Source organism: Trachypithecus francoisi, unplaced genomic scaffold (genome assembly GCF_009764315.1).
Source record: "Trachypithecus francoisi isolate TF-2019V2 unplaced genomic scaffold, Tfra_2.0 Lachesis_group11, whole genome shotgun sequence".
Lineage (NCBI taxonomy): Eukaryota > Metazoa > Chordata > Mammalia > Primates > Cercopithecidae > Trachypithecus > Trachypithecus francoisi.
The window spans coordinates 18693992-18838170 of record NW_022681456.1 but is presented as its reverse complement, the minus strand read 5'-3'; the positions used below and the strand labels follow the sequence as shown (position 1 = coordinate 18838170).

The window sequence follows — 144179 nt, the reverse complement described above, 5'->3', positions numbered from 1 at the left end:
AAAAGAAGAAAGCATGATTGCTTTGCAACCTCCAACAAGGAAGGGATGAGAGAGGACAAGCAGACATAAGCCATGGAGGAAAACTGGGGAGCTCAGCACACACTTATGCCTGGCACATGACACTTTTCCTTTGGAATCACATTCTGCGAGAGTGAACATTTGCTTTCGAACCTTATTAACCTAGCAGGTAATTAAGTCTGAAGTGTGAGCATTGAGAGAAGATATTTGACACTTAGGCAACGCATAAACCATTTTCTTGTCTAACTCGTTTTCTTTTTTCTTCGTTATTACATATGTTCAAGAGAACACATTTTTCGCCATGAAGAAGAAAATTTTAAAATATTATCTATTATCTTATGACCGCAAAACAACTTCTAATATTTTAAGAGATGTCTTCTCTCTAGCCTCTGAATGTGTGTCTACACACACACACATTCTTATGCTTTTTTTTACACAAACTAGATACTGCTGCGTGTACTGTTTTTACCAACTGCTTTGTTTTATTCTTTTAAAGAAAAACAATCAATAGACAGGCCTATGTTCTGAATTTGCCTTTTACACCTTGTATAAATTTGAAAGCATCACTGCTTAAATAATCGGAGCTTCAATTTTCTCATCTGTAAATTAAAACTCACAGTAGTACCTGCCTCATAAAGTTATTTGAGGGCAAACATCCTACCAGGCAAAGGCTTAGCACACAGTGAGCCCTGTGTGTGTGTACATGTGTGCTCCCATATAATCAAGTAGTCTTCTTCCACATCATTAAAAATTTCAACATAAAATTCCATTATATAGACAGTTGAATTAACCATCTTCTTCGTCAGGCATAGGTTCATTTAAAACATTTTCAAAGTTTGTTGACGTATTCATCCTCATTTTATTCTTATATTTCTATGGAATTGGTACTAGTCATGTGGATAAGAATAGCTCATATTCTGCTCTAAGGATTGACAACTGCCTTCCATAAAGGACCAGATGGTAGATATTTTTGGCTTTTTGGGCCATAGTGGCTCTGTCCCAACTACTCAGCTCTGCCAAGGTCATGTAAAGTCAGCCATAGACAATACATAAACAAATGTGTATGGCTGCGTTCCAGTAAGGCTTTATTTACAAAAACAGGTGGCAGGCACATTTGGCCCAAGAGCCATTAAGTTTGCTCGTCTCTGTATACTGAATGTCAGACAATGTTCTAAAGGAGTCACCTGGTGTATTAATCCATTTTGTGTTGCTATAACGGAATACCTGAGACTAGGTAATTTACAAAGAAAAGAAGTTTGCTTGGCTCACAGTTCTGCAGACTGTACAGGAAACATCTGCTTCTGGTGGGCGGCTCGGGAGGATTCCAATCATGGCAGAAGGCAAAGTAGGAGCCAGCATGGTGAGAGATGGAGCAACAGGAGCTAGGGAGGGGTCCCAGACTCTTTTTAACAATCAGATCCCAAACACCTTCCACTGGGCCCACCTCCAACACCGGAGGTGACATTTCAACATGAGATTTGGAGGGAACACACAGCCAAACCGTATCACTCGGGTAATCTTATTTATTCTCACAGCAACCCTAGAGTAGTAATAGGTATGAGTATTCTTCCCATTTTACAGGTGGAAATGGGAAGTAAAATGCCACCTGTTTTCCAGAACGGCAAAGCAAATAAACAGTTGGGCTAGAGCTCACACTCAAACTCGCAGCTCCCAACTCCTGCCTTTTCCTTTTTCACTGCCTTTTCTTATTTTACTCTACTCCCTACCTCTCAAACCCTTTCTCCAAATGAAATCCCAGCATCGATTCTTCAGCAGCCTCAAACAACCTGCTCACATTCTTGGTTTAAGAGGACAGCAGCTGCAACAGGCAAGCCCTTTGACACTCCCTTTCTGGGGTGACTTTGCACATGGTTTAGCAGTGTCTTTGGGAAGGGTGGCTGCGGCCATCGCAGGCCCTGTTTCTACAATTTTAGTCTTGTCATTATCCATTCCAGCAATAAATTCCAAATATGATCCTGCCCCAGACTCAACTCTGTTAACATTTTTTGCTTTTCTGTGAGGCTCTGGTCTTAGAGATCAAAGTTAGAGGCACGGTCTCTGGGGATCCAGAAGAGAACTTCCAGAAAGAGTCATTTGCTTCTAGTAGGAACGTGCAGTGACCCCAACTCACACATGCACCTTTTGCTCTGACAGCCACTGAACACTTTTCTGCAGTGGAGCAGAATGCCCCCATGCCTTTTTAATTTATTGCCCAAAGAGGCAGGGTTAGAATGTTGGGGAGGATTTCTTGCATGTAGCTGATCTGAGATTTTCAAAGTTCCAAGAAGGGGTCAAGCGGCAGCTACAGGACATTTTCCAAAATGCAGCAACCCATGTGTTCTTGTCCTGGAAGCAAAAAAGGCACTATCAGATGGCTGCTTCTCTCTCATCAGTTTGTCTAACTGATGACCGGAAGAGACTCCAAGGTGTAGATGTCACAATTAAATCCTGTCCAAATAAGGAAACTCGTCAGGGAACAATAGGTCTAACTCTTAGTCTTATAACTACTCAATTCCCTGGCCTTTTAAAAGTCAAGCATAAGGCCGGGCGCGGTGGCTCAAGCCTGTAATCCCAGCACTTTGGGAGGCCGAGACGGGCGGATCACGAGGTCAGGAGATCGAGACCATCCTGGCTAACACGGTGAAACCCCGTCTCTACTAAAAAAATACAAAATTAGCCGGGCGAGATGGCGGGCGCCTGTAGTCCCAGCTACTCGGGAGGCTGAGGCGAGAGAATGGCGTAAACCCGGGAGGCGGAGCTTGCAGTGAGCTGAGATCTGGCCACTGCACTCCAGCCTGGGCGACAGACCCAGACTCTGTCTCAAAAAAAAAAAAAATAAAAAAAAAATAAAAAAAAAAATAAAAAATAAAAGTCAAGCATAAATCTTTGGGCCAAGCATCTATGTAGGACTTTCACATTTTTTTTCCTCTCTTAGGTTTGTATATTGGTCAACGTCTTTAATTTTGTTATATGTTACTACCAAAATACCTATAGGAATGTCAACAGTCTGAACCAAATGATACTCTCAAACTCATGTAATGTTTTGCAAAAAAAAAAAAAAAAGCAAAGATGCAAAGAATGTTTTGTGGTCAAACGAGTTGGAGAAATTCTGGACTGTCTAGCCTTTACCCTTCCTGGAAACTCACAAACCACATTAGCATATTAAAGGCTCTGAGGAGTCCTGCAGAAAAAGATCCTGTTACCCTTTGTTTAGCCCAGCATTTTCCATGGAATATGCACATGGCAAATATCAGCATTCCACAAAACCAGTTCAGTAAAACTCACTTTAGGAAATTTCATTGTAGAGTAATGTTCTCTTTGATTTGTAAAAAGAATCAGCCATCAACAAGTCTATCATCAGAATGGACTTGCTCATCTCAAAGGGGGAGAGAAATTCTCTCACTGGTCCAGCTTCCATCCTTGGTTGGCACTATCAATTCCTGGGGGCTCACATTTGTGGGAAGCCTGGCAAGAAGTTGGGGGCCCATCATGGTCAAGGAATGGAACAAGACCAACTGAGTCAGAGTAGAGAGTTTCTTCAGTTTCAGTTTGAGCCAAAACCTGATTTATCTGGGATCATGTTTGGGTCATTTTTTTCCCTACAACCTCAAGTATCTAGAATCAAGCCAGAAACACAGAAGTTGGTCAGTTAGTCATACTGATAAGCATGTTGCAAACTCTTCCCAGAATCTAGAGAAAGAGGAAACTCAAAGACCTTTTCTTGCATTGTTTACTGTTGAATTTCGGTGCCTCTCACAAAAGATACACTGGACAAATACTTACTGAAGGAAAAGATGTTCTCCCCAGTGTCAGTGTACCTTGGCAGAAGGGACTTCATAATGCAGAGAAGAGAGACGTCAAACATTAAGAAAAGGCATGGGAATTCAATACACTACAGTCTGGGGCCAGTCAACATTGGGGTAAGTTGTTCTCCACCACCAGCCACTGGGGACCCCAAAAGATAGAATTCGGGATAAGAACTGGTATTTGCAACGAGGCATCAGGAAAAGCGCAACTGTTTACAAAGGCGGGAAATATGCAACACAATTTAGAAAGTTTGCCTTTAAAAAGTTTGTCATCTAAGCAAAGAATGGCTTTCTCAGAATTTCCACCTGTGAGGGAGATGAAGTTGCATTGGCTGAACACTTTCTATGCATCAGACAAGTTGCCTCTAGCACACATCATATCATTCAAAACTCTCAGTGAGACTCTGATGAGGAATTGTTTTGCCAGAGGTACAGTTAAGGAGCCGACACTCAGGGAAATTCACCTGCCCAAGCCACTCCGCTGGGAAAGCACAAAGCCAGAGTTTAAGTTTTCATCTGTCTGACTCCTGTTAAAGCAAATTAAATATGGCCTGAGAAGGACTCTGTACTTCTATATTTGAGTCCTGTGGACAACCTAACTTAATAGGTAGACAAGATTGAAAACCTAACTTAGGAGTATGCACCTGTAACAACAGCTGAGTCTTGGCCAATCCCAGCAGCCATACATCAACCACTCATACACTGCTGTGTTCAAACTGTGCTTAAATAAGGCGAATGCTGAGCTGTAACCAATCCAGTTGTTTCTGTACTTCACTTCTGATTTCTCTACATCGCTTCCCTTTTTTTGTCTATAAATCTTATTCTAACACGAGTCTCTCTGAATCTGCTGTGATTGTAAGAGCTGCCCGATTCACCAATAGTTCATTGTTCAGTTAAACTCCTTTAAATTTAATTCAGCTGAAATTTTTATTTTAGCACTCCAAACTTGATTTTTTATTACCCCATGTTGCCCTTGGCCTAAACATTTCAAATTATAAAAATATATCTTGATGACAAGTAAAGGCTTACAGAGTATTAGTTATCCATTGCTTCATAACAAATAATTCCACAATTTAAAACACAAACATCTATTATGTCACAGTTTCTGTGGGTCAGGAATTTGAGGACAGTTTGGTTCTGGCTCAGGGTCAGGGCTGTGGTCTTATCAAGGTTCAGAAAGGGGAGGATCTACTCCCAAGGTCACTTATGTGGCTGTTGGTGGGTGTCAGTCCTCTCCGGCAGTTAGCTAGAGACATCACTTTTTTACTATATGGGCCTCATCATTGGGCAGCCCATGACACGGCAGCTGGCTTCTCCCAGAGTAAACAAGGAAGAGTGCAGGAGGAAGAACATATAAGACAGAAACCAGCATTTGTGTAACCTAATCTCAAATGTGACATAGTGTCATGTCTGCCATATTGTATTCACTAGAAAAGGTCACTAAATCTGACCCATACTCAAAGTCAAGAAGACCAGGAAGTGGGAATTATTGGGAGGTCATCTTAGATATTGGCTATCACATAGAGGAAACTAATTTGAAGCTAAAATTAGTCCAAAAGATTAGGATTAGAAATAAACTGAATATCCAAATATAAGAAATGGAAGTTTATCCATAGGCTAAGTCTGTAGCCATTAAGACCATGTCTTCTAATATTTTTGAGTGATCAGGAGAAGGGCTCAGGATAAACCAAAAAAGAAAATTCTTGGAGGTGGAGATATGAGGGGAAAAGGGAGAATCTGGAAGAGAAAACATCAAAATATTTATTAACGGCAATTTGTATTTTCTTTGTAATTTTCTTGATGTTTCCAAATTATTACAATGACAATACACTACTTGAATAACAACAAAAAACAAAACTCTAATTAATTTTTTAAACAACTAAGTGAAAAAACCTGACCTTTCTTGAGTTCCACATAGAATGAAATACAGAGATAAATAATAACTTAAAAGTAATTTGAATGCAATTCTCCCACCAATGCCAGCTGAAGAAGCACATTTTTTCCATTGGAGGAAAAGACACAGGATGAAGTCTTCAAGCCTATGGATGAACTTGAACTGTTTTTACCTTTCCTATGATTGGATGTGCAGCTTATTTCTAATCCTATCCACAGGATAAATACAGAGGTACAATTAATAGCCTCTGCTCTATGGTGGCTCACACTAAGGGAGGAGACCACCCCTCATATTGTCTTATGCCCAATTTCTGCCTCCAAAGAAAGAAGAAGTAAAAACTAAAAGGCAGAAATGAAATCCACAGGCAGACAGCCCGGTGCCGCACCCTGGGCCTGGTTAAAGATCAACCCCTGATCTAACCGGTTATGTTATCTACAGATTCCAGACATTGCATGGAAAAGCATTGTGAAAATCCCTGTCCTGTTCTGTTCTGTTCTGTTCTGATTACCGGTGCGTGCAGCCCCCAGTCATGTACCCTCTGCTTGCTCAATCGATCATGACCCTCTCACGTGGACCCCCTTAGAGCTGTGAGCCCTTAAAAGGGACAGGAATTGCTCACTCGGGGAGCTCGGCTGTTGGAGACGTGAGTCTTGCCGAAGCTCCAGGCTGAATAAAGTCCTTCCTTCTTTAACTCAGTGTCTGAGGGGTTTTGTCTGCAGCTTGTCCTGCTACAACACCTGTAATCTCAACACTTTGGGAGGCCAAGGCAGGAGGATCATTTGAACCCAGGAGTTCAAGTGATGAAACCAGCCTAGGCAGCATACAGAGGCCCCGTCTCTACAAAAAATTTTAAAATTAACCAGGTATGGTCCTATGTCCCTGTAGTCCTAGCTACTCAGGAGGCTGAAGGAGGAGGATTATTTGAGTCAGAGAGGTTGAGGCTGCAGTGAGCTATGATTTTGACACTGCAGTCCAGCCTGGGTGACAGAGTGAGACCCTGTCTCTTTAAAAAAGAAAAGAAGAAGAAAAAGTCTCCACTCTGGGACCAACAAATTATATCTGCTGTCCCCTCTGAGTACCAACCACCCTATTCCCTCTGAGTGTTAAACTCCAGTAGGATTTTAAAGTCTTGCATTCATAAAGCTCCTCTGTTCTCCATCCACATCTGTCCCACCCATGCTCTCCGATGAGCTAGCAAGATGGGTGATACGGACAGAAAGGTATACCTTTCCTTGCACAGAGAAGAGAATCATTAAGTCTGAGATCCCATGATTTCCATCATCTAGCAATTAAAGACATTTTACTCACTCCTTTCATATGTTACTATACACCTCCAGGAGGCCATAAAAACTGATCGTCTTAAAATGGACAGTGAGTGTGAGCCACAGTGGCCGATATCATGATAGCACCTTCAGAAGGGCTTCTGAAGCAATGACCTCAAATTGAGATCTCTTTCTGGAGACATCTTTGGAGGGAATCAACTAGTAACTAATTAGTCATGACTAAAGTGCCTACTATGTGTCTATCACTGAGGGGGAGTTTTGAGAGAAAGGTAAGCAGTGGCAAATGTGTCCCAACCCACAAGGAGCTCACACTTGGCCAGAGGCCATGAGTTGGCTGGATGTTAACAAGATATGATGGGCAGGCAGACAGACAGATACACACATGCAACAAGCATACATCATTCATTTAGAATGCTGGAAGCTGGGCGCAGTGACTCTTGCCTGTAACCTCAGCACTTTGGGAGGCTGAGGCAGATGGATCACTTGAGTTCAGGAGTTCAAGTCCAGCCTGGCCAACATGGCAAAACCCCATCTCTACAAAATATGCAAAAATTGGCTGGGCATGGTGGTGTAGGCCTGTGGTCCCAGCTACTTGAGAGGCTGAGGTAGGAGGATCACTCAAGCCTGGGGAGGTCAAAGCTGCAGTGAGCTGAGATTGTGCCACTGCATTCCAGCCTGGGCAACAGAGAAAGATCCTATCTCAAGAAAAAGATTCCCAAATTAAAACACAAGAAAATTTGCAATAATTTGTTTTAAAGACAGTATCAAAGAAACTGTGACATTGTGGAGATTATGTCACAATTTGTTTCCTGTTAGTGTGTAAAATGATACAACCTTTCTGGAAAGTGACTTGGCAATGAGCTTCAATAGTTTTACAACTATTCATTTTAGACTTTCATAGGAAAAAATAGCAGCAGCAAGCACTGCCAAGTGTTCACAGTGACTGTCTACTGGTAGGAGAATTACAAATGGAATTTTGGTTTCAACTTTACTTTTTTGTATTTACCAAATTTAATCCACAGAAAATGATTTTCTTTTACAATCTGGGGAAAAAAACTATAAATGTTTGGCTAGACAGAGAAATAGCTATGCTTATAGCCATTCACTTCTGGACCCATTCTAAGGAAATTATCTGGAGTATAAAGACAATTTTATTGCACAAATATGCACAAATATGCTCATCGCTGGGCCATTTATATTATCAGAAAATGTAAACCTGATATGTATCATTGCAATGGAGAATTATGCATTCATTCAAAAAGACAATGTCAGGAACTTTTTAATGACATGGAAACGTCTACAGTATAATGCTAAGTCAAAAAATCAAGGTACAGAAATTACACAGAATTAAGTGGAAAAAATGTGTCCATGTAGAAAAAAAAAAAAAATAAGGCAATACTGAAGAGTATTGAGTATTCATTGAAGTTATCTCCAGATAGTCCATTTATAAATTGTTTTTCTTTGTGTTTTTAGATTTTCTAGAGTGAGTGTAAATTTGGGGGGAAAATCTTTAATTTTGCAATTTATGAGTTACAGTTTTATCTAATAGAGAGGAGACAATCTATTTGTGTACCAGATAAAATTGATTATGCTGTAGCATTATTGTGCTACCGAGCATCAAATTGTGATTAGCACAAGAAGACGACGAAGGCCAGGGATTCTTTGAAGGTTGGCTCATAGTCTTTCGGGATTAACAGAGGGTAGCGCTGACATACTTAGCAAATAAAAATGTAGAACCTTTGGACGGGCATGGTGGCTCATACCTGTAATTCCAGCATTTTGAGAGGCCAAGGTGGACAGATTGCTTGAGCCCTGGAGTTTGAGACCAGCCTGGGCAACATGGAGAAACCCCTTCTCTATAAAAAATAGAAGAATTAGCCAGGCACAGTGGTGTGGGCCCGTAGTCCTAACTACTCAGGAAGCTTAAGAGAGAGGATCACCTAATATATATATATACACACACACACATATGTAATATATAATATATATCTTATATATTATATAATATTATATTATATATAATATAATTATATATAATTATATATTAAATATAATATATATTTTACACACACAAATATATCCTCCAGTTCAATTTGAATTTGAATTTCAGAGAAACATTGAATAAGTTTTTAGCATAAGTACATCTCAGGCAATGGTTGGGCTATACTTATATTAAAAAGAAGTTTGTGGTTTATTTAAAATGCAGTGGTGCATGTCTGTAGTCCCAGCTGCTTGGGAGACTGAGGCAGAAGGATCTCTTAAGCCCAGGAGTTCAAAGTCAGCCTGGGCAACATAGTGAGACCCTGTCATTTAAAAGAAAAAATTAAGAAAATTAAATTTGACTGTGTATTCTGTATCTTGTTACTTGGTGACTCTAAGCATGTGGCCACATGCCAACCGTCTGGGTAAACAAGATCCCGGTGGGCACTTGGAGTCTCTCCTTAAGACTGGTTTTTATTCCTTCCTGGTTTTTATGTAACGAAGGTGAATATAGGCTGGGTTTACTTAGTCGCATATGTAGTTTTACCTAGGAAAGTGGGGCACAGTGATGGGGGCTGAGGTGGGAGCATGGATGTGATAAATAGGACAGGCAGTGTGTTTAGGCGACTTTGGCTACCTCAGTGCCTAGTCCACCTTTTCAGTACGTGTTTGGTTCCCCACATCATGTCAGGGGGATCCCACTGCTCCATTCTTCTAATTCAGTCAGAAAAGAGAGAAGGCGAGAGAGTACCACGGGATGCACTTCTGACCACACACGCATGTGCATGTGCACGTGTACACACACACACGCACACACACAGAGCCCGTTTTCATTTCCACCATCTTGCCTATGTCTTTGCTGTGCCTTCCACCCTGAATGTCCTGCCATCTCTTCAACCTGGGAGAATCCTTGCTCATCAAAGTGATATTGCTCTGAATTCCCAAGTCACATACATCCAAGCACATTAAATATTACTAGTAATATTAGATGCCATTTCTTGAGCATCATCTCTGCCAGGCACTCTACTAGATGCTTTATAGATACCATGTGAAATCTTCAGAAGAACCCTGCATTGAATCCCATTCTACAGGTGAGAGAATTGAACCACAGAGATGTAAATGGAATCATTGGGTTATGAAGATTAGCTGAGATAGTATATTGAAAGGGTCAAATAATGCATAAGATATAGTAAGTACTCAATAAATGGGGTAATCACTTTTTACAGAGCCAGACATCTAGAGATGAAGATAGAGAGCAAAAGAGCAAATAATAATAATAGTAACAGTAATGGTTACATTTATTGGGACAAGGTATAAAGCACTGTGATGAGCATTTTACAGATGTTATTCTATGTAATTGTTCATGACTCTACAAGTAAGTAGTGTTAGTCTTCCTGTTTTACAGATAAGACCAAGGCCCACAGCTAGTAAGGGCTGGAGCTATCATTTGTTAGGACAGGAGTAAAAGCAAAGATCAAGTCCTCAGACTTGGGCTTAGGAGGAAGGTTAGAAGGGAGGTGGAGGACACCATGGCAAATGTCATCCACATCACAACTTTACTTTGAATGTGTCCTGCACTCAGAACGGGGCACTATCTCCTCTAAGAAGCTGGAGATCAGGTCCCCTGTGGTCACTTGGTCTGAGGCCAAGGGTACTAAATGCTAAACAATACTTCCAGACTGACAAGAGAAGAGAGGGGACCTCTTAGCATGGCCGTCCTGAGGTTCCTAGGCAAGGACATGCTCCCAGCCAGCCCATAACCCATCTACAAAGTGAAATGGATTAGCGGCTCACTTTCAATCAGGCTGAGTTACGAGCTCAGCGATTTGTGGGACGTTTACATGAACCAGAAGATGTGTTATCTGATGAAAATTGCTTAATTTAATATCCTGGCTTGACAGGCAAAGAACTGTACCTCTCTGGGAGAATCTGCCAGGGTGCATGCTTTTTAAAAAGTCCCTGGACATGTTTAAGGAAAGCAAGTGCTATCCTTTCCTTATCCATCAAGAAACAGAATGCAGTATTTGGATCCAGCAGGCAATCTGCCATCAGACTGTGGGCCCAGGGAGGCCTCAGAATATCCGCTTTCGTTGGATGACACCAAGACAGTCACACCAACCTATATCCTGGGATTTGAGTAGTCTGGTTCCAGAGAGCAAAGCACTCAGGCACAGCTCTTTGGGGCTGGAAGCCTGGCTGTTGATGAATTATGATTCAGCACAGAGTTAACATTTTTTAAAGACATAAAACTAGAGACTACCATGAGCGCACTATGTTTCCCTAAGCTTTTCATTCATTAGTTCAACACAAAGCTACTGAGGATTTAACACATGTTTCTCAAACTTTAGCACACATTAGAATCACCAGAAGAACTTGTGAAATTGCAGATGGCTGGGACCTCCAAGCAATCTGATAAGGTAGGTTTGGGGTAGGGACCAAGAATATACATTTCCAACAAGCGCCCCAGGGCTGCTGCTGCTGCTGGTGGTGTAAGAACCACTGTGCCAGTTCTGGTGCCAGGCACGCAACAAACAGCATCACCGTGGACCTCCTTGCCCTATACATTCTTTTTTTTTTTTCTCTCTTGAGATGGAGTCTCACTCTGTCACCAAGGCTGGAGTGCAATGGTGCAACGTCGGCTCACTGCAACCTCTGCCTCCTGAGTTCAAGAGGTTCTCCTGTCTCAGGACTACAGGCACGTGCCACCATGCCCAGCTAATTTTTGTATTTTTAGTAGAGACAGGGTTTCACTATGTTGGCCAGGCTGGTCTCGAACTCCTGACCTCAGAAGTGCTGGGATTACAGGTGTGAGCTACCATGCCCACCTCCTCCTTGCTGCATAAGTTCTACACAAGACTGGCTCAAAGTCCCTATTCTGTGCCTTACAGACACTCAAAGCCCTACCCAAGGTGTCTGCAACATCAAGATTGTCATTTGTGACCCTGGATGTGAGTGTTTATTAAAATCATTCTATTTGCATATCACTGCATTGTCTGTCATACTGCCCACCCATCTATGAATCGGGCCTTCTTATTTCAAATTGCAAAACAAAACAAACAAACAAAAAAACTAAAACTAAAGCAGTCTCATAAGATTCCTGATTATGTCAGAGATTTTCACTTAAGACTAAAGGATATCAACAGGAGTTTTATTGCAGAAATACTTTAAAATTTCAAATGAATAATAGACATCTCTGTTGTCAGAAACCTGACCACCCCAGCAGACAGATCTATTCATGGGCCCCTCGCAGCGTGTGACAACCTCATGGCCCTTCCCACCTCCTCATCTCTCTGTTTCCTCTCCTGTCGCTTCTCACTTCTACCCCAACCCACCTCTGTGGGCCACCTTGTAGAACTCCGAATTCTCCACACTCCATTTTACAGAACAATGCCATTCTCTCTGGCTCTGCTCCCAAATTCAGTTTCAAGATCCATTTTTGCAAACGCAAGCCTGTGGCAGTGCTGAGCAAGTTAAAGGGGCTTGCCTCTAGCAGGAAGGCTGTTAGAGCTGCAGGCAGCTCACCCCATTCCCTCCTGCACGTGTATAGAGGTGAATAGTGCAGGTCAATGCCAGGTTAGCTCTGTTAGCCTAACAGGAGAGACAACACATGTCACACAGTTACACTATTAGTGTCCATGTTCAAGTACTATAACCTAAATAAACATTAAGGATTCTGGGAGAAAGGACAGAGGACAGGAGCAACAGGCCTAGCTACAGAAAACACAGAAAGGTCCCAGAGGAAGCAATGTTTAACCTGAGTTCTAAGGATAACTGAAATTCACCACTTACGTGAAGGCAAAAGGATCACCCTGGAAGAAGGAACAGCATGAAGAGAAAGACGCATGCTCTAACAACTCTCTTGGAGGAAATCCTCACAATTTAGTTTTTCCTTCATATTTGCCGCTTTGTGTCATGGGTGATAAGAACAATTTTAGGTCCCCTATTGCAAGTAATCCTGACAAGGGGGTCCAGACCCTTTCCTTAGAATGTCTGAGCCCTCAACAGCCATTATGAGCCTCAGCTTTGAAGTTTGGCTCAAATTCCAGGATAGCAAAAGCCTTATTTACAATTCCATGACACTGGCAAGCAATGATGGAGCACCTGCTGTTTAAGAATGTGTGTATGCTGCAATGATGGAGCACCTGCTGTTTAAGAATGTGTGTATGCTGAGCATGGGAGGAAGAGACTTGGGAGACCCCACAACTATACTGGAGGTGTCTGAAACATAATAAAAAGGAAAGGTGTCTGAGGTCTTTGTAACCAGTGAGCGCTGTATGAAGCTGTATGGTCTTAAACACAATGCTGCCTCATGTTGCCATCCGTATCATGGAGAGAGGTTGCATTTGGAGACAAAAAGGAGAGCAATGATAAAAATGTGTATTTACCAGGATTCTTTCTACCCCAAACAGAACTCCCACTGCCAAAGTATTGTTTTGTGTACTTATCCAAGAGGAGATCAGGCATTGATGCATTAAGGTGATCAAAACCAGCAAAAATTTTGACTTCAATTCTCTTTATCTCTAGCCTCTATTTTCCTCTGTTTTAGTTTCATTCTCAAGGGTGTTTATTTATTGGATTACCCAAAAATGTTAACTTTTTTTTTTTTTTTTAAGCAATCTCAGCAGAGAAGAGGCTTTCCCAGTAATTCCATCGAAAGTCCCTGGTCTAACACTTTATGGTGAGGATTGGTCCAGCATGAACTATGTAGTCACTCCAAAACCAACCTCATAGCCAGGGGAATGCTGGGTCTCGTTAGCCAAGTCTAGGACACACACCTGCCCATCCCACAGAGACTGGAGTCAAGTTCATTGGAAGCACCAAGACTGAAGGCAGGGGGCTGGAGAAGGCCACAGAGGAAAGGGTGTCAGACAGGCAAAAACAACAGATATCCACCTGAGTGTGTAAAACGTAAATTTTTTTAAAAAGTGTGATACTTTGAAACCTGAATCATTAATTTCACAACGAATTATAATCGGGTCACTCCCATCAGAGTCCTTCTCTGCCAAGTACTTTGGAAGTAGTGCTTAGAAACATAGACACTGGCCGGGCGTGGTGGCTCATGTCTGTAATTCCAGCACTTTGGGAGGCCGAGGTGGGTGGATCACGAGGTCAGGAGATGGAGACCATCCTAGCTAACACGGTGAAACCCTGTCTCTACCGAAAATACAAAAAATTAGCCGGGCGTGGTGGTGAGCACTTGTAGTCCCAGCTACTCGGGAGGCTGAGGCAGGAGAACCGCGTGAACCCAGGAGGCAGAGCTTGCAGTGAGCTGAGATCACGCCACTGCACTCCAGCCTGGGTAACAAAGCGAGACTCCGTCTCAAAAAAAAAAGAAAAGAAACATAGACACTGGTCGGGTGCAGTGGCTCACGCCACTTTGGGAGGCCGAGGCAAGTGGATCACAAGGTCAGGAGTTTGAGACCAGCCTGGCCAACATGGTGAAACCCTGTTTCTACTAAAAATACAAAAATTAGCTGGGTGTGGTGGTGCGTGCCTGTGATCACAGATACTCAGGAGGTGGAGGTTGCAGTGAGCTGAGATCGCACCACTGCACTCCAGCCTGGGCAACAGAGCAAGACTCCATCTCAAAAGGAAAAAAATAAAAGAAAAGGAAGAAGAAAGAGAGAGAGAGAGAGAGAGAAAAGGAGGGAGGGAGAGAGGGAAGAAGGACGGAAGGAAGGAAAGAAGGAAGGAAGGAAGGAAGGAAGGAAGGAAGGAAGGAAGGAAGGAAAGAGAAAGAAAGAAAGAAGGAAAAGACAAGACACTGACCAGAGTTCTGGACTCATCTCCCAGATCCCCCACTTAGTACCTGAGCAACCTTGGATAAATAGGGATAATAGTGGTGTTTATATCATGAAATTTTAATAAGGATTAAATTAGTGAACTTAAGAACTTAAAAGAGTACTTGTGCTGTTTTAAATTCTCCTCATTGTTATTATTAGAATTTTATGTACAATTTTATGTATCTGTACATGTGCATTTTTTTCCTGATCAAAGGACTTAGAGCTTTTACCAGATTTTCCAAGGGATTTGTGATGGAAAAAGAAAATCCCTTGTTTTTCAAGACAATGTTCTCCTGATTTAAAACCACCCTGATCACGTGGATTAAGAATTGTTTGCATGCTGTCAGTCAAGCAGGCCTCATCTATCTTACAGTTTTTGTGGGCTGGTAAAATCTCAGGGTTTATTTGCAAGGCAGTCTTATAGCACAAATACAAGCTTTAACACAAACCTGTGGGTGTTTCTCAGGGTTGCCTGGCACACATTTCACTTCAGTCTTCTTAGGTTCATTAGCGCAAGATTGGTGTGTTGGAAGGATCTTCAATTTCAAGGCTTAAACAAGAGACTGGCTCCAGACCTCTGAAGAAATAGCTTTGCTGTGCATCAATCACTTTGTCAGATTCCTGGGAACTGGAAGCACCGGCACATATTTTGTGGTAGCCCACATTTGAGATCAGACTGGGTAGGTGCACAGTTAAGCAGGTCTTCAATTTCAATTAGACACGCCACGCAGATAACTTGGGGAGAGGGAGAGAGGAGGGTACCATTAGGTGGGCATGCGGAGGGGGTGACTGATAGAACCAGTTGGTCTCTGAAATCTCTACTGCTTTGCCCTTTGCCTTTCCATCTCTGCCTCCCCCATCTCTTCTGACTTCCTCCCACTGCCATCAGAGACACCCCCACCACCACTGCATAGTGAAGGAGAGGCTGGGGGAGGGAAAGCCCTGGATGAGAGGGGCCAAGGCAGGAAAATTCAGGGAAGAGCAACCTGAGAGCTTGCTCTGTGTTACCTGCTTTCAACACAGGACCTTTTCCAGAATTATCAAAAACACCTTGGGCTCCTTTGGCCCGTAGGGTATGCTGGATCATTGGGCCCAATTCTTCACTTCCACCCAGGATTAGAATCATACAGCTATGCCCTGTACCATATGATTTGGGGGATCTCTTCTGTCTTCCCAGTGCCTGGAATTATGCCTGGCACATAGTAGGTGCCCATTAAATATTCCCTAGATGAATGCAAGGCTTATATGTGAGAAACTAGAAACTCTACATATAGCATCACTTATTTAGACACACAGCTAGTACACAGAGACGAACCCAGGTCTGTCTGATTTCAAAACCCATGGTCTTCCCAATATGCCACATGGTCTCCTATTGAAGTAGACATGTTATCAGAATCTTGTTCCCTAAGCCAGAAGCCAATAAAGCAGGGGGCAGGTGGGAATGATCTACTGGGATGCAGAAAGAAAATATGAACGCTTCTAGATTACCTCTTCTTTTAAGATATCTATGTATTTCTGTAAGTGCTTTACAGTGTAGAAAATATATTACTATAGTGGTGCATATACCGTGTGTGTGTGTATGTATATAAAATATACATATATATATATATTACATGCTCAAATATTTCTTTATAATAGGGTGCATGATCAACAAAGTGTACATATCCATCAGTAATAGAATAGGTCGGGTGCTGTGGTTCATACCTGTGATCCCAGCACTTCGGGAGGCTGAGACTGGCAAATCGGTTGAGCCCAGAAGTTGGAGACCAGCCTGGGCAACATGATGAAACCCTGTCTCTACAAAAAATACAAAAAATTAGCCAGGCATGGTGGTATGCACCTGTAGTCCTAGCTACCTGGGAGGCTGAGGTGGGAAGATGGCTTGAGCTGGGAAGGCGGAGGTTGCAGAGAGCCAAGACTGTGCTACTGCACTCCAGCCTAGGCAACAGTGTGACCCTGTCTCAAATAACAGTAATAATAATGTATAAATAAATTATAATCTATTCATAGAATAGAATGCAAAACTATAGAAATGAACAAATACTGTCACACCCAATAACATGGATGAACCTCAAACACAATTAATATGAGGTGAAAAAGGCCAGACATGAAATAGTGTATGTTCCATGATTCCAGTCATATAAAATACAAAACCAGGTCAAATGAGTTCTAGTGTTAGAAGTTGGGATATTAGTTACCGTTGAGTAGGACAGTGGGTGGTGATGTGAAAGGGGGACCCTGGAGAACATCTGTGGTGCTGGTAAGGTTTTATTTCTTCATCTTGGTGGTAAATATGTGGGCATGTCCTCTTTGTGATAGTTCATTAAGCCACAGCCTTGTGTTGTATAAACTTTTCTATTATATGTTCTGAATCAATAAAAATTCGATGCTGCAGATGAAGAGAGCTGCCTTCTCTTTGCTGCTCCTCCCACTGAGCAGTAGAGTCTAATTCCTCTCTCCTTGGATCTGGCTTTGCCTCTCTGTATCAATTTGGCTCCCCTGATAAGCAGCTGGTGAGACTGAGTTAGGAGCACAAGAGGTTTATTGGGCATAGCAAAGCACTCCAGAAAGATCAAAGAAAGGGAAATAGAAATGAACAGGAAGAGCCTTACACCACAGTGCAGATTGGACAAAGTCTTGGGCAACTTAATATGGAACTGTGGAGCAATTGGCTCATTAGAGGAGTTCTGCACTGGGCAGAAATGGCCAGGCCCTAGTACTCCACCAGGCTCAGTCATTGGCTGGAAGCTCTCTTGGCTGGAATGCTGCAGTAGCTCCTAAAGGTACGGTTGTTGGAGGTTGCAGTGGGAGCCATTGCACCCAGCAGAAGGGTAAATTCTTTCTTGCAGGGAGCTCCAAGTGGTACACTCCCATGGCTGCCACGCTTAGAGCCTTGGCTGACCTTCTGGGACTTCCAAGGCTTGCTCCTAAGAAGACTACATTGTAGCCTCTGCCTAGGCATCTTGAAATGAGGAGTTTTAGAAACCTAAATCATGCAAGAAGTCTAGTTACCCTTAGGCTGCCATGCCATGAGGAAGCCAAGCTAGCCTTCAGGAAGAGCATGTAAAGAGAGAGAGACCCATGAGCAGCCTGCCCTGCTCCAGACATCTTAGCCTAGACACACATGTGAAGAAGACATTTGGATTTTCCAGCCTCAATAGACATTCTCTGGAGAAGAAACGAGGAACCTAACTGACAGCCCCAGACACGTGGCTCCAGGCAATCTATCCCAGCCATTTCAGCTATTTCAGCCCCCTCAGCTGAGTCCCCAGTCATTGCAGAGCATGGATAAACCACCTTACTCTGCCATGGCCAAATTTCTGGCCTACAAAAACAACCATGAGAAAATGTTTGTTTTACTTGACTAAGCTTGAGGGATGGTTCTTTTAATGCAGGAATAAATAACAGAAACCATTTAAAAGAAAAAGTTTAGAGACCATGCTAGTCTAAGCCACATGGGTATGTAATTGGAGGAAGGGATAGTGATCTCATTAGCAAATCAGAACCTCTAGTGCGTTTGATTTAGAAAGAGTGTGCACGATTACGAAGAATAGCATGGCACATTAGTTCTGCTGTTTACCAGCTATGAGGCCTTAAGCATGTGGCTTCACTTCTCTGGACATTGGTGAACTCATTAGTAAAATGGAAAAAAATGAATGGGCTTGAATGAAACAAAGCATCTGAAGCACTTAGCATATTGCTTGGCACATAGGAAACATTCAGCACACTTTAATTATTATCAGCACCATCATGACCTCAGTTATTCCATCTGATAGAAGGCACTAATAATGCCTGTCTACCCACCTATCAGAGTGGAAAGAATCTTCAGGGTTCAGAGGAGTTCAGAAAACAGTCAACCAGCCACAGAGCCTGTGCTTCCAACTCTGAATGACAAATTCTTTCTATCCATTCCCCATTTCTGAAGGTACTGCCCCAGGTGCTATTCAAGAGGAGAGGTTTGCCCTGAGCCCCAGGCTTAACAGAGCAAAGCACAAAGTGAAGAAGGTCAGGAATTTTGAGCAGGATGTTCAGAAATGTCACATTTTCCCAAGCTGAGCCAGAGTCTTGGCTGGTAGAAACCTGCCTCTCAGTCTCTCCCAACCCAAGAACCCTTCAAGACCCATTAGCAAAGCCTAATCCAGAGCTGGTGTGCATGACTCCAATCTGAGGGTGTTGATCAGAACCATATTCTTACATGCCAGAGCCACAGAGCTGAGCTGGAAGGCCTCCAGACACAAGCTTCTCTGGCCCAGATCACACTTTCTTTAATACTGAGCAAACCCTCCAAGACTTTAAGACACCCTGGTCTGGTGCTCTGGCTGTTGAGATCTATGTAGTGGAAGAAAAAGAAAGGCTGTTGAGATCTATGTAGGGGAAGATTAAAAAAAGCAAAATAACAAAGCAAAAACAAAAACACCCCAAAATAAAAAACAAGCTAGCCAAAGAAGTACTTATAGACACTGTACTTCATGTTTCCAAACTGTTTTCTAATCCTTCCAATTGGTCTCCTCTCTTTGGGGCACCGCAAGGTTAAATATTGTACTCGGTTATTCATTTTGTCTTGCTTTTCTGGCTTAGAGAAGATAAGTGACTCAGTTTATCCTCCCAGCAGGAGGATATGAGATTCAAAATATCCAGAGGTCATCACATAGATTGCAAGGTGGCAATGCATCACTCGCACTCCTTGCTTGTATAATTTGTAGAGTGGGGATGGAAAAAGTAGTTCCCATTGTCAGTGGTAGGGGAATAATAATATTACTATTAATTAAATACCCATGGAACCAGGGACCAGATACTGTTCTGGGTGCTTCATGCCTGTTGTCTCTCTTAATCTTTACAACAGTCTGGTGATCAAGAAACTCTTGTAATTCCAATGTCAGATGAGGAAACTGAAGTTCAGAGAGGAGAAGTGGGTAACACAGCCATAGAGCAAACAATGAGTAGAGTTTGATTTTGAATCCAAGTCTCTGGCCTCAAAGTGGCAAGTTAAACACTGCTGAAAACTCTACCTTTCTTGCTACAATTTGGGCCATATATGCAGAAAAACACTTTTGTTTTGATACAGGGTACAAGAGACTCATAAATAAAGTTGAATGCCAACAGGTTGATCTTTCTAGAACATGTCAAAGTTAGCCTATTGTGATACTGGAGCAGAATATTTAAAACTGGAACCAACCCTGAATGTAGGTTGTATAGTAATTGTGGATTATTTCCAAATAAAGGTGCATTTATCCCCCTCTCTGTATACAGGCTCCAATGCAACATGAGTTTTCATCTCCTCCCATGAAAAGGCAGAGCCTATTCTCCAGCCCTTGAATCAGAGCTGGCCTGTTACTTGCTGTAACCAATAGAATATGGTGGAAGTGATGCTATGCCTATTTTGAGTCAAGGCCTCAAGATGCCTCGCAGCTTCATCTCTTCCTCTTAGAAACCTGCCCAATCACTGTGAGAATTAGCTGACTGGAGGCAGACTACATGGAGCACAGAAGCCAGCTAGGGCTCTCTAAGATAAGCTAGCCTCCAGCCAACCCCTGCAGCTAACAGCAAATGCGTGTGAGCCCAACTGCAACCAGAAAACCACCTGGCTGAGCCCAGCACAAATTGCTGACCTGCAGAATTATGAGCTCAGTATTTGACTGTATACAGATACAGTGGCTGGACCTTTGAGCCATTATTTATGGCATTTGTACAGGCCCTCTGTCCTGTATTCAGCAGTCAAAGGATACCATTATTCTCATCACCATGGCAGGGTTCAAACGGCTGGAAGCTTTAGGACCAGATACATCTATACAAATAATTAAGACTGGCACTTATCCAATACCTGTTGTGTGCTAGGTGCTATTATAAGAGAGCCGCATGTGTTAACTCATTTAATCTTCCTACCACTTCTCTGTGGTATGCACTTATTACCAACCCTATTTTATAAATGACAAACTGAGGAACAGAGAGGCTAAGAAACTTGTCCAGAGTCACATAGCTAATAGATGGTACAGCTGGAGGTCAAACCCAGGCAATCTGGCTCCAGAACTTGTGCTCTTAAAAGCCAAGTCACGTTATGTTATTCTGAGTAAGCCTGCTACTTACTTCAACTGGTTCAACAGCTTACTAGTTACATGGGAACTTGGCAAATGAGTTAATCTCTCTGAGGCTAAATTTCCCCATCTGTACAATGGAAACAATAATAGTATCTCCCTTAATGGAGTTATTCAGAGATGAAATGAAATAATGCAAGCAAAGCACCCAGTCATATTTAACAAATATCAGCCATAATAATAATTAGTTGCTATCCATTTATACTACTGTTTGATTATATAAATATCTTATTACAAAAATAAATGATGAATTATATTATGCAAAGGTACACTATAATTATTATTCAGACTCTTAAGTCATCAAATTCCAATTCACATGACAATTGTCCTCACAGTTTTGTTGATTCTGTTTTGACTCTGCCTCTGTCATTGATTTCTCTTGTGATTTCCAATGCTGAGTTGTTTTTGAGATGCTCCAGAAATCCACCGACTCTGTGAAGTATACACACATTCTTCAACAGCCTAAGGAAGCAAAAAGACACAACTTAGCAGGACCTCAGCCTGACTTCTCCATTGGCCCACAGCCTGCATTCCTTTAGGGCTCTCTGACTTCCCTGAAGTCCTTGGGTCCAACCATTCCTCCTCTTCAGCACCCCAGAAACAGTTTGCCTTTGTAAGGCATATTTAGCCAAGACTTTGTCTCTTTGTGTTCTCAAATGTTGATGACTGAAGTGTGAATAACCTCAAAAGCTCCCATTGCAAGCCTTTAGTCATGAGGAGGCTGGTAGAAAACTTCTGGAATTCCCAGCTGAGCTCCGTGATGACTAGCTCATCAACATGAGAGTTTCTGCAAAGATGAAAGTTGGTATCACCAGCCACATGGGGAGGTGTTATTAGGCATTACTGATGGCCAGGCAGGACTTGCACAATGAGACACAATGTATGCAGCCTAGGCTAGGGGAATCAGAAGGAGTTGCAGAAAGTGTGCTAAAATATGGTTTGTCAATTCAGCCCCAAAACCTCATCATTCCTCTCCTGATTCTCATCATCCCATCAGCCTAGCAGACTTGGTAGACATGAAGATGCACCTTCCAGATCCCTCTTCAAAGGAAGACTTGCTGTCCAGCGGCAGGAAAGATGGACAGCAGACCCTTCAGGGCCTTTCTCAGCTGCAGAGAGTCACCTCGCCTCACTCGAGGACATGCCCTTCTTGGAACAGCCTGCAGAAGAGATCAACCATGATGGAGAAATAAACACTGCCTCCTTTTCATAGATATGGTCCCCAATAAACACCTTGTACCCCAAACTCTGGTTCAGTGTCTGCTTCCAGAAAACTCAATGGATAATACAGGCATGATTTCTCCCAATCTCCAACCTATCCCAGCTTCCACCTATACTACCTCTTGCCAAATAAGGAACCACTGTTTCCTTTTCTATTGGCATATACTCCCACCTGTTTACCTGGGAGATTAATTTCATCTTGCAGGTACAAAAAAAATTGCCTTTGTCATGTCAGTCATCACTTCCTTTGGTTAAGAATAGAAACACTAACTAGTCCCTATTAACCTAGTACCTTGCATTTCATCTCCTTAGCAATCTTGAGCAAGATAAGACTATCTCCATCTTACTGAGGAAGAAACTGAGGCTCAGGGAGGTGAAGGGGCTTACCCACAATGATTCAAAGGCTACTTCTCTACTTCCAAAGCCTAAAATGAGCAGGTTGGCTACCCAAGCACATTTCTTCCAGCAGACATGCTAAATGAGCACTTCTCACAGTAGAACCTTGGGGAAATGCGGTCAGAGAAAAGCAGTTTGGCTTAGTGGCTAACAGCTAAGCATTTGTGCTAGATGGCTTGAGTTTGAGTCCTGCCTTCATTACACATAAACTCTGTGGTGTTTGGTCTGTGATGAAACCTCTCTGTGCCTCAATCTTCTCATGGTAGTAGTTCCTATCTCAAAGAGTTGTTGTAAAGATTAGGAACTTAGAATATGCAAAGTGCTCAAAACAATGTCTGGCATATAGAAAGCTGTCCAAAAATGTTGGATGCAATTATGAGGGAACAATCCTTGGAGACCAATTACTCCTGCAGTTCTCAGCTTGATGAAGATGTTATGAGATGCTGTGACCATGAGAGCTGCCTGCCTGTGGCAATCAGAATTTTTGATTGTCAGTTACACATTTTTTTCTCTATAAAGCTAACTGTTCTTAGTAACATTAATGGGGAAGAGAAATCAGTTCTTAAGAAATACTGCTTGCTAGACAAATCATTCTAAACATGGTATAAACCTGACATAAGTAAACTAAAATAAGTTGACTTTGATGGTGAGAAATGTGAGGACCGTGGATCTTGTCCAGCCCATTACTCTACAGATGGGGAAACTAAGACGTAGAGTGTACAGCTGAATGACCAGGAGTCGCCCATGGTTATATGGCCAGAGTCTATGCTTGCAGGATGCTTGAGACTTGCTGACACGCACAGGTAATCAATGGATAATAAAACCAGTTACCCACAGCCCAAGACTGAGTTTACAACCCTGACGCTAATGGACCTCAGAGAAGCAAAGGGTGCTAGAAACCACTTTTCCCTCATCTCCCTGGGCTAATGGCTTTATAGAGGTCATAAACTACTGAGTATTTTAATAATGAGAGTGACCTCTCTTTGCCCAAATGACCCACCATGTCTTGATTGACATGTAGGCCTGGCATTTCTTACAGCAGCAAGAATCAGCCTCCTTCTGGGCCTGTGGTCTGAATCACAAGACCCCACCTCCCCTGGGAATTTTCCAAATGTCTTTGGGAGTTGTTAGCCTTTGTTCACCTATGCTGACTCAAGGGAGGAATAATTCAGACTGGTAGCTTCTACAGTGAATGCACAGCTTAGTCCAAACTCCAGTCTCAGATAATTACAACATCCCTACACAGAACAGCTTGGAAGGCTTGGTGAGTGTCATTAACCTCTTCTGGTTCTGAGGCTTTCATTCATTCACTGAATTATTCATTCAGCTCATTTTAAAAAATGTGGTGGCCAGCCTTCCAAGCGACCCCCAATCATTCCTGCCTCCTGGAATTAGTTGTATAAGAACCTACCACACTGAATAGGGCTAACCAATGTAACTAGTAAGATATTGTGGAAATAACAGAGTATGACTTTTGAGGTTGGGTCATAACACAGACTGCAGCCTCCACATTGCCCTCTCTTTTGGATCACTTCTCTGGGGGAAGCCAGCTGTCATGTCATGAAGACACTTAAGCAGCCCTGTGGAGAAAACCATGTGACAAAGAACTGAGGCCTCCTGCCAATAGCCATGTGAGTACACCATCTTGGAAGAGGATCCTCCAGCCACCATCAAGCCTCCAGATGAGACCAGAGGCCCAACTGATGTATTGACTGCAACCTCATGAGAGACCCTGAAGTAGAACCACACAGCAAAGTCATTCCCAGATTTCAGACCCCCCAGAAACTATGTGAGATAATCAGTGTTTATTGCTTTAAGCTGCTAACTTTGGGGCTAATTTGTTATGCAGCAATTGATAACTAATACAACAAGCACCCACTGCATACCAGGCCCTGAACTACGTAGTACCATGCAAAAAATGAACAAAGCAAATACTACCTCTACTTCCCAGAGCTTATAGTCCAGTAGCAAATCTTACGAAGAGAGCAGAGTTAGTCTATAAAGATCATTTAGAAATTGGGATCTGATATCAGTACAGTAAAAATATAATCTTCTCTAGGAAGAAAAATTAAAAAAAATACCTTTTACTTTATATTTCTGTATTGTCTAATTGTCTTTTTTAAAGTAATGTTTATCAAGGCATCTTCTCATGACTAATTCTCATGAGAATTTAATTGATACCTTTTCAGAAAGGCATCTTGGCAATATATATCAGAAAAGTCATGAAAGGACCAGGCACTGTGGCTCACACCCATAATGCAACCACTTTGGGACACTGAGATGGGCAGATCATTTGAGGTCAGGAGTTTGAGACCAGCCTGGCTAACATGGCAAAACTGCATCTCTACTAAAAATTAGCCAGGTGTGGTGGGGTAAAACTATATCTCTACTAAAAATTAGCCAGGTGTGGTGGTGCGTGCCTGTAGTTCCAGCTGCTTGGGAGGCTGAGGCATAAGAATGGCTTGAACCCAGGAGACAGAGGTAGCAGTGAACCAAGACTGCACCACTGCACTCCAGTCTGGGTGACAAAGCAAGACTCTGTCTCAAAAAAAAAAAAAAAAAAAAAGAAAAACCATAAAAGTGTGCATACCCTTTGACCAGAATTTAACTTAAAGAAATATGCAGAAATGTACAAAAAGAGGAAAATCAATGGGTGCTCACTACACTGTTATTTATGAGTGCCTGAAATTGGAAAGGGCCTAATTATCAACAATGATAAGCTGGTTAAATTACTATTTAATTCTGGGCCTTCCATACATTGGACTGTTATGTAACAATTAAAATGATGATGTAGCTCTACATTTATTTTCAAGGAAATACGTCCTGACATATTGCTAACTGAGAGGTTATATAACAGTTTATACTGTATAACTCTATTTTAATAAAAACATATATATTTATGCATAAAAGTATTGGAAAGTTAAACCACAACATGTTAATGATGTTATGTCTAGGCAGAGGGATTAGAAATATATATATGTTTTATTTCTTTTGGCTTGCCTGTGTTTTTTAATTTTTATTTTAAACTTATGGATTACTTTGGGAACATATAGAGTTCCAAATACATTTTTGGTAAGGCTCCCTACATGCTCATTAATTAGGTTCACTTTTGCTGTTCTTTGGTTGGTTGGCTTTCCCTAACCCTCCAGAACAGACCAGCCCCCATGTTCTCACCCACCTCTCCTTCCTCCCCTTCTTGACCAACTACTGGGGACTGGAGATATGCCTGGGTCCTTGAATCAAATAGAGAATACGGATCTCCTTCAAAGTGCCCCCAGAAAATCCCTCCACCTTCTGCAGGGAAGATCTACCTCCCCAGAGGGCCCTGGCAAGCAGCTCCTATCACTGACTTTGAAGGCAGAGTGAACAGATGAGACCAATTCAGCACCCATCAAGGACTCATGCAGAAAGCAAGCTGATGGTGTTCCCCACTTGGGATGGCCCTTGAAGGATTTGTGACTTCAGCGGAGAAACTTTTAAGAGACCATAAACTGAGTTGAGTGATCAGGAATTTTATCCGATTGAAATGAAAGTTGGGAGGAAGGAGGCTAGACTTTTAAATTTGGCCAAGGTCCACTTCATAGCAGCGAGAATGTAACAGGCAGATCGTTGTCCTTACTGCTTACCTCAAGTAACAGATGACCACCTGGACCATTTCTGTCTCTTGAGTGCAACAACAAGGCCCCTGGCCCCAGCTGAGATTGTCTCTGTTTCCATGACCAGTCTGACTCCCTAACCCTCCAGAACAGACCAGCCCCCATATTCTGACCTGCCTCTCCTTCCTCCCCTTCTTGACCAACTACTGGGGACTGGAGATAACATTGCAGCAGTTATTCCCAATCCTCCACTTGCTCCCTTACACCCAGATGAATTCATTTATTCATTTGCCAATAAGAAGTTTGCACTGACACATTGAGAGGTTTGGACGTTCTTTTGAAGATAAGGAAGAGCTCATTTATTCCTTCAAGACAATTGAGTACCTCCTACAGGATGAGGATGGGACAGGCCCTGGCCCAAGCACTGGGCACAGAACTGTGAACAAGACCATATGATCTTACAGCTGTGGAGTTCACCTACTAGGCAGGAGAGAGATACTAAACAAGTAAATACAGAAGATTATTTCTGAGGGTGACATGTGGAAGGAAATAGACCTGTGGCTAAGTTGGGGAATAACTAAGACCTTGGTCCAAAGTCAGAGAAGGCCTTCTGGAAGAGTAACATTTGAGCCAATACCTGAATAAAGCTAGATGTTCATTGACCAGCAGAGTCTTTTATAACTACCCCAGTTCCACGGAAAACTTGGGCTGGTCTAAGTACTGTCCAGGTGCAGTACACAGGGGGCTTTTGGTCTTCTGAACCATCAGCCCCTTCAGTGTATTCAGAACCCTGAATACCCTCCATCTCTAGGGCTTATGAGTATCCTGGAATGATGAAAGGAGAGGTTGTTCCAATGGGAAGGTCACACTGGGAGCTGGCAAATCTCAGGGCCTCTGTAGGGTGAACGTCCAACAAGTAGCATGCTGATTATGATGGACGAGAGACCCTGGCCAGATGCTACCAGGAAAGACAGCTAGTGTGATCCCCAGAACTTTCTGGAGCAGAAGCTGGGCAATCTAATGCTGCTCAGATCCTACCTAGTTCCTGAAAAATGCACCTTCAGGTGGAGGTTGATCCAGCCTCTTGTGTCAGTCCACCTCTTTAGGTCAGATCCTTTCCCCTTGGTTCCTTTATCTATTTTCCCTCTCAAATTCTACCTATCTTTCCCTCTCCCTTCCAGCCTAGATATCCTTTCTCTGGCTCAGGGGCTAATGCCTACCCTTATTCCTAATAAATACCAAATGTATTTTCTATGACCTGAGATCCTCATTAAAGGACATAGAATTTTGAATTTCAAAAGCTGGAGGGAGATTCTATTTTCCTTTGTTTTCTGCTGTCTCAACTTTTCCCTGACACAAGGAGTACAAAAAAACAAACACATATTTGGAATGGAGGTAGAGAGTGACAAAATGGGCTGGGAGTTGGGGGTGACTGGCACAATGCAAAGAATAACAGTAGCCAGGCTTGTGGCACACACTTGTAGTCCCAGCTATTCCGGAGGCCAGGACTGGTGGCACACACCTGTAGCCCCAGCTATTCTAGAGGCTGAGGCAGGCGGATTGCTAGAGGCCAGATGTTCAGGGCTGCAGTGAGCTATGATCGCACCACTGTTCCAGCCTGGGCAACAGAGTGAGACCCTATCTAAAAAAAATTAAAGCTCAAGCCTGTAATCCCAGCACTTTGGGAGGCCGAGACGGGCGGATCACGAGGTCAGGAGATCGAGACCATCCTGGCTAACACGGTGAAACCCCGTCTCTACTAAAAATACAAAAACTAGCCGGGCGAGGTGGCAGGCGCCTGTAGTCCCAGCTACTAGGGAGGCTGAGGCAGGAGAATGGCGTAAACCCAGGAGGCGGAGCTTGCAGTGAGCTGAGATCCGGCCACTGCACTCCAGTCCAGGCGACAGAGCGAGACTCCGCCTCAAAAAAAAAAAAAAAAAAAAAATTAAAAAGTGCTTAACAGTAAGTGTTTAACTAAGGGAAGTCTTATGGGACTTCCTTTAGTTAATATGGGAGGACTCCTAATATGGGAGGACCCCTTGAGCCCAAGAGTTGCAGGCTGCTGTGAGCTATGATCACAACACTGCACCCCAGCCTAGGTGACAAAGTGAGACCCTATCTCAAAAAAGCAAACAAAACCCAGTAAATATCAAAATATCAAAAGAAAAATCACTTCATGTTTTCAAAATATTACCTCACTACAAATATCGAGCGAATGTCTACTGGGTACAGAGTTAGGGACTGGGAAGACCACAGGAATCTAGATGGGCCCCCACCCTCAGGAGGCTAGTGAAAAGGGAAGTGGAGAAGCGGGATGCGCAGGGAGAGCCTCCAGCTGCCATGGAGATGAACAGCAGCACCTTGGTCCACTCAACAGGGAGCTTTGGAGCAGAGATCGCCGGGAAAACCTGCCCAGGCCCGTACCTCGGTCATGTGCAGTCATCAGCCAGGAAAGGACCTGGCTTTAGCCAGGAGCCAAGGTGACTCTGGAAGGTGCTGCAGCTAGATCTGCGGGCTCCTGTGCTGCTCACAGCTGGGCAAAGGGTTCTTTCTTGAAAGGAGATCTGGACTGGGGCAGGGCTGGGACTCTTTCACACTCTAATGAGGGCAATTAAATGGGCTGAAGAGGTGAGCAGAGGACTCAGTAACCCGGCTCTTAGGGCTGTCTGAGAGAGTGTCCATGACCAGGAACATTGACGGAGAGACCTGAAGGTGCAGGGAGAGTCAGAGGAGGGTGTAGAGTAGTGGTAAGTGTGTGAAAGTTGAAGTCAGGCCGCTCTGCGATGTGGGTTTAACCCACACTCTGCCACCCACCACCCGAGAGGTGAGAACAGGTTATATTATCTATTTGTGCTTCAGCTTCCTCTGTAATAGAACTAGGATGATGAGAGTACTAATCCTACAGCTTTATTGGAAAGATTACGGAAACAGTACTAATCCTATAGCTACACTGGAAGAATAAGAGAAATAGTACTAACCCTATAGCTTTATTGGAAGGATTACAGAAATAGCACTAACCCTACCACTTTACTGGAGGGATTACAGAAGTTAATGTTCTAGAAAGCACTTAGAAAATGCCTGGCCAAGAAACAGCATTCATAAGTGCTAAATTCCCAGGTTAAAAATATATAAATAAAAACAGTACTTCCAGGCAGAGAGCACAGCCTAAGTAATAACCCGGAGGACGAGAACAGAACAGGAAAGAAGGTAACCCATGTTGGTGGTACAAATCCAGCCAAATGCCCAGGTAATCTAATTCAACTCGAGTAATATTTAATTTATTTTTCAGGTACCCATTTTAAGGAAAATAAAATACTTTGGTCTTGTCTAACAGCCCACCAAGATGTACTCTGTGATTTTCTCGAAAATCCATTCAGATCTTGCCCAGATTGACTCAAAGCTGAAAAACAATGAATGTCGGTACCCTTCCCACAGTCCCACATCCCTTTCTGGTTAAAGCTGCTGTTTAGTTCAAAACGACGGATGCTGACACAAATTCTTGCTGCCACCCACAAGAAAAATTGGGTGAACTCCTGCAAACTCCTCCTTGTCTCAGACTCAGATGCTCTCTCTCTCTCTCTCTCTCTCTCTCTCTCTCTCTCTTTCCCCCCACCCTCCATTCCCTCCTCATGCCTCCAGGGTGGAGACCGGTCAGCCTGTCCCAGGCCAGCCGGTCATCCATCAGCTTGGAGTTGCCCTGCCCTGCGCATTGCAGAATCCACCAGCCCCTTCCTGCCCCTCTCGCCAGCCCATATGGAATGAGTTGCTCCATTTTTACTCCTTATCAGATATGGTAATATTTCCCCTGCATCTTTGTGAAGATTTTCTGCATCTATGAGCTGGATGGATACTTAACCCTTCTCATTCCAAGGTGCTCCTGGGCCTTGGAATCCCAAGGTGGAATCCCTGGATGCGGAATCCTGAGATCACAGAAGTGGGGGGTGTGCAGCACTTAAGAGGAATCCAGCTACGTCACTCTGTAACTTTAGAAACAGTTGCTTGAAGTAGTTCCTTCTCCATTTTATTAACCTTGAATTTGCACCTCTAGGATAGAAATGACAACAACCAGCACATTTTGGGTGCTTGTTGCAGGCACACTTCATTCTTCCAGCAAACACGAAGATAGATGTTGGTATCATCATCCCCATTTTACAGATGAAGCTCAGAGAGGTTAAGTAACTTGCCCAAGATCACACAGCCAGTAAGTGGCAAAGCTGAGCTGTCTAAGCCACAGCTGGAGTTCTTTTCCATTCACCACAAGCCTGTAGAGAAGCATAAATGATCGTGTGCTGTGATCTAGGACAGTCTTTCTATCCTAACCCACCAAATTTTACAGATACTGTGAGATGGGAGGAAAAAGTGAGCCAGCAACTTTCCCAAGGTTACGCAGCTAGTAAGTGAGAAAGCCAGTGTGGACACAGGTCCAGGAGCTCTGCAGCACACCCGTTTATTCTCGTTTTCTTCTTTAAGAAATGCAAGGTAGGCTCAGCATGGTGACTCATGCCCACAATCCCAGCACTTTGGGAGGCTGAGGTGGGTGGATCGCTTGAGCCCAGGAGTTTAGGACTAGCTTAAGCAACATAGTGAAACTCTGTCTCTGCAGAAAATTTAAAAATTAGCCGAGTGTAGTGGTGTGTACCTGTAGTCCCAGGTACTCAGGAGGCTGAGGCAGGAGAAGCACCTGAGCCTGGGAAGTAGAGGCTTCAGTGAGCCATGATCGTGCCAATGCACTGCAGCCTGGGTGACAGAGCTAGACCCTGTTCCCTCCAAAAAAAAAAGAAAAAGAAAGGAAAAGAAAGAAAAGAAAAAAATATATAGGGTTGAGGCTTGGTTATTCATAAAGGAAGAATGAACACAATTTTTCAGCTAATAGCCTGGGTTCCAGAGCCAGGCAGAACAAGGTTGGCATCCTGATGCCACCATTTACAAGCTGCATGTTCAAGGACAAGCTGTCACACCTTCTTAAGCCTCAGTTTGCTCAGCTATAGAATGGGGCTAACAAAAAAATCCACCTTAAAGGGATTTGGTAGGGGTTATTCAAGACTCTGAAGGCAAAACGCTCAGCACAGTACCTGGCACATCAACCATGAGCCCTCAGTAAATAGTAACAATCTTTATATTGTTATTAATAATAAACGTGGATGGCCAGGCTTGATGGGTCACACCTGTAATCCCAGCGTTTTGGGAGGCCAAGGTGGGTGGATTGCTTGAGCTTAGGAATTCGAAACCAGCCTGGGCAACACGGTAAAATCCCATCTCTGCTAAAGATACAAAATTTAGCCAAGCATGGTGACGTGCGCCTGTAATCCCAGCTACTTGGGAGGCTGAGGCAGAAGAATCGCTTGAACCCAGAGGGTCGAGGTTGCAGAGAGCTGAGATCGTGCCTCTGCACTCCAGCCTGGGTGATAGAGCAATACAATAATAATAATAATAAACTTGGATTGATTTATGTCTAAAGGCAGCCAGCAAATATTTGTGGAGCAACTACTGGGTGCAATGCCTCAGGCCACAAGCTTTCAAGGATGCGAAGAAGAGTAGGCTCTCAAGGAACTTTATGTAGAAAAGAAGAGCTGGGTATGTGACAAGATCAATGGCGATTCAGTTAGAAGGGAGGTCTGTGTGAAGCTTTCTCATCTTGGGTAGCATATTGTATTACATTTATTTGTATTATATTTATATCATGTGTGTGTGTGTATATATATATATGTAATATTGTATTATATTTATATCTTCAAGCAGTTCATTGTCCAGATGGGGACCCAACTCCATGCATCTTCACAGTGGTGTCAATTCTTCCTCCAAAATACATCCATTATACATCCACTTCTTTGCGTGTCTATTATTGAAACTACCCTGTCTCCTGCCTGGGTGACTACAACGGGCTCCTGAGGTTTCCCTGATCCTCCTTAGGTCCCCCTTTAACCCAGCATGATGTCAAATGTACAAATCACATAATCTCACTCCTCCATTACAAGGAGCCCTTGTAACCAGCATAAGGAGTTTAGATTTTTTTTTCCTCACACCCCTGCCGACCTCTCCAATACCATCTCTTACCTCCAAGCCCTGATCGCTTTGCCCCAAGCTACTGTCTTTCTTGCCATTACTCAAAACACTCCAAGTTCTTTCCTACCTCAGGACCTTTGCACTTGTTGTTTCCTCTGCCTGAGACATGCATCTGCCCACATCTTCCCATGACTAATTCCTCTTATCATCAATGTCTCAACTGAAACATCAGCTCTCTGGAGATGCCTCCCCTGACTGTCATTTGTAGACTTGCATCTGCACTTCACATTGTATCATATTCCTCTATTACATCACATACAGTTACCTCGCACTTTTATTTATTTATGTGCTTATGGTCTGTCCCTACCTCAACCAGAGCATGAGTTCTAGGAGGGCTGGAATCCTCTCTGTTCTGTTCACTGTTGAATCCCCAGTGCCTAGCCTACTGCCTGGCACATAGTAGGACCAGAAATATATGTGTTGAATGAAATAATAGATGAAGGGTTTGAGAGCTCCTTGGAAACAGAGGCCATATATTCTTCTCCTTAGGATCCAAAGAGCCTGGAACATTGCCAGGCACCAAGTAGGTGCCAAATTAATGCTTGTTGAATGAATGAATGAAGAATATCATTCAAGAGGCTTCACAGGCAACCCATAACCTTAAACTCCTTGAAAGAAGAACCTCTGCTTTTTATCTCTAACCAAAACCCTACTTACTAGAGAAGATGGCCAATTAATGTGTCTTGAACTGAGCCAACCTCTAAGTACAGATTCCAGAAGCTTGGAATTAGTGGAAAGTGAACTCATTGAATGTGGAGGGCTCTGGGAAGGCTCAAGTAGAAAGAGGTATTGACGTGAATGCTGAAAGATGGTTGGGGGGAGAGAGGGGAGCAAGGAGAGAAAAGAGAGCAAGTGATTCAGGCAAGGATGACAGTAAATACAGAGGCTGAGTCAGCAAAATGCAAAGTATCATCCAGGCACAGTTAATAGATCATCAAGCCTAATAGATCATCCAAGGCTGCCCTGGAGGTGTGTACAGGAGATAACAATATATTGATTAGAATAAAGTTTGACTGCTCTTACAGAGAGTGAAACTAACAGTGATTCAGAAAAAACAGAAGTTCATTTCTCCCACACATATAAATCCCATTAAGATGCTCAGGGTCAATACAGTGACTCTACAATCACCAAAAGGTTTCTCCAGTTTTTGCTCTTCCATCTCCACCACACAGCTACCACCTCATGATCCAAGACAGCTGCTCGGGATCCTGCCATTATGTCTGAGTTCCAGCATGAGGGAGGGAAGAAAAGGAGAAGGGTAGGGCACATCACTCCCCTTTAAGGGAGCAAATAGAAAATTATACAAATCATTTCTGCTCTTACTCCATTAGCTAGGATTTAGTCCCACAGCCACATTTAGCTGCAAGGGAGTCTGAGAAATGTATTTTTTTGTGTGTTGGGTAGCTACACATAAGCTAGAGATTCCATTACTATGGATTATTTGGAGGAACTGAATAATCAAGACTCTGCCACAAATAGCAATAATTTTAAAAACAATAATAATAACAATAGCTAAAATTTGTGGAACGCTTACTCTTGTGCCAGACACAGTTCTTTTAATCCACAACAATGCTGTGATTGATTTCATTATCCCCATTCTACAGAAAAGAAAACTGAGGCTCAGAGAACCACATGTAACTTACCCAGGGTTGCACAGCCGGTAATTGGTAAAATCAGGAGTAGATTAATTTGGCAAAGAAGAAAAGTCCAGCTGTTTGTAACCCAAAGAGATGAAACATTATTACCCTCAGAGCACTGGGGAGCCATTGAAGGTTTACAGCAGAGGAAGAAAACTCCGAATAGTCCCTGAGCTCAGGGCTTTATGCGCATTGTCTCATTTCAACTTCAGTACTATTAATATCCCCATTTTGGTGATGTCCTTTTGGTTCACAGCTATATCCCTTGTCCCTAGAATGTTGTCTAGCCTATAGTAGATGCTCGATAAGCATTTGTTGGAGTTGTTGAAAAATCATATTTGCAATTAAATTACTCTATGTGTCATTATGGTTTACAGTCTGCTTCCCCTAACAGACTGCAGATTCCACTTAGGAATTCCGCTTAGGACAAAGTGCGAGTCATACCTATGCTGTATATTACTTCTTATTTCCCCAGTTCTAGCTCAGTGTCTGCAACATAGGAAGCACTTGATAAATGCCTGTGGAATGAGTGATCATCGTTGTCACAGGGAATGGAAAGATTGAGAGGAATCTCTTTAAAATACTATCCAGGAACCGATCCTTTTCTCAAATTGGAAACAAAATTAAAACTAAAGAACACAACTGCCAACCACTGATGAGGCTCCCAACTGCTGGGCTCCAAACTCATTTTGGATTCTATTCAGAACTGACAGGACGCCACCGGCTGGTGCAGGGGTGACTGCAAGGATCATGAAGTTTCTTGGGTATCAAACAGTGTTGTGTGGACTTTGAAACCAAACAAATCAGTTTTGATGAGTTGGATGCAAATAAATCAGAATCACATGAATTAAAATCCTCTGCAACATGAAATGATTTTGAAATAAAAAAGGATTCGGCTGGAATATCCCCTATATCCCCCAAACAAATTGTTTTTTAAACTACTTTAAGGCATGTTCCCGAGCTTACCAGTGCCTATGGTCTGCTTGACAGCAGGTGCTTTTCAGTGAGTAGTTGGGATTGGTTTTTTGGCAACTTGGAGTAGTCCATAGTGCAGCTCCTTTTCATCTGAAAAAAGACTATGCTATCTGACATCCCAGGGCAGGGACAATTAGGCAAACAGTCTAGACTATCAAAGCCTTAGGAGCAAAACACTTCACAGTTAGACAAATCAAACTATTGAACCAGGAAGGCAAAACTCTGTGTTTGGCAAGACAAAAATTTAAAGTTTGTTTCTACTGCTGGTCAGGCTGGGAGGATATTACTTCTTGATGAGAATCCTGAAATCAGTAGAGTGACTTATCACTGATAGTCAGCTGTCCTCCACATTATTCTAGACACGATAAATAATTACTTGCAATAAAGTAATCCAAAAGTTCCACGCTCCTGCCTGTGTCTCCTTCTCTGCTTTTCTGCCACTTACATGGAAAAATAAGGCACAGCTGGAGAATCTTCGTCTCACACCACTCCTCTCACTGCCCACGACATACTTGCCTTCTTGCATTTCCTTGAATCCAGGAAGCTCTTTCTTGGCTTGGATTTTAGCAGCCATTGTTCCCTCTGCCACCAAGGTTCTTCCCTCCAACTTTGCATAAAAACTTGAGACTCTTTCCACTCTCAATCCAAGTGTCACTTCCCCAAGGAGCACTTCCCTCCACCCCACCCCTCATCCACCTGAATGTTTTCCGTCCTATCATTCACCAATATTTGTAACGAGATGTATCATTTTTATTTGTCAAACATCTCATTCTCTCACTTATCTGTACTTTCCTTGGGGAGGGGGTTTGGGTGTTTTGCTGTACCCCACCCACTTATCTTTCATCTAGAAACCAGACTCTGCCAGCCGGAGGGGCTGGAATTCAGAGCCTTAGAGGAAGACACAGACTCAGCCAGTGCTAACAGAGCAACAGCCATCTATCACTTCCCCATCTGTGACAGCCTAGATGGATTAATAATCCTGGTTGGCCTGAAAATAACTGGTAGACGCATCTGGTCTATGCTTTCCCTTGGCTTTTGAATTCCTGCAATGGCACGGACTGGATTTTGCCCACCTCATCCTTCAAGCCCTTCTCAAACCCCATCTCCTTCATCATGCCTTTCCTGTTCTTCCCAGGATGAAGTTTGCTCCCACCTCAGATTTCCCAGAGTAAATCCTGTCTATTCCCTGCAATTGACAACAAATCTTTCATGGGCCTGTAGCAACTCTTTCAGTTTCATCTTGAGCTCTTAAATCTCTTTTTGTTTAACTTTCAATATTCATTCATTCTTTTACCTTATAACATCCACTCATTCTCTGGCCGATATGTAAAGTATAGACCATATGAAAGAATAACAATCTTGCCTTACTAGATCTGGTCGAGCAAGCAGTCAGTGATCTGATGTAAAACACATCCGATTCCATCCCCCTTCTATCCAAACCCTCCAATGGCTCCCAGTTCACTCAAAATAAAATCCAGGGTCCTTACCACCACCTTCAAGCCTTTATAGGAACTGCTTCATGGTGATCTCTTGCCTTCACCTCCTACCATTCTCACATTTCTTCATCCCACTCCAGGAATCCTCTGATGTTTTTCCAGCATACAAAGTATGTGCTACCTCAGGACCTTCGCACTTGCTTTTATGATAGAATGCTATTCAGCCACATGCACTTCTTACCTGGAGAGGAACATTTCACACCTCTGTGTATAATCTTCATCCTAACCTTACCTATCTGGTGGGATCATGCCTTTCTCTGCCTCAGATGTCTGCCTGGCTCATTCACTTAATTCATTTAGGTCTTTGCTCAAAATTCAACATCTTAGAGAGACCATCCTTGGCCTTGATCACAGTTGTCACACTTTATTTTTTTACCTTGTTCTTCTTTTCTCTCTGGCCCCTTTGACTACCGATTTCATATAGACTTACTTATTTCCTTACTGTCTACCCCACTATTAGAATATTCATGCTTGCTTTCAGTAAGGACCATGTCTGTTTTGTTCACCACCGTATCACTGGCAACAAAAACAGGGCTTGACACTTATTGAGTGCCCAATATATACAATGAATTTAATGATTTCTTTCAAAGAATTATTACTGAGCACCTCTGTATTAGTGCTGGGTATTCAGAGATGAATAAAACACTGCTCTAACCCTTGAGGAACTGGAAAGCTTGGGGCTGGGGAGAGAAAAGCAGATATGGAAACAATTAAGTGTCTGCCAATGATTCAAGTATAATAGAAGACTATATATATATATATGACACTCTGGAGCCCTGAGGGTTAGTTCTACCTTTTCTAGAGAGTTCCTAGAGGAAGGCATACTCACAGGGTTTCAAAGGAGGAGTTGGAGTCAGACCCTATCAGGCAATTGAGTATGATTCTATCATAAAGCTGTATAGTAGGCAGAGCCTGTGTCATGAGGGTGCTTGTAGGCTATTGGAGGAGTCTGGATATTGTCCTGAGCACAGTGGAGCTCCTTGGGGTTTTAAATAGGGAGGTGCTTCTGAGTTAGCTTCTGCCTTTGTTCAGACTGCTACAGCAAAATACCATAGATTAGGTGGCTTAAACAACAGACACTTATTTCTCACAGTTCTGGAGGCTGAAGCCCCTAGTTGAGGGTGCCAGCCAGGTCAGACTCTCGGTAGAGCCTTCGTCCTGGTTCACAGATAGCCATCTCATTGTATTCCCACGTGGTAGAGAGCAGACGGAGAGGGCCAAGCTCTCTGGTGTCTCTTTCAATAGAGCTGTCAATCCCATTCATGAGAGGTCCCTCTTCCTGACCTAATCACCTCCCAAAGGCCCCACCTTCTAAAACTATCACATTGGGGATTGGGATTTCAACACATGAATTTGTGAGGGACACAAACATTCAGTCTATAACAGTTCTTTTAATTAATTCAAGAAAGAGAGTGTCCTATGTAAAACAGCAAATCCAGAGTGCCTCGAACATAAGTGCTTTTTTAGTGGTCTGTGTTGATTTGGATGCCTACTTCTTCTGAGAGCAGCATCTCAGTTTTCCTTTGAATAATGTTTGTAGTTAAACTGGTGATTTTCCTCCAGTATCTGTTATCTTCTTCCATGGTAAGAGAGCTTGATCAGAGCCCATGGCCACCTAGCTAATGTGTTTTGCAGCTTCCCATGCAACCAGGAATGGTCATGTTTACTAGATATTGGCCAGTGGGATGTGAGCACAACTTCCAGATGCTGTTTTTGAAAGAAAAGGGCCCTCCCCTTTCATTGTCTTCCTTCCTGTTGGCTGGTGTGCAATGATGGCTGGAGGAGCAGGCATCCTTGTACCTAGACATAGAAGTTACAAGTTAAGAAAAGCAATGCACCTACCCCAAACAGCTCTAGGACAATAGAAATGAACTTCCATCTTGTTTAAGATACATATTGTGAGACCCTTTCTTATAGCAACGTATGCTATTCTCTAATATAGGTTCGTTTCCCCGTTGTTTGCAGTTTTGATGGGACTGTCAGTCAAGACACCTTGTGGTGTATGGTCAATTAGTTGTTGAGTGACCCGAAATAAGCAAATGAGACTTTCTCTCTTGTAAGAAAAGAACAATGAGTATCCTGAAACACTCATGGAAAACAATGAGAGCTGATTAATCATCTCAAACATTATATTTTAAGGATAGCAGCTCTTGCTACCTAGATATTGGAAGCCTCCAGAAGCTTACCGTTTGTTTTGCTGTTCAGCTTTTCTTTCAAATCACTGGCATAACCTGTGTCCTTGAAACAAGCTGTTTAAGTTAGCATGAACTGCCAAGTGATAGAATGCTTTATGGCTGCTTACTCATTTGATGTGATTCAAATTGTTGCTGTAAAGTCTAAATGTTTATTGGTTAGTGTCTAGTCTGGAAGATAGAGGCACCCAACCAGGTGGCTCAAAATAAAGGATTTAATGTAGTTCACTAGTTACAAAGATGTTGAAAGAGCTGAAAAGACAAACAGGACATGGGAAACACCTCGGAGACTTGCAAGAGCAGACATCTGCTACAATCCTGGGACAGGAGCGAGTGAGGGAGGAGGTGGTATTACTAGAGCTCAGAAATAGGCATTACCCAGTGGGAGCTGGGGCCATGGAGGAACACAGATGAAGCTGGAACCATGTAGGAAATACAGCCACTGCTGGAGTCTCCACCACACCAAAAGACAGAGTGTGAAGTATGGGAGAATGATCTTTACATCTCCCACCATCCCATCCTCCAATCTGCCAGTCCTCCATAGCAGACTTACATTGGCTGAACCCAACCAGAGCAAGGGACATTGGGAGCTGTAATTTGTACCAGTCAGCCATCCACTGGAAAGGAGCGAGGCAAGGAAGAGCAGGAAGTAGATTTGAGAAAAACAGACACAAAAGGAACAAGAAGAGTCCCTCTCTATAATTTGTCTCCCTTACACTCATGTTGGCTTTCAACATGGCTGCCCAATGGGAGAAAACTAGGGTGGAGAAGAAGAAAGGCACATTGCATCATTGTACTGCCTGGTGTAATCCTACCATCTACCAGCAAGTCTCTAGGTAGCCCCTTTACAGACTTCAGTCTGGACCAATGGCCTGGCCACTCCACTCCTGAATCCATAAAGTCCACCAGGCCTGCTGGTAAGCAGAGTCCTGTCTTTTGCTGGGTTCAAAATAACTGGAGGTGACTCAACTCCATCCCGAGCTCTGGGCAGGGCCAGGGCAGCAGAAATCAAGCCCTTTTCCTGTCTAGAGTTTGATGAATTCTCTACCAGTTGCTTCTACCCTCAGAATTAAAAAATAATGTTTGTGCAGCCCAGCCCATTAGCGTGCTTCCCTGGTGACACAGCCTCCTCCACCTCTTTGCTGCAGGCCTGCCTTTCCGAGTTCCAGCCAGAGCTCTTGTTAACATGCTCTCTGAAAGTCATTCTTGGACCAGAAATAAGGAAGTGGGGCCAAAGCTCACTTTGTGGAAAGATTTTATTTCCATCTGAGTCCACTTCAAGGAACAGCCAGGAATTAGTTTTGCTAGCTTTTTTGAACCTTCCCCCATCCCCCCAAAAAATTGCCAGGTCTTTCTGAAGCAGATTTATGGTATTGCTTGGCAATCATGTTTCAAACTATGGAGACCAGAAGCCTCTTCTTTGGGGATGTCTCCAAATTGGCTGGCACTGCTAAATATAGGCCAAATGAAAAACATTCATCAAGCTTGGCATGGGCAGTCTCTTTCAAGCCAGGTTTGACAGAACTTGGTGCAATGCTGAAGGGGTCCAGCTAATTTTCTATATGCTAGTTAAAGCTAAGAACTCATCCAACTTCAAGTAATAAGGAGAAGTAATAAGACAGATAAAGAAACTTAAAATTGAGGGGTTACCCCCAGTTATGTTCCTGAAAGCAGTGGTTCCCAGACTTTAATGTTGCACCCAGTCACCAGGGGACTCTAATTTGGTGGGTCCGGGGTGGGGCCTGGGATTCAGCAGCTCTAACCAGTTCCCAGGTGATGCTAATGCTCCCGGTTCAGGACCACACTTTGAACAGCGAGGACCTGGACAGTGGTGTGCAAAGCAGTGTACATAAAATAATCCTTTGGGGTTTGAGGGAAGATACCAGAACTTCTATTTATTTTGTAGCTCATCCCTTTCATTTCTAATTTTTGCATCTAGTCATAATGGGGTTTTAAAACTTTATTTTTATTTTATTTTAAGTTCTGGGATGTATGTGCAGGATGTGCAGTTCTGTCACATAGGCAAACGTGTGCCATGGTGGTTCGCTGCACCCATCAACTCATCACCTAGGTATTAAGCCCGCATGCATTAGCTATTTTTTTTGATGCTCTCCTCTACCCACCCCTCCTGTGACAAGCCCCAGGGAATGTTGTTCCCCTCCCTGAGTCCATGTGTTCTCATTGTTCAGCTCCCACTTATAAGTGAGAACACGTAGTGTTTGGTTTTCTGTTGCTGCATATATATGTATAAACCTAATGTACATGAACATATATAGGTATGTGTGCATATATATATCATCCATCCTAACTTTCGTTTTATTTTTGAGATGGGGGTCTTGCTCTATCACCCAGGCTGGTCTTGAGCTCGTGGACTCAACAGATCCTCCTGCCTCTGCTTCCCAAGTAGCTGGGACTATAGGCACAGGTGCCTCTGCACCCAACTCTCAATTTTTTTTATACTGCTGAAAGTGAAAAACGTTTAAAATTTGTAGTCCTCTGTCCAAGTTCACAAAGAATGTACTCCCTCAGACACTTGGAAGGAACCTATATAACATAGAAACATCTTCTCCAAGTTGCTTATTAGCTTTTTCTACAACTGAGAGCTACTTTTATATGAATAGGAACTTATCATTGAGCACTTGTTATGTACCTAATCCTGTGTGAGGGGTCCTCTTTATCTTGTGAGTAATGTTCACATTACTCACTTCCTCAGACACTTGGAGGAAATCTATATAACATAGAAACATCTTCTCCAAGATGCTTATTAACTGTTTCTACAACTGAAAGCTACGTTTTTTATGAATAGGAACTTATCATTGAACACCTATTGTGTACCTAACACTGTGTGAGGGGTTTTATGTCTTTACCTTGTGACATAAATAGTATTACACCCATTTTACAGATGAAGAAACTGAGGCACAGATCAGGGAAATAACGTACCTACGTTCCTTCGTCTAACCACCACTAAAGTGTCAGGCTCAAATTTGATTCAGAGAAAATACAAACAGAGGCAAAATGCTACAGTCCCCAAGTTAGTCACTACTAAGAAGGGGTAACAAGAGGTCCTGAATTTTGGTGTCTGTACATTTTCCTGTTTACCTGTATTGGTCAAATTAAACAGCCAGTGTGGCCTATACTTTACATACCTCCAGCAGCTTAGAAGACGAAACTTTACCAAATTCAAAAAGCAGCTGTGTGTTAAAATTGGCAGACTTTCTTGGTATCTCAAGCCCCAGGAGTGATTAAAGTAACCTGCAGTCTGGGATCAGGACTCTGGGTTCTCCTCCTTGTCTATTTTCTTTTCGAAATAAACTTCCCCTTCTCCCCTAGGAACTTACTATGTGGCCGATGCTAGCATCAGCATTTCATGTGCATTATCTCCATTAACCCTCACAGAAACCACCAGAAGCTGCTACTACTGTCCCCACTTACTGGTCAGGAAACTGAATCTTGAACAGAATAAAGGCATTCCAGGAACAGGACACGCCAACATTAGTGCCAGAGTTGGTTTGAGGTATATCTGGTGCCAAAGCTCAGTTCTGAAGCCATGTGCTCTCAGTCTTTCCCGCTGGATTCTTCATCCTTCCTTAGCCCCATACAGGAGTGTGGATGTTCACTGGTTCATTACGCTGACACCCAGCTGGCTTGAGAGAAGAGAAAGAACCTGTCACACCTCAACCCTGCTTACCTGGGACCGAGGCGTGGAGGGACACATGTGCCAGCCAAGGCCTCCGACACAACAGTTCCAGTGAAACACACAAGTGACGTCTCCATCACTCTGCAGTTAACAAAGCAGGTGTTCTGGCTCCCTGGGCCTGGGTGAAGTTTTCTTTGGAACCAGTCAGGGTGTGAAGTTTGGGGAAACTGACAGAGCCAGGGTGCCTACAGCTAGAGGGCTTATTTTTAAGTTGTAAGTCAAAAAGAGCCTTGAGCAGAAATGTCCCCACCTGCTGCAGAATTAGGCATCCTCTGCCAAGGAAGGGCTGGGAGGTGTGGGGGCCTCTCAGACACGGAGAGGTGCCCGTGTGTGTGCATGCAAGTGTGTGTGCATGTGAGTGTGTGTGTGCGAATGTGTGTGTGCATGCATGTATGTGTGTGCATGTGTGTATATGCATGTGAGTGTGTGTGCATGCGCGTGTGTGCATGCGAGTGTGTGTGTGCATGCAAATGTGTGTGTGCATGTGAGTGTGTGTGTGCATGTGAATGTGTGTGTGCATGTGTGTGTGCATGCGCGTGTGTGCATGCAAGTGTGTGTGTGCATGCAAGTGTGTGAGCATATTTGAGTGTGTGTATGTGAGAATGTGAGAGATTGTGTGTGCATGTATGTGAGAGTGTATGAGAATGTGTGTGTATACATGTTTGAGTGTATATGTATGTGGGAGTGTACATGTGTATGTTTGACTGCATGAGTGTGTATATGTGAAAGTGTGTGTGAGTGTGGGAGAGAACTCTGAGTATGTATGTGAACCTGTGTGCACATGTGAGTGTGTATGTGTGTGTGAAGATGTGTGCAGGTGTGTGTGGACATGTTTGTGTGTGCGTAAGAATGTGCATGTGTGATTAGGTTTGAGTGTGTGCATATGAGAGTGTGTGAGAATGTTAACATGTTTGAATGTATAAGTATGTGTGAGTGTGTGTATGAAAGTACATGTGAGAAGAATGTGTAGGTGTGAGTATATGAACATGTTCATGTGTGTGCATGTTTGAAGGTGAGTGCATGTGTGAGTGTGTGTGTGCACATTTGAATTTGCATGCCTTGGTGGGTAGTATGCACAATTTAGGACAGAAGAGACCCCAACCACCTCTGCTATTGATCTCCAATTCACCACCTGATTCCCTCCTCTGGGAATGTCCTAATGTATTCAGAGTTAACATGACAACTAGGGTCATGGTTATATTTATATTCAAATCAGAGACAAGGCAGCATCATTCCTAGTAACACCGCATTGGAACTGGAGAACCCTGGGTTCCAATCCTAGCCCTACTACTCTCTTAGCTCTGTGACCTTGGGTAAGTCACTTGGTCTGGGGAACTTCCTTTCCTCATCTGTAGAATAGGTGTAAGACCCACCTCACTGTCTTCTTGTGGTGACTAAACAAGAAAATGTACATAAAATACCCTATCTGGTGCTTGGTACATAGTAAATATTCACTGCATCATGGTTTTTACAACAATAATAATGAATCTAGACAGTGTTTAGGAGTAGAAAAGTTTTTAGGGTAATAGGAGAAACAAGAATAGAGACTCAAGGAAGTCTATCAAAGAGAGAAACTAGGAGAGAGACTGGAAAGAGAAGTCCCAGCCAGCACGAATCGAAAAACTATCAGCGGGAACTCCGATGACATTTGTTGGCAGGAAACAGGGCCCAGTTAAATGCGGTAACTGCGAGAATTTAAGGATGCTATTTATAAAGGTGTGGGCAGGACTAAGGAAATCAGCAAGGGGTGGAGAGGCACATTAGAGACCCTGAGGAGTTAGTAGTATTACTAGTCCTGAAGGAGCAAAGAAAGAGAATGTCACTGAAACTCAGAAAGGGAGAAGAGAGGTCTCCTGACAAAAGCTGAGACTTCTGGTCAAGACACTGCCAGCCCTAGGCAACCTAGCAGTGAAGGAACCAGGGAAACAAAGGTCCCAACTTCACTGTCCCCTACCCCTCACATCACTTATGGTGCATCCCATTGTCTGAATCCAGTTGGGAGCCAGAGACAAGAAGTCAAATGATAGCATCTTTACAGGGCAGCCACATGGGTGGAGTAAGATGTAGAATGAATGGGAAGGGGCAAATGGAAGATTCCTGGCATGTGAGTCTAGAGTCTGTAAGGATTGCATTACTCTACTAGTCAAAGAGACCTAGGACTAGCAAGATAGGGATTTGTCTTATCTCATATAAAAAAGAAAAGTACAGGCTGAGCGCGGTGGCTCACACCTGTAATCCCAGCACTTCGGGAGGCCGAGGCGGGCGGATCACGAGGTCAAGAGATCGAGACCATCCTGGCCAACATGGTGAAACCCTGTCTCTACTAAAAATACAAAAATTAGCTGGATGTGGGGGTGCACATCTGTAGTCCCAGCTACTCAGGAGGCTGAGGCAGGAGAGTCGCTTGAACCCAGGAGGCAGAGGTTGCAGTGAGCTGAGGTCACACCACTGCACTCCAGCCTGGGCAATAGAGAGAGACTCCGTCTCAAAAACAACAACAACAACAATAACAAAAACCACAGAGGTAGGTAGAGCCATCATGTTGCCTAACTTCAGAGACCTCTGTTCACAGCATAAACAATGAATGGTGCTCCCTGAAGTTAAGAAACAAAGGCTAGCAAGTGATATAGTCAGTGTCTCAGGTTGCCTGTGTTTTTCTGCTCTGCCATCCTTAGCACTGGCTTTCATCCTCAAGGTTGCCTCATGATCACAGGTGGTTGCTAGAGCTCCAGCCATCACATTAGGAAGAGGAAGGAAAGGAAGAAGGGGCAAAAGCTCTCTGGAAGCTCCACCCAATGACTTCTGCTTATATCTATCTCATTTGCCATCCCTACTGCAAGGATGCTGCAAAGTATAATTGCTTTTTAACTTGACATCATCTTACTCCCCCCCAAAATACATAAGACTTTAATTGAAGAAGAAAGAGAATGATTATTGCCTCTGCCTCAAATAAGTACTGAGTTGGGAGTCAGAAGGCCTAGGTTCTGGTCTCTACTTTTATCCTAATTGACTGGATGATCTTGGGCAAGATACCAGTTAATCACTCATTGGCCTGTGATTAGCTAGTATGCCTCAGCTTCAGGCTATGAGATTGAATTCAGTTATTATCTGTGTATCCATCACTTTGAAACCCAGGTTAAAGCCTCACCAACCACTTAAGGCATGCTCTTCTATGGTTCAGGGCAGAAGTACAAAGGGACAAACCAATACTATATAAGCACATTTAAAGTTTCCACTCAGATGGGATATAGAGTACATCTGCTCACATCTATTAGGCAAAGTAAACCACAGGAGCAAGACTGAAGTCCATGGGCCAAGGAAGTATATTCCTGATACAGTAAACCATGATAAGCGTGGCGAAAGAAGAAAGAATTATAAACAAATAATGCAATCTTTAACTATTGTCTTGAGGTATTGAGCATTACCTCAATTCATTCTCACAATAATTGTTTATGATAGGAACTTTTACCATTTGACAGTTTAAAAAACAAAGACAAAAACTGAAGCTCAAGGGATTAAGCAACTTGTTGAAGGTTGCAAAAGTGTCAGACCTGCAACTCAAACTATCTGAATCCTGAACCCAAGCTCTTAACTTGCAGGCTAGCTATAGAAATCTAGTCTGATTTTAAAGTCCCTTAATTTCACATTTCCTGTAGTTCTTCTGCCACATTGGCACATATTTATTTTCTATGCAATGAAATGTTTTATGATGCTTCAGCCTAGCAGCTCACCTGTAAGCCCACAGCATTTATGTAAATACTTCTATTATTAATATTATATGAGCCTTGTTTCTAATTTATTGCAAAATCCAAGGCTGTCATATTGGGAGCTGTGTCTCCAATAAGCAATTGCATTCAGAGATGGAACAAACAAATGTGAATTTATACATATAGTGTACACAAATGTGAATTTATAGATATAGAGTTCACCCATAAGCTCCCAGTGCACACCATTCCTGTGCATGCTGATGGCTCCAGTGCAGGCATCCACAACTCTCCCTTTGAGGGCTTCTCCTGGAATCTCCTCCCGAGGTAGACCAGCAGTTCTGGGGAGCTGACTCTCCCAGGAACAGCCCTCAGACAATGACAGACTGGGGTTGGAAGACATGTACTCTATCTTTTTATCCCTCAAGTGGGACAACTCCAAGGCACGTTCTGTACTGTGTCTCAAAGTTCCCCAGCAGGAGTGAGCCTCAGTTTCCCATGACAGTAACCTACTCATTAACACATGCTGTATGAACTTCTCGCCTTTCAAATTTCTCCACTCCCTTACTGGTGCTTACTGGAATCACCCCCAAAAGCCAAACAAAATGAAATAAAAATTTATGAGCACTCAGATACTTGTCTTGGGGTTTACTTCTGAGGAAACACTGCTAAGACGAGAGGTGACTCATTATTATTTTATTATTAATGAAAAGTAATTGGCATCCTCTACCTAGGTGGTAACTACTTGCATTCCTTTCATTTGTTTATTTCCAACAAGGTTTAACTTTTTCAAGGAGGGATCCCACAGGCTCCAATGAAGACTTTGACTACTCTCAGAAGAAAAATGGACACTCGCATAAAATGCATCTCCTAGGATTCTTGTCGGCCCTAAATTGATTTATTCAATACAGAAAGAGAGAGAGAGAGAGCTACAGGCAAGCCCCAACTGAGGCAAGAGATCCCAGAGCTCTAACTCTGGGGGAAAGCTCATAGACTACTGCTGAGCTAATAGCTTCTTCCATTTCTGGCTTAGCCAAGTTCAGGAACATCATCCTTCATAGCTCTAAAAACTAGACTAAGCAAAAGCCAGGCAAAAACTCATTGTCGGAAATTCTTCGTTCTGTGCCTGGGAGTGCACTCTTGGTTGTTTAGGTTGCTTATCTGCTGGCCCTGTGTTCACCTCTTCAGTTCTCCGAAGCCTTCACCCTCCACGGCGTCACTACCAACTTCAAAGGCTTCTCCACCCTTGGAAGTGACTCGTGGATGTGTAGGTGGCAGGAGGAGGGAGCTGCAAGCAGGACTCCAGCCTCTTGCCTTTTGGAAAGGAAGCAAGGGCTGCTGCAGAGGCCAGAATTAATTCCTCCTGCTAGCCAGGAGGCCAACACATTGGGATGAGCCAAGCACGCACTCCACACTCCCACAAAACCAGGCTTCCCTTTCCTTAGGGTAGATTTCTCCACTCCACTTTCATTAGTCTGGCTCCACAGTCTGATAGTGGGTGGAAAAATGGGCTTTGAAAGCAGCCAGCCAAGCTTGAATTGGAATCTGGGGCTCAGTGCAGAATGACTTCACTTTTCTAGGCCTTACTTTCTTCATCTGCAAAAAAGAAAACCAGTATCTCTTTTACCAAATTGTTTTAAGAATCAAGGAGAAAACTAAAATCATGTGTCGGTGAGAACAGAGCACACAGTAGGTGCTTCATGATTGCCAACTTCGATTACTGTCATCGTTATTGCTACTATGCCCAAAGGCCCTTGGCTGGTTTCCCTCGCTAGCTTTAATTCCATTTCTCTGCTTTCCTCTCCTTTCCTTGCAAGCTAGAGGATGTAATTCATCTTGCTCCCCTCCCAAATCCTACCTCGCTTGCAATATTCTCCTGGGTTTTTTCAGAGCCATGCTACCACCTGGAATTATCCCACTGTTCTCTCTCAGAGGCAATAAGATCTTTCTTTATGAAAAAGCCACAGCAAAAACCAGTTGAAGCCTTTTAGATGTGGTCTGACCACCGCCCGTTCAGCTCGCCCAGAACAATGTCCCCTCTATGGAGGCTGCGTCGTAAATATCTTGCTTATCCTAGGCTGGGAAGTGGTCTCCGGGGCCAAGAGATTGCTTTCTTCTCGTTTATTTATGGGGAAGACTTTTAAAATCCCACTCTTTGGGTCTGTAAAGCCCATTACTGACACAGACAATGGCAAAGTTTCACTAAAGCAAGATATCTACCACTCAGTGCCTCAGTTTCCTCATCTGGAAATGTGTCATGACCTCCTGTTACTAATTATGATGCCTGGTAAGACTATTACTATAATAAATAACAGTATTAGGAGAAACACCAATTCTCGGTTGCTGAGGGTTTACAATGTCACAGACACTGCGCTAAGTGCTGTGTTTCATTCATGCCTCCATTAATACAGGTCATCGTCGTTATCATCCTCATTTCTCAGATGAGGAAATTGAGCATCAGACAGATTACATACACATAGTCAAGATTATATGATAATAAGAGGCAGAGCCAGGATTTGAATCTGGGTCAATGGCATCCCATAGCCCAAAGCCTAATCACCCCCAACAAACTACCACTCGGTAACCATGCTACCATAGTTACCATAGCAATTGAGAACCCAGTAAGAAAAACTCACAGAGCATGACCAACACCACTGGGCAGGATGGAGTTTATCTTTCCTTCTATTATTTTTATTATAAGACCAGAACACCCTAGTAACTACCAGCCCCCGCAGCCTAAACAGGCGGTAACCAGGGCTTGCTGCGTGTTATTATGGTCAGCCTCACCCTAGAACTAATAACACAGCATCTGCGCTCTTCTATGACCCTCCGGTCCCTGGGAGCTATGAGCAAACTCATTCCCCTATAAAAACAAAGAAGCCAAATTGGTTTCAAAGCAGCTGTCTTTATTATCTGGAGGCAAGGAAAAGCTTACGAAAGCTTTCTTGGGATCTGAGCCTGGTTTTGCTGTCTTTTTGTAGAAGACCCCGAGGGGAGTGCCTTTTGAGTTAATTCTCTTAGCCCCAGTGCAGAGTGGGCACAGGCTGTCTCCTGGCCTTTAACTCAGAGCTGACATGCCCCCGTGGTCCTCTGGGAAGTTCCAAGCTGGCTTCTGGAAAAATGGACAGAACCTTGAATGCCCAGCAGGAAGGGCCCTAACTGCCCCAACTAGAAGAAGACTTTCCACTCTTCAGCAGCAGCTGATGTGGGAAGACACAGTTTTCTTTGTTCTTGGGCTGGTCAACAAAATCTCTACACTTAGTCTTCTCAGCTTGAGGCTGGGAGTTTAGTTTCTTCCTCTCCTATGATGAAGACATGGCAAGTGGTCAGTCCCACATCCAGAAGCCTCCACCAGATATCTCCATGGGTGCTTTCTTCTCAACCATCAAATTCTTAACCCAGTTGTCACCTCGTCCAAGAAGCCTTCCCTGACTACTCAACCTATAGCATCACATCTCCCTGTTTGTTTTCTTTTCATTATGATAAATTACCTTGTGAGTTTAGATATTTGATGGCTTATTGACTGCACTCCTCATCCTCCCCACCCTGGAATGTAGGCCCCAGGAGGGCAGAGTCCTTATCTGTCTTATTCACTTCCATGTTTCTAAAATCTAGAACAACGCTTGCTTGTAAACTAGATTTGTTGAATGAATAAATTCAGCAAACAAATAACTGATTGAATGAAAGATGGAAGATGAGCACTCACTTCTATTTGCTGCTTAAGGAGAGGGAGGACTGATGAAAGCAAAGCAGAATGGACAAGCCAACAGTCGTGTGAGCTCCACGCACAGCCACCACACTTCCTCAGACCCCATGCCTGGCCCTTTTCTCTGTCCCTACTGAGGGGTTGGTTCTCCGCTAGACTGAGCTCCTGGCAACATGAGGCATTGTTTCATCTAGTTTCTTATCCCTAAAACCAGCACAGATCTGGGTGTGAGCAGAGCGGGGCATCGGACTTTCTAGATTCAAACTCCACTGACTCAAGTGTGATTTTTGACAAGTGACTTGTACTCTCTAAAGTCAGCTTCTTCATCAGTACACAGGGATCATGATAGAACTTCCCGCCTAGAATCCACGCAAGGATTAAATGCAACAGCTGTGTATAGTCTAGGCCAAACTCAATAATTATAATAATAATTACAATCATCACTAAATGTGTTAAGGTCGTAAATGTATTATTACAGTACCAAGTGTTTTAATATGTGTAAATATTTATATACATATTTAAAATGTATTATTGAATATTCTTATGTCATAAATATATTATTATAAAATGTTTTCCTGTTTAAAATGTATTATTAAATATTTTAGTGTTTTACATGTGGTATTTTTTAATGTTTGCTGAATAAAGACATTTTTTAAATGAATGATTTCATTTTTCTCTCTTTCCCACCCCCTGCCCCTTTTCCTCTGCAAATTGAGGGCTTAGGCTCTGAAACTTGGACTATGACAGCTCCATTTCTATTTCTATCCTTGAGTCCACATTTCGTTCCATGCAGAAAGGTCTGAGGTGAGTATTCTTATGGAGAATAGCCCGAACAAGAGCTTTGAAATCTAACAGACCGGAATGTGAAGCCTGGCTCTACTATCTATCCCTTTAAGTTTCTCTTTCATTATTTGCAAAAAGAGACTCAGGAAATCTACCTACTTCGCAGGTTCATTTTGAGGGTTAAAGGGGACAGTGTATAAGAGAGGGCTCAGTCCAGACTATACACATGTATTGAGCACATAATCCATGCCAGCTCCACTACTAGGTACCGGGGATAGCTCAGCAAACAACAGAGCTCCTGCTCTTGTGGAGCCCCAGTGCAGCAGGCTGGTGTTTTTCTCTTTCTGAGTAGTGGACTCCATATTTCCTGGAAGGTCAAGATTCTGAAGTCCCTGTCTAATTATGTGGCTGTCTGCCTCCTCCAGCAGTGTTTCTCCTCCACCCAACTCTCCTTCCTCTCTTGTTCTTTATCTAGCTCACAGTGGCAGACATTTAAAGAATATGCAGAGCTGAGTATGCAAGGCACAAAAAACTAGAAAGATGCTACCTTAGATGGTGAGCAACTGAGAGCAGGGTCGATGCTGTAGTGGGCACCGTGCTGATTGCCCAGATCCCACCTTGGATAGAAGCATTATTCCCTCACCTGCTGGGAATATTGCCAGCTGATTGCCAGCTGGTAGCCTCCCTGGAATTGCCCTTGGCTAAACTGCTTTTTCTCTCAAGGTTACATTCCCTCAGCCAACATCCAATGACTGGTTCATGCTGGTCTCTTTCTTCCAACTCAGGACAACTCAGAAAGGCGGTCCCAGTTCCAGCAGTCCCTGTGGGTCTAGCCAACATCTTATAACTGTACCACTGCTCAGTCTCTCCTGCTGTCTAATCTTGCTTCCTTCTCTCTCATTGCACATAGTAATCTCCATCTCAGAGTCAGTCTCCCGGGTGAATTCAACCTGCAACACAGTGCTATCCTCAGTGTCTAGCATGTAGTCAGCGTCAATTAATATTTGCAGACTAAATGGCATACTGTTTAGAATTCTTGTGACGGCAAGCAACAGAAACCCAACTCAAACATAGGAGATGAGACACTCAAGTATCTGAAGAGCTAGAGCATGTCAATGTCATCAGGACTTGCTCTCTCTTCTCTGCTGAGATCTGTTCTCTTCCCTATTAGCTTTATTCCCAGTCCAACCGTCTTCATATGGTGGCTCCTTAAACTTCAAGTTTGCATTTACCCAACTTTCCCCACATTTTACTGTTTATTATTTTAATTGGCAAATAAAAATTGTACAGGCCAGGCACAGTGGATCACGCCTATAATTTGAGCACTTTGAGAGGCCGAGGTAGGAAGATTGCTTGAGTTCATGAGTTCAAGGCCAGCCTAAGCAACATAGTGAGACCCTCATCTCTATCAAAAAAATTTAAAAATTAGCTGGTCATGGTGACATGTGCCTGCGGTCCCAGCTACTCTGGCAGCTGAGGTGGGAGGATCACTTGAGCCTGCAAAGTTGAGGCTGCAGTGAGTCATGATCATCTCACTGCACTCCAGCCTGGGCTGCAGAGTAAGGCCCTATCTCCAACAATAGTAATAATAATTGTACATATTTATCATGTATAACATGATGTTTTGAAACATGTGTACGTTGTGGAATTACTAAATCAAGTTCATTAATATACACATTACCTCCCATACTTTTTTTTTGCAGTGAAAAATCTTAAAGTCTACTCTCTTAGCAATTTTCAAGAATGCAGTACATTATTATTGACTATACTCACCATGTTGTACAATAGATTTCGCCACTCAGTTTTAAGACCTTCAGAGAGAGAGGACTTCTCTTTCCAACAGTACCTGAAAAACTACCAAGGCTGAATCGCCTTGGCCTGGTCACATGACCATCCCTAAGCCAATCATTAAGACTGATGAACTGACTTTCCTGATTGGCCAGGCTTGAGAGGTATGGACATACCGTGAGCTGGAGAGAAGGTTCAACTTCACCTAAACCACAATGATAGCAGAGAATCAGTGGTTCTCTTAAGGAAAAACTGGAAAATTCTGCTATAAAAAGGGATAATAAATGTAGGGCAGTGAAAACTCCAAGGGGGCCGCTGCAAGTAATTTATACAAAAAATTCACCTGACAACTTTGATTCTTCCTTTTTCCATTATTCATGCTTCCCAGCACTTAGGTATTTTGGGAGAACTTTCAGTCTTCCCTGGAGATACAAATGACACTATCAGCCAAGAAAATGTATACGCATTCTATGCATCCACTAATAAAACAATCAGGAATCTTAAAAAGTACCTGCAAAATTCCTAGTATCTTTGCAAACCCAGCTCCAATGTCATCGCCTCCTGGAAGTCTATCCTAAATCATTCCAGAAATAATCCTCTGATCACTCTTCAGTGTTGCTCTGTCCCTGTTGTACTGACTCCATAAGGTGCCATTATCTATTTCAATGTCTCTTCCACTGACCTATGAAACTATACATAGTGGAGCTTCTCAGAGAAATATTCTGTATACAATGGAAGCTAAATATAGACCTTTTCAGGGTCTGTTCTCCAACTGGTAAATAGGTGTTTGGCCAGGATGTGTGAAACCTGCTAAAGGAATCCCTAAAAAGGTTTCTGGAGATTCTAGAACGTCTGTCTTTCACAGAGCTTGCCATGATCCCTGGGTGTATGGTCAATGGTAACAATTGCTTATGTTCGCAAACACTCTCTTGTGCATGCCTTTTATCTGTTGTTATTATCAGCAGCAGTCATTAGTTTATGTCTCATTTGTGGAGTTCATGGTGTGTACAAGCCCCTGGGGTAAGCACTTTACCTATATCATTGTATTCATTCCATATGGCCTTAAGAGGGAGGTATGACTTATTTTACAGATGAATAAGCTGAGACTGTCTCAGAGAAGTCAAGTGATTTGCTCATGGCTACGCAGCTAGTAAGGAGTGGAGCCAGAGCTTAAACCCAAGTCTGTTTGGCTCTAAGATCCTTGGTGTTTAGCAAGGAACTAGTATTACACATCTCATCTTTACAAAGTCCTGTGAGGGAAGCAGAAAAGATCTGCTTATCCCCATTTTGCAGATGGGAACCTGAAGTATAGATTATTAAAGGGAAATTTACAGAAAGTCACAAATACATCCTAAAGAGCATAAGGATCAGCTATGCGTCTGCAAGAGATGGTTGTTATTAATTCAGAAAAGGGAAGCGAGGTGCAGAGAGCAGCAAGCCTGAGGAACGCTTACTCTCCCAGAGATGTCTGGTTTCAGACACGTGTGTGAATTAAGCACTTGGCACAAAATAGACTCTGGATAGGCATAAGCTGAGCCTGAAGCCACGGACGCAGCAAGCACAGAGGACTCCTGACAGATGTGATATTTCATGTGGAACCATTCATTCACATGATGGATGTGAGGCGGCGAGGCTGAGCCCAGGGTCCCATAGAAACCGGCATCCATGGGGAAGCACCTCACATGCCACAGCCCCCTCCCCACTTAGACTTGGAGCCAGCTCCCAATAGTGCCTGCGGGCTCTCCTCCTTCCTCAGCAATAAGCTCCACTGTAGAACTTTATCAAGTGTTTCCTGACCCTGCAGTAAGTACCTAACATTGCCTGTACTCTCCCTATTCCGCCACCCCCGCCCCCGCCCCTGCCACAGCCTGCACCTTGGCTGCAATATCTCCTCCTCATAAATCACACAGCCGTATTAACTGTCTCTCAATCAATCTCTTCCAGGTGTTGGCTCAGACAGTCTCTCAAGGAGGGTGTCTCTCCCCTTGAGGCTTAGGCGCTAAGAGCCTCCTCGTCTGGGAGCAGTTTAAAGCCAGATAGCTTCTTTTCTTTCTCAGGATTTCTTGATTCAAACTTGAGACCCCCAGGATCCACAGACTGCAGAAAGCTTTGAAAAACCCAGGAGAGGGTCAAACAGGCTCTAGTGGCATTTATCAACAGCCAAAGGCTTGGTAAATATTGCCAATGTTTGATATTTCCACCAGCATATATACTGCAAAGGAAATCTAAACCTCAAAGCTGGGGCTTGAAGCTGAAAATATTGGATTTTCCAAATTCAACTGTAAATATGAGTTTGTTTTAGAGAGTTGCCATTTCACATTGTCTGCTCCCTTTATTGGACACTTTGGTGGGTGTGGCAGAGATAACGCTATGTATTCATAGAATTCTATTACAATCTTTTATTTCCCACAATCTTTAGTTAGTTTGAGGACATGTGACTAGGTCTTGGCCAATGGGAGGTAAACAAGCATATCCTACCACTTCCAGGTTTGGCCATGAGATTCCCTGTGCAATCATCCATAATCTTCTTTCCTTTCCTCAATTACCTAGAAGGTTGTGTATTCAAAATGGAAGGAGCCTTGGTCCCTGAATCACCACCTGGAGGAGAGCTGCCAAAGATGGCTACCTAATCCATGTGATGAAAGTGAGAATCAAGCCACTGAATTTTAGGGGTTTGTTGCTGCAACATTATCTAGCCTATCCTAATACAATTAGATTCAGAAAAGCCTATCAGTTTGCAAGATATGACTTCCACCTACTTACATACCACCTTTCATAACTCATCTTCACTTATAAATGCCATAGCAGCTGTGATTAGTGGTATATCCAGTGACAAGGAACATCAACTGTTTAGTTGATACTTAATTTGCTGTAAATCAGGCTATCAGTTTGCCCCACTAATTAGACTTTAAATTCTATCAAGGAATCATAGAACAGTGGTTAAACATGTGGGCTCTAGAATCGAGCAGACTTGGGGTTTGAATACAGCTTAATTGTACACACTAGTGTGTAAACTTAAGCAAGGCTTAACTTTCTTTTTTTTTTTTTTTGAGGCAGAATCTCGCTATGTTGCCCAGGCTGGAGTGCAGTGGCACAATCTCGGCTCACTGCAAGCTCCACCTCCCAGGTTCATGCCATTCTCCTGCCTCAGCCTCCCGAGTAGCTGGGACTACAGGTGCCCGCCACCACGCCCGGCTAATTTTTTGTATTTTTAGTAGAGACGAGGTTTCACCATGTTAGCCAGGGTGGTCTCGATCTCCTGACCTCGTGATCCACCTGCCTCGGCCTCCCAAAGTGCTGGGATTACAGGCGTGAGCCACTGCGCCAGACCTGGCAAGGCTTAACTTTCAACACTCTCATCTGTAGAGAAGAATAGTATTTGTAGTAGATACTGTTGCCTGCTCTTTTCCTAGATCCCTTCTTTAGAATTGAAAGATTGACTCTCCACCAGAAAGATTGTCAGCTGACAGCCTTCAGATGCCAGAAATAGCCACATCAGCAGAAAGCTACCTCTTCTAAGGTCACAATCCTTTCCTGGGATGGCTCACGTCCACTGATGGATTGACGGGGAGGTATAAAAGTCTGATCTTCTGGCTGGGTGCAGTGGCAAACGCCTGTAATCCCAGCACTTTGGGAGACCAAGGCAGGTGGATCACGAGGTCAGGAGATCGAGACCATTCTGGCTAACATGGTGAAACCCCGTCTCTACTAAAAATACAAAAAAATTAGCCGGACGTGGCGATGTGCGCCTGTAGTCCCAGCTGCTGGGGAGGCTGAGGCAGGAGAATGGCATGAACCTGGGAGGTGGAGCTTCAGTGAACCAAGATCGTGCTACTGCACTCCAGCCTGGGCAACAGAGTGAGACTCCATCCCAAAAACAAAACAAAGCAAAACAAAAGTCTGATCTTCTTTCTTCCTGTTCCCAACTTGGGACAGCTCAAAAAGACCATCCCAGCTTCACAGCTTGTGATGGAGAGTCCCTAAGATGGTCCTAATGATCTCTGCTTCTTGATTCTCATGTCTTTGTATCATCTCCTCCTCATGAGCATGGACAGGATCTGTGACTTTCTTCACTGTGATGGAACACAGTGAAGGGGAGGATGTCACACAAGGCTGTAAGGTCTGACTTCCCAGAAGGTTCTTTCCTTTGTTGACTTTGATGAACCAAGTGGCCATGTTGGGAAAACCCATGTGGCAAAAAAACTAAATGTGGTCTCCTGCCAACAGTCACCAAGAAGTGGAAGCCCTGAGGCATACAATCTGCAAGAAACGGAATTCTTCCAACAACCACAGGGGCTTGGAATAAGATGCCCCCACCAGCCAAGCCTCCCGTTCTGTCTGACATCCTGATTGCAGCCTTGTGAGAGACCTTGAATCAAAGGACAAGCAAAGCTATGCCTGGACTCCTGACCCACCAGAACAGTGACATACTAAATGTGTGCTATCTTAAGCTGCTAACTTCGTAATTTGTTATATAGAAATAGACAACTAATATTAAGCTTTCTGTGGGGTTGGCTAAAGACTTCATTAAGACTTATTACATGGGAGGCTGAGGCAGGCAGATCACTTGAGGCCAGAAGTTCAAGACCAGCTTGGCCAACATGGTGAAACCCCATCTCTACTAAAAATACAAAAATTAGCTGGGCGTGGTGCTGTGTGCCTGTAGTCCCAGCTACTTCGGAAACTGAAGCAGAAGAATCACTTGAACCCAGGAGGTGAAGTTTGCAGTAAGCTGAGATTGTGCCATGGCATTCCAGCCTGGGTGACAGAGCAAGACTTTGTCTCAAAAACAAAAACAGAAAGAAGACAACTGTCCTACTCCTTTCTCTGTTTACTCTTGCTTCCCTTCCTTCCCTTTCACAATTGTTGGTCCCAAGAGCACTCTTGTCTTCACTCACTTTCTGCTGCTATAACAGAATACCACAGACTGGGTAATTTAAAAACAATAGAAATTTATTTGGCTCAATTGGCTTACAGTTCTAGAGGCTGGGAATTCTAAGAGCATGGCACTAGTGCCTGGTAAGAACATGAGATAGAGACATGTGAGGCATTAATCCATTCATAAGTGCAAAGTCTTCATGACCTAATCACCTCTTAAAGTCCTCACCTCTTAATACTATTACAATAGCAATTAAATTTCAGCATGAGTTCTGGCCAGGACATTCAAACCATAGCAATTCCCTAATGAATCTCTTGCATTCTAAACTCTTAAGGTCTACTTCTCAGAGAACCCAACCTGTGAAACCTATTTAATATCTACTTGTTCCCTTTTCTGTTTTGCTGTTAAATTCTGATTTTTATATTTGATTCTCCTTGAAATGACCGTATGCTTCCAGGGAGGCAGACCCCAACCCATGGGTCAGTGGGGTGGACAGATGGATGAATGAATTAATAGATGGATGAGTGGAGGGAGACATGAGAAAGAAATTGAAAGATGGATGGATGGATGGATGGATGGATGAATTGATGGATAGCAACACTTTCTTCCTTGCTGCCTGATGTCGTTACACAGAGGTCTGATGTTTCTCAAACCCTTGCCTATAGGCCTAAGCTAATGTGTGTGGTCATTTTAAGAACTTTTTATTTCCTCTTTGTCAATGGCAACACAAAACATGAGACTTCTCTTCCCTAATGTGGGAAGAGAAGTGGAGCCAGTTCTCTTTATGTCTCATGTCTCTTTAAATGGAAAATGGAGTGGGTATGCACATTTTTTAATGTTCCTGTTATCCATTGTCACCTTCCCATGGAAGCACAAACACGAGTACAAACCTGGGATATGCTAGGTTCCCACTGAGACCAAGGAGGCAGAAGTTTTCTCTGTCAGTGACTTATTGTATGACCTGTGCCAGCCCCTTCCCCTCTCTGAGCCTTGGTTTCCTCCTCTGTTTAATACGAGCATCGAATGAAACAGTGTCTGAGCTCCCCATTCTCTCTGTCATGCCCTGTCATTTAGGATATATGTGCAATGAATAGGATTTCATGTGCAATGAAAAGACAACTAAATATAGCAATAGTAAAATGTATATTAAAATATCACTAACAAGATTAAAATCTCCAGAACTGTTGCAGCTGCTCAACAATTTTGTCAAAGATATAGACTTTTGTTTTTTTAATTTTAATTTTAGATTCTGAGGGTACATGTGAAGGTTTGTTACCAGGATATATTGCATGATGCTGAGGTTTGGGCTTCTATTGATCCCGTTACCCAGACAGCAAACATAGTACCCAACAGGAAGTTTTCTCAGCCCTTGTCCCCCTCCCTCACTCTCCCCAGTGTCCACTGTTCCTAACTTTATATCTGTTTGTACCCAAGATTTAGCTCCAACTTATAAATGAGAAGATATTTGGTTTTCTGTTCCTGTGTTGATTCACATAGGTTGATTGCCTCCAACTCCATCCATGTTCCTGCAAAGGACATGATTTCATTGTTTTTTATGTCTGTGTAGTATTCCATGGTGTATATGTACCATATTTTCTTTATCCAGTCCACCACTGATGGACATTTAGGTTGAGTCCCTGTCTTTGCCATTGAGACTAATACATGTGCAGACTTTTTCAATCCTTTCTCTTCACCATATTTAACATGTTGGCTTCCAGTCTCATTTGTGTCATCTCACGGTCATATTATAGCTGCCAGAGCACCAAATATCATACTTCACTCTAGTATCCAAATCAGGAAGGAAAGACCCAACAGCAACAAAAAATTGTTTTAACAGAAAGGAAAACTTTTGTTAGAAGCCCCCCAACAAGATTCTTCTATGTTTCTTTGGCCAGAATTAAATCATGAGGCCACATCTTGCTGTAAGGAAAGCTGGGAAAGTAAGTACTTGACAACAACAACAAACTGGGATTTCCATGGGTGTTTTGCTGCCTTGATCAGGGCAAGGAAACAAGATATATTTGAGGGAAGCAACTGAGAGCGTCTGCTTGGGGGCCTCAAAGGTGGGTATCAAGTCATCCATGCTCCAGTCTACTCAGAGAGACAGAGCAGCCATGAATGAAATCATTTGAGGCCACAGTGAACACATACGAGAAAACAGGAGAGAAACAGAACGCTTGAGTACTGAGTGGCTGTGTTTGAGGGAATGGAGGCAGGGAGGAATTGGAGATATTGATTGGATGGGGATGAGTGTGAAGAGACAGGGAATCCTGACCTCTCGCTCATCCTCCCTGGTTTCAGGGCCCTTCCTTTTGTCCCCACATTTGTACTTGCTGTCCTGAAATCTTCCATGTTCCCTCCTGATGGAGACCAGTGTGAACTTGCCACAGTGCTCTCTTGCTGAAACCCCTGACATTGTTTTCCATGTTCTGAAGAGTAGAGAGGAAATTCCTTCAACCAGTTCCCAAGGCCCTCTGTGATCCAGTCTCTGCCAACCTCACTGGCCCTCACCACTTCTGCTCTCCCAGCTCCCTGCACTCTAGCCACACTGACCTCTTCCCGTTCCTAGAATTGATTTAGCTCAGTCCCACCTCAGGGCCTTTACACATGTGTCCCCTCTACCTGGAGAACAACTGGCCCTTATTTTTGCTAGTTAATTCCTACTTATCTTCCTAATTGCAGCTTGAAGAATACTTCTTCAGAGCAGCCTTCACAAGTTTCCTACACCATCACATAAATCAGCCATACTGACAGGTGTTCACCTAAGTCTATCCCTACCTCCCACACTTCCCATACACTTGCATTTCAGCTCCAAGAGGGCAGGAATGATGTTCATGTATCTTGCCAAAAGCGTAATAGTGATTAAAAGTGGAGGCTTTAGAGCCCAACTGCATGGGTTTAAATCTCAGCCATGCCACACACTAGCAGAGTGACCTTGAGCAAGTTTCTTAACTTCTCTGTGCCTTACTTTCCTCATCTGTATAAAGGTAAGAATAAAATCTACTTCATAAGATTATTATAAGGATTAGATGAGTTCAATGTATATTAAAAGCTTCACATAGCGCCTCACATAATATGTGTTATATATGTATTTGAAATAATAATAATAATTAGTATTATTATTATTATTGTTACCTCCACATTCCCAGTACCTAACAAATGCTGGCACACAGTAGGTACTCACACAAAAAAATACTTGTTGAATAGATAAGTGATTGTTTATTTCTCTCACTCAAGGCAGAGATAATTGTGCCTTTTTGTTTCTTTATTCCCATTATAGGAATAGGACTTGGTGCATAGTAGTTCTGCAATAAATAGGGATTGACTCAATGCCTAAAAGTGGAAAGTTTCCTCCCCGCCCAAGCCATGTGGACTCCCAATATTGCTATCTGCTTTGAGCCTTCCCCCTTCCTTTTCGAATCCAGGTGGGGATCTTCAGCTGCCTGGCCATGGGACAACCTCCCAGCCCCCTTTGCATCCCCCAACCCCAGCCAGAGATGCAGAGCAGCTTTGATCATTGACAGCAGTCTTCTTGAAAGAGAGAGAGAGAGAGAGAGAGAGAGAGAGAGAGAGAGAGAGAGAGAGAGAGAGAGAGAAAGAGAGAGAGAGAAAGAGAGAGAGAGCAAGAGAGAGAGAGAGAAATCTGGCCATTTAAGCTCCCTGAACCTGACACTTATTAATAGAAGGAATGGATTTCAGCTCTGCTCCAATTAGTTATCCATCATGCAGGGGAGACAAGGCTTCAGGATGACCACAAAGCTGGAAGTTGGAAGTAGGGGGACAAGTGAGAAGTCACTGCTTTCAGATATTAAACTCAGGAGCAAGCCTGGGCTTGTGCTACTTGGTTGAGAAAGGCCTGGAACCTTAGAATTCCCCAACTCTCATTGGATTTTGACTGCCTTAGGTACTACATCCCCAATTTCCTCCTGTTTTCCTATTGTTGTTAAGTTTTCTGTTTGTTTGTATTTGTTTTTTTTAGACAGGGTTTTGCTCTGTTGCCCAGGCTTGAGTGCAGTGGTGTGATCATTCACGGCTCACGGCAACCTAGACCTCCTGGGCCCAATCGATCCTCCTGCCTTAGCCTCCCAAGTAGCTGGGACTATAGGCATGTGCCACCATGCCTGGCTAATTTATATATATATATATATATATATATATTTTGTAGAAATGGGGTTTTGCTGTGTTGCCTAGGCTGATCTTGAGCTCCTGGGCTCAAACCATCCCTCCACTTCGACCTCCCAAAGTGCTGGGATTACAGGTGTGAGCCACTGTGCCTGGCCTGTCATTAAGTATAATTATACATTCAATACATGAATAGGTTCTTCTTGCTTAACTCTACAGATAAGGGCACATGGGTCCCACCCCACCTTGGTCTCCTCATTGTCTCCCAAGAAGTAACCATTGATAGCATTTTGGAATATATGTCTCTTTCCAGAACTGATTTTATGCTTGACTTTCTCTGTACCTCATTCAATAGATAGGCTTATGTTGTGTGTGCATATATTAATATGTAGACTTTTCAGTTGGAGTATGTTGATTTGCTTTGTTTTTCTTTCTTTTTTTAATAGCACTATCTTGAACATGTGACGCTACACCTGGTTTCTTTTGTTCAATGATGCCGTATAGGTCCATGCAGAACAACTTCATTCTTTTTTACTAAGGCATAGCATCCCTAAGGGTAGATAAATCCTAGTTTATTCAACCCTAGCTGCATATTAATTACTGAGGGGTGTGTGTTTATGTAAGGGAGGGAGGAGTCCTTTATAAAATATGAATGCCAAGGCCCATCCCTGGCAGAGTTGAATCAGAACTCCAAAGTTCAGGCCTGGGCATCAGTGTGCTATAATCCCTCAGTGATTTTAATGTGCAGCAAGGGTCGAAGCTTATTCATTTAGCCAGTCCCATACCAGTCCCCTATTAATGCATATTCAAACTGTTTCCAAGTCTTTGCTGTTGGGGGGAAAAAAAGCCTTTCTGGGCATCTCGTTTTCATTCTTCCCTGTGCATCTGTGCTGGTATTTCTCTAGGGAAGGTTTTTGAACCTCAACACTATTGATATTTGGAGCCAGATAATTCTTTGTGATGAGGGCCTGTCTTGTGCATTGTAGGGTGTTGAACGCCATCCCTGGTCTCTACCCACCCAATGCCAGGAGTACCCATGCACACACACATCATGACCATCAAAAATGTCTCCAGACATATCTGTGGCGGGGGCGGGGAGGGCAAAGTCACCCCTGGTTGAGAATGACTGCTCTGGGGAGGAACCCAAAAGGGAAGTTACTGGATTATATGGGACATGCACTTTTTCTCCTTTCTTTCTTTTCCTTCCTCCCTCCCTCCCTCCCTCCCTTCCTTCCTTCCTTCCTTCCTTCCTTTCTTCCTTTCTCTCTTTCTTTTTTTTCTTTCTTTTCTTTTCTTTCTTTTCTTCTTTCTTTCTTTTCTTTCTCTTTCTTTCTTTTCCTTTTTTACAAAGTAATTCCAGCTGAAGGGGAGGGGTGGATACTTCCCTCATCCTGCCCGTACCTCGAATTTCCAGAATACACTCTCAGTCTCATTAAGGTCACTGCCTCTGTCCTGGTTGTTCTCATTTTATACGTAATGAGAATAGTGGACAAGAGGGTGGAAGATGAGGTAAGCTGTACTGAGAGACAGAAAGAGGCTTCCCAGGGACTCTGTGTGTGTTTATGTGCACGTGTGTGCGTGTGTTGAAAAGAAAATCAAATTCACAGGCTGGGCAGGAAGAGGAGGGGGAAAAGCAACAGGCCCAGCCAGTCGTGTCTCTTTAAGCAAGATAAGACCCCTGGCCCATCCATCTCTCCTGACACTATCGGCCTGTTGTCTAAAGTACTTACAGTTCTCTCCTGGGGGGGAGGAGGCCTGACCTGGGGATGCTGGGGGAGGGGAGGAAATGGTGCCTCCAGGACAGGGTACCCTGACTGGCCCACTTCCCCAAAGAGCAGGACGCCTTGCAGACTGAGGTCACCCCTCCCCTCCTCCACTCTGGGCCTGGCCTGTTTTTAGCTCAACCGTGAGTGCTGGAAAGATGGGCTGGTGCTGGCTCCCTACCTGGGGCCCCGTTCCCAGGGGAATGGAACCACTTGAAACTGCAACTTGTCTTTCTCAAGTGGCCGGGAGAGAGTGTGAGCCCCAGGATAGAGAGAGTGAACAGAAGGGAAAGGCCAAACCAACCTCAGCTCTCCTGCCTTTAAAGGGTCCTTCAAAAGGCACCGTGTTCACCGTGATTCTTACTATACTATGAAATAGATATGATTATCCTTTAAAAATCTTTTACGTGATGAAATAGGTCTGAGTATTCTCCCTGTCTCAGAGATAAGGACACTGAAACCCAGGGAAGTTAAATATCTTGACTGTATTCACAGAGCTAATCAGAAGTGTTGGGTAGGATTAGGACTTGGACTTCTCTAAATTCCAAAACTGGTGGGGCGTGGTGGCTCACACCTGTAATCCCAGCACTTTGGGAGGCTGAGGCTGGTGCATCACTGGAGGTCAGGAGTTTGAGACCAGCCTGGCCAACATGGCAAAAACCCGTCTCTACTAAAAACAGAAAAAATTAGCCAGGCATGGTGGCAGGAACCTATAATACCAGCTATTTGGGAGACTGAGGCAGGAGAATCACTTGAACCAGGAAGACAGAAGTTGCAGTGAGTCGAGATCACACCACTGCACCACTCCAGCCTGGGTGATGAAGTGAGAATCTGCCTCAAAAAAATGAAAATAAAAATAAAATAAATTCCAAAGCTGATTTCTGGCCTCTAACCAGGGTATTTCTTGCATCTCCTCTGTGATGAGAAATCATGTCGTGAATGATTGGTCTGAATTGATGTTTACAAAGATCATTGGCTTAACCAGACTTTTAGTCAGATTTCTGAATCTTTTCCTGGGCCCATCTGTGTACTTTCTTGTAAAATCCAACCTTAGCAAAAGCCCTGCTAAGTCAGGTTAGCCTGTATCTTCAAACTCCGTATCTGATCACTCTCCATATCTGATCCCTCTCCATATGTGACCAGGTTCCTCACCCTCCAGCACTCCCCAGGTGATGTCTGCCCACCCTGGCCTGTCTTCAGCAAGACTCCTGTTAGGTCAGTTTAACCAGAATTGCCCTGAGCCCTAATGCTTCCTTTCAGTAATATTCTATCCACTGACCCCCAACCCCGTTCCCTGGCTATAAATTCCCACTTGCTTGTGCTGTATTCAGAGTTGAGCCCAATCTCTCTCCCCAACTGCAAAATTCCATCTCACTGGTCCCTGCACCTATTGTGATCATTCCCCCACCTTGAACAGGCTGCCTTGCCATCTTGAACAATCATCATGAATGATTTTTTTAAATTTCAACTTCTGTTTTAGATATAGGGTACATGTTCAAGTTTGTTACATGAGAATATTGCATGATGCTGATGGTACAGATCCCGTCACACAGGTAGTAAGCACAGCACCCAGTAGGTAGTTTTTCAACCCATGCTTCCCTCCCTCCCTCCCATCTCTAGTAGTCCACTGTGCCTATTATTCTCACGTTTATATCCATGTATGCTCGATGTTTAGCTCCCGCTTAAAAGTTAGACATGTGGTATTTGGTTTTCTGTTGCTGTATTAATTCATTTAGGATTATGGCCACCAACGGCATCCATGTTGCTGCAAAGGACATGATTTTATTCTTCTTATGGCTGCATAGTATTCCATGGTGTATATGCACTGCATTTTCTTGATCCTATCTACCACTGATGGACACCTGGGTTAATTCCATGTCTTTGCTATGGTGAATAGCGCTGTGATGAACATATGAGTGCAGGAGTCTTTTGGTAAAATGATTTATTTTCCTTTAGGTATTTACCCAGTAATGGCATTGCTGGGTCAAATGGTAACTCTATTTTAAGCTCTTTGAGAAATCTCCAGACAGCTTTCCACAGTGGCTGGACTAATCTACATTCCCACCAACAGTGTATAAGTGTTCCCTTTTTCCACAGCCTCACCAGCATCTGTTGCTTTTTGACTTTTTAATAGTAGTTTTTCTGACTGGTGTGAGATAGCATCTCATTGTGGTTTTGACTTTCATTCCTCTGATGATGAGAGATGATGAGCATGTTTTCCTATGTTTGTTGGCCGTGTGTATGTCTTCTTTTGAGAAGTGTCTGTTCATGTCCTTTGCCCGGTTTTTAATGGGGTCATTTTTTGCTTGTTGATTTAAGTTTCTAATAGATTCTGGATATTAGGCCTTTGTCAGATGCATACTTTGTGAATATTTTCTCCCATTCTGTAGGCTATCTGTGTGCTCTATTGATAGTTTCTTTTACTGTGCAGAAGTTCTTTAGTTTAATGAGGTCCTATTTGTCAATTTTTGTTTCTGCTGCAATTGCTTTTGGAGGACACGGCCAAAAATGATTGGCCAAGGTCAGTGTCAAGAAGAGCATTTCCTAGGTTGTCTTCTGGGATTTTTATAGTTTGAGGTCTTACCTTTAAATCTTTGATCCATCATGAGTTAATTTTTGTATACAGTGAAAGGTAGTGGTCTAGCTTCAATCTTCCGCATGTGGGTAGCCAGTTATCCCAGCACCATTTATTGAATAAGAAGTCCTTTTCCCATTGCTTGTTTTTTTTGCTTTTTTCTTTGTTTGTTTTATTTTTTTGAGATGGAGTCTTGCTCTGTCACCCAGGCTGGCGTACAGTGGCAGGATCCCAGCTCACTGCAACCTCTACCTCCCAGGTTCAAGTGATTCTCCTGCCTCAGCCTCCTGAGTAACTGAGATTACAGGTCCCCACCACCACACCTGGCTAATTTTTGTATTTTTAGTAGAGATGGGGTTTTGCCATGTTGGCCAGGATAGTCTCGAACTCCTGACCTCAGGTGATCTGCCCACCTTGGCCTCCCAAAGTGCTGGGATTACAGGTATGAGCCACTGCACCCAGCCCCATTGCTTGTTTTTTATTTTTTTATTTTTTATTTATTTTTTGTCCTTGTCAAAGATCAAATGGCTGTAGGTATGCCGCTTTATTTCTGAGTTTCCTCTTCTATTCCATTGATGAATGATTTTTTTCTTTAATGACATTCAGCCATTCATTCTTTATTCATTCAACAAACATTGCTTGCAAATCACCTTTGTGACAGGCTCTTCTCTGAGTACAGGTGATAAAGGCCTGGCCTCAATTGCTGATCAATTTCTATTAATGCTTGCCTAGATTAAAAGACCTGCAGGCCAGGCCTGGTGGCTCACACCTATAATCCCAACACTTTGGGAGGCCAAGGTGGGTAGATCATGAGGTCAGGAGATCGAGACCATCCTGGCCAACATGGTAAGACCCTGTCTCTACTAAAAATACAAAAATTAGCTGAGCATGGCAGCACATGCCTGTAATCCCACCTACTCAGGAGGCTGAGGCAGGAGAATCGCTTGAACCTGGGAGGTGGATGTTGCAGTGAGCTGAGATCATGCAGCTGAACTCCAGTCTGGCTGTAGAGCTAGACTCCATAAAAAACAAAAACAAAAACAAAAAAACCCTGTGGAAGGAGCAGAAAACCAAATACGAAATACCACATGCTATTCCTTATAAGTGGGAGCTAAAAGATAAGAACTCATGGACACAAAGAGAGAAACAACAGACACTGGGGCAGTGGAGGGTGGAAGGAAAAGGAGAGGAGAAGAAAAAAATAACTACTGGGCACTAAGAACTTCGTACCTGGGTGACGAAATAATCTGTACAACAAAGCCCTATGATACGAGTTTACCTGTATAACAAACTGGTACATGTGCCCCTAAACCTAAAAGTCAAAAATTAATTAATTTTAAAAATGTTTTAATCAATAAAAATAATTTAAGCCTTATAAAAAAGACCTGCAGAGACCTTATATATTAGTCAGTGTTCTCTAGAGAAACAAGACTAATAGGATAGATGTAAACACGAAAAGAAGTTGATTAAGGAGTACTGACTCACATGATCACAAGGTGAAGTCCCGCAATAGGCCATCTGCAAGCTGAGGAACAAGAAAGCCAGCCCAAGTCACAAAACCTCAAAAGCAGGGAAGCCAACAGTGTAGCCTTCAGTTTGTGGCCAAAGGCCCAAGAGCCCCTGGCAAACCACTGGTGTAAGTCCAAGAGTCTAAAAGCTGAGGAACGGCCGGGTGCGGTGGCTCAAGCCTGTAATCCCAGCACTTTGGGAGGCCGAGACGGGTGGATCACGAGGTCAGGAGATCGAGACCATCCTGGCTAACACGGTGAAACCCGTCTCTACTAAAAAATACAAAAAATTAGCCGGGCGATGTGGCGGGCGCCTGTAGTCCCAGCTACTCGGGAGGCTGAGGCGAGAGAATGGCATAAACCCGGGAGGCGGAGCTTGCAGTGAGCTGAGATCCGGCCACTGCACTCCAGCCTGGGCGACAGAGCGAGACTCCGTCTCAAAAAAAAAAACAACAACAAAAAAAAAAGCTGAGGAACTCGGAGTCTGATGTTCAAGGGCAGGAAGCGTCCAGCATGGGAGAAAGATGACGATCAGAAGACTTAGCCAGTCTAGTCTCTCCACGTTCCTCTGCCTCCTTTCATCCTAGCCACATGGGCAGCTGGTTAGATGGTGCCCACCCAGATTGAGGTTCGGCTTACCTCTCCCGGTACACTGTCTCAAATGTTAGTCTCCTTTGGCAACACCTCACAGACACACCCAGGAACAAAACTTTGCATTCTTCAATCCAATCAAGTTAATGCTCAATATTAACCATCACACCTTGATAACCAGCCTTTATCATTTTGTCCTCCAGAACACTACATGTCCCCAAATTGTGACTTGGGATTTTGTAGCACATCTAGGGAACCCAGGAGAAACAGTCCTATAATATTTGCCGTTGGGTTTACCATGATGGTGTCATGAAGAACATCATCAAAAAATTATGCAGCACTGCAACATCTGTACAAGAACCCAAGGGAGAACTTGCTCCTGGTTTTTTGCAAACATCTCAATTTATTTGTCTTTTATGAACTCACGAGCTCTTATAGCTGACTATAATTCTCAACTTGTTTTGGCAGCTAGGAAGCTCAGAGCCAAATGTATTTCTGTTAACTACACAGAATGTTCCAGTTCTGAAGGCTAAGAAGTAAAATACCCTAAAACTTCGTGGTGTAAGCAAAATACCCTAAAACTTCTTGGTGTAAAACGACCATTTATTATGCCTTTGGATTCTGAGGTTGGCGATTTAGACAGGGCATAGCAGGGGCTACTTGTCTCTGGACCATGATGCTGAGAGTTGAGGGTGGAATAATCTGAAGGCTTTTCACTCACATGGCTGATGGTGGATGCTGGGTTTAGGCTGGGGGTTTCAACTCCTTGCCACGTAGGCCTCTCCTGTGGTCTCTCCCTGTGGGCTAGTTTGGGCTTCCTCATAGCATGGTGGCTGGGTTTCCAAGAGCAAGTGTTCCAATGGGGGAAATTAGGTGGAAGTTGTACCACCTTTTTATGACTTAGCTTCAGAAGGGTTGCAGACTGAGGATGTAACCCCCATTTTCCCCAACCTAGTGCCTGGTCTATTTTTATCTCAGTTCTTAGTGCTGGGTAACATTAACCCCCTAGCACATCCTATCTGTCAGAAGTAAGCTGCTGGATCCAACCCATAATAAAGTAAAGAATCACATTCCACCCCTTGATAGAGACATCGAGGTTCTGAAAGAGAAGGAGTGTAAAAATATTGCTGTGGCCCTTTTGAAAAATAATGCCACACAAGACCAAATGGAACTCAGTGATAGGTGCTCATTACTCTTGGCTTTATCACTATTTTGTACATTGTTGTCATTGTGGGTGGCATGTATTTTTGCAAGCAGCCTCAAATTCTTTATGGAAACAGGCAAAAGGTAGACAACAGCTGTGACCAATGCCATTTTCTGAGTATTTGTAATGTGCTTGGCACTGTACAAATAGTTCCTTCCTGGTGCCTTCACTCATTTAATTCACAAACAGCCTTTTATCAATATTTTGCAAGTGAAGAAAGTGGAGCACAGGAAATTGAAGTTTACCAGATCTGACATCACTGAATAGTGGCAGAGGTGGGGTTCAATTTCAGGCCGTCTGATTAGCTCTGCCCAGGTAGTCACCTCATATAGCTTCATTCTTATCCTTCGAGCCTTACTCCACACCAAGGGCCTGACCTGGTGTTGTAACATGAAGGTACTCAAGATTTACCCCTCTCCTCTGCAGAACATCTCCCCTGACCACCAAGTGTTCTGAAACGCCACTTTTGCCAGGAAATAAGAGAGTATTCAGTGACCCCTTCATATTCATCAAAATTAGCATTCTCTCCAACTTAGATCAGCCAGCCTGAGAGAAACGAGGCAGAACGTTTCTGAGCAACCACTTCTGGCCCAGCACTGAGCTAACACTCATGAATCTAAGAACAAAGCAGTCCATGTCACACTGGACTGAGATCTCCTTGAGGGCAGGGATTGGGGTTGTTTGGCTTTGTAGTTTGGCACATTACAAAATGTACCTAGCATGGTGAATGAAGAAAGTGAAAGTGTTTGTCAATCCCAGGAATGAGACCTTAGGTAAGTGACAACCCTCTAAGCTTCCATTTCCTCATCCATAAAAGAGGGATAACAATATTTTCCTGCACACCTCATGGGGCTATATTGGGAATCCTTTAACTGAGTAGGTCTCCCTTCTGGCTCTGACTTCCAAAAAGCTCAAGGGCAATTTTGAAACCTATGCATGATAATCATATAAAAGGCTTAGCACGTAATCAGCCCGCAATAAACAGGGCTTTGGGAGCACTCTGGGTCTTCTGCTCTGCACCCCATTATAGTTGATGGCAAAGGGAAGGAAAAAATTGAATGAAGTCATTGATCTTCTCGCTTCCCCACCTCTGAAAGGGGGAGCCTCAGTGCAATGGGATGGAAACTTGGGCTTTCCTGTTTCAAGAACTAATGGAAATCTCCTAAAAAACCTATTTTTATAAGCCTTTGATCCTTCAAGCCAAGATCTTTGGGCCAAATGTCTGAGTTAGTGGATCCAACCAAATACAGTCAATGATGCTCAGAGGTTGCAGCCTCTTTGGGGTGTGCCTAGTGGAGGGATGTTGAGTGAGCAGGTGGGAGTAGCAACCTGTTTGCAGAACACAAGAAGTTAGCGCCAATGGCCAGGACTTGCTTTGTCTCTCTTGGCCCAATTAGCACTGACTGCTATTTTTATTTTTGATGTAGGATGTGGCTGGTGAGTCAGGAAGAAAAGGGTGCCTCATTATTTGTTCCTTGCTTGCTCTTGGAAATATCAAGAATACTTGGCCCTCAAGACAAACCCCAGTTCTGGGCCTAAAAGCTAAGTCCAGATATGTTATATATTTATTCAAGGCAGCAATTGGCCAGGAAACGACTATAAAACACACATTTTGAATAAAAGAGGGAGATTTATGGTGCAATGGCGAATCTGAGTCATATCTCTCTGCCTCCCCCAGGCCAGGATCCTTTAATCACTAACATACCCCCAGCTTGTACACTCGGTGGGCACAGAATTGCTTCCTTCTGGTCCTGTCCCTGCTAAAGATGTGATGGGGATTGTGCTACTTTATCTGACAGTCGGTAAATGAATTGCCAATTCATTCTGAGCTTAGATGGGGGCTGGTTTTTTCCTTGGGAAGAAAAAAAAGTGGGGTTCTTTCATATGTATCTTTGATCAGTCGGGACTTGACAAATTATTTTCCTAGGAATTTCTCTATCCGTAATGCCGCTGGGAAAAAATGGATTTACTCTAAAAGAATAGCTTTTATGTTTCAGAAATTAGAGCAATGTAAAAGCTTTCATTGAGTTCCTTTATCTCTCTCTCTCTCTCTTTTCTCTCTTCAATTGTATTTTTCTCTAGAGCAAGGAGGCAGGTAGCAGAAAGAGCTAGAAAAGTCCACTGATAATAGATAGGTTTCTGGCTGCTTATTTCAAGTGTATAAAAGTAGCAAGAAAATAAGTCTCAACTCCCTTATACAATTGGTATTGAGAAAGCAAAGTCAAATCTTCTACCCCAATTTTTCCTTGCAATAACTGAATTTTTCTCATTAGAACTCTTGTTTTAGGGACAAACTTTGACCTGTAGAATACCTGAATTGTATTTCAGCAGGATGCAATCACGCCACAACTATCTCATGCCCATGGCTTGGACATCAACTTACAAAAGGCAGAGGACTGGGACAGAAGATCTTGAAGTTATTTTCATATCAAAGTTTTTATCAGCTATAGTACAACCTGCAAGCAAAAAATGTATTGAAAATATCATCGCACAGAACCACACGAACAGTTGGGTGAGTTGTGCACTGCACAACTCTAAGAGGAACCACTGAGATGGAGTATCAATGTGAGTGACTTACCCTTAGGATTGTGCTGTGCACAAGCTGTAAAACTGTGAATGGAAGATTTGAAAGGGAACTCAAAGATAACCATAATAAAGGGCAATCTTGGGGATCTGGATCAAAGGAACTAAAAAGAGTTTTGTTAGGGACTAAATGAGCCCAGTAGTTTTGGTCTGTTTATTTCTCCACTCAAGATTCTCTCTCTGGGAAAGAAAGTCTATAAGTGCCCATGAGTCAACTACTCCCAGCCCCTTGTCTAAGGAGGAGAAAGCTCTTTGGTTAACAGCTTTACTTTCTTAGTAAAGCATACCCTGAGATGAGGATTTGGATGCAGCATTTTATTTGGGTAAGCGGGGTAGGAAACGAGACGAGGAAGGGAAGGAAGCCAATGTGTTAAAGTAGTAATGTGCTAATGTGTAGGTCACCTTTGTGGGCAACTGGGGCTTGCTAGCAACTGATCCCTGCTGGAGACCCTCTGAAAGCGTGTGGAACATGCTCAAAATTGTCCCACCAAGAAGACAGAAGACTTGGATATTTACATACCAACCCCCATCTCTCATTGTTTAGGGGACATTCTAGGAGGCCTTAATTCCCTGGCACTTATAGCCTGACCCACACACAGGCCAATTACACATCTGTGGCCAGAGAAAGACCTCAGGCAGAGAGATACAGATGCAGGAGGTAGGAAGTTGTTGGCCTACATGAGAACTACACACCAAAGCTGCAGGCGACCTGGAGGATGGGCCCAGGAGATAGGGCCAGGCACTGACAACATCTGCATACTTGCCAAGATCAGTCATAAAAAGAGAAAGAAAAATGCCTCTCACCAAAAACAATTAGGGTGACATCTCCAAAAGAAGAAGAAATGGATTCAGGGAGGTCACAAGTCACCTAATGGCAGTCACACAAGGGTTCCAGAACAAGTACAATTTTGCCCAGGTTTTTGCCCCATCTCTGGCACTAAACAGCCCTATGACCTTGAGCAAGTCACTGACTCCACTCTGGAGATACTCAGGCTTCAGTTTCCCCTTCTCAAAACTCTGTAGAAGAATAATATCTGACATTTCCAGAGGCCTCAGACCTCGGGGATAAAAACAGAGGCTCCTCTCCCAGTGGTTTCAGAGTTGTAACATAAAGCAAAGGCTAAGTGAATTGCTCTCCAGCATGAGATGTCCACTAAGTTTCTGCCCCACTTCATCAGATGGGGGTTGAGAGTTCACATCACAGCTGAGCTCAGAATTTGCCTGCAACAGGAAGGACCTTAGATGGGAGAGTTCGTGTGGGGTCTTAAAAAGCAGAGCTGAGGCTTCCCTAAAGAGAAAGAAGAAATTCTGCCTGTGGACAGCAGCTTCAACCATAACTGAGAGTCACAGCCTGCCAGTTACAGACTGAATTTTGCCCAGCCCCCACTGCCAAAATTCATATGTTGAAGCACCAACCCTCAATATGACTGTAGTAGAAGATGGAGCCTTAAGGAGGTAATAAAGGTCGAGTGAGTTCATAAGGGGGTTTCCTAATCTTATAGAAAGAGGGAGAGACACCAGATTTCTCTCTCTCTCTCTCTGTCTCTTTCTTTCTGTCTCTCTCTCCTTCCCACCCTCATGTGCCCACAGAGAAGAGACCATGTGAGGAGACAGCCAGAAGGTACACTTATACTGTGGAATACTAGTCAGTGATTTTTAAAAAAAGAATGAACTATTAATACACCCAATGCGTTGGATGAATCTAAAGGGAAGTATGCTGAATGAAAAAAAAGCCAACTGCCCAAAGCTTATATACTGTATAGTTCTATTTATATAATATTCTTGAAATAGTCCTATTTATATAACCTTCTTGTCATGTATATAACATTCTGTATAGTTCTATTTATATAACATTCTTGGATAAAATTATAGAAATGAAGAACAGATTAATTAGTGGTTGTCTGGGGTTAGAAAAAGGGTTGCAGGGGTTATATGTGGTTATAAAAGAATAACACGAGAGATCCTTGCAGTGATGGAAATGTTCTGTGTTTTGACTGTAGTAGAAGATACTACATGCGTGCTAAAATTGCATGGCACTAAATACACACACCCACAAGTGAGTACAAATAAACTGGAGAAATCTGCATAATATTGGTGGTTGTACCAGCATTAATGTCCTCATTGTGCTATTGTGCTAAAGTGTTGCAAGGTATTAGGATATATAGGTAAAGGGTATAGGGGATTTCTCTGTGTTTTCTTACAACTGCATGTGAATCTACACTTATTTCAAGATAAAAAGTTTAAGAGAGGCTGGGCACAGTGGCTCACACCTGTAATCTCACCACTTTGGAAGGCAGAGGCAGGTGGATCACTCGAGGCTAGGAGTTTGAGACCAGCCTGGGCAACATGGTGAAACCTCGTCCCTACTAAAAATACAAGAAAAATTAGCCAGGCATGGTGGCGTGTACCTGTAATCCCAGCTACTTGGGAGGCTGAAGCATGAGAATCGCTTGAACCTGGGAGGCGGAGGTTGCAGTGAGCCAAGATCGTGCCACTGCACTCCAGGTTGGGTGACAGAATGAGACTCTGTCTCAGAAAAAAAAAAATTAAAAAAAAAAAAGAGTTTAAGAAAAAGGGAGAGAATACAATGAGTCTGGAGAAGGAAGGGCTAGCAAGAGCCAGTCAAACCCTGACTTAGTTTAGGCTCACCCCGAGGGCAGGATTTGGGAGGATTTGGAAGGTGATCCCAGGGAGGAAGAAGGATGAACGGAGAAAAAGCCAAGTGATTGACTTATTGAGCTGATTACCACTGTGGGCAACCAGAGTGCAGGCCTCTGAGGACTCTCTGAGGAATTGTGTAGAATGTACCTCCAAACTGTCCCTCCAAAGGATAGGAGGCTGGGGCCTCTTTCCACCAACTCCCCACCCACTCTACAGAGAGTGTTCCCAGAGTCATTATTTCTGGGTTGTGCCTGCGTTCAGGCCAAGGGAGCCTCTCAGCTTTAGAGACAGACCTGCTGCAGAAAAACAGATTTGTGATGGAGCTCAAGGTGGGATGCTGTCAGCATGCACCGAACCTTCTGCCCTTACTATGTCTGAAATTAGAGGTGGGCAGAGAGGATGCAAGACATAGCACAGGAATCCTCTGCTACAGCAACCTGGACAGGTAGAACCCTGTCCTCCAATGAGCACATCTGGTGAATCATTCTTAATCCATTTGTTCAGATCATAGTGAACACCTTCCAGTGTGAAAATACAAGCAATTAAGACTGGAGCAATCCTGCCTCCATGAAGCTCTCTTGGTCCCAGGAAAAAATCTACAGTTAGAGAAATGAGAAGATCCCAGTGCTTTGACAGGCCGAGGTGGGAGGATCACTTGAGCTCACGAGTTCAAGACCAGAGTGGGCAAAATGATGATACTCCTCTATGAGAAAAAAAAAGGAAGGAAGGAAGGAAGGAAGGAAGGTAGGTTAACTGTGATTAATCTTTATAAAAAAAAAGAAAGAGAAGATTCTCCTAACTCGTTATGTCATGAGGTTGTGACATGAGGGAAGTTATGGTTTTTAAGCCTCTGTTATTAAATGTGTAGAGAGGGCCAGACGCCCTGCTGATTGCTTTACATAAACTCTCTCCTTTTATCACTACCTCAAGTCTGCAAAATAGCTCTTATCACTTCCACTTTGCAGAGATGGAAACTGAGGCTTGGGGCAAGTTAATAATTTGCTCACACGCTAGAGGGCCAGCTGGGCTTCCAAGACCAGGGAGCCAGTCTTTAGCTACAAGATTACAAATCCTCCTTTACTTGTTCTGAGGTTGACATCTCCAAGGACATGCCACCCAAAAGCACTGCTCTGTAACGCTCCAGCCACCATCTCCCTCTGCCCCTCCCTCTCTTCTTTTAGGCACATGGGAAAGGACAGCGATGACATGAATCATTCCATCCCCTAAAGGAGTCTGGACAGCGTGGAATGGAAGACAAGCCACCATGAGCTGGGGAACACTGGACGATCACCATGTTGCTTGGTATAGGGACTAGCACATGGTACATAAATGAAAGCTATTATTGCTATTGCTACTACTATTATCAACACTGGAGGGACATCAGTCAAATATCAAAACTCTGCCAGGAACAACCTTCAACTTGCACACCAGGCTGTCTCCTCCACCCCAACACTCACAGTTCTAGGAACTGGAACCAAGTATGCCTAAACCAACATATTCACTAGGATTAACATGCATGACTTCTTTCTAAGTGGAATAAAAATGAATTCTGACCAGGCGAGTGGGCTTCTGCCTGTAATCCCAGTGACTCAGGAGGCTAAGGCAGGAAGACTGCTTGAGGCCAGGAGTTGAAGACCAGCCTAGGCAACATAGTGAGAACTCATCTCTTAAAAAAAAACAAAAAAAAGGCCAGGTATGGTAGTGTGCACCTATAGTCTCAGCTACACAAGAGGCTAACGCGAGAGGATCATTTGAGCCCAGGAGGTTGAGGCTGTAGTGAGTTGGCACTGCACTGCAGCAGCATGGGCAACAAAGAAAGATCCCATCTCTTAAAAAAAAAAAAAAAAGCGTTCTGAAGTCAGAAAAGAAAAGGTGAGGTGCTGATAATCAGTCTTTAGAGATGTAGAAACTACTCTTCCTTCTTTGTTGCCACAAAGGTCCAAAGTCGACAGTCACTTACAAAACCAGCTATTTATTTTATTTTATTATTTTTAGAGAGAAACGGTCTCCCTCTGTCACTCAGGCTGGAGTGCAGTGGCTAAATCATGGCTCCCTGGAACTTCCAACTCTTGGACTCAAGCAATCCTCCTGCCTCAGCCTTCCAAATAGCTAGGACTACAGATGCATTCCACTATGCCTGGCTAATTTTAAAAATTTTTATAGAGATGAGGTTTCACTATGTTGCCCAGGCTGGCCTTGAACTCCTGGCCTCAAAACTATCCTCTTGCCTCAGCCTCCCAAAGTGTGGAGATTATAGGTGTGAGCCATTAGCCACTGCACCTGGCCCAAAGTCAGATATTTAAAGAAGATTTAAGATGATGCCTGTGGGAAAGCTGTGTTTTAATTATTGTTGAAAGTGATGTTACTGATGACGGTAGTGGTGGTGGCAGTGGTGGTCAGGATGATGACGGTGATGTTTTCTAACCTCTGCTGAGCTTAGGTCTATTATAAAAATAGTAGAAGATTATAGGGGCAAATTTTCCAACAAGAGAAGCAAGAGGAGAAAGACAAGAAGAAGCAGCATTAATAATTATAAATCTGGCCGGGCGTGGTAGCTCATGCCTGTAATCCCAGGATTTTGAGAGGCCAAGGCTGGTGGATCACCTGAATTCGGAAGTTCGAGACCAGCCTGACCAACATGGAGAAATTCCATCTCTACTAAAAAGACAAAATTAACTGGGCATGGTGGCACATGCCTATAATCCCAGCTACTCGGGAGGCTGAGGCAGGAGAATCGCTTGAACACGGGAGGCAGAGGTTTTGGTGAGCTGAGATCGCACCATTGCACTCCAGCCTGGGCAAGAAGAGCAAAACTCCATCTCAAAAAAAAAAAAAAAATTATAAATCCTAGTTAATCTTTTCATGAGCTAACAGCTATTGAGCATTTTCTCTATACCAGGTGATATGGTTTGGCTGTGTCCCCACCCAAATCTCATCTTAAATTGTAGCTCCCATAATCCCCACGTGTCCTGGGAGGGACCTGGTGGGAGGTAATTGAATCATGGGGGCGGGTCTTTCCCATGCTGTTCTCGTGGTAGTGAATAAGTCTCACAAAGCCTGATGGTTTTATAAAGGGCAGTTCCCCTACACAAGCTCTCTTGCCTGTCACCATGTAAGACGTGCTTTTGCTCCTCCTTTGTCTTCCACCATAATTGTGAGGCCTCCCTAGCCATGTGGAACTGTGAGTCCATCAAACCTCTTTTTCTTTATACATTACCCAGTCTTGGGTATGACTTTATTAGCAGCTGAGAACAGACTAATACACCAGGCTCTGTGCTAAGCATTTTATGCTCATTGTCTCATTGAATCCTCAGACAAACGAGGAATCTCTGGGATAAATACTCATAGTAACCCCATTTTACATATGATCAAATGGAAGATCAAAGAGGTTCAGTGACTTGCCCAAGGTCACAAAGGCAGTAAGTGACAGAGTGAATTTTATAACCCAGTTCAATTAGAGAACAAAGGTGAGATAAATGAGTACCTGATTCAACACGTGTGTTGTGTTTATTAAAAGGGAATAATAGCTCATCCCACTCCATAGTCTAACCTCCCAAGAGGACCAAGAAAACACACAAATAGCACCCTCAGAAAGTGAAGACAAAGAGAAATATCCAGGCGTCACCTTGTCTTTTAGTTGAATATGGAACATTCCATGATGAGCAGTCGGCTGGTCGGTACCAGTACCCAGCTCTGTCACTGATGGGGCCAATGGCTCTCATTATGGAAGCTTTATCTCTTCCTCCTCAAGGTAGACAGGAGTGTCCCATCTTCCTCACAGACTCATTTCAATGAACAAACAACAAGCTAGATTTTATTTACTAATTCTACTTCTAGTTACAAAGATAATTCATCTTCATCACGAGGAAAACTGGGACATCCCCAAAAGAACAAAGAAAATTTGAACACCCACAATCCCATCACTGTTACTGTTATACATCCTAAGAGTGCTTTTGTTTCAAGTGTGAATATGTGCTGGTGTGTTTAATAAAATTGGAAGCTGCTGTGCAAGCTACTTGAAGCTTCTTTTGCTTGCAGTGAATCTTAAACATCTCCACAAATGTGTTTCTTTTCTTTTTTTTTTTTTTTTTTGAGATGGAGTCTCGCTCTTTCGTCCCAGCTGGACTGTAGTGGCGCCATCTCGGCTCACTGCAACCTCTGCCTCCCGGGTTCAAGAGATTGTCCTGCATCAGCCTCCCGAGTAGCTGGAATTACATGCATGCACCACCAGCTAATTATTGTGTTTTTAGTAGAGATGGAGTTTCACCATGTTGGCCAGGCTGGTCTTGGACTCCTGACCTCAGGTGATCTGTCTTGGCCTTGCAAAGTGCTGGGATTACAGGCGTGAGCCACCACACCTGGCCCACAAATGTGTTTCTTAATGGCCATGTGGTATTTCATCATGCACTAATTTATTTAACCAACTCCATATTATTGGATATTAAGGCTGTTTCCTATTTTGCATGATTTTTAAAAATCATGATAGACTTCCTAGAAAATAAATGTTTATATACATCTCTGATGATTTCCTTCAGACCAATTCCTCAAAGCAGAATTATCAGATTAAATGATTTGCACATTAACACTTTTGATACATTTTGCAAACTCTCCTTGCAAAGGTTTATCTAATTTGTATTCCCAACCATTAGTTTATGAGATTTCCTACTTTCTCAATAGCAATAGGTAATATTATTTTTAAAATATACATTTGCCAAGTCAATTATTTAAAAAATTATATTTAACTTGCATTTCATTGATTAAAGTCTTTCAAGCATTTGTTGAACATCTACTTGTTAAATACTTCACTGGAAACTTTCACAGATATTATCTCACTTAAATGCACAACAGTTCTTTGAAGCATGTAGAATAGCTTCTCTTTTTTTTTTTTGTAGAGACAGGGGTCTTGCTATATTGCTCAGACTTATTCCTGGGCTTAAGCAATCCTCCATCCTTGGCCTCCCAAAGTGTTGAAATTACAGGCATGAGCTACCAAATCCAGCCAATTATCTCCTTTTTAGAGAGGAGGAAACTTAAGGCTTGGGCTAACTTGGGTTTCATGGTAAACCCTGCCACACACCAGCTGTGTAATCTGGGGGGAATTTTCAACCTCTCTGAGCTCAAGAATACTAATGAGCTGACCCTCTTGAAAGTTCTTGTGTTTCTTCTACCCTATAAGCTTGGGTCCCAAACTGTAGAGGACCAGAAGCCAGGCAGATGCTGTAATACTCCTCTCCTGAACACACACAAAAAAACCTACCATCTCACATATCCAGAGTCTGTCCTCTGCAACTTTAGAAATTACTTGGAAAAGAGCCTATCACAATTAGTAGGTCCTGTACAAGTAAAGATATCGACCGCACATAGTGGAACTTTCCTACATGTTACCGAATGAAGGAATGTGAACTGGGTGATTGACAAACCTACATGTCATTTCCTCCATCACAATTTCTGCCTCAGGACATTTGCACACATTATTCCCTCTGTCTGCAATCCTTTTCCTCCCAACCTTTCACCTGATTAATTCCTACTCATCACTAGGGCTATGCTCAAGAGTCGTCTCCCCCAGATGGCATTAGGACCCCTTGCCTTATCCCTTTATGCCATCGTGCCGTCTGTCTTTGTAGTAATTTCCACTGCCGCAATCCACTGAAGATGCACATAATTTCCTAAAGCCTGTTTCTCTCACTAAATCGTAAGTCCAAAGGAGACAGCCCCTCTCTTTTTGTTCACTGCTGTGTCCCCGGTACTTACCACATGCCCAGTCTAAAGCAAGCACCCACCAAATATATTATCAGAATGTAACAATGTGCATTGTGCCTTACCATGGTTTTATCAACACCATGATGAAATGACATTAACTCTTGGACATTGTATCCTTAATCCTACTGATTCAATGAAAAGATCCACTATAACAATCGTTTGGAACCCAAAGAGGTTAACCTGTATTGGTTATGAAATGACAGTGTCCCTTGTCTGATTTGTGAAACTTGCTGTGAACATGTTTTTAATGATTTTCCAATGGTGGCAACTGTTTGAGCTGTGGGGTGGGGATGCTGATTCCTAATTTGGATGATGTTCCTCTGAAAGGGTAAGACTGACTGTTGTATAGAGTTGATAAAATTAGTTTCAAAGGCAATTTCTTCGAAGGCAACTCTTTTTTAAAAAAAATCTGAACCCATCAGAATAAATATCTATTTGGAGCACAGTCAGAACCTGTTCAGTGAAACTTTACTAATGCAGTCCTTTGGGGGAACAGGAAAGCCATTGACCTAGTTTCTCCATTGCACTTGAAAGAAGCTGAATTGTCATTTCTTTATAATTAATTCACACTTCTCAGGGCTTCTTTGCCAGGAAAAGGTCCCAGGAGACCTGATTAAATGAATAATTTGTAATCAACAAGCCAATTGTTTCTTTTTCAAGGGGATGCGGCATATTTGATAGCTCTTGATAATTTGAGGGGTGGGCATCAAAATTACAAAAACAGAACAAATCTGCAGCACAAATGTACTTACCAATTTGCTGCTCTCTTCTGTCCCATATGTGTTCTAGAGGTCAAGTTCACAAATCCTAGATCCATGGATTTAAAATAAATATCTGATTCACTAATGATTCATAAAGTTATTTGCAGTGGAACCTCCAAAATGCCTGGCTCCAACAATTAATTCAGAGAAAGAGATTCTTGAAAAACCCAAACATTAGGTGTTACATATAGTATGACCGATACCGTTTTAAATCAGTTGGAATTCCTAAAGACTTTTCTTCTCCAAGGCCTACACAAATTCCATTAAAACAAATAACTTCATTCCAGGGATATAAACCAGTGGATACATATATTCAGCTTCATCACACTCAAGGACAATGGATCCCAAATTCCCCTGAGATGGGCATGAGAAATCAGGTGGGGTGAGAAATTCACATGCAAGACAACTCCTTCCTGTTTCCTCCACTTCCTATCCCCTCTATTCAGTCGGTAGAAAGAACATGAAAAAAAAAATGGGTGTTCAAGTTCCTTGTACTTGTTTAAGCACATGGTATTTATTAGGCATTAATTGGCACACAAATATAAGGCACGAGTACTTAGTCCTCACCCTCCCCCCTTAGCAACATAAAAAGACATAATCGCATAGGGACACTCACTTACAAACACACGCGCACTCTCTCACGTACTTAAACACACTCAGCCTCACATCTTACCCTGTTCTGTTTATTAGGGTCTGTTTAAAAAAAAGAGGAAAAAAACTTATTTTTAATCAAAAAAAGCAAAGCACATTCGAAAGAGGAAAAAAACAAAAAAACACAAACTTGGTTTTGAGTATCAATAAAATTAAAAGCTCTCGGCCAGCTCGTATGCTGGGTTTCATTTCATGTTATTACTTAATTAAAATTCCTATTTATAAATAAATAGTACCAGTAAAATATTACATCTGAAGAACCCTACCATAACACTTTACTTACACACTTTTTTTTAATACTGTTTTCGGCTTTCAGTAAACACAGTTTTGTGTCGGCATTGGTGTGGGCGTGGTTTCTTTGGAGGGACATCATCGGTGACCATGTCTTGCCTCTTCTGTAGGAATTAAGCATTTTGCTTCACATCCAGTTTGGATTGTTGGTGATGGAGGTTTGGAAGGTTGGGCTGGCCTTGTTTTTTTTTCAAGTTTTTTTTTTTTTAATCAGGAAGAATATTTATTTTGGCTTTTTGTCCACAACTCTTGTCAACACAGACCTTGCACTGTTATCACAGTCCTGCCTGCATGTAAACCGGGGCTTTTTAAGTTTTTCAAAGCAAGCTTTCCGGAAGGGAAGCTATAGGCCACATTTTAGCGACAGACAGCTGGAAAGACAGAGCTGGCAAGACGGTAGGGCTGAATAAGACAGGATGCCAGGGGGCGTCAGTGTTATCCTGACTCCATGGGTAAGTAGAGGCAAAACTGAGCATGTGATATTGGAGAAGGCAGGACAAAACCAAAGCAAATGGGGACATAGGGAGGCTTTTCAGAAACATCGCATGGCAGAGGTAGGTGCTTTTCTTAGTCAAGGAGAAAAGTGAATTTAGGCTTCAGGGGTGGTTTACTTGAAGGGAATCCCGCAAGTACACATTTTGAAATATACTTGCCTCAGACCTCCCCCCAAATAAGGGACTGGGTCCCATTAAGAAAATTGAAAGAAAAAAATATATTATCATTTATTATATAACAATGTCAACATTAACACCAAGACAGGGAAAGACTCCAAACTACGCACCAGGGAAAAACACTCAATGAGGCAAGACTTTCTAGAACCCAAAAGAAGGAATGGGGGAAGAGATCTGGGGAGTGGTGTGAATGTGGCTGGTTGATGAGTGTGGTGGTCGTGGGGGGTGGGACTCAGCTTTTTGTGTTTGTTTTTTTAAGTTTTGAGACAAAACAAGAAAGTCACATTTTTAAAATTGTGGTTTCAAGCTACTGATTAGATCAGCATCCAGCGACCTTGAGTGCAGATGTGAACATTGGGTGAAATGAAAAATCTTGTCCGTGGGGTTCTCTTGGCTACTGTCTGTCTCCTTCTCTCTCTTTCTCCTCTATCTCTCTCTGTCTCTCTCTAGGAAATGTCTGTTGTGAAGCAGGCTTCACTTTAGCTATTGTCGCTCCACTCTGGCACCATGCCAACTCCATGCACCGAGTGGTACTGATGTGGGGACAGAGTCCTTGGCACGCCATGCGAGTAGAGGAACTCAGGGGGCTGAAGGGTGCCAGGGGACTGCAGGCCAGTCTGAGGCCCACACTGCCTGACCACAGGCTGGTGGGCCACGGAGGTCTGGTGCTGGAACATTCCCTCTCCCAGCTGTGGGGAGCCATGGTTGGCCATGCCTGCCAGCCGGGGGACCAGGGGCCCCGAGGTGAAGTGAGCAGAGAAGTGCTGGTAGGGTAGCCTGTCCATGGGCTGCACAGTGGTGACGGTGCAGCTGCTGTAGGAAGGCATGCTTGGCCACGTGTTGCAGCTGATGTCCTCCAGGCTGGGCACAGGCTCACTGGGGGGCGCAGAACTGGCATACATGCAGGCCTGCCGCTGTGCCGACTCTGTCCTGTAGGAGGCACCCAGGCCCTGTTGCTGTGGGTAGCTTGAGCGGTAGAAGGAATCTTCTTCACTGGGTGATGTCTCCATGTAGGGCTTCTTATAGGGATGGTCTGTGGTGGAACATTCTTCCTCTGTGAAGACAGGAGAGACAGCAGTGAGGCCAGGAGCAGGCACCAGGCAGCTAAAAGTGGAGACAGTTATTTGGCCAAGGTACTGAAGAATAAAGCCTGAGAGATGGTTAGCCCTAACCACCATTCTGAAAACAAAAAAAGAGGGGTGGACTGTAGTGGTTAAGACCTTAGGCTATGGAGTTCTATGCAAACAGTTTGACCTTTCTGAGTTCAGCTTCTTCATCTGTAAGATGGAAAGGGAAATAATAGCATTTCCTACAAAGGGCAGTGTTAAGAATTAAACGGAAAAATACACGAAGCACTTAATCCAAAGCCCAGAAACACTCAATAAATAGCAACTAACCAGGCGCAGTGGTGCACACCTATAGTTCCAGCTGCTTGGGAGGCCGAGAAAAGAGGATCACTTGAGCCCAGGAGTTTGAGACCAGCCTGGGCAACATAGTGAGAACTCCCATCTCAAAAATAAATAAATAGCAATTATTATTATCTTTCCTCTTCTCCAGCATGTAAATTTCATAAAAGCAGGACATTGTCTGCCTTATCCGTCACTTTATTCCCAGAACCTAGTAAACACCTACTATTAACAAGAGCATCAACAATAAGTCAAGACAAACACATATAGTATGTACTCTGCGTGGCACGATTCTAAGCACTCTCCATAAAGTAATGCATTTAATCCTCATAACAACCCTACCAGGTGGGTTTTACTATTATCCTTATCTTACAGATAAGAAAAAAAGGACTCATGGAGGTTAAGAAACTTGCCCAAGGTTTTACATGGCTGATAAACAGTAGATCCAGGATTAGAATCCAAGTAGTCTGACTGCAAAGTCCTTGTTTTTCACTGTCTTGATACATAGAGAAGGCATGCAATAAATATTTGTATGATGGATGGATGGATGGATGGATGGATGGATGCATGGATGAGTGGGAGGGAGCTTGAATGAATGTTCAAATGCTTTCCTGATTCTTTATGTGAGCAGGTGCCTAGTTAATACTTGTTAAGTTGGTACAAGTTAATGTGTTGCTGTTTCCTGCTAAGCAAGTCACTTCCCTTCCCAGTGCACTAGTTATTTCCTAGTGTAGGGCAGTGGAGATAGTTCTGTCTCTGAAAGGGGGTCTCGTTTCACCACTTTGGGGCCACTGGCCCTTTTGAAAACAAGCAAAAGTGCTGGGCTCTTTCCTAGAAAACTGCATTGAAACATGTTTTGAAAACTGCATGTGCATACAAGGCTTTGCATACAATTTCAGGGAGTCCAAAAACTCCCTAAAATGCAGACCCCAGGTTAAGAAGCCTAGACATGTCTGGATTTGAATCAGGCTCCTTTACTTAATATCTGTGTGATACCAGCAGGGCATCTATGTTCAGAGACTCATCATCATCTCTGAATCAAAGTGAGTAATACTTACCTTACTGGGTAGCTAAGAGCTAAGTAAGATTGAGCATATAAGTCTCCTGATTTCCGTCAACATGAACAGCTCTTGTTGCAGGGGCAACACCACCAGTCAAGCTCATGGCAGACATAATTCACAATAATACCCTCAAGGTATTCCCTTCAGGGGAAGCAATGCTTGGGTATATCTACCAAGGTGTAAACCTCAACACAGACTCATTACTTATCTGAAATTTTACCTTCCAAACTGAAAATTCTCTTTCCTCATCTTTCTGTCTCTTTCTAGTCAATAAATGTTAAGGAGTTACGTCTGTCTTTGGAGAAGTGAAGAAAAATGACACACTGGGGCATCCATGCAACTCACTGTGATGGCTGATGGCCATGAAAACAGAATGCTGAACTAAATAACAAGAGGAAATGATCAGAGCTATTATTTATTGAGTACCTACTACGTGACCTTACTCTTCATCTGACAGTAATTCCTCAATTACAGTGTCTGCTATAATGCCGTCTCCATAAAGGCAGAACTAAAGCTCAGAGAAGTGACTTGCCCAAGGTCACATGGCTGAGAAGGAACAGAGGCTGGAATCCAAGCCAGATTGGATTGACTTTGCCTACATGCCTTGCTTCTAACTCTCTAGATTTCTAATATCCAGTGCCACTCAAGCAATCATATAATAGATAATTACTGAGCTGCTCCAAAGTGCTAGGTATTGTGCCAGGTGCTGGAGATAGAGTGGTGAACAGGGTACACATGATCCTGTTTTTGGTGCATGTCCTCGATCCCAGTCCATCCTACCATGAGCAGTAAGTGAGGGAGGCTGACACTCTGCGACTGAGAGGTGGTCCTGAGATATAAAGACACAAGTAAGCCATTGACTCAAGAGTAAATCTTTTGGCTTTGGACTGGCTTGTAAAACAGTTCCCCAACCCAGGTAGAGTAGATTGGGTTTGGGTTCCACCAACCAGCTCCATTTGTATCAATGTCCAAGTGACACCCACAGATAAGCCAAAAGTGTCCACAAACAAAACATATCTATGTTAGGGTTGTGCCCACTTAACGGCAAGCAAACTTATTTTCAGCTAGACTCCTTCTGGGCCACATCTGGGACCTATAGGATGCCCAAAAAGTTTGTACCAAAAAAAAAAAAAAACTATGAAAAACACATTCTTCCAGGTGTTCTATCTACATCATGCCAACCATGCAGATGTTTGAAAACATCCAGATGAGTGAATGGCTACATTTTTCACCTTTTAACTGTGCGGTTTTGTGTGTGTGTGTGGTGTGTGTGTGTGTGTTTGGAGTCTTGAAGACATTGCTATACTCAGCTTCGTTTTGTCCTCACCACCTCCTCCCTTGATTCCTTTCCTTCCATTCTTCCTTCCACCCCCCAGATTCATAAACCTGAGTGTTTCCATTGTTGCTGGAATCATAACCTTTGGGTTTTCCATTTAACCAGGCTGTTCCCCTTTTCAATAATAGAAAGTACAGCTGCAGGGCACCCTTGGCAAGAGAAAAAAAAAAAACGAGGCAAACTAACTATTCTCAAGTTTCTGATCCCCTTCCAGATTTGTTACAAGTAAAAAAGGAAGAATAATAAGAAAACGGCCGGAACACATTTTGGAAAATCGTAAAATTATACATTCCAGTCTTTAATACCCCAAAGATCTAATGCAGAGCACTAAGAAAAACTCAATCTTGGCTTATTGATAAAAGCAGGTACTGAATATTCTCAAATTCCTCTCAGGCCTCATCACATTGTAAAGAAATTCCAACTCAAGGATACACATTTCAGGTCAGTCATGATAAATGCTCGGGATGTAATCTCTGTGTTTATTTTGGTTATGGCTCAGTTTGTTTCTGTTTTTCCTTTTTCTTTTTGAGAGCCCAATAACTGTTCAACAGCAAAGACCTATCTCCGGCCAAGTCATGATTAGCTTTCAGGGTTGGTAAATGTGCGGTTGTGTGTGTGTGTGGGGGTTAAGAGTTAAGTATCAAGTCTTCTGCTGAGAAGAGTCCACAACTCGGCTTCAGAAAGTTGCATATTAAGAGTGGTCAATTACATTGCAACTATTCTAAACCCAAATGAGTCTCTTAGGTAACAGTAAAGTTCCTCCTGATTCTGACCATTCATGATGTCATGGCGCTGTAGAAAACCCTAGTACTTTGGACTTTTCTAGATGTTTTTGATTCTAGATGAAGAGACTTTAGTAATGTATCCAGGGCACAGATATTAAGGCACAGAGTTATGGCTCCAGTGCTCACTGGCCATGTGACTGTGGATGAATCACTGGGTCATTCCAATCTCAGTTCTTGATTGTAAGTGGAGATAATACCTGAGCTTTTTATGAGATTTAATTTGAGGTAATACTAAGGGCAGTGGAGTTTTTATCTTCCTTGCACATAAGGCATTCAAATCTTGTCTGTCCAAATGACCTGGATCCATTCTCTTTTCCCTCTTTCTCTTTTGGAAGACTAGACAGATAGCGTTCTGAAAGCTGTCCCATACTTAAAAGTATTTGGGTAGATTACAGAGCTGGAAACCTCACAGAGTGCTTTCAAATACTAATCCTATTGAGCAAATATTGTCACTATTCCCAAATGGGTCATTTCTCTTGCCAATTCAGTTCATTCAGATGAAGAACCATTGTCGAGTCTTCCCAGACAGAGACCCTGAAACTCAGAGTAGTAATCTTTCTAGCTGAGTGACCTTCAGCAAGTTGGGAAGGTGGCTATAATTCAGGCCTTCTGACTCACAAAGCAGTGCTCATTCTGACAGATGGCCCCAGGCTTTCCATTTCATGCAACCCTATATGCTCAGCCAACATGACAAGGTAGCAAACCTTGACTCTTATGGATGAGTAGATAGATGGATGCATGCGTAGATGTATGGGTGGGTGGATGGGGGGATGGATGAATGAGTGAGAGGATCGATGGATGAGTGGGTGGATGAGTGGGTGGATGAGTGGGTGCATGGATGGGTGGTTGGATGGGTGAATGGATGCTTGGATTGGTGGGTGGGTAGATGGGTGAATGGATAGATGGGTGAATGAATGAGTGAGTGGATGGATGAGTGGGTGGATGGGTAGGTAGATGGAAGGTTGATAGATGGGTAGGGGGATGGATGAGTGGGTGGATAGGTGAGTGGATGGGTTGGGGGATGGGTGGATGGATGAGTGGGTGGATGGATGAGTGAGTGGATGGATGAGTGGGTGGATGGATGAGTGAGTGGATAGATAGATGATTGATGAATGGGTGGATGGAGGAATGAGTGAGTGGGTGGATGGGTGGGTGGACGGGTGAATGGTGGGTGGATGGATGGGTGGGTGGGCAGATGAGTGGGTGGATGACTGGTTTTTTGTTTTTGTTGTTGTTATTTGTTTTTGATGTCCCCATGCTCTTAGCTCTTAGCATAAAGTAGAAAGAGTTGGAATGGTATTGTGGGAAGATTCTCAACTAGAAATCAAAAGAGTCAGTTCCAAATATCACCTAGTCACTACCTGAAATCATTATATTTACTTACTGGCTTATTATATGTCCCATCCAGTAAGAATACAAGTTTCTTGAGAGCAGGAGCCTTTTCCACTGTGTCCTCCACTTATCCCAAGCACCTAGCACAGTGTCCATTATACATTAAGTGCTCAATAAATGAAGATTAACCTGATGCATCCATCCCAGTTCTGCCACTCATCGGCCACATAAGCTTAGAATCTAACCCTGTCTCTTGGTCCTCCATTAGACCCCTGCAAAACAGAGATGGGTGGCATCTCCCCTGGTTCAAAGACTGCTGCAGGGAGCTGGAGAATCAGCAAAGGAATGGATGTGAAATCTCATTTTAAAACACACAGCACTGAGAAAATGCACCCTGCAAAGCCCTTTTCCATATCTAATTCCCCTTCCCCTCTCAATCTCTAACTTTCCTTTGAATATCTGATTCAACTCCTGGCTATGCTAGAATCTTTATTTGGGTTGCTTTTGCTTTATAATGTAAGTTGGGGTGAGAGTCAGGGGTGGGAGGGAGAAAGACAGACAAGTGCTGTCCCAAGCCCTGGGGTCCTGGATTTGATTGAGTGGCATTGATAAAAGACCTTCCCGGCTTTTTTGGCTCAATCCATCGGGAGAGATAGTTTGGAGACAGCCGGTTCCAAACACAAGGAGCCCTCTGGCCTGCCTGCCTGAGCCTGACTCCTGGGCTCGTTGGAAAGGAGACAGACAATGAGGGGAAGTCAGATAGTGGGGCAGGCAGGGGCCAGGGGGAAAACCACCCATGGAGTTATCACTTAACGAGAATCCCAACTGGAAGGAAACCTCAGCTGATTTCTTATCACTTTACAATGTGGAGGCTGATGATGAATTGCTATTTGTTGTCTCCTAGGCAGGACAGAGAGCCCTTGGCTGGAATGTTCCCTGTCACTGGGAGCTCCCTTTTGGGGGTGGAGGGAGGTGAGAAGGGCAGAGGTTTCTGGAAAGGTGAAAGGATTTCTCCAGGGTGCACACCCCATTCACCCCGAGCCCACAGGCCTCAGTGTACATCTCAAGCTGGGCCACTCATGAGCTGGGTGACTTCGGGTAAGTTCCCCAGTGTTGGTTTCCAAATCCACAAAGAAGGGGCAATTCTTCACCTTGTTATCGCCAACCCGCCACTAAGACCTGATTCCACCCACATCTCTAGCTTCTCCCCACACCCTGGTGGGAGCCACCATCTCCTGTTTCAGACTGCACGACGGCCTTTCAATGGGTCTCTGGTGCCAACTAAATAGTCCTGTGCTATCATAGCAAAGTGACGGCTTCCAAATAAAGAACTTAGGCATGTTACTCACAAATTTAAATCCCTCCAATGGATGTGCACTGGTGGTAGGATAAAATCTGACGTCCTTCATTAAAATGGCTCATAAAAGTTGCCATCTCGCTGGTCCCTGCCTTTCTCTCTAGCCCTCATGCCCCACCATTTTGCCCTCGCCCTGAGTGCCAACATTCCAGCCTTCTGTTCACTCCCAGGTGGCAGGCTCTCCCTTAGCCAAGGGGCTTCATGCATGCTTTCCTCTATGTGTGGATACCCTCACACCGCCCACTTCTCCTATCCAACACTCACTCTCCTCTGATCTCAGTCTCAATGCTTCCCTGATCTCCCACCCTAGACTGACATTCCAGTTTGATATTCCTTAACACTTTGTATATCTTCTTTATAGCATTCAATCATTTATTTTATTTTATTTATTTTATTTTTTTATTTGAGACAGGGTCTCACTCTGTCACCCAAGCTGGAGCGCAGTGGTGCAATCACAGCTCACTGCAGCCTCGAACTCCCGGGCTCAAGCAATCCTCCCATCTCAGCTTCCTGGGTTAGCTAGTACCACAGGCATGTGCCAACACACCAGGCTAATTTTTTATGTTTTGTAGAGATGGAGTCTCACTATGTTGCCCAGGCTAGTCTCAACTCTTGGGCTCAAGCAATCCTCCAACCTTAGCCTCTCAAAATGCTGAGATTACAGGTATGAGTCACAGTGCCAGGCTTCACAATTTCAATTAAGCAATTTATAATTACTTGTGTAATGTCTGACCTGCTTGCAACAGTGTGAGCTTCATAAGGGCAGGCCTGAGGCAAGCACATGTTTATTGAGCATTCATAGCTGCCAGACACTGTTCTAGGTGCTTTCTGTGGATGATCTCATTTCCTCTCATCACAACCATATCAAACACGTGCTATTGTTATTCTCACTTTGCACAAAAGATAGTTGAGGCCCAGAAAGGTAAAACAACTCGCCCATGGGGACACAGCTGCAAACTGTGAGTATTTCTACAATGGATCAGCCCCCAACTCCATCTCCCCCAGTGGCCCCTCCAAGTTGATTTTAAGTTCATCCGAGGATCCATTAAATGTTCCATGAAAGTCAAGTCATAACCTAAGAGGTTTGTGAACCTTGCATTCAAAGCCTCCCCGCCGCATCCTTCAGGAATGCATTTATAAGGATGCTGCTGTAAATATTGAACCTGAAAAGCATCATGATCCTTTTTAACTTCTTCCTGCCTGTCTTTTGGTCTGGCATTAATTTAATCGATTAGAGCTCCCTAATTCAAACCTGGTGAGCTCTTAATCAGCATGTCTGACCCAGTCTCAAAGACAGATCTTCAGTGGAAAATGAAATTTTGAGATTGTAGCAGATGAGCAAAGGTAACCAAGACAGTATAGAGTGGTGGTGAAATGCACAGGTTTAGAATCTGTAGACCAGGCTGGGGTTCAAGAACCACTGGCAGGTTTTGTTTGGAACCTTTCTGAGCCTCAGTTTCCCCATTGGTAAAGTGGGCTAATAATAGCATCTACTCCATAGTGTTGTCGAAAAAGCTTGATCTGGGACTTAGGAAGGGCACCCTTAGATATAATATAAAACAGAATCTCTATGCAGGGACCTGTATCCCATGGGACATTCTTAACCTCCTGCTCGTGCCTAAAGAGGCAGACATATTTGCAGGCATCTGGTCTCCAGTCCATCCGGCAGCAGATGTGCCGGGAGCCATGCCAGGGAGTCTGTTGGAGTGATATTGCTCAGGCCTTTGAGATTCAAGGAGTTTGGATTGGCTTCAGGTAAGTCTGGAAGTCAGGCCTCACCCAGGTCAGCTCCCAGCCCCATGTAAATACCAATGACAGCTCTTCCCTCCTTTAAAACACAAGATTGGTAAGTGTCAAATAGTCAAACTGTGTTACTTTCCTCATGTAACCCCAGCTCCAGAAAAAGCTACCAAAGCATCCATTCCTATTGGTTGTTAGTGGGTTGTTTTCTCCTAAAGGTCTAGGCACTGGGTACTGGATTCACAAAGGCTTGTGTTGACCACTAAGGCTGCTGTTGTACCTCACACTGGTGTCGTTTAGAGCAAAACAGTTACTACTTTCTGAGTTAACCCTGAGATAACATATAATGTGTATGATTTTTTGACATCTTTGCACCAAGCCTATGAGATGAGTCGTACCCTGAGGCCAAATTTACAGATTTTTTTAAATGAGGCTTGGAAAGGTTAAGTAACTTGTCACTATTTATAAAAATTTTTTAATTGCAAAGGTGAACTTCATCCTGATTTATTCTGCAGACCATAAATGTAAGCTTTAGCCTACACTATCCCCTCTGCATCTGTCTTCCCAAGCTCTCACCTAGAGAGGCAGTCTTCTCTGGGAAGACTGATTAAATTAATGCCAGACCAACAGACAAGAGGCAGATTCCTCCTGGGAATCACTTTCTGGAGTGATACCTGCCACATACCCAATCATAGCTACCACCTACTGGGTACTTGCTAACTATCAGATGCTTTAGGGAACATCATCATTTACAAAGCGAGAAACCAAGGCTAGGAGAGGCTAGACCTGAGTGAGGTCACACAAGAAGCAGGGAACAGAGATGAGATTTGAGCCTGCATCTCTCTGTCCCCAAAGCCTGCAGTCTCCCCACGTGGCCATCTATAGCTCACGCCAAGCAATGGTTCTAGCGAGCTGAATTCCACCACACCACCTGTGCCAAACACTTCTATTCTGGCTCACAAGAAGGGCCACCAGGAAATTCTTTCTTTAGCATAGCCCCTTTAGATTTGAATGACTTAGAAAAAAAAGCCATTCATTTCTCATGTGGCAAAAAAAAAAAAAAAAAAAACACGGAATGCCTCAGCTTAGTAGATTTAAATGGGGGATGAAATGTGAAAATCATTTGTGATTTGTGTGTGTGTGTGTGTGTGTGTGTGTTGGTTTTTATCAGAAAAAAAGAAAAAGAGTTCAAAATCCACTTGGGAGAGACACTGACACATATGCCAGAGAAACATTCACAGTCACAAGGGGTTTTCCTACATCATGGCTTGTGATACAATCAGGGACCACTCAAGCAACCTCCCTGCCTACCAGAGGGGTTGCAAAATAAAGTAGAGTATGTGAACGCATGCCTGTAGTCCCAGCTACTAGGGAGGCTGATGTGAAAGGCTCACTTAAGCCCAGGTGGCTGAGGCTGCAGTGAGCCATGGTTCCACCACTGCACTCCAGTCTGGGTGATAGAACGAGACCCTATCTCAAAAAAAAAAAAAAAGTAAAAATAAATCTAGTTCATTCTCTGCACTCTCCGTGTTTGTGTGTGTGTGTGTGTGTGTGTGTGTGTGTGTGTGCATGTGTGCATAAATGAATACAATAGGTCTGAACATTTCAAATAAGCTTTCTCCAAAGCAGGGGCTGGAACTGGAGGTGGGAACATGTCAAGGGAACTTTTAGTTTTGGCTGTATGGTTTAAATTTCTTATCTCCATGTATTTTTGTGTTGTTTACATTTTTAAATAAATAAAGTAAATAAATGCACACTCCTCCCCCGCACCCCCAACCCAAGGAAAGGAAAAGGTAAGAAAGAAAGCGAATTGACCAGAGGTGATCACACTCACCTTTTCTCTTGGTGCAATGGTAAATTTGGCTATGCTCCTGGGGCAGTGGGTATGGGTTGGGTGGGGGCAGGAGGTCCTGGGAGGGGCCAGAAACACCATTCTCACACTGGTATTGGGACCCCAAATTGGATGAGGTGGAGAGAGTTCGAGACTCGCTGCTGAAAGGACTGTGGTTGGAGGCCACTTTTTGCCTCACGGTGCTCCTGGGGACCACGGGATATTCTTTACTGAAAGAGAAAAGATAGGAGATTATGCTTATCAGTGCCCTGATACAGATTTCCCGAGTGGCTGAACCAGGCATGAGAGAATCACCAGAAAAGTCACAGAATAAGGAAAAAAAGGGGTCTTTAATGAATAAAATGATCCAGTTATATTCATGTCCATCACATTTCACAAATGTATATTTGGGTACTAATTTTTCATGCCTTATATATCAGGCAAGTAGATTTACCAACAGTTCTATACCTAAGCAGAAAAGTAAATAAACACCCCCAGTTAAGAACCGCTTTGAACAATCAATAAATACACATGGTATTTTGAAATACATCAATTTAGTCTACGTATGTCTTTAAATTCTCTAATTTGAAAGCTAGTTAATCTGAGTATTTATTTAGACTTAACCTGTGGGTGTCCATCTTTAAGATGCGGCTCAGGTCATTGCCCGAAGTTAGTAAAAACTGGTAGCTGACCACCTAGGAAGGTCAGGTATAATCCTAGGTTACTCTCATCTGGATAGATTGATGCTAGTGTCTTAGAATTTCCTTCTGAGCTTCTGTCCTTGTGACCACTGATGAACTTAACTTCTCCATACCTTAGTTTTCCCATCTACAAAGCAGGGATAATGAATGTCCCCAGTTCAAAGGACTGTTGATAGAAGAAATGGGTTAATGAGTTAACCATGAAAAGACTCAGAAAGGTACATGGCACACAGTAAATGCTCAACAAATGGCAACCATCATCATTACTGTTATTCTTTTGGGCAGAGAGAATAGAGGGAGGGAAAGAAAATGAGAAAGAAGGAGGAACAAGGACATAGAAGATTAAAAAATAAAAAGAAAGAAAAACAGCATGGGATCTAAGATTACGCAGCTCCCAATCCAGGCCCCATCCCTATCCCTTATGGGCTGTGTGTCCATCTGACACGTAACCCTCCCCTAAGCTTCAGGGCTCACACAGGCAAAGTGAGCATAATAAAATTTCCATGACATCATAGGTATAGCATCCCTCAATGTGCTCAAAATCCGGCCCCTCACACTCTTAGGATTGGTCCTCCACATTCCCTTACCTTCAGATTTCATACCAGGTGTTCCCATTTTTTTTCCTTAGAAGGACGCAGTAGAAACCTCTCCTGGGAAGAAGGAAAGTCGTGCTGTGCAGCACAAGAAGGCTCAAAGAAAATGAGAGAGGTGGGGAATGGATCAGATGTGGGAGGTTGCAGAGGAGTAGAGAGAAGGTGGGGTGGGGAGGTGCTTCAAGATAAAAGGGACAAAGAGAGAAATATCCAAGTATGTGAGACAAGAAGAGCTTGACCCCTAACATCCCATATCCAGCATTTAGGATGGGGATAGGGAATCTTGGGCATGGCATTTACAAACTGCATATATTGCTATACAGCATTTATAAAATATTTTGGTAACTGTATTTCAAACATAACTGGTTTCCCTTGTAACCTATGTATTCTATTTCATGCATTTAATCATATTATTCTTAGAGATGATTCATAGACTTCAACACACTGCAAGAGAAACCCATGGCATCAAACAGGTTAAGAACTCTAGAAGGAGCATGTGTCAGTAAATCCCAAACTTCAGTCAGACACAATACTCACCATGACATAGAACAATCCATTCTTTAACTTATGACATTTTAAAAATTAATCATTTATCCAAATAAGTTAAGCTTCACTATAAGTGATCAAGCCTGTGAAATTACAGGCTTGTGGTGCTAATTATAGTTCTTTTAATGCAATTAAGACAAATGTTTATGTGCCTATGGTCATAGCAACTCAGGAGGCTGAGGCAAGAGGATTACCTGAATCCAGGAGTTTGAGGCTGCAGGGTGCTATGACTGCACCATTGCACTCCAGCCTGGGTGACGGGGCAAGACCCTGTCTCACTCAATCGATCAATCAATCAATCAATGCTTACCTATTAAAATTAAAGAGTATACCTGAAATAATCTCATGTGCAAAGAGCTACACATAATGCATTTTGAAGGATCTTGAATTTGTCCATTTCGTCCTTCCTGTGACTCTATGTGGTACGTATTATATTTGATCCCATTTTACACACGAGGAAGTTGAGACCCAGGGAGATGAAGCAACTTGTTCAAGATCACAGAGTTAGAAAGAGACACAACTAGAATTCTAAACCAATCATTTCCTCATAACTTTTGCATTGTCTCCTAATGACGTCTTTCCATTTTTACAACACAATATGCTTTTAGGGGAGCAGGGTTTGGGGCACAAGACTCTTTCCACTTCTACCCCCTCAAGTGTGTGAACATCTCTACCCTATATCCCTGCCTTTGTTTGTCATGTGAAAGTACATCAGAGTGGCCAGGCAGGGACACCGAGCATCTGCCAAGTTTCCATGAGGCTATAGACACCCTCGGGACACCCAGGGGTCTCCTAGCCCAGCTTCCCTGTGCCATCTCAGAACCAAAGCTGGAGCCATCTGAGCGGCCGCACCAGTCAGAATCTCCCCCTGGAGCCAGGAGGCTGAAGGGAATGGGATTAGCTTTATGGCTCTTGCTTTGTGGTTCAAGCTACGTAATGGAAAAAAAAAAAAAAAAAAAAAGAAAGAAAGGAAAAGAAAAAGAAGAAAAATTATAATAACAATAAAACATTATAAAAGTTGTCAAAAGTCGCTGGCAACTCTATTTAGATCCATTTAGTTCCAATATTTCACTGTCAGAGCTCCAACACGAAGCGGGAAATCTCTTTTGGTTTTATATTTTTAATAGGAAAGGTTTTGCTTTTTAATTAAAGAAAATAACCTCCAAAAAATGTTGGCTGAGAGAATTTACAAGAAAATATATCAATGGACTCCGTGGAATTCTCTGTTCCAGTACAGCCAAATTGCAAAATTGCTCTCTGGAAAGGCCAAGTCCTGCTTTTGATTACCAACACAGAAGTGGGAAAAGCAATATTATCCCAATAACCACTTGTCCCTCACAGCTTGTTTCCCTCTAAGGAGCCTGAAACATCATCTCCATCACCGATCACGAACATCTCTGTTAATGCCTGAAATACAATGTCCCCAAACCCCTCTGACAGGTGTCAAAATACGGGCGTGGAAAGGGGAAGTGACTTCTCAATCATTATAGAATTACACAGGCAAAGGAAAGAAAATGTTAGAATCAAACAACAGCGGGGCAATTTTCACAGAGCCCATCCATGGATCAAAGGAATGATCAATCAAAGAAACGTGGTTAGTATCACTATGACAGAAATCTCTAAAGTCCTCCAGATGAGAAGATAAAACTATTTTCTTGTACAGCTTAAGAACATCCATGAAGAAGCAAGGACACAAGAGAATTAAAGTGAAAGCTGAAAAGCCCTTGTGTCTCTGGAAATACAGGCAGCAAAAAAGTCTGCTCTTTTTTTAATCATCATTATTATCATTCTCATCTATCTACATTGTTCTTCAAGTGCCTCCTAATGTTCCAGCCACTGTACTGCTTGACTTACATGCTTATCCTGATTTGATCCTGGCAAGAACCTCATTTCACAGGTATAGTTAGATTTACATTAGAGATAAGAAAATGCAGATGGGCCAGGCATGGTGACTCACGCCTATAATTCTAGCACTTTGCGGGGTCGAGGCAGGCAGATCACTTGAGGTCTGGAGTTCAAGACCAGTCTGGTCAACATGAAAAACCCTGTCTCTTCTGAAAATACAAAAATTAGCTGAGTGTGGTGGCAGGTGCCTGTAATCCCAGCTACTTGGGAGGCTGAGGCAGAACAATCACTTGAACTTGGGAGGTGGAGGTTGCAATGAGCCAAGATCATGCCATTGTACTCTGGCCTGGGGAACAAGAGTGAAGCTCTGTCTCAAGAAAAGAAAAGAAAAAAGAAAAGAGAAGAAAGAGAAGAGGAGAGGAGAGGAGAGAAGAGGAGACAAGAAAAGAGAGAAGAAAAGAAAAGAGATAAGAAAAGAAAGAAAAGTAAAAGCAGGTGCAGAGAGGTTAAGTGACTTGTCCCAGACCACACAGCTAACAGGCTGTGTCTCACCCAGGGTCAGTCCTACTCCAAACCTCATGCCACCCAATACTTTTAAAAAAGCACATACACAGAAATGTATTTTCTCATAGTTCTGGAGATGTGGGTGCTAGCATGGTCAGTTTCTGGAGATGCCTGTCTTCCTTGCTTGTAGTGGCCGCCTTCCCTCAGTGTCCTCACATGCCAGGCAGGGAGGGTTAGAGTGGGGAACTATCTCTCTCTCTCTCTCTTTCTTCCTCTTTTTTATAAGGCCACCATCCTGTGAGATTAAAGCCTCACACTTATGACCTCATTTAACCATTTTTTTCCTATCAGTTATCCTCTTTATTATTTTCACATAACATTTTTAAAATTTTTTGTTTTGCGGGAATAGGTAATGTTTGGTTACACAGATTAGTTCTTCAGTGGTGACTTCAGAGATTCTGATACACCCATCACCCGAGCAGTGTACACTGTACCCAATATGTAGCCTTTTATCCCTCATCCCCCTCCTGCCCTTCCCTCCAAGTCCCTATATCAAGAGGAATAGTGGTAGGGGGGTGAGTGATAAAAGTCCCTATAAGCCCACTATTTCAGCCACCTAATACTTAATAATAAGCAATTGTTACCTCCATACCAACTAATTAGCAAATCCCACTTTAGAAAGCATGCCGGTAATGAGAGAATTGAACATTGGCTCCACCCGGGCAATAGCAAGATCTACTGATCAATTCTACTGTTTGCAGAGACTTTAGTTTGCAACAGTCAAATCTCACTGCTCTCTCTGTATCAAGCAGCTATACCTGTATCTCACGGACAAGCTCTGACAAGAGTCTGGGCCCCACCCCCACCCCAACACGAGGGGGTCCTGAGTACCTCGGCTGGCCTTGGGTATCAGCACCCACAGACCAGCTTCTCCCCAGCTCTGCCCTTCTCTCACGTTCTGTTCCACGTGAGCGAATGCAATGAATGACGCCATTGTCGCCGGGTCTGGGTTGTAAAACGTTACAAGGGAATATTGAAATCCATGGCCAAACTGCATCCTCAGCCTCCCTCCAGCTAATGAACACCCCGGAGAACGCTTTCCACCACAGCTGACTGAATTGGCCTTTTCACGGGAGCAGGTGGTAGGGGCGCTGGCATGTTAGGACTTTTGTGTTTGTTTGTTTTCCCCTGGTGATCCTTACCCAATTTCTGGCAGCCTTTTTCAAACAACTAAAGCAGTGCACTGGGGCAAGGCAAGGGACTGTAAAATCTCTCTTCTCTTGGAGCAAATTCCTTTTCTCAATAGTATTTTAATCTGTGATTAAAATTAAAAAGGGGGCCACATCGCCCCTTGAGAGCTTTCTTGATTTATTAACATTCTAATAAACTTGAGGAAGTTGTTCTGATCTAACATGCGTGGACACAGTAGGGACTGTGGAGGGCACACCCAAGGCTGGATTTAGCCTAATGCAAATAGTGAATAATCACTGGCCTCTTCAAGTCTGCCAAGTGCTTTCTCAGTTTACACTACACCAGCAAGCTGGAGAAGGGCGCTGGGTACCATGTTGCTGATGAGAATAAGGGGACACAATGTTCTCACTTATAAGTGGAGCTAAAGAATGTGTACAACGTGGGCATAGAGTGCGGAATAGCAGATACTGGAGGCTCAGAAGGGTGGGAGGCAGGTGAGGGATGAGAAATTACTTAATGGATACAATGTATACTATTAAAGTGATAGTTACACTAAAAGCCGGACTTCACCACAATGCAATAGATCCATGTATAAAAGCTAGCCTTGTACTCTCTAAATTTATACAAATCTCAAAAAAGAATGGGGGTGAGGGCACAAAGAGGTTATAAAACTTTCCCATTGTCGGTTTTTTCTTTTGTTTGTTTTTAAGACAAACTCTCACTCTGTTGTCCAGGCTGCAGTGTGGCGGCATGAACATAGCTCACAGTGACTCCAAGCTCCTGGGCTCAAGGGGTCCTCCTGCGTCAGCCTCCCAAGTAGCTGGAACTGTAGGCATGTGTCACCACACCCAGCCAACAGTTGTATTTTTTTTCTAGAGATGGGGTCTTGCTGTGTTACCCAGGTTGGTTTTGATCCGGCCTCAAGTGATATTCCCTTCTGCCTCCCAAAGCACTGGGATAATAGGCATAAGCCACCTTATAAGGCCTAAATTTCCCATTATTGACTCAACCAGGGCTATATGACTTGAAGAATGCCAAGAAATTCAAAGGCACTTCTCTTTCTGGCCTTAAGTACCCACCACTTATACAAATTTTGGTTTGGGGCCTTGGGTCCCTCTTGTTAAATCTGTAGATAATATAGTATCAGAGTGGTAGCATCAAGCTCAGGCTCCAAAGTCAGACTAGGTGAATGTGCCTTCCTTCAGTATCCAGCCACGAAGTTGACCACTACGTTGCTGGCTAGGTTCTTTCTTTTCCCAAGCCTCAGTCTTCTGTCTGTAAAATGTGGATAATAAAATAGCCACCTCTTTGGGGTATAAAATGAAATGATGCATGGAAAGGCTTAGCATACACACACACACACACACACACACACACTGGGGACACATTGCTCAATAAACACTATTTTGTAAATATACATTATATTTTGGAGAAGAGGTTCTTAACCAGCAAGGGCTTCAAATGGGTATAAATACCCAAAAATATCAAATATTTAGAGCTGGTCACTTTTTCAAGGAAGAGGTTCACATTTGCATTGGCTACTCAAAAAGGGTCTGTGATTCAAAAAATGATTTTGACTCAAACTATAGAGATGGTTTGGAAATCATGGGGAAGATTCTTGGACAATTCATGACATCACCCTTTGTCTCAGTTTCCCTGTTTGCATAACGGAGAACAAAAGGCCTAACTCACAGGGTAGGTGTGGATCCTGTAGGTAAAAGCTAGATGTAAAACTACAGACATAAAAGGACAATTCAAGCTAAACTTTGTAAAACTACAGACATAAAAGGACAATTCAAGCTAAAGTTTGTTTGTTTTTGAGATGGAGTCTCGCTCTGTCATCCAGGCTGGAGTGCAATGGTGCAGTCTCAGCTCACTGCAACCTCTGCCTCTCAGGTTCAAGCGATTCTCCTGCCTCAGCCTCCCAAGTAGCTGGGACGACAAGCGCCCACCACCACGCCCGGCTAAATTTTGTATTTTTAGTAGAGATGGGGTTTCACCCATATTGGCCAGGCTGGTCTTGAACTCCTGACCTTGTGATCTGCCCCCCCCACCCGGCCTCCCAAAGTGCTAGGATTATAGGCGTGAGCCACTGCACCCGGCCTCAAGCTAAACTTTTAATGAATTTATGGTAATAATTCACCAAATAGTCTAGTACTGAATTGAACAGCTCAATATTTTAGTCCAGTCTTGTAAAACTAACCATTTAAACCAGCTTAACTATGACTTAGGTTTAGTCTTTTCTTTAACATGATTTTGGAACAGGGGTAGGGTGGTAAGAAGGAGCCTTCTGAGGCCTCAGTCATTCTGGAAGCTGGAAGGCTACAGCTTTCTCAAACTGCTTTCTGTACCAAAGGGATTGTCTTGAGTCATCTTTTGTCCCAGGGAAAATCATGTGAAGGCCATTGATCATTCAGAAGTAAGCCAAGGACTTCCTGGTGACCTTCGCTTCTGATGATGACCTTGGCAAAGTCACCCAAAGCAACTATTTCTGAAGGAATGCTAAATGTTTTGTGTGCTAATATAAAACTCTGCCTCCTTCCCTGTTCAAAACAACTACAAGGTAGCGGGTCTCTTGGGAAATAAAATTTTAATGTGAGGATATTGATTAGTGGGGTTGGGTGGTTGGGGGACATGGCTTAGGGTGGGGATGGACAAAGACGAGGAACTTCCTCTAGGGGAGTTTCAAGCGTGGCTGCATACCATCGTCACCTGGGGAATTAAAAATACATGTACTGACACCTAAACTCACCCCCAGGGAATTTGATGTTATTGTTCTAGGGAACAGCATGGACATTGGGAGTTTTAAAAGCTTCCCAAGAGAAAGAAGTATTCCACGAAAGGTATACACTGGACGATCCTATTTATAATGAAATTCTGTAACAGACAAAACTAATCTATAGTGAAAAAAAGTCAGGACATTGATTGCCTCTGGTGAAGAGAAGGAGGCAGGGAGTGACTAAGGAGATGGGAAATGAGAGAATTTTCTGGGGTAATGGGAATGTTCTATGTTTTGGTAGGGGCTTAGGTTTCACAGGTATGTGCATGTGCCAAAAAGTGAGAGGTGTACTTAAGCTTTGTGCATTTCACCCTGTATAAATTCAACCTAAAGTAAAGGAGTGTGAACAAAAATTGAGTCCTAGTTAATGATTTGCACACTGAAGTGTTTGGGGTAAAATGTACCCATGTCTGCAATTTAATTTGAAATACATCAATAAAAAGAAGGAGGGAGGGAGGGAGGGAAGGATGGAAGCATGGATAGATGAATGGATGGATAGATGAATGAATGGAGGGATATGTGGTAGATCAAATATATAGCAAAATTTTAACTGTAGACTCTAAGCAGTGAGTATATGGGCACTCATTGTATAAGTCTTCAATGTTTCTCACACACCTTCAATTTTTCATAATAGAACACTGAGGGGAGAACTACAGATAATTCTAATGTTCAGTATGAGTTGAGTACTAAGTAGAGAAAAGGGTTGCCTTTTATGTAAAACAGCCCATACATGGGCTTTGTTTGCAGAAATACAATCACGTATTCATCTGCATTCTCTAGTGGTCAATCATTCCCTAGAACCAAGGGATTATCCGGGTGTGACCAGGGGACACCTCCATCAGAGCCACTGGAGAAAATTGTTGAAGGGCAGTTTCTGATCCATCCCTGGAGCCACTGACTCAAATCTCTGAGAGTGAGACCTAGAAATCTTTTTTGACAAGCCCCCCAGGTAATTATGATGTCTACCAAAAGTTTGAGAAACACTGCTCAATTGTGGATGAATGAAACATACAACTCAATAGTGGTGAAAAATATCCCATTAAAAAATGGGCAAAAGACCTGAATAGACATTTCTCAAAAGAAGACATACAAATAGACAAGAGTTATATTAAAAATGTAAAAATGTACAACTTCACTACTCATTGAGGAAATGCAAATCAAAGCCACATGAGATATATCACCTTATACCTGTCAGGATGGCTATCATCAAAAAGACAAAAGGTAACAAATGTTGGCAAGGGTGTGGAGAAAAAGGAATCCTTGCACACTGCTGGTGGGAATATAAGTTAGTGAAGCCACTATGGAACACAGTATGGAGGTTCCCCAAAAAATTTTAAAATAGAACTATCATCCAGGTGCAGTGGCCCACGTTCTGTCATCCCAGCACTTTGGGAGGCCAAGGCAGGAGAATAACTTGAGCTCAGGAGTTGAAGACTAGCCTGAGCAACATAGCAAGGTCTTGTCTCTACTGAAATTGAAAAACATTAGTAAGGCATGGTGGCACGTGCCTATAGTCCCAGCTACTTAGAGGGCTGAGGTGGGAGGATTGCTTGAGCCCAGGAAGTGGAAGCTGTAATGAGCTCTGATCATGCCACACACTCCAGCCTGGGCAACAGCATAAGACCTTGTCTCAAAACAAAACAATAAATAAATAACCAAAAAATAGAACTGTTATATGACCCAGGGATATATATATATTCCTCTTCTAGATATACACCCAAAGGAAATGAAATCAGTATCTTAAAGAAATACCTACATTCCTATGATCATTGCAGCATGATTCAAAAGAGCCAAGATATGGAATCAGCCTGAGTATCCATGATACTCAGGATCCATGAGTGGATGATTCATCCATGAGTGGATGAATGGATGAAGAAAATGTGGTGTGTGTATATATACAAACACACTCTAGAATACTATTCAGCCTTAAAAATAAAGAAGGAAATTCTCTCATTTGAGACAACATGAATGAACCTGGAGGACATTTACGTTAAGTGAAACAAGTCAGACACGCAAAGATCAACATGACATGACTCACTTATAGGTGTAATCTAAAATAGTCAAACCTGTAGCAGTGGAGAGGAGAATGGTGGTTGCCAGGAGCTGGGGAGAGGGGAAATGGGGAGATGTTGGTCAAAGCATACAAAGTTTCAGTTATACAAGAGACGTAATTCCTGGAGAGCTAATGTACAGCAATGTGAATACAGTTAACAGCACAGTATTGTGTACTTAAAATTAACTAAGAGGGTACATCTTAAATATTCTCATATATATACATACACACACACACACACAAGAAAATAAAATGGTAACTATATGAGGTGCTGAATATGTGAATTAGCTTGAGCATGGTAATTATCTCATATTTACATATATTAAACTATTCCAAGTTGTATAACCTAAGTATACACACTTTTTGTCAATTACACCTCATTAAAGATGAGGAAAAACACGGATGGGTGAGTGAGTTGCTCCCAGCCCTGTTCCTGAATAGCAGATATGCTGGGGATGGGTTGGGTAGGGGTGGGGGTACCTGAGTGGGAAAGCGGGAATGTGGGAGGGGGTGGGTTCTGAGCATCCATGCCTTGATAAATAGCCATGATCCAAGATGAGATCCTTTCAGAAAAACAACTCAATGTTACAGCTTCACTTAGGCTGGCTCAGCTCCCCAGACACAACCCCTCTCTTGTTTTACATAAATGCACTGCTTCCCTGGAGGAAGCCATGTGGCTAGGTAAATTACAACCCTAAGAGGGGAGTTAATGCCATCTCCAGAAGGTTGTCTAACGTTGTCTGGAAAACCACTTCTCATTAATTGGGCATTCAGATTACCTTTAACCACAAGCAGGAGAACACAAGAGTGCTAAGCCTTCATTTTGAAAATGATCATTTGAGGTTAAGAGCTGAAAATTAATTTAAAATCAGGAAGGAAGGAATAGAAGAGGGAAGGTTCAAATAGAAGAATTTTAAACTTTTAGGAGACCCAGGCCTCATACATCACTTGAAATTGTTTGAATTTTTTTAATTGAGACAGCATCTTGCTCTGTTGCTCAGGCTTGAATGCAGCGGCATAATCATAGCTCACTGCAGCCTCAGACTCCTGGGCTCAAGCAATCCTCCTGTCTCAGCCTCCAGAGTAACTGGAAATACAGAAACATGCTATCACGTCCAGTTAATCTTTTTTTTTTTAATCTTTATCATTTCTTTTCTTTTTCTTTTTCTTTCTTTCTTTCTTTTTTTTTAGAGACAGGATCTTTCTATGTTGCTCTGGTTGGTCTCAAACTCCTGATCTCAAGCAATCCTCCTCCTGTCTCAGCCTCCCAAAGTGCTGAGATTACACACATGAGCCACCACACCTAGCCTGAATTTTTTTTCTCTATTCATATATTATGAGTCTTTCAGAGGGTCTCTTGCTTTAATTAGATTTTCAAAAGGAGTCTTGCACCTATTTTCAGAAGCCCTGCCCTAGAGGAACAAGGTGGAGAGGGTGAAAATAAGCACCCATAGAGGCAGGAGAGGTTGGCTAGTTCCCAATGTGGCTGTGTAGAGTCCTCTCAATAATCAAAATGGAGCTGAGTAATGGGTGGGCTTCAGTCTGACTGAGACATCCTGGACTCCAAGCTTTCCCATGCACTCTCTGGTTGGGTGGCTCAGATCCCAGTCACCCAAAGCAGAGCCTCAAAGTACCCCTCATGTTCAGGGACCACGCCCCCTGATGCTGTCTGCAGCACACTAAGAGAGCAAGGAAGTAAAAGGAGCTTTATTTCTTCCATGAAGAACTCTGAGGCCAACCAAGCCCCCCAATCCATCATCTACTAACCCCCCTGAAAACGCTCCATAAATACTTCTTATGGTGAAAAGACCAGTCATTGCTCATGGCCATCCTGTGTGAGGTGAGGTGAGGTAATAAATACCGAGATGAAGGACTTTGATATTGCTTGTTCATATTCTGGGGTTTACGTTTACAAGAAGACGAGCAGCAGCCCAGATTAGTGGAAAGGGGGTTCCCTCCATCCTGAAGAAAGCAAACCTGCAGCCAGGCAGGCCCCTTCATCCAAACTAACTGTGTGACTTTGGGCAAGTCAACCTGGCATCTGGTTTCGCCAGACCATGGACTGTATCTTAACACCTACTGGCGATTGAGCATCCCTCTGGACCAGACACTGTGCTATGTGCTTCCATGCCTGCTGAAGCAGTTTTAAAACGCGTCGAGACGTTCCTTGACACTCCTTCTAGGTAGAGGAGAGAACTTGTCCTACCTCCTTGAATCTGTTTTCTATTTGTTTGGTTTTTTTTTTCTTCGAGATGGAGTTTCACTCTTGTTGCCCAGGCTGGAGTGCAATGGCACGATCTGGGCTCACTGCAACCTCTACCTCCTGGATTCAAGTAATCCTCCCACCTCAGACTCCCAAGTAGCAAGAATTACAGGTGCGTGCCACCACACCCTGCTAATTTTTTATGTTTTTAGTAGAGATGGGGTTTCACCACGTTGTCCAGGCTGGTCTCAAACTCCCTGGATCTGAACCCCCTGAGTGAGTCACATTCAACCAAAAGAATGCAGCAGAAGTGATACTACCTGTCCTCCGAGGTTCAGTCAGCAAGGACCAGGCACTTCCACTTCCACTTCCCATGAGAAAGTCTGAATATCCTGAGTCTGCCTTGCTGGACAGGCCACATTTTGATTTTTCAGTGGACAACAGCTGAGGTCCCATCCAAAAGCAGCATCAACTGTGGGTCACAGGAGTGTGCCAAGCTGGACATCCTGCCTGATCTGCCTTCCGACACCTGCAGCCCAGCCACCATCTGATGGCCAGCAAGAACTGCACAGCTGAGTCCTTCCAAAAAGAATGACCCACCAATCACAGACAAAATAAAAGTGCCTCCTTGGTGCTTCCTGCTTCCCCTTTCACACAGTAGCGACCAGCAAGGCCTGGTCTTTCCACCATGAGCAGCATTTATGGAACATTACTGGGGGCTAGCAGATTGCAACTGTAGGGAACTTGGGGACTTTGATGGTCTGGGAGCTCTTTGTGGAAGCACTGTGGTTGCCTATACTGCCTTCCTCTGTTAGAAGAGTCCCAATGGGTTGTGGGGGAAAGTTGTCTCAGGTGAGACACTTTGGCTGGCCTGGTAGCATCACACACAGAGAACAGATGGGATAGTTTGGAAGCCAGGGTATCCCAGCCAGCCCAGCTTAAGCTTGGGAGTCATTTGCTATGCAGCAATAATAATCAGTACACATGTGTTACCTCATTTCATCCTTGCAACAGGCCTGGAGGTAGGCTATGTAATGATTTCCTTCTAACAGATGAGGAAACAGACACTCTGTGGAGTAGAAAAGCCCCGGAGCTGCTCAGGGCAGTAGTCTGGACCCCAGCTCCTGAGCCTGTTTCCGTCCATGGACCCTGGTCCCCTGTGTGTTGATTCATCCTTGTATGCCTAGTGCTTGGCATACAGCAAACACTTAACAAACGTTTTAGTTGCATAAACAAATCAGATCAAAAACTGAATAAGTAAATGAGTCTCTGGGCCTCAGTTTCCCATTCTGCAAAAGGGAGCAGGTGGATCAGATGCTGTCTCCTGGAGTCCCTTCTAGCTCTACAATTCCACGCTTCTAGGAGCAGCTCTCCTCATACCTGTCATAGAGCCACTCCAGCTGGCCTTCAGAGATCTTCAGAATCTGATCCCTACTCCAGCCCCCTAGACTTCCAGACCCCTGTTCACTTCTTCCTTGTTCCAACCCAGAAAACCCTTCTTCCCAACAGATTGAGGTCCCATTCTCTCTACGAGGCCTACTTCTACCCTCTCCATAAAGCCTACTCTGCCCCAGTCCCAGCTCTAGCCCCTTTGGCTCCTAGGAAGTTTAGAACTTGTTTGAATACATCTTGAAGACCGAAGCCAAGTCCAAAGAAAGAGTTGTTCTATGAAAAACCAGGGCCTCGATGGTTTCAGACAGTAATGGCACTCTCAAGCCTTTCTTTGTAGGTGGTTGAGCTTTTATGTGTGTTTCTCAAATTTCTGTGGTTTGCATACTATCTTGACAACGTTCCCCAAACCTTGTTACCAGCCATTCTGCTATTCAGTTAATATTTCCTCTTTAATCAGCCTTAATTCCCCTCCCTTCATAGCTTCCTTCTTTTCTTCCTTTCCTATAACTCAGTCTCATTGTGAGCAATAACATCTATGAAATCACAGGCCTGATGTGTCCATGGGTCTGTGCACCATCTTAAATCTGTAATTCCCGTGCTTTAGAAGGCCAAGACATGAGGACTGCTTGAGACGAGGAGTTTGAAACCAACCTGGGCAACATAGTGAGATTCCATCGCTGGGCATGGTGGTATGCACCTGTAGTACAGCTACTTCAGACGCTAAGGCAGGAGCATTGCTGGAGCTCAGGAGTTCGAGGCTGCAGTGAGCTATGATTGTGCCACTGCATGCCAGCCTGGGTGACAGGGAATGACCCTGTCCTACATAAATAAATAAATAGTTTTTATTTAAAAAAATCCTTTGGGGAGTTATACATGATATAAACGTTATGCACATGTACCCTAGAACTTAAAGTATAATAAAAATAAAAATAAAAATAAAAAAATAAAAAAAATAAAAAAAATAAAAAAAAAAAAGGTAAAAAAAAAAAAAAAATCCTTTGTCACCAATCTAAGGGTACTGAAATTTGGGGAAATATTAGTTTTTAGGATTATATATTTTTTTAAGCCACAGATTGATTAACCTTTCTAAATAACATTGGCACACCCTTTAATTGGTCTGCTTGAGACAGGATGTTTAAAAGACTTTATGCCTTGTGCTTCCCATAGCTCCCAAATTTTTATAATAAGCAGTGATTGCTCCTGTAACTAGGAACCATTAAAAAATGTTGGAAAATAATGAAGACATCATCTGCGTTTTCCAAACACAGGGAATTGGGCCAAGAGCTAGAGGCGGGAACGGCCAGACATTTGCCAAGCGAATCCAAAAGTCCTTTCTGTGGAATAAGTGCAAGGTAATGCTTAACTATCTGTAACCCCACCTCACTCCCTTCTTCCAATTGTTGGAATTAGAGGAAATTTCATCCCTCCTGCTTTTCTCCCATAGCCAGCTGTCACCGGGTGTGTAGGGGACAGGAAACAGGATTACAAGATTAGCAGTGAGCCTGCCATTCCTGCCTGGCTGTTATCAAGGCTGACTCTGGAGAGTCATATTCCCCACTTGCCACTACTGACTGCAACATGGGGGTTGGGAAAATGACCCAAAATAAATTCTGGACAAGGGCAAAATTGGGAGTAGTGGGGAGTTGTCCCCCAAATTGGTTAAATTTTACTGAATATTAGACTAGGAATCAAGCACTCTGTAGGCCTTTGCTCATATAATTTTTACAGGAACCCTAGAAAGTAGAGGCTATACTTATCTATGCCTCTTCTTTAGATGAGAATACTGAGGTTCCATGAGGTTAAGTCACTTACCCCAGGGCACATACTGATAAATGCAGAGCAAGAATTGACCCCAGGTTTGTCTGACTCCAAAGCCCTCTGTTGGAACCACTCTTCTTCACTCTTTCTCCTTCCCCAAGGACATGTCCAGAGACCTTGGCCAATGACCTCGTCTACTCCCCCAACCCATCAGTGGTTAGTTCAGCCCTCTGGTTTCTGGGGCAACTCCTAACATGGCCCCAAAGACACACATGGCTCTTAGGCTGAGTGGTTTGACTCAACACGTCAATTACTGGCTTTCTACTGATGACTAGCCAAACTTTCCTCCATTCTGTCTGCAAAGTTCCTACCCATTAAGGACACCTAGTCCAGGCCTCAAGCGATCTACAATACCTTGACAGATGATTAGAACAGCCAATTTAGGCCAATGAGGAGTCATCTGCCTAAATATATAAACAGCTGTGTGACCAGCCTGGGCAAACTGGGGAGATCCTACCTCTACAAAAAATACAAAAATTAGCTGGATGTGGTGGCATGTGCCTGGACACCCAGCTCCTTGGGAGGCTGAAGCCAGAGGATCACTTAAGCCTGGAAGGTTGAGGCTGCAGTGAGCCGTGATCGAACCGCTGCCCTCCAGCCTGGGCAACAGAGCGAGGCCCTGTCTCAATATCAATCAATCAATCAAGAAGTAAGTAAACAAACAAAATGAACATGTGTTTAGAACTTTAGGAGAGTTGGCCAGGGGCTATGGATAATGTCTGTAATCCCAGCACTTTGGGAGGCTGAAGCAGGAAGATCACTTGAGTCCAGGGGTTCTAGGCCAGCCTGGGCAGCATGGTGAAACCCTGTCTCTACAAAAAATACAAATTTAGGCCAGACATGGTGGCTCATGCCTGTAATTCAAGCACTTTGGGAGGCCGAGGTGGGTGGATTGCCTGAGGTCTGGAGTTTGAGACCAGCCTGGCCAGCATGGTGAAACCCCATCTCTACTAAAACACAAAAATTAGCCAGGTATGGTGGTAAACGCCTGTAATCCCAGCTATTCAGGAGGCTGAGGGAGGAGAATCGTTTGAACCCAGGAGGCTGAGGTTGCAGTGAGTGGAGATCATGCCACTGCACTCCAGCCTGGGTGACACATGGAGAATCCGTTGCAAAAAAGTAATAATAATAAAATTAAAACATACAAATTTAGCTGGGCACGGCAGTGCATGCCTGCAGTCCTAGGTTCTTGGGAGGTGGAAGGATCACCTGAGCCTGTGGATGTCGGGGCTGCAGTGAGCTGAGATCATGCCACTGCATTCGAGCCTGAGCAACAGAGTGAGATCCTATCAAAAAACAAAAAACAAAAAGGCTTTAGGAAAGACTCCCTTGATGACTAACATCTGAGCTCTCACATACCTGCACGTGCCCACCTGTCTCTCCTTTCATGGCCGGCTGTCATCTGTCCAATCAGCTTCCCAAGTTCTGGGCCTGAGTCGGACACAGAAAAGCCTGGAGGGCAACTGGTAAAGTTTGAGTGGCTGATTCCCAGGAGGAGTCCTGGTGGGAGACATGGGCTGACCACACAGTCTGTGGCCAGGGAAAGCTTCTTGGAGGAAGGAAAAGCTACAAGGAGACCCAGTGATGGCTGGGAGATGGCCTAGTGAGAAGGAGGGGAAAGAGTTTGACGCAGACCAAATGTGTGTTCGAAGGGCCAAAAATAAAGGAAAGAACACAGGTTTGAAGCCTTTCCTTTAGCATGATTGACACATATTAGGGGGACACTGGTGAAGGACAAACCTAGGAGGGGTGGCCAGGCCAGATGGGAAGGGCATGGCCAAGCAGGCAAAAGAGTCCAAACCTTATACCAAGGGCAACAGGGGGCTTGAACATGTTCTCCATTGCAAAGAGACCTTGCCTGATTTGTGTTTTACAAAGATCTCTTTGGTGGCTGCCTAAAGAAAGTCCCTAGAGGAGACAAGGACTGAATTTAGGTCTCAATCAGTTAGGAGGCTGGTGGCGGCTAGAGTTAGCACCCTGGCAGAAGAGGGCTGAATTCTGAGTTATGCTAGAAGGTATGATCAGTAGGACATGGTAACTGGTAAAGTTTGAAGGGATGATTCAAGACACCTTAAATCTATTATTCAGCCCCTGCTCTTGACCTTGTAAAAAGGAGGGAAGCAGTGAGAGATGATGAAACCCTTTGATTGCAGGCTGGAACAGGCGATTTCCCTTCAGCTCCCACCTGCACAGCAGGAACTTGGCCTGTAGGTCTGAGAGGTGACTCTGTTTGGCAATGACTAAGCTACCTTAATGGCAAATCACCATCAGAATGGGATAGGAACAAAAAGTTGGCACTCTGAGCCCAGGGTCATGAGTAATTGAACCTCTCTCAGCTAAAACACGGTATTTGTTGTCATCTTTTCCAACGACCCTATGACCCAATTTCAAAATGTAGATGCTTAAAACCAAAAATAAATTTTAAATAGCAGACTCAGAACTTGCCTATTTTAGCCACAAAAAGTACCTTGTGAGTCCACAATCTTGAAGGAAACCAATTTATACAAACAGGAATCCACAGGAAACCAATTTATGAAAACAGGAACATGTGCACACATGTACCACAGTTCTTGTTTTCTTTAATGTTTGGAAACACGGTCATTGTCTTGTTTTTCTTTAATATTTGGAGACAGGGTCTTGCTATGTTGTCCTGACTGCAGTGCAGTAGTGTGATCATAGCTCACTGCAGCCTCGAATTCCTGGGTTCAAGAGATCCTCCTGCCTCAGCCTTCTGAGTAGCTGGGGCTACAGGAACATGCCACCTGGGCTAGCATTATTTTTTAAAAAGCACGCAAAATTTGACCTGATAAGCCTACTATCTAAAAACAATTTTTCCACTGCATGTATTCCTAAACCTAATATTAAAACCACAGATCTAAGGTCTTTCTCCCTTTCTGTTCTTATAGGTCTCTTATCTTTCTTTGAATGAATATATCTGTCTATCTGCCAGACTCTCCCTTTCCATGTCTTCCAGGAAGGATAAGGAAAACATCCGAAATGATCTCATTTTATTTTGAAACACTAAGCCCACCAAACAGAAAAAAGAGAAAACACACACACACACACACACACACACACACACACACCACACAAACCTTCTTGGTCAGAGGGATCAAGATGTATTTCTAATTCGCTTGCCATATGGTAAGTTATTTTGGAAGCACATCAAGAGGTAGAGAGAATGTTCCACAAAATTGGCAATGCTTGTACAATCCTTTCAAATCAGACCAAATTCCCACTAAGTACATTTGCTATAGCCCGTTCTATTCATCATATCAGCAACTATGACCACAGGATATGTAAAAATACCGAGCAATTTTTAGCACCAGCTTCCAATCCTCCAGTGCCCTGGACACCACATGGTATCAAGTTTGTCTGTATTTCACCCTCAGGAAATCAAGTCATTAACTTCTCTTTCATTTACCAAGAGCTGTTGCCAAAAAAAAAAAAAAGCATTCATCGGCTGTGACTTATGGGAAGAAAAAGAGAAAGTGTTTCCCTACAGGGAGAGAGACAGCAGAGAAAGAAGAGAAAGCTGTACCTTCTGTTCCCTGGGAGAATGGAGAATGCCAAACTCTTTGTACCTTCTCTCCACTAGAAAATGTATTCTCCAGGTTGCCCAATGGTGTCAACCACATGTGAGGGTTAGCAAAAAATGGGACAGAGGAGGCTCATTCTCCCCATTTCTCTGTGCCTGGCATTCTGTGGGCAGGAAGGCTAGTGGAGGGAGGTGCTGGGTTGCTGCTGGCTTACCTGGGTAATTTGAGGGGTATGTGTGGAGGAGAAAGTTGAGGAATCCACTTTCCTACCTTTGCATTCTTGACATTCTGTGCAGCTCCATGTCATCACTGCCCCGAAATCCTTTGGCAAAGGGATTATTCTCAATCTTTAATTGCGTGATCTGAAGGAAAGAGGGAGAGAGAGCAAGCTGGTTTTCACTTGATTGCTGCGAGACCACCTCGGGACATGAGCTAATAATAAATGTCATGGAAATGCAGCCTCTGGCAACCAAAAGAAGCAAATTAAGCCAGTCACGTCAACGGGACCCACCACTTCATTCAAGTGGAGGCTTTGAAAAATGTCCTCCATTGGACTGCTTTTAAAAGGGGGAAAAACACCTGGCTTTGGTTTACCCATTAATTGGAGTCATACTCTGCATCATTCCAGCCGGGTTCCTTTTTTTTTTTTTTTCCAATCTTGCATTTTGTGTTTTAAACACCATCTAGTCCTCAATACTCAGTACCCCCTCCCCTTTGGAAAGCTGTGCATGCTGACATGATTGTTGCACATCCGGCAGCGTGGTAACCTCCATTTGGAAGGGTTGACTCCATCGTGTGTTTCTGCAGAAAACATGTCTTGATTATTGCATTCAAAAATTCTATTATGCCTCTTTTCATGTCCATTTCATAGTTTTGCAGATAGCGTTTGCTAGCTCTGGTAGAAAATAGTGTCTAATGAAAAAAACACCAATATGTATAATGATAACATATATAATAGCTACTGAACAGCACCAAACCTCTTTAACGTCCAAAGCAAAGAAGAGAGGGTTCTATCTTGGAAATCTGTGTTGCAACATACAAGGCGTAGTTACAGAACAGGGTCTTTTTACACATTTTGGTTCCAGGCCCAGAACTTTAATTTAATCCATCAACACATTATATTAGTGTGAATGTACAGTAGCAGACCCAGGTGACAGAATGCATCCATATGGAGTTTGCTAGAAGTATTTCCTAAAAAACTGCATGTGAACTGAATTTTCATAGAGAGCATAGAGAATCATGTTATATACATGAGAGCAGCATGACTCAAACTTCTGTCATTCAGGGTTTTCTTTCGCTATCATTGCCATATCTATACAGCACCTGTACGCTGGCTTAACATTTTTATTTAAGTCAAACCACTTTTAATTTACATTTATTTCACATAAATATGATGTCAGTTCTTTGTATGACAAACTAGAATCACTTGCTATTCAATAAGAAGAAAACAAACATTTGAAATTATCTCTACTCATATCCAAAGCTTGCCTTCTCTTTGTTGCAAATGGGAATTAGACACTTCTAGAGTAGTTAACACAAACCAGTACTGAACTGAGACTCTCTCTCTAATAGAATACTAGAAAGATAATTTTAAAAAGAACAACTTTCAGCCAGGCATGGTGGCTCATGCTTGTAATCCCAGCACTTTGGGAAGCCACGGTGGGTGGATAACTTGAGGTCAGAAGTTCAAGACCAGCCTGGCCAAGATGGTGAAACCCCATCTCTACAAAAAATACAAACAAACAAACAAATAAATAGCTAGGCATGGTGGCAGGCTCCTGTAATCCCAACTACTCCAGAGGCTAAGGCAGGTGAATCACTTGAACCCAGGAGGCAGAGGTTGCAGTGAGCTGAAATCACACCGCTGTACTCCAGCTTAGGCAACAGAGCAAAACGCCATTTCAAAAAAAAAAAAAACAACGAAAGAAAGAAAAGAAAAGAAAAGGAAAGAAAAAAGAAAGAAAGAAAGTTTCTCTGTGATTTCATCATATTCAAGTATCCCTAAAAATCATCTAGAGTCTATCCCAGTAGTATAGTTACAGATTTAAGAAACTATGCTTGATAAATGAATATACCCTCTAATTTCTTCATTTGAAGAGAGGAGGAATTTTTGTCTGCTCTGCTTTCTGGAAGAGATGACCTACAAGGTTTACCTCTAACCCCAAGACTCTATATTGAAAGTAAAATTATTGTATGTATGTGTACCCATGTGTATTCACCATAAACACAAACATACAATTAATATTTTAAGATATATGATTCCAACTATACAACATTCTAGAAAAGGCAAAACTGTGGAGTCAGTTAAAAGGTCAGTGGTTGCCACAGGTCGGAAAGAGGGAAGGATGAACAGGCAGAGCCCAGAGGATTTTTAGGGTTGTGAAACTACTCCCTATGATACTATAAAGGAGGATACACGTCATTATGCATTTGTCCAAACCCATGGAAGGTACAACATCAAGAGTGGGCTCTAATGTGAACTATGCACTCTGGGTGATGATGATGTGTCAATGTAGGCTCATCAACTGCAACAAATGTTCCACTCTGATGCAGGATGTCCATGGTGGGGGAGGCCATGCATGTGGTGGGGAGAAGCTATAGGGGAAATCTTGGTATGTTCTGCACAACTTTGCTGTGAACCCCAAGCTGCTCTAAAAAATGAAACCTTTTTGTTTTGTTTTGTTTGGATATGGGGCCTCAATCTAACACCCAGGCTGGAGTGCTGGAGTGCAAACATAGCTCACTGCAGCCTCAAACTCCTGGGCTCATGCAATCTTCCTACCTCAGTACCCCAAGCAGCTGGGACCACAGGCATGCACCACCATGCTTGGCTAAATTTTTTTTATTTTTATTTTTAGTTTAAGTTGAGATGAGGTTTTGCCGTGTTGTCCAAGCTGGTCTGGAACTCCTGAGCTCAAGCAATCCTCCTGCCTCGGCCTCCCAAAGTACAGAGATTACAGGCCAAGCCACTGTGCCCACCAGGTTTTCTTTGTTTTTTTGTTTGTTTGTTTTTTGCTTGTTTTTGTTTTTGTTTTTTTTTTAATGGAGTCTCACTCTGTCACTCAAGCTGGAGTACAGTGGCACAATCTCGGCTCACTGTGACCCCCGCCTCCTGGATTCAAGCGATTCTCGTGTCTCAGCCTCCCAAGTAGTTGGGATTACGTGTGCCTGCCACCACGCCTGACTAATTTTGTATTTCTAGTAGAGAAGAGGTTTCACCATGTTGACCAGGCTGGTCTCAAACTCCTAATCTCAGGTGATCTGCCTGCCTTGGCCTCCCAAACTGTTGGGATTACAGACATGAGCTACCATGCCCAGCTGAGCCAAGTATATATGTATGTATGTATGTATGTATGTATTTTGAGGCAGGGTCTCACTCTGTTACCCAGACTGGAGTGCAGTGGAGTGATCATAGCTCACTACAGCATTGACCTCCCAAGCTCGAGTGATCCTCCCGCTTTGGCCTTCCAAAGTGCTGAGATTATAGGCATGAGCTGCTATGGCTACCCTAAAGTCTATTTTAAAATATTTTTAAAGTATCCACGTGTGTGTGTGTGTGTGTGTGTGTGTGTGTGTACACATTCTCCCTCCCTCAACCTTTTTTTTTATTTGGGTTTTCAGAAAGACAGAGTGTCACTATGTTGCCCAGGCTGGTCTTGAACTCTTGGGCTCAAGCAATCCTGTAGCCTTGGCCTCCCAAATTGTTAGGATTACAGGTGTGAGCCACCACACCCAGCCCATTTTTGTTTAACTGTGTCTATTCCTTTAGCTTTCAGATTATTTATTTATTTATTCTTTGTTTTTTGAAACAGAGTCTCACTCTGTCACCCAGGCTGGAGTGCAGTGGCGTGATCTCAGCTCACTGCAACCTCCGCCTCCTGGGTTCAAGCAGTTCTCCTGCCTCAGCCTCCCCAGTAGCTGAGATTACAGGTATCTGCCACCACACCAGGCTAATTTTTGTATTTTAGTACAGACAGGGTTTCACCATGTTGGCCAGGCTGCTCTTGAACTCCTGGCTTCAAATGAGCCACCCACCTTGGCCTGCCAAAGTGCTGGGATTACAGGCGTGAGCAGATTGGCCTCAGATTTTTTCTTGACTCTTCTGAATGAGTAGAAAAATCTATAAAATCCTTTTGGAAAGTCGTCTTAAGATGTGTACTCCTGCATTCACTTGTATTTTAAGAGTCTAAACACCCAACACCTAATGGGACTTTTCTTTCTCACGCAGACTTTATCACAATGAAATTTCACCCAGTTGACCATAAATCATCTTTTAATGGACTTGCAAAAAGTTAAGAAGAAATAGGTCATTTAAAAATGGATGAAGGACATCTTTTCCTCCCACCCCCCACCCCGCCCCACCCCAGTCTCAGAAGTAAATGTCAAAGATGGTGAGGCTGTGACACCAGCATTTAGTGAGGGTCTGAGCATCAGAATTAGTGCTCAGTCCATGATGTCCACCGAGAACTCAGAACAAAAAATTGCCCCAAGGAAAGAAGAAAAGGGAGAATTTTATGTTATCAGCAAAAACCTTTTGCTCAAATCCATTCCTTACACCTCAAACAGATTGGCTATTCCTAATCTTGTGCTTACCATTATAGCTTGCAAAAATATGATTGCACAGGACAAGCACATTTCTTATATATTCACTTAGGTATGTTGATCTTTACGTGTAACTTCTTTTGGAAACTGATTATAGATGCCTATATGACCTAAGAATTATCCTTGAGAAATGTCAACATACAACATACATTATCTGCAGGTCAAAATATCTGTCCACTCACATACTACAGCCATGTTTATTAAATTCCCTTCCTAATATGCTGTGAGTTAGATCGTGGACACACAAACTGATACACCTGGATTTCCCAGTTCCACCAAAAGACTTCAGTAAAACTTTCTTCTATTCACCACGCAAATGTACTCCCTTCAAAATCAACATAAAACCGGATATCCGGGAGAGATTTGGGAGTGGGGGAAAAACAAACATAAATACCAGCTCCAACTGAGACAGAGGTTGTAAAAATTAATGAGAATAATTGTTGTGAATTCTTGCTTTTGAAAAAAGTTTTTTAAAACCCTCACGAGGACCAAAAATCTTAATTATGTCTCTCTATTAAGGGTTCATTTCCTGGTCCCGACCAGAAAGCTCATACCTCATAAATATAGACTCCTTACACAATGATTTAAGCAGGAGGAAAATGCCTTTTAATGGCAAAGTTAAGTTAATATCTGGGGATAGACATTGCTTGCATACACAGCCATTGTTGCAAGAACAGGGAAATGAAATGCCCACGTGACCTTTTTTAACACCTAAATATTTCTAGGGATTGCTCTGGGAGCTGCTGACAACAGCAGTGAAAACTTTACAAAAACGTGTTTCACAGAATGAACGTCGCTGGGGAAGATTTGAGTTTTTAAATATCTTTTTCAAGCTGTCAACCACCTGGGGAAATAAGTCCCAAATCCAGTCCGAGATCACAGCTGGGCTGAGGAAATGTGTCTCGTCATTAGGGGCCCTGTGGTATATGGGTATGTGATTGTAGCCTAAGAAATGAACCCTGTAGCATACCTATCTCCACCTGGTACCTACATCCAAGTAGAGAAAGATCATTCTGAAGGCAATGGGCCCTTTGACCTTAAAAACGGTGGTCCTTAGTTTTCCAAATTGTCTTGGCAATTTAATCACATGCATTGCTTTTCTTTCCCTGCTCATTTATCCAAGGCAAAACGCTAGACAAATAGTCCTTGCATTGATGACATGATCAGGGAATGAGCCAACTAAACCACAAAGACTAATATTTGCAGTTGTTTTTCAACCACAGGAATAAGAACTTATTTAAATTCCCAGTCTTTCAGATTCTAAACTAGCCAGGAAGTTAGAATGAGTAAGCAAAGTAAGAGTTTTCTGAAGTCTGTGTTTCGGATGGAATTGCCCTGTTAATAAACTGATCAGCTAAGTAGTCAATCAAGGGTCTCATCAATCATTACTAATGCTCTGCGCTAGCTCTCTGCCAGATCCCGCATGACACTCTTGCTGGGAATTATCTCATTGAATCCTCACAACAACCCTATGAGGTGAGTTCTCTTATTATCCCCATTTTACAGGTGGGGAAATGGAGTTAAATCATTTGCCCAAAGTCAAATAGGTTTGAACCAAAGCAGTCAGCCTCTACAGTCATCCACCTTAACCCTATGCGATGGTGAGCTCAGCTGGCTTCTACCCATGAAGTCAGAAGTCTCAACACCCGGTCCAGGTGGGTCAATAAAGTAGCAAGACTGAGTCCACAAATCACATGCAACCCTGGCCCACTTATTTAAATCACACATCATATATCCATGTGGGAAATGTTTGCAGGGGCCCTGCACTTGACTGGGAAAGTGCACAGTTTTGGATTTGCTCCTGAAAAAGAAAATAGGTGCCTTTGGTGCTCTAAAGTAAGAAGTGGGGGAGGGAAACAGAAAGTTGTCTTCCATGAAATTTCTCTCCCAGATGTCAAGGAATCTGTCAGGCTGGCTAAACAGACCTTTATGCACAGCTCAATCGGGCTCCCTGACTCAATCAATACAGAAAAGAAAAGCAATTATTGTGTGTGAACCCTTAGTGTGGCCATCAAATACACATATATCCAAATGCATATTTGAAGACACACATTCTTAGACACATGATTCCCTACATTGTGCTAAAAAAAAATAATTCACACATACACACCCCATTGGGCAGGCAGGCATTCATGCACATCAATCACTAAATATGTGCATTGGGAAGACACTTTTTAAATAGAAATGTAAAGGGTGTTGGGCATATTCAAAAATGGTTGCAGTGACAGTTTCACGGGTATACATATATATACACAAGAAGCTTATCTAATTGTCTATTTCAAATATGGCAGTTTATTGGATGACAATTATGCCTCAATAAGGCTGTCAACAGAGAGAAGGAGAGAGGGAGCGAGTTTCCCCACATCTATCCACACCTGATGAGTCTTAAGACCATAAGCATAAGCACACAGAATTTAGGGTATTTCTTCCAAAGGACCTGAGTACTCAGATGGCTTTTTAAGCAGGTCATTTTTATATGTCTACCCCTTCCTGTCCTCCTGTATGAACCTGAGCTTTCTTGGGGTAGACGGGGGAAAGATACGATATGTTTTTGGAACCCTGTCTGGTCTGAGAGCATGTAAGCGTATACATATATAGGAAGAATTGAGTTTCCTTATTGCTATTTTTTTTTCCCTCTGGGACCATCACCACAAAGCTAAACACAGGTTTACAGCAACCATTGAGGGAAACAGGATTCAAGCAGCCAGACTCAAATTGGCCTGAAATAGTTTTACATCTTTCAGGGCATTCGACCCTCAGTTTTGCTCTTGCTGGTTCAACAAGTGGAAAGATGCTCAGAAAAATCCTCCTACCCATTTAAAAAGGAATGGTGTGTTGAGGGGAATGAGTTTTCTTTGCAAGGGCAGGAAACTCTCTCTTGACCTGGGTTCCCAGACAGGCCTCGTGGCCTGGAAAGGACTGTCTATCACAGCTTGGTCTGTTCACAGACAATCTGGATTTGGACATTACCCACAGCATTTTGGAACAGTCCCGGCCTCAGTTGGGGCATTCTCTACCAAGCCAGCCTGCACTGGAATGAACTTCGAGGGGTGACGGGAGGATTTGGGGTGCTAAGCCTACCTCTCACCCTTCTCTGGCCTCTCCTGTCCGGTTCCCAGCTCCTGCAGTTCCCCTTCCACTTCAGCCTTGCTGGTGGGGACAGGAGCTATGAAGGAGGCGTTGGAGGGGGGTGGCGTGCACCATCCCCAAATCCATCTAGGTGACCTGCCCTCACAGATCCCATATGGACCCCCCTCCCACCTTGCCCTCCCACAGCCTTCTAAGCCCACATCACTGCTTAATACTCCTAACAGTCTACAACCCCATGAGGGCAGGTGCCCCTCCCCCAGCACCTATTATTTGCCTCTCCAGATTCTAGATATTTTCATAACAAGGCTTAGGAAACATTAAATCCCTCCTGCCACCCGCAATAAAACGAATCCACAAGCACTTGGGTATCTAAGGAACAGAGGTGAATCCTGACAAGTCGAGACAAGCTTTCTCCTAAGGAAAAAGAGAAGATCCTCCCCCTACCCTCCAACCCGCCGCTATAGGCAGCCTGCTCCAAATTTGTTGTCAAGCTTTGAAATGCCGAAACCAGTGCCTGGATTTTGAACCTCATGGGGTCTGACTTTCACACAATCCATCCGGCAGCATCCTGCCCCAACACCAAACTGCAGCCACCTTCTACCAAGCAATTCAGGTGTGCTTCCCCTCACCAAGCTGTGGTTCTGCAGGCTCTTGTCTAAGTCCCGGGAATGTTATCCCAAGCTGCTGGCGGCGCAGGTTGCTCTGTTTTCATTTTAACAAGGCAAACCTTGCTCAAGAATGTGGTCTGGAGTCAGTGATTTCTGAAACAATTAGGGAAGCATCAGGAAAGTCCAATCCTAAGGATCCCGGCAACTTTGCCACCTGCACTGTTGCCAGTTGAGTGGCAAAGTTGGGTGCAGTGGCTCATGCCTGTACTACCAACACTTTGGAAGACCAATGTGGGAGGATCGCTTGAGACCAGGAGTTCAAGACCAGTCCTGGCAACATAGCGAGACCCTGTCTTTACAAAAAACAAAAGTTAAAAATTGGCTGGTCATAATGATGGTGTGTGCCTATAGTCTCAGTTACTCTGGAGGCTGAGCAGGAGGATCTCTTGAGCCTGGGAAGTCAAGGCTGCAGTGAGCCAAAATTGTGCCACTGCACTCCAGTCTGGGTGACAGAGTGAGACCTTGTCTTGGAGGGAAAAATATTAAAAAGGTGGAGAGGAGAAAACTGACCCCAGCAGAAATGATGGCCCCAGAAACGAAACGGCAGCTCCAGAGCCATGCAATAAGCAACCTTTCTTCCCACTAGGCATTTCATAAGGTCAGTGGGATGCCTTCTTGTGGCATTTGAGTGTGTGGCCCATCTATGGTTTGACAAGTTTGTTTCTAACAGGTGTGGGTGCATATGTGTGGTTGTGACTGTCATGCCAAGCCCGTGGATATACTAAAAACAGCTGAAACTCTTAGGCTGCAGCTTTGTCCCCACCCCAGCATCCTGGGGTGGAAGTTGGCGACTGCTGCCATTCAGAGGAGCAAAGTTCCAGCAGGAAACCCTTGCAGATTCATGCAAAAGAAAGAGCAGACGGCCCCAGGCACCCGTTCCTGGGCTTCGGGCTTACCTTGTGGTTCTGGTAGGAAGTCACTGCTATAAACGCTGTCTCAGGAAAGACGTGAGTGCAGAACGCTGTATTTTTTGAGCCAAATCCATTATTTTCATCCGCTTTCACGATGTGTAATCTGGGCTGGTATTTGTGCATGGAATTTAGAATAATCTAAAAATAATAAAGAAAATGAGATTGTAAGAAAATCAAAACTCCCTTTGTCTCCAGATAAAACCCTGCTCCCCACCCTCTAAATTCGCCTTGTTATATCGGCTCTCGAAAAATAGATATTTTTCTTCTGTTTTGAAAAGGGGCCAGGGATTTCATTAAAAAGAAACATTTCAAAAATAACAATTTCCAACTGAAAAAGCCAGGGTAATATTCCAGGAATCTACCCAAGGCACACAGAGCAGTAAATCAGAATTCTTAATAAAGTTTGCTTAATAAATTAACTCCCTGCATAGGGCACTTCCCACCCCCAACGTGAGCTGAGCAAGTCTGGATCGAGGAATCCACGTCTGGAGGGAAGCCTGAACGGCACTTTTGGATTGAAGGGTGGTGTGGGGGCACGGGGACAAACAAACAACAAACATGCAAATAACCCCCACTCCCCAAATCTCTAAGGGATGCAAGAGAAGATACCAAATGTTTGGAAAACTGAAATTTATAAAACAAAAAAGTCACCAGTTTGGGGCACAACCTTTTTCTAAGGCTTAGGGTGGGTGATCAGACCTCAAATCCGAGGCCTTTGTTTGGAGAACAAGCAAAGTAGAGTTAGTGAAAAGAGAAGATATTTGGGGGGGCGCAGGTGATCTGACCTCCAAGGACATCAGCTCATAAGGTGTGGGGAGGAAGCACCCCCAACACCCCTCAAAGAAGGGGCTGGTTGCCCTGAAAACTCCCTTTCTCCAGCTTTATCACGTTTCAGGATCCATAACCAGAATTATCTCCACTCTTGATCCCAAACAGAACGGCAACATCTGCTTTTTCAGGAATATTCTCTTTCTACTTCCTATCTTCCCCATATTTAGGGGTGCTCCCAGGGACAAGAGGGTTCCTAACTGCTGTAGTTGTGCTGTTATTTTTACAACCACCATTATCATTAGGAAGAGGAGGAGGAGGACTTCCAGGCTGCATGTTCTTGCTGGAGCCGGGGCTAGTCACAGATGAGCATCCTCACCAATAAAACTGGGTTTGTTGTTCTGATGAACTGGGTTTTCATGCTCCCGGGAGGCTCTTAACGCTAATATTTATCAAAACGCTCTGATACATCCCCACCCAACGTGCGAATTGCTGCGTTTAACAGCCTGAAAATCTAGCCTGCTTTTTCCCGGGAGCTGCGGAGGTTGTCTCGGTGATTTTGATTATTTGCACTGATGACCCTGGGGCAGGATTCTTGGACCAATCCCGGAGCCCCGCCCCAAGCGGGTGGAGGTAGTTGGGGGAGGGGAGCCGCGGCCCGGGCGGGGGAGGGACGAGGAACTCTCAGGCCCCGCGGCTGCCCGACCCCGGGCCGCGCGGCTCTAATCTCCGGCCGCCGTGGTCCGGCCGCCTCCACGGCCGATAGCGACGCCGACCGGGGCGGCGTGGCGACAGAGAGACGCAGCAGGGCCCCGCTGGCCGCCACAGTCCCCGGCCGGCGGGGCCATCGGCCCGGCTTAGCCAAATTGCTTTGACGGCTGGGGACAGTGTGGAGACAGCAGCGCGAGGGCGATCTAATGGCTCCTAATTTCATTAGGGCGGCTCTGAATTAAAAGTCTGGAGTTTGGGGTGGGAATGCCTGGTTTCCAGGCAGTTCTGAGCAGCTCCGAGTCCCTCTCCCCAGCCGGGAAGGTCCTGAACCTGGCAGGGATGCCAGGAATTTGGTGGTGGGGTTGTGCACCTTCCGCAGGCATCCGCCCCAGAGAGACCTCAAAGGCACTCCAGAGGAGCAGAGAAAAAGCTAGGAGCCGAAATGAGTGGGAACCGTCCCACTTCCCAGCGTCAAGGACCACGCAGGACCCCACCCAAGGGTCCCATCCTCCAGAAGGAGCCAGCCCAGAGATGCAAGTGGAACCTTTAGAAATGGGGCCGGTTTTCCCTAGTGCTGGTAAGGTATCCGCTGGGGACTGGCAGATGCACAGTCAGAGCGGGTCAGCCAACGCCTACCTAAGCTGAATTTACAGAGCACCTCCTGGGAAGTCCAGCAAGAAGAACTCGTGGGCAAAACACCAGGGTTTAACAGAGCGCCTCTGCATTTGCGGGAAAATGCCTTCCGTGCCCTCCTAGCAGGCTCCACAGAAAGGGAATGGTTCTTTCTCCTCTCCACCCACGTGCTGAGAGCTGCATTTACCCACCAGTGGGGACCCCTGGAATCCTCTTCCCATTCCAGATCCTGGGGACTTCAGTGCTTCATCCCCAAGGCCTCAAAGGAGCAGATTTCTCGTTCGGAACTTCATAGACCATCCTCCCCGCCCTCTTGACCAAATTCATTCCCTCCCAGCCCCCTCCTTTCCCTGAAATTGGCAACCATGGGTCTATCTGTTGCTCCTCTTTGAAGCTACAACCTTACAGGACAGAGAACCCCGTTTGTAATGAGAGAGACCTGGCCGCAAATCTCTGCTCCCAAATATAGGCTGCAGGACCTTGGCAAGTCACTCCCCCACCCCCACCCCCACCCCATCCCCTGGACTCCTCCTGTACAAAAGTTATGCCTCTCCGTCCTCCCCCTAGGCTGCAGTGAGAATCAAATGCCCTAAGATGAAAGTACACACTTGTATGGCAGAATCATCCAGCTAAAAGTTCTAAACATTAATTCAGAATGTGTGTTCCGTTCTAGTTATTATCTGCAACGATGAGATCTGGGGACATTTTTTCAAAAATCAGCGTTTTGTGTTTTGTTTTTCTTTGGGAAGAGGGGTGATGACCCTACTAAGAATCCACAAAACCTACACATTCTTTTGGGTGGTGGGCAGGCTGCACATTCAATACCCTGCATTCAGTTTCAGGAAATTCACCAGTCCCCTCTCTTGGGTCCAATCCAGACTCCAAGTTTAGGACCCCGGTTTAGGTTCGCCCGCTCTGGGCACAGTGTGGAAAGGGAGAAAGCTGGATGTTGAAAAAAACAGATCTCCCCAGGAGTATCAAGCTAAAAAGTGGCACTGGCACCATAGTTCACCTCTTATGAGTTCATTTCCCATCTGGAAAAGAGGGGGCAGGTGAGCTGGGCTCTCCCTCTCCCCTGGAACATCCCAAAATTAAGGCAGGATTGAGAAGTGGGGAGCGAAGGTATATGGCTTTCATTGTGGTCCAGCCTCTGTGCAGTCTATACTGGGTATCCATTGGGCTAGAGGGTCCATATTTTCTGCAAGACTGAAACACAGCCCTCCACTCCTAACCACAAATCGAATTCACAGACTCTCCAGGCCTGGAATGAGCAGCTTTAGTCATTCCTCCATCTCTAGGTAAAGGGAGAGGGGTTGGGCCCTAGCGGCAAGGATGCAGTCCCAGACCAGGTGAGCTGGGGGCCATATCTCCAGCCGCCAAGGAGCTACAGACCCAGACTTGGGGAGTGTGGATCACAGGGAGGACTGCAGAGGGGCAGATATCTGCGTAGGAGAGTAGTGGAGACAGAGGATGAAGTAGTAGGAAGAAAAAGAAAGTAAAGGGAAAGCGAGTGAGAAGGTGAAAGAAGTTAACAGAAATGAATGAGAGAAGAAATGAGACAGAAGGGAGGAAAAGGAAGAGGAAGGAAGTCCAGATCAAGAAGGCAGAGGCAGAAAGAGAGGAAAGTGGGGGAAAACGGAGGAAAGAAAAGGAGAACAGAGCCAAGAAGAGAGAGAAACCCAGTGAGAAGAAGGGAGAGAGGACAAGAGGGAGACAAAGCGTGGAATCCAGGCCACGGTACTCACATGCCCAAATGGGTCCAGGTGGTTGTTGGTGAGCTTGAGTTTCTGGAAGGAGACGAGCTGCCTCATCCAATGCGCCCCGGTGGCGGGAGAGTCCGGGTGCACGTAGAGGCGGCCGGGCATGGCGGGCTCAGCTTTGCCGGTCACAGACCTAGATGAAGGAAGGTGTGATTACAAGCCTGGCTCAGAGTCTGGAGGTAGCGCACTGCACCGAAGCGTGCTTCAGTTCACGCACCAGGTGAAGGTTCTTAAGTAGTAGCTGGAAATAATCTGGAGGCCCTCCCGTCTCCCTTAGGTATCTGCAATCCCAGGTGCCCCAGCGTACTTGGTGCCTGGGTCCAGGCAAGCCCCCGGCCCAGCCTTTTCTTCTTACAGCCTCTCACATCCCACAAACAAGTGGCGGGTTCTGGAGGTCTGGACGTGCAAAAAGCCTTGAAAATTCCTTGAGGGCTTTCAACGGGGACTTCATCGTCAGGCCCCTGCACTGCTGGCAGCCATGGGAACAATTCTACCCAAGAAATGGGCCTCTCCTCTCTTAACTGTTTAACTTGAATACCACGGGCCGATTTTGCAATTTCATAAAAATGCATGTTCAAAGCAGGTAACTCATAAAAAATAACTGTAAATGGTTTTATGCCCCAGAAATACCTCCAGCACTTGGTAACAATACCCTTTGTAAAAATCCACAACCTATGGGTGCAGCGATAGACACAGGCACCTCACTTCCTCTGAGCCTCCGTTTTCTCATCTGGAAAACCGGAGCTAATGGTTGCAGTTTCTTCGTCTGAGAATGGTTAGTAAAATGCAATGGGATAGGCGGACAGACGCCTTTAGCACACAGTAGGAACAACAACAAAATGTTCACTGATTCAACTTCTCGGGAGAAGATTCCACTTTTCTCTCTCCCCGCTCCACCTGCCAACCCAGTGCCTACCATTTATTATCTGCGAATTTGTATCTGTGATCGTCGGCAGGTACAATGTCCATGAGAAGAATGTACTTCGTTTTGGGATTAAGGCCCGTCACCTTCACTTTGTAACTGGGAAACATCCGCCTAAGAGAGGGACGGAGGGAGAGAGGGGGGCGGGAATTAATGCCAATATTTGAAGGCAGCCTGCATCCATTTTAATGGAAAAAGCGATTCCTGGAGAAACGTGGAAGTGGAAAATAGCCCCGTTCCGCTCACCGCAAGATCCATCCCGGGTTTCCCTTGAAGTTATAAGGAGGAGAAAGGCGAAGGGAGGAGAAAACAGCAGGCGGGCAACTGTAGGTATCCTTACAGGAAAACAAACCAGGACGCAGGCGCCTTTAGAGAACGGGTTTTGAAGATGCTTCAAAGGGACCTCCATTTCAGCTCTTGCTAACTGGCCTTTTCAGAGCCAGACACCTACTATTAATATTTGTGGGGAGAGGAGGCTTATTAGGTACATAGCTAGGTGCCGATCCTAGAGGATCTGTCTAGCCAGGTGCTTCCGCCGATCCTCGCGGCGCTAAGGTGTCACGTGTACGCAAGGTGTGTGCGCCCCAGAGACGCACACGCGTGGGTGCGCACAGGCCTCCCGACCTGGCTTTGGTCCTCTGCCCCTGGAGGAGGGGGTAAGCCGCAGTTCCCAGTATAGCTCGGTTAATGACCTCTGATACTGGTCTCTAGCAGTTTATTCCTGAATGCCCCCACAATTTCTCCAAGGCGCCTGACGCTCTTCTTTGAAGAGTCGAAATTCCTTGGCCTTCAGCAAAGAAATTCCAGACCCTTCCAGATTTGGTTTCAGAAAAAGCTGAGGCCTGAACTAAGATCGAGTCGTTCGCAAGCCGATGGCCCGGAACTGTGCCGTCTCTGCTACCTTTCTGGCCCCTGGCGCACTCCAAATTTCCCTCCACCTTCTAAGGAGCATGCCCCAGAAAGCAAAGATTCTCAAGGTTGGCCTGGGGGGAAAAGACAAGTTGGCAGATCTGGGCTCACTCGGCGATGACCGGAAGGGTCGAATGGAGGCCTCTCCCTCCGAGCCGCGGAGCCAAAGCCTCGCGGTGTTTATCAGCCTGAGCGAGTGCGCCCGGAGGCGGAGGCGCAGAAGACTTCGCAGGCCTTGTATAGTTAAACCCTCACGACTCCGGCTGGGGGAAAGAGGGACTCGGCCGTGTCTTTCCTTCCTGGGGGACTAGGAAGAGGACTGCAGTTCGTTGATGTAAACAGTACGCGCCTCCTAGTTCACTCAGGGTTTGGGCCGAGCGGGGAACAGACTTTGTTTAATTTTAAATAATAATAAATGTCACTGTTGTCAGTTTATTGAGGGAGGCTTCGGCTGGAGAACGGGGGCGGGGTGGGGGGCGTCTGGAAAGGCGGCTCCACCCTCCCCCTTCACACACTCGGTGGCTTGGGCCTACCGGTCGCCTGCTCCACACGCCTGCTCGGGACATCCTCCGGCTTTTTGCTTTGCGGGACGCGGAAGACCAGTCCAGCATGGAAAGGGATGTGGCCAGGACGTCCCCAGACCTGGGCGCGCGCCTACACACACTCTCACACACTCACACTGACATATAGAGCTGCACCACTCTCCCTCCTTCTCCCCCAGAAGTCTAGCACTTCTAGCTAAAACTCTGCGAGCTTTTAAGGGGAACTACGGGGCGAGTGTCTTGGCGAAGCTGCTGTGTTTATCGGTGTCTGTATATAGAGCCCGGCCGAGCCCCGGTTCAGTTTCAAAGGCTTCGCCAGCTTTCTATAAACAATGAAAGAGGTAGCGAATACATTCAACGATTCAGAGTTTGACAATCGGGTGGGACCCTGGAACCACTCCAAGGTCAGGGAGGGTGGGAATGAGTGTGGAAGTAAAGAAAAAGTCCAAGACCCCTGAAACCTAAAGACCTTCTAGACTCTGTCTTCTTGGGGTCTCTGTTTTCTGTTTTTTCCTTTCCCTCTTCTCTCTTTCCTTCATTACGAATCCAGATAGCACGGTCTCCCAAGCTCTTTATTCTTTTTATGTGTGAGGTGGGAGAAATGCCCAGTTTCCGGACTTGAACGTTTAGAGTATTTCCTCCATCCCAGGAGAGATCAATGGAGGAATCTCCCTGTGCCTCTCTAACCAGGATCTCTCTTTCTCTCTTTCTCTCTGTCTCTCCCCGCCTCCTCCTCTATTCTCTTCTTTCTCTGTGTTCCCTCTTCTATTGCCCCTTTCCTTCCCTCTTCTCTTCCAAGCCACCTTTTCTTCTTCACCTCTCCCACTATTTCTCCTCGTCCCTCTCTCTACACAACTAACCATCTCACCTTCCAGCTTTGGTTATGATCATTTCCGTGCCCACTTCGTGGAATTTCAGCCACAGTTCTCTTTCATGGAGAAACACTTTGATTCCCTCCATGCCCTGCAAGAAGGAGAAAAACGTCACACTGACAAGCCCTGGCGGTAGTGGGCATTCCGTCCCCAAACTCCCCCAAAACACAGAGACTGCTCCTCCTTCCCACTGGAGCCTGTGGTCTCAGAGGGTAAAAAGTGGCCTCCGCCTACTGCAGAATTATCTGGAGCACCCAATAGCCTCTGCCCAGGGATCCCTATGTAGGCTGAGTCCCTGAGGTTTGCACCAACCACTTGAACCCACAGTGTTGTATTGTCTCCTTCTAATGACACCAGCACAAGGCTATGGAATGATCACCCACCATCAGGGTGCTGCGGAATGTCACTGAGGAGGACCAGAATAAGCAAAAACCAACCAAACAAACCAAGAAAAACCAGAGCCAATTTCAATCCACTTCACCTGAGATACAGGGAAACGAAAACAAAAACAAAAACAAACAAAAAACCTAACCTAGAAAAACTAGAAACCTAATCTAGGAAACCACTCAGAATATTCTTATGTAGCTGCTCAGATGCCCACACACCAAACATACAGATGTACAAATACTTGCTTATTCTTGGCCATGGGGGTACAAAAATGAACATATATGAATTTTTAAACTTAAAAATGCTTATATTACCATATGTTCTCACAGTCCAGAATGAAAATTAATCCTAAATATCTATATTAACAAACCCTCCAGGCTCTCCCTGCAAGTAGCTCCATCCACATCCAGCTATTTTGATTATAGGGCAGGCCTGATGCCATTTCACATTTTGCCTTTCTGCTAAAACTACATTTATAGAACCAATGCAAATATAAACATACATACACATATATACATATGTGCGCACACACACATACACACACAAACTCTTCATTTTGGAATAATTTGCAACAGTTTAAAAGTGGGTTTGCTTTTCCTTAAAAGAAAAAAAAATCTGTAAGTTTCCTAAACTGTGTTCATGCTCTGCTTCTCTACAAATATACACACGTTTTCCCGAAACTTAAAGGCCAAAGAAAGAAGCGGGGAAAACCCAGGAAGGACATCGAAATCCCAAGGTAGGGTTTTAGCTATGGGCAAGTGTCTCTTCTGGTCGTCACCCCGTTTCACACCCCCGTGACACCTTATTTAAAAATCACTGGATCTACTGAGGGGCCTACTTGAACGCCCAGTGCGTCCCGGGTTTGGGGCGCAGAGTGCAAGGTGAGGCTCCTCCCTATGCCCGGGCCCAGGTGGTAGCCTGGCGAACCCGAGGCTCCTGGTGCCCTCCGGGCGGAGCCCTGTGCGCTCCCAGCGGCCGGTGATGGCGTGCCAGCCAGCCAGGCCCCGACCGCAAGACAAATGGTGGGGCGCGCGGGTCTAGGCGGCGGCGCGGAGGAGGCAGGAGGAGGCAGGAGAAGGCGAAGGCTACGGGAGATCAGAAGAGGGGTCAAGCCATCGCTCATGCCGGCCTGAAGCGGCCGCTGACCTGGCCCTTATTAAGATGCTGAGGGCCGATTCTACACGTAGTGCAGCGGGAAAGGAATTATCTAGGCCATTGTTAGCTGACCCCAAACAGCCGGATAATTGAGATTTGTCGAACAATTTAAGTAGATTTCAAAAATCCTTTGTAAAGATAACTGTCACAATAAAGTGGATGACAATACTCTAGTATTTGAGGAGACAGGACAGAGAAGGTGGAACTGAGTGGGAATTAAAAGGAAAGGGGATGACTACAGTCGGTGGGTTTGTTTTGCTTTTTATTTTTGTTTTTGTTCTGTCCCGGCAAGAGGAGCCGAGCAGGGAAGCCAGACTCTGACTTCGATCTCTGCAGGACCCGAAGCGCGAGGTCTCCTTACCTGCTGGGTGAAGGCGGCCTGTGGGGACGACGGAGACTTGCTGGGGGCCCCGAGCGCGCTCTCGGGTTTCGAATCGCAGGGCAGGTCTTTTGCGTCAGGCTCCAGAGGCGTGTGCGCCAGGCCAAAGCCCTCGTCTGCGTCGGCCATGGTGCGCCCGGGGCCCTGTGCCCGCGCAAGGTTCTGCTCTGAGGACAAGAAGCAGGGGAAGATGGGGGTGGGGAGGAGAGAGAGAGAACGAGAGAAAGGTTGGAGAGCACAGTTCTAGTGACAGGAGGGAGCAGTTTGGCCCCCAGTTTCCAGCTACCAGCACCGCCGTTCCCAGCTAAAGGAGACTGCAGAAGGCCCTAGAATTATTACTATTACTAGTATTCCTAGTATTATTACTATTACTTTATGACCAAGCACAACCTCTTGCAAAAGACCCGCGTCAGACCCGGAGGAGGCAGGCCCGCATCTCCCCTGCGCAGGCTCTCCGTGATAAGCAAGCTGCCCGTCAAATTTGTCTGGACTTCTGGAAGAGCCAATAAAGATAAGGCGTGGGTATTTTTGGAAGCCACTGGGTAGGAACCAAAAACAAAACAAAACAAAAACCCAGTGTCCTTTAGAGAATTTCTTTCTTCGCCAAATTACAAGATGCCGTCGCAACTCTTTTTATTAAACCTCACAAGAGGAATAGTTTCCTACAGCAGGCAAATATGTGTGAAGTAACCCGCCTCTTGCAAAAACAAAAATACAGGAGAGGGGAACGTTATGCAGATTGAGACTAGGTTCAAAAGAGAATTCACATACATCTTTTACTATTTACAGGCCTAACATTAAAAGTCCTTTAAAATTAAAAGTCCTTTTCTTTACCCCAACCTTAAGTAAGATTCGTTGAAAGATAAAAAATAGCCAAACAGAAGACTGTATGAAGAAAGCCACCGTGCAGCGGTTCTGAGGGAGGCTCGTCACTGGGTGTCCGCCACCAGCGCTCTGCAGCCGGATCGGGGATGGCGGGCATTTTGTGGAGTGACCAGGCTGAAGGGGGTTTCTCTGAAGGGGCTTGCTAAAACTGCAGGCCCAGGCTCAGGATTGGCGAGGACAAAGTCATTATCGGATAAGTCCTAGGCTGGAGGCGTTGAATCTGCGGCCCGGGTCACCGCAATGAACAGAACGGCCAGGGGTTGCAGGCGTACGAGGTTAGAATACACAAAATAACAGCCGCAGAGCTGTTCAAGCCCAGTGAGCCTGTCTCCTGCTCTCTGATCTCTTTCCAATCTCCTCTATACTCAAGTAGAAATTCCCCCTAAAACGGAAAGAGTTTCGGAAGCGGACACAAGCGATGGTCCCCCAAAACCTTAGCAGCTGCTTAAGCAAGGGACCAGATCCCATCCTGATCTGCAGTGGCCAGAGATCTAGAAATGGGGCCGAGGAGAAGGACAGCTTCTGAGGCCTGACTCGCAAGCAGCTTTCTTCGCCTCGTTCTCGGGGCTTCAGGGAGGCGGCGACTGGAGCCCCGCAGCCTACTCACAACAAAAGAAAGCAGGGCTGGCGCTCCCACACGCGCTCCCATTCACTGCCGGCCGCGGGGAGAATCCTACCCCGCGCCCTCGCTAGCGTCCCGGGGAGCTCTGGGCTGGCGGAGACGAACAAGATGCGGTTTGACAGAACCAGGCCGTGCTTCCTGCAAACCTCAATGCCGCTCCGCCAGCCGCGGCGGCCTCCCGGACTCCATTCTCCGCGGAGCTCCGAGTCGCGCAAAATCTCTGCAAGCTGCTCTCTGCAGAATGCAAAGCCAGGCTGGAATCCGCCATTCCCGCCGCCCCAGCCGACTCGGCCGACTAGCTCCCTCCTGAGCCTCCTGGGCCATCTGCCGGGACGGTTACCTCTCTCGGTGAAGCCGGTGCATTCACAACATCCTCTGCTGCTCCTAGCAGGGAAGCCGGCGGCGAGGCGGGGGTGCAGGCATGGTGGCTCCGGGGTTTATGCGGAGTTTACTGCGTACCCAGAATAGCGGCTACTGCTGCCTACTAGGGCGCACCTACCGCTGGAGCCTCCGCGGCGACTGCCCCCCTCCAACACACACCTCCTCCGCTGTGCGCTTGCTCTCGCTAAATACTTCCAAGTTGCCAAGCGCCAAAGAACACAAAATAGCCTCCAAGAGCACCGGCAACCATAAAATCTCAGTGCCCCGCTCCTCCCTTACACCCCCAGGGAGGGAAAGTTGGGAGCCCAGTGAATGGTCAAAGTCCTTTCTGGGCGCAGCTTTCAGGATTAAAGTTCCCGAATTCGAGGTAAGAGTCAGTCTCTCTCTCTCTCTCTCTCTCTCTCTCTCTCTCTCTCTGAAATACAAGCCAACTCAGCTGAGCACAGTGACGTTGGGTTGCCTCGATGCTCACAAAGTACTGAAATCGCCTATCCAACTAGATCCCACTGCACTCTGCCGCCCTCCCCCTTCTCTCTCCCTCCCACCCTCCGGTCCTCCCTTCCCCCCCACAACTTTTCCACTAGATTTCCCGAACACTCAAATCACAAAACGACTCTCAGCCCAGACCTGCAATAACTCCCTCCTCTCTACCCCTTTCCCAACCTCCATCCATCTCTGCTTCTCTGAGCAAGCGGTGGCTGCAGAAACTCCTGCACAAATCATTTCAAACTCGGTCGACTTCTAACCGGGAAGTAATCTCAATGACGCTGGCGGTGCAGAGAACCGAGTCTGGAGGCACACACACAAACACACCCCGGGCCTCCGCAGCCTTGCAGACATTCTCTCCAAGGCTGACCTCCAGAAGGAGAGCTGCCTGACCCCGCCTGGCCGGCGCTCGCCTTCCTGACATCTCCCCTCCACCCCCTACTCATCACCCCTACTCTCAACGACTCTAGGGTGAAGGCAGGGTGAAGGTGCATTGGGATGGGGGCCGAGATCAAAGATGCCAAGAAATCGCTGCGGGCACCCACCCCCACCCAGTGGGGCCACCAGACCTCCCCTGCTCCAGGTGTACACAATGCAGTGCCCAGTTTTATTAAAATAATCAAACAGTCACTGGGGACCGGGGAGGGTTTTCATCTCCACTGGTCTCTTCTTCTTGCCCTTTCCCTCTCTGAAATGTATTTTTTTTTTTTTTAGGGTGAGTTGAAGAGGTCAATAAAAGCATAAACACAGTCAGTAGGTCTCAGTCTGAGCAGACCCAGATTGGGACACCAAATATGGATGCTTGGAGTAAATGTCAGGAGTCCTGTTCTGTTTCCCATCCTTACCTCCTGTACCCCCATCGTCCTGATTTTTCTAGGGTTCTGATAAGAGACTTGGGCCTGCAAATCAAGGTCTGGAGAAAGGGATGGAGGGAGGAGAAATGCCCAAGATCAGCAGTTGTGTAACCCTCTGTGACTGCTCTGCTAAAATCCCAGGCCAGGCCACTGCTGCAAAATGCCAAAGTGGAGAATCTCCAACCCTAAATGTGGGGCAACCAGGAAGAAAACCAACCCTCCTTTGCTATGGTGCTCACTCCGCCTTCCAGGTTTGTTTGCAAACAGATCTTTGCCCAGGTGTTTTATTTATTTGTGAAAACACCCTCACCCTCCAAGTCAGCTTGGAGGCCTTTGGGCTTGCTAATAAGGCCATGCTAGGTCGAAGACACAAAAAACAAACATGGTATCGGAAGGAGGCTGAACCGCTACATCTCCGGTAGAGGGAAAGGGAAATCCAGAAAGACCTCCCCAATCCCTTTAAGTTCTCAGAGATTTGGGGATAAAATTGATTCCCATAAATAATCTCCAGGCCCCTCCAGAGAGGAAAAATCTAGACTCTCCCAGGTAATAGCCTAGCCAGATTTGCTTAGTTCATTGAGCACAGATGGTCTGGGCCACCAAGCAAAACACGGATTTTCAAACCTTTCCAGAGAATCCATTCTTGCCAGGTGACACACGAAGCCATTCTTATTTTGTTCATGAAAAGTAGCAGCACAGAGAGGGAAGATTCAGCAAGATCAAGACGGGGTGAAAAACCAAGGAGGGCCAAGTGCAAAGAGAAACCTACTTCCCCCCTTAGTCCTCCAGGGCTAAACTCACCTCCAACTATACCAGGTCTTCTTTGTAGCGCAAAAGCCAGGAGTGCGCCTCGCTGGAGAGGAGGGCTCAGGTGAAGACTTTGAAAAGGACCCCCAAAAGAGACCTCTTTAGGCCAGGTCTTCTTCCAACGTCTGTCAAGAAGAGCACGTACCTCCCAGCTCAAAGTTGGTTTGTGGTCTCCGACAAATTAAATATTACTGTTTATTACCAGGCATACCCCAATAAAATAAAGAGGCAACCAGGCGATAGCGACTATCTCACCAGCCGCTGCACCTATAGGACTTGGAGACGTCACGAGTCACGCAACCGGCCCGCGCTCTGTCACGCTTGGCTGGGGGGCAGCGGCGGGAGGTTAATTTCTCTCCGTCTTCGCATATCAGTGCCGGGTCTGCGCAGCCACAAGTCCCAAACGTCTCGGCCCCGGGAGTAAATAAAGACATAAACCAACCCGGCTTTCTCCAGAGAAATGAGGGTGATGAACCTAAGACACAAACAGAGCCAAGATCGACTTTCTTAGGAAGGGGGAGAGGAGGGAACTCTTCACGAAGGGAGGTGGGAGTCCACCTCAGACCTCTATTGGAAGGCAATCGAGTTTTTCCGGGGGACGGAGATCTCTTGCATAAGGCATGGAATCCTTATTATTAAAAAAAAAAAAAAATTCCCCGCGGAGGAGCTCTTGGCAAATGAATATCGAGGCGCCGCTCTAGCTGGTTAGGCTGGGATGCGATAACTGAGTGCCCTCTTGCAGACTTGCACAGAAATAATTACTGGGCTGTCGTGGAGGAGACACGAGACCGAGGGAGTTCTCCGTAATGTGTCTTGCTGAGAGAAAGGTCCAAGAATGCAATTCGTCCCAGAGTGGCCCGGCAGGGGCGGGGTGCGAGTGGGTGGTGGAGTAGGGGTGGGAGTGGAGAGAGGTGATTTCTGTAGAGAATAATTATAGCACCAGGGCCCGCTGAGGCACGAGGCACTCTATTTTGTCTTGTAATCACGACGACTATTATTTTTAGTCCGATCAATGAGCATAATTTCTAAGCAGTCCAGCGGTGGATGCGCGCAAACTTTTGCGCACCGCTGGAAACCCACTAGATTCAGTTGCAGAACGTACCACGTAGACGCCCCTGGTGGCGCCGAGAGAAGAGCTAGGCCTGCCCAGCACAGAGCCGGAGAGCGACGGGCCTTCCGGAAGGGTAAGTTCCCCGTCAAGGGGTCCCGAGGGAGCCGGACGTCTGAATCTGGGCTTGCCCCCAGCTTCGGGGTTCGATCCTGGGTTTTGCGCGTCCCTAACCCCCAGGGCTTTCCGAAGCATGGCCTGGCTCCAGGCCCGTTCCGCTCGGGACTGGAACGGCAGCAAAATGTGCAGGGAGGCAGTCGGCCGGCAGAGCTGCTGCGGGAGCCAAGGTCAGGCCCGTGGGGAGAGCGGGCAGCTTCCAGCGCTGGCCACGAGCTCCCAGGCCAGCTGAGCCGCAGACCCCTTTGCTTCCAGAGAGCACAACCCGCGTCCTTTCTCTCGGCCAGGCTGCAGTGGCTGCCCCGAGCTTCGCTTTCGTTTCCCAAGTTGTTAATAACGATATTTCCCCAAATCCGAGGCTCCTTCGGTGCAGTGTTTGCTCCCAGATGCCAAGAACGCAACTCGAAATCCTTCTCCCAAACGCTAGTTCGATGAGATGAGTTCCTATTTGACCTCTGAGCCGAGGCGGGCCGGAAACCGAGGCCTAGGCCCCGCCGAGGCTGCAAGGGAAAGGCGAAACTCCGAGCGTAGCGACTTTTCCGTGTGGTTCCTTTCTCTGGCATCCCGGACCGCGGGCCTTGCAGCCACCTGGACCGGCATTCAAAGGTTTCTACAAGTCCAGCTTCACAGACTGGCTTTCCCAGACGCTCCGGAGCCCGCACCACGAACAGAATAAACGAGAGACGAGAGATCGCAACTAGGTTTGAGAATCCTCGTTCTTTTCCCTAATCGTTTGGCCAGTAAACTCCGGAGCCGGCTACAGCGCACATCCTCCCTTCCTCCTTTCGGAGAACTGTCGCTTTCCCGAACCTGCTCCCAGCTGGGTTTTCTCCCAAAGTGTATTTTTCTCATTTTGCAAAATTCCTGCCCTGATTTTAATAATGCAACAGGACAGCAGAGGTTCCTCTTTAAAAAGTCAAAACCCAAACCAAAGGGGCCGGTTGCTGTTGATAATTTTTTTCTTCACTTGCTCCTTCCGTTTTTAAGAAAGACACATCCAAAACTACCCATTGTTTTCCTCTCAAAAAAGAACTCACTTTAAAATGCATCCCCGTCTATATCTCTCCCCGTATGTCCCCACCTGACCCGGTGGCAACTTGGGGGTGTGGGGTGGTGAAAAACAGAAGTGTGGACGGGGCTGGGAAAATTAATAATAATTATAACAATATAAATGATGACAAAACTAAACTTTGACCAACTCAATTTGCAAAACAAAGGGTTGGTCTGAGGGTGAGACATTCCCTGGTTTCTCAAGGGGGTCACTTTCCCTCTCACCCAGTTAAATCTGGCTCTGTTACATTTTTTCCAGGAACACAGTATGTCTCTTCCCAATGTTTTATTCGGTTTCTGGTTTCCCCACTTCTGACCGGAAGTATGCGGGAAGAATACTGGCTGTTATTATTATGATTATTGAGTATCCAATACTCTCCTCCAATATTTCCACCAAAAATTATTATTGCTACTCTCCTCATTCATGTTAGTGTTGCTTCGTGTGCTTTAGATAATGATTGTCCTCGTTACTCTCCAAGTTTTTTGTTGTTGTTGTCGTTGTTGGGTTTTGCTTTGTTTTTGCCTTTTGTTTTTCCTGTTCAGGGTAATGAAATGAGAACTAGAAGAGGGGATATCATTTCGAGGCCCAGCTGAGAAGGATCCCAATGCTAAAAATTTACACACTTCAAAGAGCAGAAAGGTGGAAGCGAGTGTTGCTTGGACACAAGGATGCCACTGTCTTATCTCCTCCAATTTGGGAAGTGCCCAGCCTAGAAAGGTGAGGGTCCCAGCTGGGAGACCATGGAGTCCCTCCAGGGTCACACTGAGCCTGAGAACTCCAACCATCCTGCAGGTCAAAACCCACTGATAGGTCTCCCAAAATGTTTGGGGTAGGGGGAAGAAACATACAGCATTCCAGGTCTGTAACTGTGTAAGAGAGAGACTCAGACTGATATGTCTAGGTCTAGGGTGAAGGTGGGGGGCCTGTCTGGATATCTTCTACCTCAGTTGAAGGGCTCCTTGGAAACCTGGGAGCCCATTGCTCTCTGGGACTCTGGAAAGACAAATTTTCTTTGGCAAACGGAACAGTGTCGCGCTGTCGACAGAGCAGACTATTTTTCTTGTTCCCTCACAAGGTGGGGGTAGGGGGAAAGAAAAGGAAGCAAGAAAGAAAGGGAAATTAAATCCACACGTGTTAAGCTCGCTCAAAGGGCCAGAGTTAAAACCAGAGATGAAACTTCGACTCCAGTTCTGGCTGCCTGCGGGCCTCTTTCCAGCCAGCCAGGCCTCACAGAGCAAGGCATCCCCACCGGAGAGAATTCGATCTGATGTTTCATAAAGTGCTTGATTTAAGGAGAATGGGTGTGGGTCTGTCTCCAAGTCTATGCTGCAGAAATCCAGAATTTGTAGCAGCAAAGAAAACAAAGGAGATAGCAATTGTAATAATAATGACCCTCTTTACGAAAACTCATCCTGATATCCTCCAAATCAACCCAACAATTCAGGCAATATTCAAGCAATGACCATTAAGTCATCCAGGTCATTGATTTACAAAATTCCTAAGGTCTGATCAGGCTTTCGGACTTGGGCCTAGCTGGGTCAAGAGAACCTGAAATGCTGTTGTGCTGATTCTGAAATTGCCAGTTTAATCAGGACAGTTAATCTCTACATCCTTCATGCCACTCTTCTGGGGAGAGATTTTCTTGAGAGAGGACACGACAGGTCTCAGCTACAGAGCTCTGGTATACATGGGAGGGAGTGGAGGTGGCCACCCCGCCTGGAACTGTGAGTGAAAACTCTAGTAATGACCTTGAGGAGGTGAAGGGAGGTGGGTGGGGGTGTGGGTGATGAGGGAGGCCAAACCCCAATCTGGAAGGATCTGTCACTGAAACAATTGCTTGGTCGAGACCTCTAATTTTTCTTCCTCTCCAGCTAGTCTCCTATGGCTCCCTGGTGCTGGGTTTCTGGCCTTTGGTGACATCCCAACAGAAGGGTCCAGAAGCAGGGACCCCAGACACCTTGCTCCCTCTCCCAAATCACACCCAAAACATACTGGGGTGAAACAACTGACAGAGGCTCTCTGTGGTGAACAACTGACCAAAGTCACCAGTGGAAAAGTTCCTGATAATTATTTCCGCAAGGACCCTGAATTTCCTGGTCACCATGGCAACCTGGAAGTCCCACCAAATGCTTTCAACAATGGGGTACCCGGAGGACATTCGCGCAATTGACTGCACAGTCTGAGGCCTGAAAAGCATTTCTGCCCTTCATTGTTGACTTTCTGGAGCCTCCTTAGTGGTTCAACAGAGCAGAGATTTTTTAAACTGTCCCCTTTTTTAAACAGGAGAGAAAATTGAGGTTTAGTACCAGGTGGGTTCAGGTCTTGAGCAAAATCCCCGTCTTTGAATTCAGAATGCTTACCCCAGAGCCGATCATGTAGAGCCTGTGGTGTATCTTAATCGAAACCCGTGGCCCAAACATCTCAGCCAGGAACCTGGGACTTTAGGCGTCACTTAATCTCTTCACATCTGTTAACTACACCTATCTGCATAGGAGGCTCCCCACATCAGTCCAGGCAACCTTTTTATTTGCCTGGGTCCATTTCTCCTAAATGGAAGGAGAAAAGCCTGAGCATTAGAAATTGTGGCATTAATGTCTGTAAGGGCTAATGGAGTGAAAAGAAGACATTATTCTCCTTTTCTTTTTAGAAAAAAATTTCAATTGTGGATGTAATTGAAATAACATTAAAATAATATTTCTGATTGCACTGCTTTCTTCTTGAATGTGTGTCAGAGGGGAGGGGGAAGTGGCTCTTTTCATTTTGGGGTGGACAGTGGATAATACAAGCTGATTTTCTTGTGCCCAGCTCGGAGGCACTGAGCCTGCAGGGTTTGGGAACAATGCAGGCAGCCAGGAGAGAAAGGGTGACAGAGAGAAGGCGTCCAGGCCTCGGAGGTCTTTGGCGGTGGGATAGGAGCAACTCCTCCTCTGGGTCCTCTCTCAGCTTTGTTCCATTCTGCTGCCAACCCCATCTTTCTCCCGACTACTCAGGAAAGACAAAATTTAACTTCTCTCCCCCTATTTCCGACGGGACATCTAATGTCCCTCAAAGCCACTGGCTGGCTCTGTAGTGCCTCCACCCATTCCTTTCCCTTCTGAGAGCCCAGGCAGCCTACAGAGGTTCTCATTTCTAACCCAAGGCCTCTTGTTTCCTTCCCTCCCCAGCATTTTGCATTAATATTTTCAGAAGAGTCCTACTTGTGAACACACAGCCACCAAGAGAGCAATGTGGGTATTTTAGGCTCACAAATCTGTTAGCATTTGAGGTGCGATAATAGCTAACATTTATGGCAGGCCAGGAAAGAGCCATTGTAACCTGGTTTTGCTCACACATTTAGCTCTGAATTGCTCTATGAGAAGGGAGATCAATTCTCTTCAACCTTACAGAAGAGGTTTCTGGCGGTCTGGCCACCACCCCACTCTGGTGGGATTCGAGCCCATCAGAAGGAAGGGTTCCTCTGTCAAGGCAGGAAGGGGAACAGGGAGTGGTCTGTTGGATTGGGGGAGTGCAAAGGGCACTTTTTCAGCATCGAAAAGCACATTGAGTTGAAAACCGGTGGCGGGGGGGAGGGGGACGGTGGGGAATTGCTCCTTCTGTCACGGAATGAAGGCTCAAATCCTTTCTGATGTCTCGTCTTTTCTCCCCACTCCCACTGAGGAAGCAGAGGCCCCAGAAGAGAGCCTGGGGGCAAACAGCCCAGATTCACTGGCATTAAGCAAGATGGGAGGGAGGACGGAAAGATGCTGATGTTCTCCTTTCCAAACCTCACTGTTCTATTCCCAAGTCCTGGCCCACATTCATCATAGCCTCAAGGCCAGCACACACTGTCCCCTGGCTTTGAGGGAGGAAGATGGGTGGGTGGGATGGAGCCGGGGAGAGATGTGCCCGGCTCCATTTTTTTTTTTTTTTTTAACAAATAATTAGGCTCTGAAAGGGTGAGGACTTGCCCGAAGTCACACAGCCCCTGCTGGAAATGCTCCTTCCCTTTCCCTACTCTCCCACACCTTCAGGTAGGGCGTTTAAGGGATTCCCAGCAGTTCCCGAGTATATGTGGAGGCTGCGCCCCGGCGTGCTCAAGCGGCTGTAGGCTCAGTCTGCGGAGGACGCCCGGATGAAATTTGGAGTTCGCAGCTGGACGCGGCCGCCAGGCCTCTCTGTTCCAGACCTTCCCCTCCCAGGCACTGCGTTCTCCGGCCGGGGACAGCACGCACCAGGCGCCAGCCCTTCTCCTATCTTTGCTCTGCGGCTGTCCCTGGGGCCGGAGGAGTCCTGCCGCCTCAAGGCCCCAGTGGTGACAAGAAAGTCCCAGACCTCATAGGGGCTCCAGACTCGGCACCCGGAGGGACCTGCCGCTGGCACCGCTCCTGCAGCCTCCCCAGGCGCTCCTTTCGCTTCCCGGTGTTGCAGGCTCTTTCCACCGCCTGTGTGCTCTGGGCGCAGCGCTGGCTGCCACACTTGCAAGTTAGGAAGAAAATGACTTCTTTAGAAGGTGGGGGACTCTGCGATCCAAACCCCTCGAGTAGCGCCTCAAAGGGAGATGCAAGGGATCCCCACTCTCTCACTTCCCTGCCTTGGGTTCCCTCCACCCTCCTTCACTTGTGTCCTCCCTGCTTCCGAGTCATTCCTCCAGTGCCTGAGTCTTTCCACCTCCACGCAGAAAACATCCCCTCTGAGGCACCCTCAGGTGATCCTGCCTCATCTCCAGGATCCTCGGCTACCCCCCAGCCCAAGCCACCCCTATTCTAGCAGACACCAGGCTCAACGTTTGGGGTTCCTCCCAGATTTCTCAGCCTGCCCTGCTCACTAGCAACGGCTCCCACAAGAGCCCCGCGTCCTGGTTCCTGGTCCCCATGGGTGAGTCTTGATGAGTGCCCAGGACCCAGGAGACTGAATTTTAAAGACAAGGGCCAGTCCTATAGCATTCCTGCCCATGCTCCCAATCTCCATCTTCTAACAAAACCAGAGGGTCCAGGCTGCCCGGCTGGAGAGGTGGGCTTGTGTGTCTGCTTTCTGTGTGGCTGAATATGGCATTGTCCTGGAGTCTTTCTATAGGACTGTGTCATTTGTGGGGGAGCTGTATGTGTCTCTGTGATGTTGTGTTGTTGTGTGTGTCTGTGTTATTACATGTGCTGCCTTGAGAGGGGGCATTTCGAAAATAGTTACCTATGTACTTTTTCTGTGGACCTCCTTACGTGAAAACACCTGTGAGCCTGTGGAACATGGGGTCTTGTGCATGTGTGTGGTGGGAGTTTGTGTGAGCCTGTGTGTCGTTGTGGAAGGCAGTGTGTGTGAGTGTGTGTGTGTGTGTTTAGAGGGTGGGGCAGCCACCGCCCAAACATCACCTCGGGTCAGATGGTTTTCTGGGCTCATAACTTAATGCTCAGTGCCCCCCCTCTTTTATTGGCCACTTTTATGATTATTATTTTTACCGGCAGCTCCAAGCAAGGCCTGTGGGCCTGGGCCTCCTGGAAGGCAATCACTGTTCTGCCATTCAGCCTGGGAGGCCAAAGGGGCTGTCTGCAGCAGCCTGGGCCACCCGAGTCTATATTTGGAAGCAAATTCCACAGCCACTTCCTGGGAACTGGGAAAAAGGTGCCTGGGAATTGGAGAGGACAGTGTTGTCAGTGCAACTCTGTCCCTGTCCCTGAGCGCTCAGGGGAAGCCCCCACACCCTTGGCAGGTTGGAAATATCAGGTGCAAGATCCATGCTGGGCACGAACACGGGGCAGAAATGCACCCCTTTGCAATAGTGGGGGCACAGTTACTTCCTCTATAGGTGGAGTGAAAGGTGTGAGTAGGCGATATACAGGCACAACCCGCCTACTGACATGCAGAGCACCTGTACCACAGTTGTGCACATGCTCCCCCTGCACACAAATCCTGGGCCTTCCCCAGTCCCAGAAGGACAGGGGAGTTGACTCTAAATCCTGATTATGTGTACTTCTTGGAAGTTGATTCCAGGAGATCAGATGAACCAGTCTGGCTGCCCACAAGTCCTTTGCCCAAAGCAGCCTTTGACCTTGTCCCCAAGGGTTCGCAGATCTGGGGGACTCCAGGGAGGGTTTGCTTCTGCTGCTCTATAGATACCAGGGTGACAGCTCCAGGGCTGGCATGATTAGAGATAGCTGCTGGCAGCATCTCTTTCCTGGGCTAGGTAAAGACCTGCGTTGCTGAGCCGATCCCTCTGCCAGTCACCAGCCACACGCTGAAAGCAGCAGCAACGCTCTGGCCTCCGCCACCTGTGACACCACGGGGCTGGGAGAAAGCTGCTTCACCTGTTCAGGGTGGCCAAGCCCCTCACTGACACCACCGCCTCAGCCCTCTGTTCCCAAGGGGTCAAGCAGTGAGATGCCACAGACCCAGCCACTTGGGAGTCACTTATAGCACACACAGCCATGCACAGCCACCCACTTTGTATACGGGTGCAGCATTTCTATCTCACACACACAAGCATGCCAGGCAGCCACCCACCACGTGTCTAGGTTCAGCAATTTTGTCACATAGCTGCCACCATATTCATCACACATTCATACAAACATATATACTATATATATACACAAATACATGTATATATTAATATATGAATTCACACATGCATAGACACAGTCACGTGCACATTCCAGTATTCAAAGTCACACACAGCCACACATGCACACACCCATATACACACACGGCCTGATCACAAACCCACTGCCGCTTTCATGGTCACATTCAACAACACATCACAGACACACACTGAATCTTTGATATGCACAAACACACATGTATACTCACACGCTCAGCCTCACACAATAGGCAAATACCCACAAACATACACCTCTTTGGCCACATACACATACTCTCACAGGCATCCTCACACAAAGGCACACACCCACAGATACACACCAATTCAGACACACAATCCTGGTCACTCACAACCACCCACAGGCTCACAGCTGTGCATAAATGCACATCAGTTCAGTCACACACACACTCACAGTCACACTTACACTCCCTGTTGTCCACCCTCACACACAACCACACACTGCCCCCCACCCCCAGTATAAGTCCCCCTTCAGTGTCAGGCACACACATTGCAACCAAGGCCATGCATACATACATATTAAATTGCTCATACATGGAGTAGCTCATATGCACTCACAGCTGTGTGCACAGTGCAGTCACACACACTCTCACACACTGTGCATGTGCAGTCACGCACACTCTCACGCACTCAGTCCCAAACAAGCCACACTCACAATTACAGGTCTTCCCCCTGAGTCCGAGACATTAGCCCATGCATACACTTGGATCCGCACATACCCTCACTGTCACATTCAGATCCATTCACTCAGGATTCACACGGTCACTGCGTCATCCCAGGGTCCCCCACACATCAGCCTCAGACCCTTATGTATCCTCTTATGTGGCCACACAC

The 144179-nt window shown here is 44.6% G+C and overlaps 2 protein-coding genes across 3 annotated transcripts; both read right to left on the bottom strand.

Moving 5' to 3' along the window:
- Window positions 1-81002: 81002 nt before the first annotated feature.
- TBX5 (T-box transcription factor 5) lies at window positions 81003-135109 on the bottom strand. 2 transcript variants are annotated; one of them, XM_033220476.1, is made up of 9 exons: window positions 132299-132831; window positions 130434-130618; window positions 128527-128621; window positions 126202-126321; window positions 125271-125418; window positions 121399-121551; window positions 112413-112504; window positions 92982-93208; window positions 81003-83184 (listed from the first exon to the last, which is right to left on the bottom strand). In XM_033220476.1, exons 2-9 carry the CDS (start codon window positions 130578-130580, stop codon window positions 82610-82612), a joined length of 1557 nt encoding a protein of 518 aa, XP_033076367.1. In that variant the 5' UTR covers window positions 130581-130618; window positions 132299-132831; the 3' UTR covers window positions 81003-82609. The 2 variants fall into 2 exon arrangements, with proteins under 2 accessions (XP_033076367.1, XP_033076368.1); XM_033220477.1 differs by lacking the exon at window positions 132299-132831 and adding an exon at window positions 134481-135109 and having other exon boundaries at window positions 81007-83184.
- LOC117089351 lies at window positions 133524-136300 on the bottom strand. The gene has a single exon (XM_033220478.1). The coding sequence runs from the start codon at window positions 136272-136274 to the stop codon at window positions 135453-135455; it is 822 nt and encodes a 273-aa protein (XP_033076369.1). The 5' UTR covers window positions 136275-136300; the 3' UTR covers window positions 133524-135452.
- Window positions 136301-144179: the final 7879 nt, after the last annotated feature.

Excerpts from the sequence above, each read along its gene's own strand:
- LOC117089351 (XM_033220478.1), bottom strand. The coding sequence starts at position 136,274 with ATGCCAGAGAAAGGAACCACACGGAAAAGTCGCTACGCTCGGAGTTTC.
- TBX5 (XM_033220477.1), bottom strand. The coding sequence starts at position 130,580 with ATGGCCGACGCAGACGAGGGCTTTGGCCTGGCGCACACGCCTCTGGAG. Across the intron at positions 121,552-125,270 it reads ACCTGGACCCATTTGGGCAT|ATTATTCTAAATTCCATGCA; the intron begins GTGAGTACCGTG and ends TATTATTTTTAG. Across the intron at positions 93,209-112,412 it reads AGAATGTCAAGAATGCAAAG|TAAAGAATATCCCGTGGTCC; the intron begins GTAGGAAAGTGG and ends TTTCTCTTTCAG.